The sequence below is a fragment of the Pagrus major genome, chromosome 7 (genome assembly GCF_040436345.1).
Source record: "Pagrus major chromosome 7, Pma_NU_1.0".
Classification (NCBI taxonomy): Eukaryota; Metazoa; Chordata; class Actinopteri; order Spariformes; family Sparidae; genus Pagrus; species Pagrus major.
In genome coordinates, this window is record NC_133221.1 from 2,021,251 (window position 1) to 2,165,429 (window position 144,179).

Genomic DNA, 144,179 nt, shown 5'->3' on the forward strand with positions numbered 1-144,179 from the left:
CTGTGAAATCATGAAGCTTATTCCTCAGTTATCTAACTCCATCAGTTAGCCGGGTCAGCAGACAGCAGCTATTTTTGCAGTTGCTTAGCAACAACAGAGGGACGCTTCCTGTGTGATCACATTAATTAGAAATCAATACTTCCTGTTTGTGGCTCTGCAATAAGATCAGAGTCTTAAATTCGTCCTGGTGGAGAGAAGTCACACAGACGCCAGGTGTTCGGTGTGTCGTCGCTGCGACGGGAGCGCCGAGTCGTTAACAACACACACATTCACCTTAACACACACTCATCAGTCTGTAATGTTCATGTTAGTGTGCTCATGTGTGTTAATGTGAAATAATTCATGAACATGTTTGTTTAATGTGTGTGTGTGTGTTCGTGTGTGTGTGTGTGTGTCAGTGAGTGAGGCTGTTATACAGGGAGGATTAAATTAAATTAAATTAGATTCATATAAATGTCAGCAGAGTTCATTTATCGGGAGACAAATTGGATTCACACACACACACACACACACACACACACACACACACACACACACACACACACACACACACAAGCAAACACACACACACACACATACAGAGTAATAAATTTAACAGGGTGGCATGCGATGACGAGGAGGTCGTCCAGGTTACAGAGAGAACAGAAAACAGGAAACTTTCACGACTTTTAGACTGAAAAAGGCTTCGAAGCTTAAAAGAAAATCACTTTTATGACTTTTGTTTTAAATATGAAGCTGAGGAGAAAGAATGAAAAACACTGTTGTGCTCAAGCGATTGTTTTACTGGTCGTAGAGACGTCACAGTACTGGAGCTAAAAATGTAAAGTTTGTCCTGAGGGGGGCGCCGGAGGAAAGACAGTCCAGATCATTATAATCTGAAGGGTTCATCTCCTGGAGAGCAGGAACGTGATTTTATAGAAATCAGCTTGGTAGATAGAAGATAACTGAAGACTGAATGCAGATTTTGGCCTGTTGGTGGCGCTAGAGGAAAGGTCGCTCACCAAACTCATCAGGATTCACGATGAGCATGAATATGTGCAGCACTGCTCACAGAAACCTGGTCAGCAGTGGATCCATGTTGGCAAGTTAGTTTCTCCAAACCACAGTAACTTCCACAGGCGACATTTGTACCACACGTTACGTATCACGTTCATCTTATACGATAATTAGCCACCTGCTGCAGCCTGAAGTGGAGACGGGGTGGTGGAGTCATTACAAGCCAACAAGGCTTCTTAACGGGCAACCGGAGTTTGAGTCGCACCAGTGGACCATCTCCATCCGTGACTGCCACAACCAGACAGGTACTTCAAGCCGAACCACGATGTCTTCCGAACCCTGACCGAGTGGTTTTTGTGCCTAAACCCAAACTGAGCATGAGCACAGCACAAGAAAGAAACAGAAAATTCAACGTAAAGTTATTATTATTGAGCAAGTTATTATTATTCTGGTGACTGGGTGGGTGGATCAGATCTCTACCAGCCATCACAATACAGGTGTCCTTTATGTAATATTACTTTAAGGTAACTGACACATCTGACACATTGAATTAAGGGTTTGGTTGTGATTGTTGGAACAGTGACAAACGAAAGTCTTTTTTCAGGACGATCAAAACAAACTCTTGGACGTAATTTCACAATTGCCTGCAGGGATTAGCTGATTCCTGGCTGCCAGCTGCATCCGTCTCACTCAATACTGAACCAGTTTCAAAAACTGTTGCCTGCATTAGTCACTGAGACACTCAAACATGAGAAGATAGTCTGAGTTAGTCTGTGAATTTTGGCCTGAGTTTGTCGAGTCAACACACTGACACACTGGACTGAAAGATTTACACTCTGGTTGCTCAAACAGGTGAAAATAATACTTCACACCAACAAAATGTTTTATGTGTGTGCATGAGGAAGCCTCCAGCAGGACCCTTTCTATACGACATGTGGATTGTGTCTGTTAGAAGATGACTGCCTGCACGTATAAAAAGAATAAACATGTTGTCGTTTTCACTGCAGTTCTGCAGCATCACGTTCACCTTCCTCTGCAGGAGGAAGAACCCGAGCAGAGGACCTCAAACGCTCCCGCTGGTGTAAACTGTTAAAGTTGACATTTTGAAGATGAGTCCTCTGACAGTGACATGCAGACGTGGAGCTTCAGTCTGCCTCGTGTGTTTCGAACCGCGAAGAAGACACAGAAACATGTTTACACGCGTGAAAGCAGAGGAACGTTTGAGTGTCACAGAGATGAATGAACAGGTAAAGAACAATAAGGAGAAAGAGACAGAAAGATGGGAGGGGAGGGGATGAGAGGGATTCAAGGCAGGTGGGAGGGAGAACAGAGGAGGAAGAGGAGGAGGAGGAGGAGGAGGAGGAGGAGGGGAAAGCCATCGCGCAGAGGGAAATTAATTGCCGGCTGCAGGTTATTGGCTGGCTGTGCTGCCGCGGAGGCTGCTGTTGTTCAGCGCGGGGAGGATGCTGCAGAAGAAGAGACAGCAGCGAGCAGAGAGCTGCAGATCTGTCTGCTGATTACTGATCCAGCAGCAGCTCATTTCACCATCCCATAATACATCTGTGAAGAGCCAGGGCTGCTCAAACCAGATCTGTGTCATCATTCTGAAGGAAGGAAAGCAGGAGGAAGAGGAGGAGGAGGAGGAGGAGGAGGAGGAGGGACGCCGGCAGGGAAGCTTTGCCCAGACGAGGAGCACCTTCTGTGGGAGGACCGGCAGGCTGATTCCCCCGGGGAAATCAAGGAGTGGATGGTCCCTAAAACATCTGGAGAGGTGAAACTTGAGGATCTTTAAAGGAGATTTAATATCATTATTCTAGTTTTACCGGCAGCAGCAGGAGGAGGAGGAGGAGGAGGAGGAGGAGGAAGGCTGACAGGAGTTTATATTTGTACTTCTACAGCTGCAGAAATCTCTTTATCAGGTCAAGTTTATCCTAATGTGTAATTTTCTTAAGCGAAAGTAAAAAAAGGAAAAGGAAACGTACTTGTTTCTGACATAAATCAGTTTGTTGTATTGTCTCATATGTGATTCAGCTGCAGCAGTCTGACTCAGTCAGTCTTGTTTTTAGATACGTGCTCATTTCTAGTGATTTTCTCTCAATATCTAATTATCTGCAGATCATTAGCGTTAGCATTAGTTAGCTTGTTTGTCAGAAAATAGTCGACTGTTGTGTTTAAGTTTGTTTTGTCTCAATAATCTATTTACTTCACAGGAAAAAGAAAAGAGGTGAATCCTCTCAGAGAAAACTGGAAATAAATAATGTCTTTTTTTTGCATTTTTTTATTTTTGTGAAAAAAAAAATTGGTGCTAATGAATTTTCTGTTGATGGTCTGATCCTTTATGGCTGAAAACTGCCCAGTTTCTACTTGTAACCCCCGATAATCTGTCACATTTATAAACTAGTTCAACCAAAGAAAATATATTTTTCTGTTTTGTTTGAATCATGTCCAAAAATCAACCCAGTCGTCAAAATGAATGTTGCCAAAGTACGTTTTCACAAAACAATGAATATATTGAAACGTAACATTTCTTTATGCTTCAACAGGTTCAATTTTAAATTTCATGTTGTGACACTGCTTATGCTCTGGTTGGGTTTAGGCACAGAAACATCTCAGTACGGGTTCAGAAAACATCGTGTGTGGAGTTAAAAGACGTGAGTCCAATATGGCCGCCTCATCAGTGGCCTTACAGTCGTTAGTTTGACGCTCTGATCCCTCCGATACAGAAGAGTTTCCTTCAAAGACCGTTTGTGACCCAGAATCAATGGTGATTTATTACATGAGGAGGCTAACGTACGTTAAACGACGTGACTTCCATCACGTCCCGTACTCGTCTCGTGTCACTGTTGTCACGTACTTTACACTACGTGAGTTACGTTCTTCTCGCCACAAACTTAGAAATGTTTAAACACAGTCTCAAACTGTGGTCAGTGGCTTGCCGGCCTTGTTGGTTGTAACTCCACTGCCGTCCACGGCATGAAAGTCGGGTCGTGAACATGTAATGTGACACATGTGATCGCAGCAGTGCTTTGTAGAAACATTCCTGGTGACTGTGCTGAGAAAACTACCCAGTAATCTGCAAAAAAATTGTAAAAGTCTGATAAACAGAATTAAATTTGTTTAGTAGACGTTTTTTCTGCTTGAATGTCCTGTTAAAACTCTTGTGAAAGCCCTTAACTACTAATGGATTAACAGGTTGAGGACTTCTCTGTGCTCTGTCAGGTTTTGTGTTCGTGAAGCCTCGTCTTCGCCCTCAAACAGCTGCTGGAGTCAAATTATGTAAAAATATGAGTAAAAGCTGAGAGACTGTGTGGTCTGAGTGAATCCTGGCTTTATGAAACTGAATTTATAGCTTGTCAAACCTTCAGGTGTTGAAGCGATCGAACACACCTGCAGCTCAACATTTACAATTCTGAACAGGAAGAGAAAAAAACGAAGCAAAGAAATCTAAAAAAGCCAAACTCTGTCTAACAAGCCTGTGTGTGTTCATGTCCTTCATCCATTCAGTGTGTAAAACCACTCAGAGTCTCTCTCTTTCTCTGTTTGTGTGTCCAGGAGCGAAACTAAGCCGGATTTAAACCTTTGCAGAGAAATGACGGAGCAGCAGAGGAAATCGAGGGATGAAGGGAGGGAGGGAGGAGGAGAAAAGGCTGACGGTCGGAGCTTCTAGCTCGGCTCAGAAAACAACAGATCCACCTCCGGCTGCTTCATCTCCTGAGAGAAGAGCAGGAGGATTTTTGTGGAATTACATGGAGAATCGAGCGAGTCTCGTCGCAGACGGAGGGCAGATGTTCCACGCTGATGTCTGCTGAAACCAAACCGGACTTCACGTCTCTGGATTATCAGACCGGAAGGAAGGATTCTGGGGGATTGAAGAGTTTGGAGAAGAGATCTTTTTCTGGCCAGCAAAGGATGTAAAGACAAAAAAAAATGCTAAACACTTCATAGAATTGGTGAAGTTTGAGATAATTCCTGTGGGAAGTACTACACTAGATCCAAAAAGTCACTTCTGGTTCTGTTTGGATGGAAGCAGATTCTTTCCGAGCATCCACGAGCACAAACAGTGTTTGGATTGAAGGAGTTTAACCCTCCTGTTTCTCACCATCTCATGTCCTTGTTTTATCTTCCGTCTTGTCTTACATGCACCTTTTACATTCTTACCCCCTTTTCCCCTCTGCACCACTGACAAGAATCCCGAGGAGGATTGGAGGTGTATGGAGCAGGTGTTGATGACAGATAACAGCTGCAGAGAGGCAGAGGTAGACTCTCATAAAGCCAGATAAGTGATGTTCAGTGACAGGAGCAGCAGGTAACACAGGCTGAATGTGCTGGTGTTCCTGTAAAGCGTCGGCGCTGTCTGTCATCTTCCTGCAGGCTAATTCCATCTCAAGGACCGTCTGTGGGCGAGGTGGGCGATTATAACAGCGGAGGGAGGGAGAGGCTCGACATGACGGGAGAGAAAGAACTGAAGCAAAGACCAGAAATAAAGCAACATTTATAAAAGAAAGCGAAGAGAAAGAATCAGAAACTAAACAGGAGAGAGATCCTGTCAACCTTAAAGTCTCTTTATCTAAAAGCAACAGTGTGCAGAGATACGTGTCCAGTTAAATACAGTTTCTGTCAGAAACCGAAACAATCGAGTCATCTGCAAAGATTCGAATGTAAAAAATCAGCACAGCGGTTTGATCGACACACACACAGAAACAGAAAGTCTCAGCTGTCGGGAAAATGTCCTGAGGTTAGAGTTCGAAAGAAAACCCGAGGCTCAACCGAGAGGAATGAAGAAAGAGAAGAAACTTTGTGAGAAGCAGCAAACTGAGCTGAAGAGCTGGAACGAAACATTTACAGATGCCAGATTTTGGGTCAACTAATATAACATTGAAACTTTGGATACTTTTGATAAAAACTTGTTTCCTCTGGTGAAAAATTCAAAAGTAAAATAAATTAAAAGTAAAATGATTCAACTTAATTTATCACCAAATGGATCCTGATCTTTAAGCACAAATAGAGTTTTATCTGAATGACGTTTAGGTCAAAAACACGAAGCACAAAAACTGTTTTTATCTCTCCAATAAATAACGTGACAGATCACAAATCACTTTAAAGCACAAATAATAATTTTACCAAAAAAAATCAGATTCAGGTGCTGAAAACTCACAGTTTTGCTCTTTGACTTTCAATAAGCACAAGCTCTAAGTTTTCCAATATTCAGGTGCTAAAAGAGAATTATTGAATGATCTCAGTCCAAAGCACAAAGAAACATTAACAGTCGAACAGTCGACCTCTAAAATCCATCTGAAGCACACAAAACTGTTTGTTCCTGATTTCTCTGAGTGTAAAACTTCAGTATTTGACTTAAAATCAGTGATTACGTTCAGTTTCCATCTCCTCCTGGTCTGAAAAACAAATCTCCATCTTCAGAAGCACTGCTGAAGATTTATCTGTGACTGATGCTTAACATTTCAGATTGAAGTCAGCAGCGTGGATCGTCTCTCGTTGTCTCTCGTCTGTTTGTGGAGAAAAGACGACCTTTTAAACAGTCGTCGACGTTCAGATGAATTATTGAACTGAAGTTTACACCCGGAAGAGTTTCTCTTTTATTTCTTTTTCTTCTTCTTCATGTGTTATTAATCATCAGTGGCCTCGTTTCCGCTGTGGCTTAAAACGAACCTCAGGAGACAGAAACACTAAACATCCGACTGCAGACATTCAACACTGAAGCGATTTGTAAAGTATTAGTGAGTGTTGAAAAAGCACCTCTGTTGGTTTGACTTTACAGGAAGACGCTAATCATCTAATAACTAAAAATATAAATAAAAGTCTAATCCTAAATCCTAAATCCTTTTACTGTGAACAGAAGGCGGAGCATTACATTTGGACAGATTTCACAGTTTAAGATTTAATTTGTTGTAAATTTAACACTTTCAGAGAAGTTCATTCAAAATCAGGGAACCAGAACGGATGAATTTGGTCACAAATATTTCATATTTTTCAGAATTATAACCTGAAAAACGTTGTGGAGCTGCAAACAGCTCTCACACACCGACCAGCCGGGCTGTTTGTGTTCAAAACAACTGAACACATTAAACATTCGACTCATTCTCCGACACTGAAAGCAGCTCAAGGCGCCGAGACTCAGACGAGGTAAACCGACCTCCTGATGTTGACACAAAAATCCTTTTTTTCTGCTGAACAAGTGAGCCGGAAAATGTTTGAACGAGATTCTGTGAACACACGTATCACACTCGCAGCGAGGTCAGCGTGAACAGTGTGTGTAGGTGGAATTTAATCAAACACAGAGCGCGACACACCTTCATCCTCCCCATCATCCTCCACCACCTTCATCCGTCTGGAGTTTATTTTCTGGGACGCTCACAAACTGAATCCTTTTTCTACATTTTAACACAGTTTATAAACTCGAGAGCCTCTTCACCCTCCTCCTCCTCGTCCTCCTCGTCCCCTGCAGCGCTGAAACAATCTGTCGCGCATGAATAAAAATTAATTTTTCACCGTGATGAAAAGACACAGCATCTCGCCTCCTCGGCGCCCGCGGGACGGCAGATAAAAAGCTGTTTACTGCGAGGAGCCGTACACAACGCGCCTTTTTTTATGAAGGAAAGAACAAAACGGAGCCGAGCGGCGTCCTGATCCTTTTGTCTTCTGGTTCTTCTGACTGCGAGTAAAGAAACACAGAGGTGGCTTTTTGTTTTTAGTCCTCAGAGTGACGGAGCAGAGGAGAGAAGACGACAGGAAGTGAACTCAGCCCGACTCTCAGCGGGGGGTTTCATCTGAAGTGACACTCTGAACGCAGATTATTGAAGTTGAAGCACACTTTGGGGGTTTACAGATGAAGTGGCTCCAGGTTTTTGTGGGGAAACTACTGGTTTCTACTTTGGTGCCAATAAAAACTGACTGAAAACTCACTCGTGAGGATTTCTCTTCCACTGAATCTCACTGGAACTTCTTCTTATGAATTGCTCGGACTGATTTCTCTGACGATTTATGATCAAAAATACAGAGCAAGAGTGAATCTTCTTGCATAAAGGATCTTTGTCAGCAGGGATTACAACATTTTACCAAAACCTTCAAACGCTTGTCTGAAATCTGGTGATTTTTCAGACTTTCAGCCATTTTGTTCAGTTGAGTGCATCTTTGCCTTGGACTCAGTTATCTGAACACAGTCATCTCTTGAACAAAATCGTGGGTCAAAGGTCAAAAGGCTGAAACGCGGGCGAACAATCGAGACGACTGACGGTGAAGACACACTCGAGGACATCACGTTTGGAGGTTAAAGGTCAAACAGACGAGCTGGATTATCGATACAGAGTGTGAATTGTTTTCTGACGGACCTGCAGAGATAAAGAGGACGAGCAGTCAGGCGTCATCATGGGCTGCAACATGTGCGTGGTCAAACGTCCGGAGGAGCAGTACAGGATCATGTTCCAGGTAAGAACTCAGAAATAATGCAGGTGTTTCCTAAAGCCACCCGTTCATAACGTAGAGTATTAACGACACACTGAACCTGGAGTCTTCAGCCTCGTGTGATCGGTTGCTTCAGATATTCAGATGATCTTGAAAGCATCACCACGTGGAGACTTCTGCTTTGCCCACAATAACACAAATAAAGTGTTTAGTAACAGAAATGAAAGAAAAGAAGAGAGCAGGAAGTGAACACGACTTCAACTGCCTTTGTTTTGGAGAGAGAAATGAAGGTGGAGGAAAGACTGTGTGTGTGTGTGTGTGTGTGTGTGTGTGTGTGTGTGTGTGTAATATTCTGGTGTAAGCTCCGGCACCATTCATCACAGCAGGTTGGTCTAGTTACTCTGTAAAGGTCATCGTGTCGTTTGTTGGTTTTTTTTGTCCCAGTGGAGGCTAAAAATCAGTGTGTGTGTGTGTGTGTGTGTGTGTGTGTGTAGCAGTAGTAGTGTGTATGTGCATGGATACTCAAGCTCCAGTGCATAAAGGAACAGTTCACCCAGACACCCCAAAGTCTTCACTGCAGCTCCCACACTGCTGGTTAAAGGAGGATGAGAGTCAGAGGAGGTAAAAGTCCAAAGATTCTTTACTCCAGTAAAAGTAATCGAGTACAGGCTCTGAAATGTACTCAGAGTATCAGAGTAAAAAGTCTCCCTCTGAAGGACATTTGTGGTCAAAGCTAACTGAAGCTCACGTCATATTAATATAATTCAAAGACTATTAAAGTTAAAGGTAGAGTCAGTAGGATTTGTCCCAGCTGTTCCTGAACGCACCACAAAGATAGTTGATTGTTGAGTCTCATTCCCAGGACGTCAAACAGCCACATGTTGGGTTGGTAAAGCGTCCCGAGCAGCAACAAAGTGAGAAAATAAGAAAATCTCTGCAGATACGAGACACTAACACGCCTTTTCTCCCCATTCCAGCCTCCCTCTCTGTCTGTTCACGTCTTCTTACGTCTTTTATGATCCATAATTCACCTGAAGCTGTGAGGAGGAGAAAGTTCAGATGTTTGTGTTCAGATGTAGAGAGGGAAAGTCTCAGAGAGACTCAGGTACAGTACAGATACCTGAAACATGTACTGAAGTACAGTAACAGAGTATTTGTTTCTTTCACCTGCAGTGAGAGGTTCATCACAGTCACCACACCAACACGTCTTCAACCTTCAAAAAACATTACAAATGGTTTAGATCAAACAAAAACAGACCTGGTTAAGACGAGGTAAGCGTTGTATTCATGGTAACAGACAGCAGTCGTGTCTGTCTGCAGAGGAAACGGGATCTGAAGCTCGTCCTCTCTCTTCACTATCCCCTCGTCCACCCAGGACGTCCGTCCAGCGTCACATGACTCCTGCCTTTGTTTCACAGAGACAAAGACTGGACTGCAGGGTTCAGGCTCTCATTGTGCTATTTGGATGTTAGTCACATCTCACAAGACCGAGCTCACAGATAGCTTAGCTTTGTTAGCTCCGTGCAGCACAAGAACAAAACGCCAGCAGGACCTAAACATTGGACAGGAGGTACAGCGGCCTGGTCGAAAGTCAAGCGGCTGTGTCAGAGTCCTCCAAACTAAAACACAATGTCTCACTGACTGACACACTAACAACCTATATGAGTGAGGAGGGACACATCAGAGAGCTGTGAGTAAATATCATCCGGAAAGGAACGAGTCCAGTGCCTGATGGTATTATATGGATTAAGCTAGCTGGCAGTATCTCCAGTAATTCAGATCTCCACCTGTACCAGCAGCAGTACAGTGATGATCACATGAATGCGTCACTGCTGGTCTTACTGTGACAGACGGAGACGTCTGTCTGAGACGAGTCGTCCTGCTGCTCTGTGTCGCCTCTGATTCAAATCTCATTTCAGACATGATCATTTCAGGCTCTTGCAGCAACTAATACAATAAATTACTTCATAAAAAACATCAATAAATATCATAAATCCACAAAACACCTGTCTGTCTGTCTGTCTGTCTGTCTGCCTGTGTGTCTGCCTGTGTGTCTGTCTGTGTGTCTGTCTGTCTGTCTGGATCTTGTCTAAAGGACTATTCTGATCTGCGGAGGTCGAGTAATGTTAATCCAACTGCAGGAGACTGAAAGTAACCTCTGCAACACAGAGTTCACAGCCTGTTACATGATCTTATCTGTTGTCTATGGCTTTACACACACGCAGCTCTCTGGTGGTGGTCGATCTTTTAATAATGTTGATATGACTTCAGTAGAGAAAGGATTCGAGCAGCTGCTGCGGTGCCTTCGAGGACTCCTCCTGGTGTTGATGTAAAGAGACCGAGACCTCTTTCTGAATAAATCAAGTCGATATATTATAATCACGAGCTTTACATAGATTTTGTAGTTTCTGCTGCTGAGTCTGATTTTTCAAACAGGCTGAAACCTGCTCAGCGTGTCGACGACGACGTGAGGATCCAGGAAACGTGTCAGGAAGCACCGACTGCACATGTTTATGGAGGAGCTGCAGGCCTGAGCTCCACCTCATACATACAACACACACACACACACACACACACACACACACACACACACACACACACACACACACTTCTTCCTCGTCTGTCAGCCTCTCGTTTACTCACCGTTTTACAAAAGCAGCGTTACATGTGAACGACACACGTGTTTTTACATTAAGGCGGATAAATCAAGTTTAAAACCGTCTGCCGGCGTCTGAAGAGCAGCTGCAGCTCATCAAACCGACCGCGTCGTCAGTTTTTCCCTGTGAACTCCGTCCTGTTTGTCGTCTTTCCCTGCTGAGCGACACACGTTTCCTTTCTCTTCACTACAGTTTGTATTTCACAGGAGACCGGAGGGCTGGAGGAGCAGCGGGAGCTCAAACACACTCATGTATATTTATATAAACGGTTCAGATTCACACAGTTACACATGAATACAGTGTTTTATGAGTTTCTGACGTTTTTCTGCTTCAAATATATATATATATGTATATATATACATATATATATATATGTATATATATATAAATATATATATATATACACACCTGCTCCTCTGAGGTTTTGGTTCCCACACTCTCCTGATTGGTGGACATCATTATCATCTTCACTAGGTCACCTCGGGAGGAACACACACACACACTTGGGATTCACATTCATTATATAGCTGTTGTGTCCTGATTGATCTGAGCTCCCACAGAGGTCCAGGCAGGAATCCAAGCAACCCCCAGCACACACACACACACACACACACACACACACACACACACACACACACACACACACACACACACACACACACACCCATAAAAATACCTTTATTCTCTCTCTAAAATCATCAGCAGCTTCATGTTTTCACCTCCTGACTGCACAATTAATTTGATTTCATTTCAGTTTCTAAGTTACAAAAGATAAATAAATAAATAAATTAATATTATTATAATATGTAACATTTCCAACAATGTTCAAACCAAAGAAATCTGTAATATTATTCAAGCTGACAGTGTCGTGATAACTTCCAGGAGAGAGTCACACAGAGAGATTTTCATCAGCAGTGGTGGATGTGTAACGATGAAGACAACAGCTGATGATCCCACACGACATCAAACTACATCTGTTGTTTTTATTTTATTAACTTGGAGACATTTGTGGCAGAAAACTCACTGCGTGTTGCATCATATGAGAGAATAAATCTGGTGCCTCTCTGTTAGTGTCCGGGTCGATTTTCTCACCAAAGTCTCTCTGATCTTCATCTTTCAACTGACCTGCCAACATATTCCAACAAATACTCCTGTACTCCAGTCCATGTTTCAGGTATCTGTACTGTACCTGAGTCTCTCTGAGACTTTCCCTCTCTACATCTGAACACAAACATCTGAACTTTCTCTTCCTCACAGCTTCAAAACAACCTCGTTACTTTAGTTTGATGCATTTGAGGTGAATTATGGATTATTGTTATTTCCCAACATCACGAGACTGATGTCGACCTATCAGAGCACATCACGCACGGCAGACGCAGCGAGACGAAACAAAGACGTAAGAAGACGTGAACAGACAGAGAGGGAGGCTGAATGGGGAGAAAAGGCGTGTTAGTGTCTCGTATCTGCAGAGAGTTTCTTATTTTCTCACTTTGTTGCTGCTCGGACGCTTTACCAACCCAACATGTGGCTGTTTGACGTCCTGGGAATGAGACTCAACAATCAACTATCTTTGTGGTGCGTTCAGGAACAGCTGGGACAAATCCTACTGACTCTACCTTTAACTTTAATAGTCTTTGAATTATATTAATATGACGTGAGCTTCAGTTAGCTTTGACCACAAATGTCCTTCAGAGGGAGACTTTTTACTCAGATACTCTGAGTACATGTCAGAGCCTGTACTCGATTACTTTTACTGGAGTGAATAATGTTCGGACTTCTCTAGTAATGAGAGGGTGTGATTGAAAGACTACAGTTACCACCATCCTCTGGAGTGTTGCATTGAATGTTTTGCTTTCAGTTTCACCTCATGTAGGAAGAAAGTACTTCACCACCTCCTCATGTTTTGGGGATTAAATATATTAATATGGTCTTTTTGTAGCAAAACAAATGCAGACTTCAGGCTTCATGATTTCCAGCAGAAAAAAGCTCTTTAATTACATGAATGTGTTGTTGTGTTAACAGAACGTCAGACAGATGCAGCTGAAGGTCATTTATGGCTTCATGAAAATCAGTCTGACAAAATGTCTCCCGCATGCACACACACACACACACACACACACACACACACACACACACACACACACACACACACACACACACACACACACACACTCTCATATGTACTTCCTGCTAAACACACACACTGAATTTTTTCCTCATACTCGTCTTTCATCTCCTCGTCTTCCTCCCCCCTTCCTACACACAGAAACAAACACACACACACACACACACACACACACACACACACACACACACACACACACACACACACACACACACACACACACACACACACAGATGGCATCGTCTCCTGTAGCAACAACTCTACAGTTATTGCCTCAGTGCGCCAAACCGTCTACACACACACACACACACACACACACACACACACACACACACACACACACACACGAATGCCCCCTGTCACCTTGGCTATGTATGAAAGGGTGTCACTATCAGTGTGTGAGTGTGTGTGTGTGTGTGCATGTGATTAATGAGGTCTGTAATGGATTCTGATGACCTCATGAGATTTGAAGTGGAGATGGTAAGCAATCACACACACACACACACACACACACACACACACACACACACACACACACACACACACAGGAGCAGGTTCATTCATCCAGTCTGAACATGAAGCTAACTTTAGCCGTGCTGTTGCAAACTGCTGACAAACATCACTGCCCTGATGTGCTGTTGGGTTTGTGTTTTAGCTTCAGGCGCTCAAAATCTGAGGTTTCTTCAAAATGCATCAGCGAGTGTGAAAAGTCCAAAAGTCACACTGAGGCTCGAAGCTGTTTGACTCACAGAGACAAGAGGAGAAACAACAGAAACAAAGAGAAGCTCAGAGAGCTGGAGCTCATCAACCAATAGTTCATTTTAATTGGAATCCACTTCCTCTTGTAGTGCTTCCAGCATCAGCGGTGTCTGGCTTGTCCCACGCTGGCGCAGAGCATTTGAACGCCTCTCTGTTGGCTTCAGGCGCCGTCTGTCTGTCTGAGCGAAGCTAAACGGCTGCTGGGACGCAAAGAAAACCTCGACGTGTGAAGTGAAAATCAAACGTCAGGAATCAAACCAGGCAAATCAAAGAGCTGTGTGTGTGTGTGTGTGTGTGTGTGTGAGTGTGTGTGTGTGTGTGTGTGTGTGTCTGTGTGAGTGTGTGTGAGTGTGTGTGAGGTGTGTGTGTGTGTGAGTGTGAGAGCGTGTGTGAGTATGAGAGCGTGTGTGTGTGTGTGTGTGTGTGTGTGTGTGTGAGTGTGAGTGAGTGTGTGTGTGTGTCTGTGTGTGAGTGTGAGTGTGAGAGTGTGTGTGAGTGTGAGTGTGTGTGTGTGTGTGTGTGAGTGTGAGTGAGTGTGTGTGTGTGTGAGTGAGAGCATGTGTGAAAGTGTGTGAGTGTGAGAGAGTGTGTGTGTCCAGACAGGTCCAGGCAGCGAGGAAATCGAATTAAATGAAATAAGTCTCTACACCTGTCAGCTTCAACACACACACACACACACACACACACACACACACACACACACACACACACACACACACACACACACACACACACACACACACACTCACAGATGAATGAACCCACTCGTTCTTCTTCTCTCTTCTTTCTTCTCGCTCTGTTCTGCCTGAATGTTTTTCTCTTCTTCTCTTTTCTTCTTCTTTACATTCTTGGTTTTTTTCTGTCCATCGTTCTTCTGTCACTCTTTTTCTTCCCTCCGTCAGTTAATCTTCCTTCTTTCTTCGTCTCTCCACATTCTCTGTTCCTGTCCTGCAATTTTCCTTTTTCAAATGTTTCCTCTTTCCTTCCTTCTCCTCCACCTCCACGTCCTCCTCTGTCATTTCTCCTCCCCTCCCCCTCCATCCTTCTGCTCACCTGATCTATAATATCTCCCACTCTTCTTATTAATTCCATCTTTCATCTCTGAACTCTGTTTTTTCAATCTTCTACCACCTCTACTGTTCCTCCTCTCTTTCTTGGCCCAGTCTCTCCATCAGACTATCTCCTCTTTTCTCTCCAGTGGTGGGTTTTTCTGATTTTGCATCATTATCAGATTTTTATTCTGCTGCTATAATTATCTTATCTTAGATAGTATATTATCTTGCACACACTGATCTGCAGCAGACACAAAACTTAGTTAAGATTATTAAACATAAGCACAACACAAAATGTCAGTTTTTAAATGGTATTTATCAGTGTGTGAATAGTAACACAGTAAATATTCAGTGTGTCGATGGTTAACAGTGATTTGAGGTCCAGCTGAGGACACATGTGTCACAGAGTAATTGATCATCAGCAGCTGATAATCCAAGATAAATTCTTCCAAACATCTGTGACAGCAGATTATATTGTTCCTCTCTCTGAGCCCGTTTCTACAGTTTTCAGATCTGTTTTAGTAAAAGTAACAGTGTAGCAATACTCACAGGTAAGTAGTTACTTTTTTCACTTAATAACTAAATTATTATTAAGGAATAAATATAAGACAATTATACTAATGTTATCAAAAAAAAAGTACAAATTATGTAGAAAAGGTGACTCATGTCAGGGTTATATTATAACGTTGGATTATTATTGCTGATGCACCGACGTGTGAACAGCATTTTAACGTTGCTGCTTAATGTGGAACAAATTTTAATTACTTTTATTATAAAGGAATTATATTATTTTAGGTAGTTCAATCTGTAACTATAATAGCACAATGTAGAGCATATACCTCCACCAGGGCCCAACAGCCCCCTCTCATTCAATCAGGCCAAATCCAACATCAAATAAACATTAATATCCGCAAGATCTGGATTTTTATTTGGATCTGCTTCAAAACATTCTCCCTCAAAAGATACCAGCCACGTAAATACGCCTGATTTTTTCATCAAGACCAACCAACAGACCAACCGACCGACCGACCAACTGACCGACCAACCGACCGACCAACCAACCAACCAACCGACAAACCAACAAACCAACCAACCGACCGACCAACCGACCGACCGACAAACCAACCAACCAACCAACTGACAAACCAACCAACCAACAAACGGACATATAAAATATGATATAAAATATAACATTTTATGTAAAACAATAAATAAACTATAACTATAATGCTACTAAATCATCTTCCAGAAATACAAACCCAAAGACACAGATAGCTTTAGATGCAAAGATATTCAGTGTAGTTTGAAATAAAGCAGAAAGCAGCAGATCCTCACATTTGAGATGCTGCATTTACAGAATGTTTAAAGCTTATTAATATTGATTAACTCAGCTTTCAGAACTACTGTTCACCCTCAGAACCAGCTGAGATGTCCTGTTACATCCACTCAGCCCTTCTGTCTTCTACCCGACGCTGTAACTTCAGTATCTTCCAAACACGATCCTCCTGTGGATTCAGCAGCAACAGCAGCAGTGCATCGTGGGATTTGTAGCAACATGTTACCACCTGGTGTTCAGCTGAATACAAACGAGCCGGTTCTGTCTCTGGAGTGTTGCTTCTCTGCGCTGCTGACAGCCTAATGAGCCAGCAGCTCATTAAGACTAATGTAGTTTTGACGACTCCGAGATAGAAAGAGCTTTTAAAGAGGAGCGAACAAACGACGTGCCGGACCGCCATGATGTGACGGAATAAATAAATAATAGTGTGAGCAGCATGGCATGAGAAGAGACCTCTCATCTGTTGTTGTATCGGCCCAGCTCAGTTTGACGTGGTCCAGTTTGTCAGACCTGAGACTTGGGATGGTGACACAGGGATGACTGATGTCTAAAGAAACAAGTTGATCCTCCTGTTGGTAGGAGGGTCTCATTACCAACCCGTCCAATACCGATGCTTTCAGATGGTGGCCGACCCGACCTCCAAGCCCATCTCAGTCACTGTCGTGGTAACATTGGTTGTTTTTTGCAACCAAGTCCAAGTTAGACGTGGATTCAAGTTTTTTTTGTTTGTTTGATTGTTTTAGGCTTTGGTTTTTAACACACAGACAGGAAATTCATCTTCAAAGCAAATAAGCAGATTTTATAAAAAGTGAAAACTGAGTGTCTCAGTGTCGAGTTAAATTAACTACACTCGTCTTTATCTGAGTGTTTGTAACAGTTCTAGTTTTAATGGTTCAGTTTTGGCTCCGTTTAGTTTTTTTTTAGTGTTGGCGGCTCAATAAAGCCTCGGTTCTGTTGAACAAATGTTGGAGTTAATGACTCGTATGTCGGCGTCTCGCTCTCATCTCTCTTTCTTCTGTCTTCTCTCTCGCTGTAACGAAGCCAGCCAGTAAAGTAAAGTCGTTTACAGAAGCAGCTGGTGGGGTTTTCTATCTATCTGTGTGTGTGCGTGTGTGTGTGTGTGCGTGCGTGCGTGTGTGTGTGTGTGTGTGTGCGTATGTGTGTGTGCGTGTGCGTGTGTGTGTGCGTGCGCGCTCATTACAGCAGATCTGCCAGCTCCAGTATGGGAAAGCATAAATACAGCTTCCCTAATGACCTCGGTTACCGCGGCAACAGCATCCCATTGAGACAAATCTGACAGCAAAGTGAGGAGAGGAGGTGACGGAGGGAGGGAGGGGGGCGGTGTGGGGGGAGGGGGGGAGCACCAGAGGGGGAGGAGGGAGAGGAGAGGGTGAGGGAGGTGGAGGTGGACGGAGGGAGATGTTACAGACAGACAGACAGACAGTATATCAACTCAGTAATCCTCTTTTTACTGAATGCATCTGTAATCTGTAACTTAACCTAAATACAGTTACTTTTCTTTGTATCCTGATTACATCATCCTCTTATTCTGTTATACCTGTACCTGTATACACAAATGCAAATGCTCGTCAGCGGGAGCCAGAATCACTCGCTGGATGTTGCTCCGTCCACTAACAGAGCACTTTATTCCAACATTTGTTTAATAACGCTGAAATTAGCGTGTATACGTTTTTAAACGCTGGTTACTTTCAAACTGCAATATATAGTTACCATCATTATAAAGTAATATATTACGTTACAATATTACTGTCTGCGTAGAGTAATATATTAGTTATTACACCACTTTTTAGTTACTCTCAACAAAATGCCGAAATAGCCTCTATAAAACAATGAAACAGCCGAGGTCTGTGTAAATAAATGAAAGTGCTTGGACTCAGGGATGAGCAGGCAGACAGACGATCACAGTCTGATATATTATGAGATAAGAATAAATATTTTTAATTGTAGGCTCAGTCATATGAAACACAACAGACCTATATCTTCTATAATGTAGCCTATAATGACACGACAAGACAAACACCTCTTCTTTTTATTTCAGTCCACAGAACAAGCAACACATGGTGCGATTCAACAATGTAGATTAAGAAAACACGTTGGTGCGGATGGGTTCTTAAAACAACAACAATAAATGCTTCACTTCAGTTGGTCATGTGGATTGTAACGCGTCACGTGATATAACTGCAGTAATATATGACTGAAATATTATTAGTAACGCCTTATATTACTCTGTTACCGCTAAAATAAGTATATTACTGTAATGCATTGCTTTGGTAGCTGATGGATGAATGTTTGAGACCGATGAAAGGAAATAACAAGCTTCAGTGCGATGGGACTGCTTCTTTCATCACTGATGTTTACAGTACATGTAGTCGTAGCTGTGCTGCAGATCAAATGTGTCCACAGACAGGATCTCTAACTCAATATTTACATGAGGATGAGAGTTGAAGAGACGCTGTCAGATCATCAGACGACACCAGGAGGGATCAGATCTGTGTTTACGGTGCAGTTATGACTCTTAAACACACACGACGGAGATAATCTGTGTGTACCAGATAAACTCACAGCGGCACAGCGAGTGTTACACTGCCGTCTTTATGCACATTCAGTGTTAAGCGCATAAACAGGGCGTGGAACCATCCAGCACAACATATACCACATGAATCTGCTGTATTATCTTCATGTGTGCAGGAATTAATGAGAAAACAACGTCTTTACCGGCTTCACAGGTTCATTTTATCAACGTACGCAGATTATCAGTTGAAGCGCCCATGAGCAAGGCACTGAACTGCTCTCCGGAGGCTGTGAAGTAAATAAAAGTGATGATTTTTTTTAATTCTTGAATCTTAAAACCACATTATAGCCGTGATGCATGTTTACGCTCTGAGGATTTACATAATAGGCACATAACTGAGAATAAACTGTGGAATAAATGTGCTCTGTAATATCTGTCAGGCGTCCGGCTCGCGCAGCTGAGAGCTAATAGTACGTTATTTAAATGATTCATGAGTTCATATTTACCTGCTTTGTCTGCTTTTTATATAAAATGAAATGGGAAATCTCTGGCGTGATGTGACGGCGGTGAGGGCGGCGAGCTGAATATGTGGAGATTAAATCTGAATGACTCGTCTGTGTGATGGACAGATTGTTGAGCAGCAGCCTTTCTGACTCGCTGCTGAAGAAAACGAGTCAGGACAGACTTTTTCTCATGGTGGCCATTTTGATTTGTCAAAGGATCAATTCAGCTAAATCCTGTTTGCTACGCTTCCTCCAAGTGGTATCTGTTCATGCAGGGAGTTTTGGTTATATTTATCTTTTTTTTTTGCCTCCGGCCCGATGGAGGAGAATCCTTCAGAATCTGCTGCAGAAAAATATCCCTGTGAAAACATCAGTTTGCGGATTATGCAGAGGAACAGACACCGTTTCTGGAAACACACGGTTGTTACTGACTTTTTCAGTGCTTCACAAATGAGTAGAGTCAGTAGAGTGCATACCTCCACCACGGCCCGACAGTCCCTTTAATTCAAATCAAGCCTAATCCAATATCAATGTCTGGATTTTAAACCATCCATAAATTAACCGTAATTTAAGATAATCAGGTAAATGATCCAAATCAAACTGATCTCAGTGAGCATGTGTACATGCACACTAATTAATAAACTGATCATTATCTGATTTATGGAGTTACCAGATCATTCAAGTGGTCATGTAAACATCATAATGTGATACGCTTTATCGAATAAAAGCCGTTATCGGATTATGAGAAATCCGATAAACACACCTAGTTTTTTGCACAATATTCAGTTTTATTCGCCGCATGTCTACAGTTCATCTTTCGTTCTTTCACATCCTCGCATGTGTAAAAATGTAGAAGAAACCGGATGTTGTTAAAACATGAGTGATGAGTTTCCTGCTCGTATGCATAACGTGAAGAGGGAGAGCATCATTTTGCAAATCCCCCATGAGGACAGCCCTGACCGGCGGAGAAGAAGAGTTGTGACAGTGACAGCAGAGCACGTCAGCCATATTGGAAATGTCCGGTAACATCTGTTTTACATAAATGCCATCGACGTCTACTGGCGGCGTTCGAGGGTGTTGAAGGGAAGTCACATGTCCCAGGAGGAGAGTTCAACCACCACCTGAACATCTCTGATCTGCACTTGGGAACGACGGGTGGTGGTAAAGTTTGGAACGAGTTTGAGCCTCTCTCTTCTCTACGTATTAAGATTTCCAGACGTCTAAAACTAGAAGTGAAACAGAAACTTGTCTCGAGTGAAACCAGAACCAAGTGACTAATCAAACAGCAGTGTGGAGGTCAGGGTTAGATGCGAGTGACCTGGTCTCCATCCTGTGAATGTTGGTTTGTTTCCACCATCAGGATAATATTGATGGGCTAAACGTAACTAAGTAATCTTCCTCAAACTAATCCACGGTTAACCACAGAGGTATTTGAGCATCTAAGTCGTCTCAGCGGACGCTAAAAAAACCAAACTGCCATTTAGTCGCTGTATGAAACCTGTTGTTTTCTCCGGTCTGTGCTTCAGAGCTCCAAACATCAGACGGAGAAAACACGAGCAGACGTTTACGTGGGAGGAATTTTTGTGGATTATTGTTGCTTTGACAGAAGCGTCAGTGAAACGCCTGCAAGCTAAAATGTAAATGCGTTTGGATAATGAATCATAATTAAGAGAGTGTCGAGGAAACTCTGGAGGTTTCCACGAGGCTACGGACGGAAACACACAACAGATGTGTTTTTGTTCTGTGCAGGTGAATGTGTGACGAGGTGTGTGTGTGTGTGTGTGTGTGTGTGTGTGTGTCTGATGAGCCTGCAGATGTGCACACACTCATTTGAATCCTTTATGGTGTCGTCTAGTTGATGAAAACCTTCAATCTTCAAAATGCATTTGAAGAAAGGAAGAGAAACAGCTTGTTTATTGGGATGCAGATGTAGTTTTTTTCCAGAGGATTTGGGAGACGGTTGATTATTATGATTATAATTTGAGTGTGAGATCTGATTGGACCAAGTTGGCTCCAGTCCGCTGTACTCGCAGCCAGGTTCTGATGTTACTCTCCTGTCCCAGTTGGCTCTATTCCATTAAAACATATCATCTGTTTAGTTTTGATTCTCAGGGAGGTCACGTGTGTGAGCAGGACACCCGGGGACGTTTGAGTCATTACTTCCTTGTATTCATTATTTTAATTTTATCCTACATTACGGAGCATGTCTGTTTAAACGTTAACTACTGATAATCAACAACTTAAGTTAAAGAAAATATCTAGGAAAACAGAAATCAGACAAATACTCACAGAAGGATGTCTGAGACTTTATATTCATATTCATGGTCGATATTCAGTGTATTTATCTGTGGAAGCAGAAATTGGCTTTAACGACACGATACGTAACGTATCTGCATTAAAATGTCTAAAAATTCAGAGCTCTTTTAAAACATGATCTTGTCTATGAACACATCAGATGGATTGTTTTTTTATTGCCAGCGGTTTTTACAATGAAGACAACGACTCCCATGACTCAAGCAACTCAGCTGTGTGTTTTTGTTTTCATTGCTTCGACTGAGAGGCTCATAGTGGTGGAGAATACATGCTGTGTGTTTAAGACCCTGCTGTCTGAGGACCTGACAGCTTACCAGAAGGGAATGCACCCCAAGTACCAAGGCTTAGTCCTCAGCAGCGGCCCGGCTTTAAATCCAACCCATGGCCCTTTGCTGCATGTCCTCCCCTTCTCTCCCCTCTCCTGCCTGTCCACACGAATAAGAAACAAGACCTTATTGTCCTCGTTAGCCTAAAAGTTGAGTTTCAAAGACAGGTGATTGCTGCCAGATGGACCTTGAGTCTCCACAGACACCGACATATAATGGTCTTCAATGGTTTGTTACATCACGGTGCATCACAACCGAATATCTGGAATATTTGTCATTTGAATTATTTCTTAGGTTTATGTATATTTTTTTAAATCACTGAGTCTCTCCAACACTGAGAGTCATTCTCACATCTTTTACAAAAGTTTATAACAAGATTTCAGCTTTAAAGAAACTAAAAGTATAAATGGAAACAACCTCGTAGCTGGAAGACATTTTGGCCACGTATGTTTCTGCAAAAAATAGAGATGCAGTGTTTAATTTGACAATACTATGCTTACGATCTGGTTAGGTTAAGGCACAAAAACAACACTTGGTTAGTGGCTTAAAAATACCTGCTGTGGTCGCCACAGACATGAATATAAAAAAAATCCACTGGTTTCACACTTAATAAACGTTGAAAAGCCGCGTTGAACAGCGACCATGCAAAACCACCACCGCCGCCGCCATCCCCCTACTTTCTACTGTAGAAATACAACATGTCCGTGGTCTGCAGAAATGTAAAATATCAACATTATTTTGTAGGGACGGGACTGATGAAACATCCACAGTCTGATCAGACATCACTCTGTACATGAGCAGGTGTCACACACTGCACAGAGTCACTGCTCCACAGGGGCCGTCTGGGCTTTGTAGTCTTCAGTAATCTCCTCGTCTGTTCTCAGCCTCAGTCCTCAGCTTGACTCCCATTAGACTCTGAAAGTCCGGAGGATTGATGGAGGTGAGAGGTGAATGGAAAGACTCAAGGTAGAAATCTCTTTCCAACGGTTCGGCCTCTCCTCTTTTGTCACACTTTCATTTTCTCTGGCTGTTATTTTTTTATTTCACCATCTCCAATGGTTTCTCCTTTTTTTCTCTTCTTTCTCGTCTTTTAACCTCCTTCCTCTTTCTCCTCTTTCTCTCTCTGACCGCCCCCCGTCTCCTCCTTTAGCTCCCCCGCTCTCCTGGGTACGATTATAGTATCTCTAGCTTTTCCCTCGGCATGCTGGGAATGAAAATGGATCCCTCGTTCCAGCTCTGTGTGTGTGTGTGTGTGTGTGTGTGTGTGTGTGTGTGTGTGTATTCATGCACGACAGGGAGTGGGTGGGTGAAAGAGATGAATGCCAGAGGAAAAGTGTGTTGATGTGGAACTATTTCTGTGTTAATACGTGTGTGTGTGTGTGTGTGTGTGTTAATGTGTGTGTGTGTGTTAATATGTGTATGTGTGTGTTAATATGTGTGTGTGTGTGTGTGTGTGTGTGTGTGTTAATGTGTGTGTGTGTGTGTTGATAGATGGGGTGGAAGTGTGTGCTGATGGAAACAGTAAATAGTTAATGAACGGGGAGGAGAACGTGTCGGAGCCCCAGGAGGTGATACTGATGGAGACGTGCTGAACAACAACAGCACAGGACAATAAAACTGAACCCATCAGCTCCGTATGTTCATGTGCTGCACTGATCGGAACCGTTCAATGTGGTTCTGTTTAAAAACCCAGCAGGTCTGTAATCTGCAGGCACGTCTTCTGTTTCAGTCTGTGTTTCATTACTCGTGGATACTTTGATTATAATCAGTCCTGCTGCCCTCCTACCAAAAACAGAATAGGTTCGATTGCCAGTGAATCCTAAACCAACATGTAAGACCGTTGGACAGTACCAGCGAGAGGCGTACCTGACCGTCCTCATCACGTGGTTAACACTGTGAATCGGTCTCAGTTTGTCTCAAGTTCGGCACTAAAACATCCTGGTTAGGTTTTTGGAAAAATCATGGTTTGTGTTAAAATAAGTACTCTTTCCCCCCTCGAGCGTTTCCAAGTTGTATTATCGTTGGTGTCGCCAGAATAAATGTCTGTACATGCCAGAAAATGATGTTCCCTCTCGCCACAACACTGTGCTTATTCTCTGCCTAGGTTTAGACTCAAACACCACTTCAGCATCGTGGTTCGGTTTTAAACACCAGGAAAACAAAAATTGGTGGAAATATTCCCATGTGTCCTTAAAAATATCCACTGGTGTGACTCTGACTGCTGCTGGACATTTGGCAGCCTTGTTGGCTGTAATAATAAAGTTAATAGGGAACGAATATCAACGTGATGGTTTCATTATTCTTCATCCATCAAATTATATATGAGGACTTTATTGCTCTTGTACAATGTCAGCTGACGTCCTCCTTTCTTGCATAACATTGATTTATAGAAAGCATCAATTCTGAATATCTGAAACGGTTTCAGGACTCATTTCCCGTGTTGTAATAAGCACAGACGATAAAGACAAACGTTTTCCTTGTGAGGATGGGCTGATACGTTCACGTTCTCCAGAGGATGAATATTAATAACATCAGTGAGCTTTATGAGTTTTATTTAGCTCCACAAACAGGTCGCAGTTTATTCTTAGTTTAACACTTTGGTTGACAGATTACAAACAAGTGAGGCCTGAATTAATGTGGCCATTAATCAATGTCCACATTTTAATTTAAAAGTCACTAACTAGTAATAAAGAAAATGTTTCATGAACGTACCTGATCTCCTTCACTTCTCTCTGAGACACTGAACCTGCAGCAGATCAATCCTCATCACTGATCAATACCGACCGAAGTGTTGTTGAGCTTAATGAAGACGCAGAGCGACGACGCTGCTCGTTACTGTTCAGTGTAACAATCACTGCTCCACCAGTAATGAAGTTTCACCCTCCATGATTTAAAACTGAGCTAACTAGCCTCTCAGTTATTACATGCCATCAAATAATGAAGAGTTATGTGTTTTTTTAGCGAACGTTGAAGCTGTTGAAATGATCAATAACCATCTTGGCTTCTGATTGAGACTCAAACAAAAAGCTGGCGTCTGAAGACAGCAGCTTATTTCCTACAGAAGAGAACAGTCAGCTCTTTTCTGCCGCTCCGTTATTAATTTCACACTTCACTTAGCTGTGATTTCTGTCGGGCTAATGTGGCAGAGCTCAGTCGGGACTCTTATTGTTGCCGTCCCTGTAACCACACATACACACCGGTATAATGAGCCGGAGCGCAGCAGGCAGCCGGGGGAACGCTGTAATTATCATGCACGAGCAAATCACACATTCACAGTCGACTGCCAAAATCCACACAGACAAATAAAAAACAATGATACTGAACATTCAAATCTGCCAGTGCCAGCCATTAATATAACTGCCAGTCCATTATCTCAACACAGATGCACGAACTTACACCCACAGCCACCGACACACAGCAAACATCAAGGTTATTATCAGTTGATGAGATAGAGCTACAGTGAGGGATTAAAGATACAATATGTGACATTTCTGCATTAAAATGTCTAAAAAAACAACTACATCTTTGTTCTGTATGTTGTTGAGTTGTGTACTGAGATGATCCCAGATGTTTCCAACAATGTTCAAGTCAGAGAAAAAAGTTCACTCGAGATGGTGCGTCTCATTTGGAAAGAAAGAAGGAAGGAAGTCAGAACGAGACGAAACATAACGAGAATAAAACATCAACTCGTCTGTGAACATTTGTGTCAGATAGATTTTCACCAGCAACAAGCGAGTTTGGCACTGTACATTAGTCGTAAACTAGTGAGCACTGGCACACCGAGGGTGTTTGAGTTCAGGTGAAGCTCTGAGTGAAGTCAGCACTCAGCAGAGACTCTGGTTCTGGTTCTGGTTCTGGTTCTCTGCCTCCTCTCTGTAACATTACGTTCATGAAGTACAGTCCATTTCCCCTCCAGCTCCAGTCAGCAGTCAACATTACAGAACCTGGAGGTCACCTCCGGATCACTGCTGCAGTCAGGCTGATAAACAGGAGTGAAGATAAATCCACTTTTTAATCCCACAAGTTCAGAAGTCATCTCTGAGCTCTCCTCAGCAGCTCCTGGTGTTAATTCCTCCAGAAGGTCTGGATCTGCACCCGACTCTCTCCTCCAGAGCTGGTCGGCTCTGAGCAGCTAAGCTTCAGTGAAAATTACATGTCGTCGGCTGTCGAGTCAAAATGTCAACTTGAAAAAAAACGGCAGTGTTTTCAGCTTTGTGGCGATGTATTTTTCAGATGATCAACGACTTTGTAAATGTAATGTTTGGCTTAAGAAAGAGGAGAATTGTCTCAACTGGAAGGAGCTCTCCTTCAGTTTCATCAAAACATTCAAAAACACCTAAATTGGACATTTGTGTGTTTTACTGGACACTGTGAAGTGAGTAAAAACAAAACAATGCTCAATAAAAGCAGTTATCCATATAACCTCACACTTAAGAACACACACACACACACACACACACACACACACGCACACACACACACACACACCTCGGCGCTGTTGTCTCCCAGAGAAATGTGTTTTGTCGGGTGGACGGTCCAGGCCGACCTATTTAATGGCAGATGAAACACAATCAGTGACCAGACCACAACAGGCCTGATAGATGATGGTGGTTATTGAGTGGGTATTGACTGGCTCAGTCCTTGTGTGCAGTGACACACACACACACACACACACACACACACACACACACACACATCCAGACAACCTGCAGAGGACATGTAATGCATAACAATCAGCTCTGAAACAAAGGCAGGGAGGAGGAGAGGTGTGTTAGACAATGTCTGTGTGCAGCCATGCAAGTATTCATGAGCTGGTGTGTGTGTGTGTGTGTGTGTGTGTGTGTGTGTGTGTGTGTCACCTGGAAGTAGCAGTAGTAGTTGTGCATTTAGAGGTCTTCTGCATGTGTGTCTTCAGGCATTAGTCTGATGTGTGTGTGTCTGCAGAGTCCAGCAGGCTTGAAAATCTAATAATGACACACAAAGTATTTTTATTATTACAGTTCACACACACGCACACACACACACACTCATAAATAATTTCCTCCGTGTTGTGCGAGCAGGTGTTTCTTTTGATATTTCCCCCTGAGTGACGCCCGTACACACTCGGCTGTGCTTACAGCTATATTACTATGCTAATGTGTGCGGCTGGCGGCTCGTTGTGTGTCAGCTCGTTATGAGCTGCTGATTGAGGTGGGAGTGACCAGAGGTTAGAGTCGGCCTGTTAAATTAGCATCTGCTCTGCGTGCAGCACGTCCCCCTGAGCAAAACACCTCGTTTCATTTAACGTGCCCCCCCCCCTCGTGTGTTCGTCAGTCGGCATCATACCTGAAGTCAAGTCAGAAGAGTTGAAGACAGAAAGCTCCTGAGAAGACCCAGAAAGACAAATCTGTTCATGTTTTGACCATTAAAGACGACAAAACAACTTGAAAACACGCAGACGGACACGACCCTGATATAATGTGACCAAACTGGAGATTAGCTGGAGATCACAACTAGATTAAAGGCCAATCTCGGTCCAGTTTGTAATTCATAGAAGTGTGATGTAGGAACCTAAGGCTGCCCGTGTGCAACCACTGAGAAATAACTTCGTAGTGAAGTAACAGACGTCTTGTGTATTTATATATTTAATGAGGTGAAAGGGGGTCGATGCCGTTTTAAGGATTATATGCAGACAGGACTTTTTGCAGAAAAAAAAAACAAACATCAAAGACACCAGGCAGACTGTTTATCTGGAGAGAATATTTAATGTATTACGAGGAATTTAAATCGTAACAGAAGCTGAATAATCCAGCCTGGACCTCAGGTGTCCTTTGTACAATAAATCCATACCGATAGATACGACATCGAGCGTGAATATCTCGCTATCACGAGCACTAAGTGGACATAATTGATTTCCCACAGTGCTTTGGGTGAGTCTTTCAACCATTCAGATGTTTGTTATCGACTTGGCTGATCTGACTATTATGTCTGTCAGCACGTCATCAAAAAAGAAAAAAAAAAGCTTGCTGGGTGCTAAAGAGAGATTTGCTGCCTGATGTTTGAGGTGAAGCTTCTATTCAGTAACAGTGAAACCAGCGATGGTGTGTTCATGTTTGTAGTGACGTCATCAAGTTTCAACTTCTGTATTTTGTGTTTCCTCTGATTATAAAGACCTGGGAGAACAGTTTTCAAAAGCCAGAAGCCTTATCCAGGTTGGATAAGTTATAAAATTCAAACACTATTTTCCTGAGGATGAACTGAGGACGGCAGCTGCTCTGTCGTCTGTTGGTGCGGCTGGAAGACAGTTTGCTTTGTTTAACCATCATTACATTACAGTTATTAATCCTACATAACCACGTACCGTATCGATACATTATCTAATCGCTAGCCAGATCAAGATCTTTAGAAAGCTAGGTGGTGGTGCTCACAACACTTTTGTGTTCCTTATAGCTGCTTTAATGATGTTTAATTGATTTAATGGTCTTTTTACTGTCACACTCTTCTTTTAGATGCATTCAATATTTTGTCAATCAAAATAAAAAGCACAGTCCTGAGATGAGTTCCCGTCAGGAGCATTTAAAAACACACTGTACACAAAGATTAATATCATACATTATTCTAATAATATGATAAAGACCATGAATGCTCTGTGATGCCGATGCTTTCTGTCTACAAACAAATACAAGAAGACATCTTGGTTTTTAACGTCTGTGTCTCTCTTCAGTCTGTGCTCGTATCTCTCAGTTTTCTCCTTGACTCTCTTCGCTCTCCTCCACCCTCAGTAACACCATCTATCTCTGTCGTCCTCTCTCCCTCATTAGCAGAAAGGCTGGAGTAACTCCCTGAGGCCGATGGACAGACAAGGAAACGTAAAGGTAGGACACACTTGGATGTTTCCATCAATCAGCCCCGTATGATCCTCCTCCGTGACTGACTCCTCTTCCTCTTCCCTGACTCTGGTGTCCTACATCCCTCCGTCCGCCTCCTATCAGTCATCTTTAATAAGCTTCCACTCCCATAAAGCTGATGATAGATAGAGAACTTCCTCCCAGACTGTCACCTTCGCAGCTTTTAATCACTGATTTAACTGACGACGGGTTTGATGAGTGTGTCGAATCTTTCAGAGCAACATGCTGCTTCTTTTTCACATCCGCTTGTAAAGCTTTATATTCTCGGCTGCTTGACTCTCCGTGTTTGCCTCCTGGTCAAAGTAAATCTCAGCTCATGTTGACTGCTGCTCGACAAGCATGTGTCGTTCTAGAGATTTCTATCATATCACATTCACAGTCTCCCTCTCTGTCTGTTTACGTCTTCTTACGTCTTTTACGTCTTTGTTTCGTCTCGCTGCGTCTGCCGTGCGTGATGTGCTCTGATAGGTCGACATCAGTCTTGTGATGTTGGGAAATAACAATAATCCATAATTCACCTCAGATGCATCAAACTAAAGTAACGAGGCTGTTTTGAAGCTGTGAGGAGGAGAAAGTTCAGATGTTTGTGTTCAGATGTAGAGAGGGAAAGTCTCAGAGATACTCAGGTACAGGACAGATACCTGAAACATCTGCTGAAGTACAGTAACAAGTATTTGTACTGCATTACTTCCCATCTCTGAATAACAAGTAACTTGTGTAACTTCAAGCACATAACATAAAATATATTTAACAAACTGGTATCAGAATCAGCATCAGAAAGGAAAAAGGTTATCGGCGCGTCTCCACTGACAGTTAACTGATGTCTCAGCGAGAGGTCCTGTTGTTATGGTTACCCAGTATTTAAAATGGGAGGTTCTGCAGGTAAACGCTCAGTTTATTTTATTTCTCTGGGCCACTAATGAAAGTTGGAAGGTGGAAGCTAAAAGATGACACGGCACGATCTGCTGCCTGAATCGATCGCACGCAAACAGGTCAGTTTATTGTCTTTTTGAGAATAAAAGAGCAAAAACCAGATCAGTGTGTGCATGTAAACACATCCACTGGGCCTCAGTCCTCTAATGAGAGCAGAATGAGCCACAGCAGTTGCTGCTTTTCAGAAATGATTTCCAAGTAATAAAGCGAGCCTCCAGTGTTGGGAAATGCGGGTAATGAGAAGCAGGTGCAGACCGTCATGTTTGGAAAGCCGTGGAGAGCCGTGAAATATGGGAGGATAATGATTGTTCACATGAATTTAACTGGTATTTACCCATTTTCCAGATTTCTGCAAAATGTCGTAGTTTTGCAGAAAAAAAGAAAAAAGAAAAAAACTCCAGTGTGTTCGAACCAAACACGAAGCATTTCAAAAACAGGTCGATTAAAGTTGATTTATTACCTCAAACTCTGGAGACCGCAGACTCTGAGTTATGCAGCTACCTTGATTCATTATTAGCCGGCCTGTGACCTTGAATGCTGTTTTTTTCCTCTGGTTTACCTTCAGGTTCTTAATCATATTCCTCAGGTGATTTCTGAACTCTTGAATCATTCATTTTATTCTTCAGATGTTTGTAGTCTTCATCTTTTTAGGAAACAGCAGAGGTAGTACGGGCCGTGTAATGTGATCTTTAAGGGCTAAAATATAATAACGCTGAACACGTTGATTCAGAGCAAACATCTCCAGACTGTTGCTCAGATCTGCACTGTAGATATTCACAGTCCGATCTGATTTACTGACCTTCAGAGAACATCAGAAGAAGCTATTTGAACTTTAAATGAACTGAACTCATTCATGCTCCCCAGATAATGATCCCTTTCTGTTTTTTGGCTTTCCACGCTCGTTCCTCTAGCGCCACCTGCAGGCTATGATATCAATTTCATTTTATATTCAAATATAGTCAAATAAAAATGTCTCATAGCCATAAAATCTACTGGATGATCTACTGACCGATGACCTTTTTCTTCTGAAACGATACTCAGCAACACATTTTTATTATTCCCGTGTCCGTTGCTGCCGCGGACGTGTTAAATACAAAGACCTGTTTAAGGTCACAGTGGGATTTGTTCCTAACTGTCTGTTTTTCTCTAACACGATCACGCCGTCCACCTGATGCATGCAGAGACGAGCAGAGACATCGCCAGAGGATCTGTGCACTGTGTTTCTGTCAGATAGTGAACACCACAGGAGTTCAGGAAAAGCTACGAAGCTCGACCTTTTTTAATAAACTGCACACACACACACACACCAGCCCGGCGTGTATTTAGTGTTGCTCTCATTAAAGGGTCCTGTGGAGTTTTGTTCAGCGTTTCACACCGAAGCACATCGTCTGTAATGTCGAGCTCTAATGGAGAGTAAGAACATACAGGAGAAAGATGAGATGGGAGAGCTGATGATCCTGCCTCACGCTGCTTTCTCTCTTGTTAAAAGTCAATGACTACACTTACATGCACACAATATTTACGTGCAGCAGTGCTGGTGATCCTGCCCCCATCAACCAACTTCTTGAAGAGGTCGACGTTGCAATATTTACACATATCCAAAAACCTGCTGATGTCCAAGTCTTTCATAATGTTTAAAAGTAGATGTGTTTCTCCTTCTGACCAGAAGTGTGGGCTGCTCTTCTGTGCAGGCGTCTCTACCTGAGTTTTTTTACAACGTCACAGAACATATTCTGAAAGCTCCTGAAACAAGAAGACGACCAGCGAAATCACACGTGTTAATCAGAAAAGGCTTCGTTCAGAAGAAGAAGAAGAAGGAATATCCAAACAGAAGATGCTGTTTACATGACCCGTATCAAATTCTGAATATTGTCATGTTAGGAGTGATAGTGAAAATTACTGTAATGTAAACAAGAGCTCCTCAAATGTAATTAAAATGTTCTCATTGAATGGGTGTATTAAGTCTCTACAATCCACAGCAAAATAATCCACATGATAGATTGGGTGACCGTTTCATTTTCCATGATTTCAGCTTTGTACTCGTACATGCCGCTTGCACTAAATACAAACTGTTACAAAAACAAACATTTTAAAAGTCTCACGATCAACCAGACGTGCCAGTTGCCGTCCACAGCGTGATGTCAGACATCAAAAGAAGGAAACAGTGTTAACGTCTGTAATTAAAAGGCTCCGAAATTAAAATCCCGGCCTGCACTCCTTCACTTCGTCCCTGCCTTTGCTGGCTGGGGTTAGAGACACACTGCAGCATGTCTTGGTGTGTGATGGCCACGTGTTGATCAGTGGACTAGAGCAACACCACTGTGTGGTCCTGTGGCTCTGTGTGTGCACATTTGTGTCCAATGCTAATGCTGCGAGATATTTAAAAAAAACTCTACCGGGCGATTAGACTTGATATTAGATATTATCGAATATTGCGACATTTGCTGTCATATGTGATGTTTTTCACAATATCGAATATCAAACATCTTTGGTCTTTTATTTTGAAAAGAAAATGCACGCAGAGCTGTCATGGCAGCAGGTTAATTGGCCTGATTGGCAGTGTTTTTGAGAATAGCGAGCTGAGGGATTTTAATGAGGCAACATGTCGTCTTTGTTGGAAACTAAACAGAGCAACACCACGAACATGCAGTCTCACCTCAGTGAGGTTCACTGGGCCGAACTCGCTTCAATACAAAAGTATTTAAGGAAACAAAACTCAAACAAAAGTCATTTATTTACTTGTGCAGCCTAAAAAACAATCGTTTCCTTTATAACGCTCCATATGAACAGTATCTCTCCTTCATTTACTGTATATTAATTATTCTCTTTTAATTAAATACTCTACGTCTCATCCTCTGTCCAGGTCAGAGGACGGAGGCCCTCTCAGCTCCCACTAGACCGACCACAAAACTCCCAGGAGTCTTTGCAGCAATCCGGGTCGATCCGCAAGAGTCACAGGAGGAAAGGTAATCCAACAAACATCAGACACGAGCACGAGCACGAGCACGAGCACGCGTTTATCATTCAATCAGAGTTTTTACCTCTTTTCATTTCACACAGGTGTTCCTCCTTTGAAGCTTTGAGCTGCTGTCACACAGAAATCCTCTTTTCTCGTCTTTCTTATCTCATCTTTTAATATCATCTCGCTTCATTACTTCTAACCCGAACCTCGCTTTATCCTCTTTCCCACGTTCTTGCCTCATTACGTCTCATCTAACATTTTCATCTGATCTCTCGTCGTCCCGTCTAGTCTCAGCAGCTGTTGCGCGCTCTTCCTTGTCACATTTCTCACCTCTTTTATCTTTTTCCTCCTCGTCATATCTCCTGACACTTCCTCTCATCTTTTTCCTCTCATAAATATCAAATATTTCTGTGTTATCACTTGACTTTTACCATCTTTTCTGATGTAACTGCAGCGTTTTATCAGCTCTGCTTATCTGATTCAATTTCAGTCAGATGTCATCTGATTCCTCTCCGACTTTATATGTTTTTTATCCTTCGTTTACTCAAAAAACTGTTAAAAAAAGACTTTAGTTTTACTGTTTTCATTTACTTTGAGGTTCTTGAGCTTCATGTTGGTTTTTTCTCATTAAAGGCGACGAGCATGTTCGTCTTAGATTTGTGTTTTATGTTCAACTGGAATATTTCCTCACACTGGAACATAAGAGACTTGCAGCAGCAGCCTTTGAGTGGCAGTTTGTAACAGCTATAAACACCTTTGCATTAGATTTTGATCACACTACATGTTGTTTATGTGGCAGAAATTCTTATTTAGAAGTGAACAAATATTAGATGATTCAGACAAGCAAGAAGCAGACAGAGTCAGTGTCAGCTGAAAGGCCTCATCCACTGAGCACACCCTGGCAGAGACTGACCAAGAGTCACAGATGAAGTCACAGCGTGTAGCTCACTCAGAGATCCACTGAGAAACAAGATCCAGCTGGCCAGACGGCCTCGGATGATCCCACAATACATGAAACTAGAGAAGGCAAGTTCTGAAGAACTTGCGGTTGTGAATGCTCCCTGTTGAGAAGCTGATCCCCCACAACACCTGACATGCGTCTGAGTGAGTCAAACAGTTCATAGTTAGGCCAGGTCATAATTCACAGTGCTAAACAGTGTAATAAACCATAAGGTTATAGGTCAATACATGAAATAACAGTGCAAGGTAACAATATATGTGGTTAAATGCAAATGATACATTTTGCCACTACAGTTTGAACTAGTTTATATCAAACACCTGACGTCTGCAGGAGCCGGCAGAGAAACAGTCAGTTCACTAAGTTTGGTTTCAGTTGAAGACAGAACAAATATCATGTGTATCACTCAACATAATGTGTAATCTGATCAGATCTTTGGTTTTGCAAGAGCAAAGAATAAGTGTCACTGAATTAGTCATAACATCCCACAGCTGTGTTCATGTTTTTATGCAGCTGATTGGACGTTTTTTTTCATGCAAACTCAGATGATTTTGATTTAAATTTGCTCAGAGGACACAGTTAACAGCAGAGTGTCTTAAATCCAATCCTTTAATAATTAGGTTCAACTTGCTACTCTGACCCTAAATCTAGCAATGAAGTGCAGTTAGATGTCAAACATGTCAAGCTTGGTGTCCCAGATCACGTGTTTGAATAAACTCAACCGCTGAATAAATGTTGGCGATGTATGTTCCTCCGAAAACCACTGATTGAATTTCTTTACGTTGTAATTTCATGTGTCTTTAGAGTCAGTTTTCAATTTAATCTTGCAACACTTGGTTAACGTTCGGAAAACATCATGTTTAGGCTTTAAAAACCTGTTTAGTTGCTGCAAACATGTCTGAAGATATCCCAAGTTGTGATTACTGATTTTTGTCGCCCCAATTGTGGTGTCACGCTTACAAATATTGAAACGAGGTCACTACACTGTCTTGCAGCATTGTCGCCTGTAACTCCACCATCATCCCCTCAGCCTCCAGATATGAAAGTCAGGTCATGAATGTGTAACGTGAACGTGATATGACACGTTTTAGAAAAGTCAGTATGGCACGTAGCCTAGGACACGAACAAACGTTAAGTGCCAACACTTTATCCTGATGACGTGGCTGGTTTGGAAACTCAAACACCAGCAGATGACTGAACAATCATCACAGACGGATTACAATTTGAAAATGTAATTTGCTTTTGTATCTTAACAGTCACAGTGGTGTGTTTGGTTGACCTGACCCTCCTCCACCTCTCAGGTACGTTGGTGTGCAGCGGTAACGGGACCGGCAGCAGCTCCATCTACTCTGTTGCCATGGTGGCGATCCCCGACTGCGTCGACAACGCCACGCAGACGGACATCAGCTTCCAGAACATCGTGACGCTGGGGAAGAGCAGAGGTCATCACCACCACGGCCGGGGGGGAGGTGGTGGCGGCGGCAGCGGCGGTGGCGGCGGCGGCTCCCCTCCACCACCTCCACCCTCTCCCCCCCTCCCGCACCTCGTGGGACCGTATGGGATCAATGAGTTGTGAGTCCTGACCTGTTGTCTTTTTAGGTGTCAGGAAAAATGAGATCAGGCATGAAAAATCAATAATGGTAGATATGACGGGGATTGATTCTTCCTCCCTCCTCCCTCCAGCTGTGTGTTCGAGTACAACGACCCCGATGACTACTTCGACGTCTCCAACCATGAGGTGGACAGGCAGGATGACCTGGAGTACGAGGTGAGAGCTCTGCTGCTGTCAGACAACTGGCTGTCAATGGTTTCCACAGTTTAAGTATTTAACCTCTGTTACTGAGCCTTAATGCAGGAGAGGAACTCCTGGCATCCCCAGCTGCACATCTGCGACTACATGAAAAGTGCATGTACAAGGACACGTGCAAGCCTTTCAGCCAGATGAATACATCTGGAATAAACTGAGCAGGCAGTGCGTCTTCACTGCTGCGGCGAGAGAACAAACTCGCTCAGAGAGGAAAGACTCCTTTTTTCTTGCAAACACAGTTGATTGATGAGCCATAGTGTTGGGGAAGATGTCATTCAGGATATCTGAAGGTCTTACAAAATACGACAAAATGTCTTCTGAGGCACAGACTGCTGAAAAGTGATGAGGAGGAAGGGTTAGGTTAGGAGGTAAGAAAAAGCTAAATGTGGGATCACAGCAGAGAAACGAGAAAAGAAATGAAGAAAAGTAGGAGAAGATAAAATAACTGAGTGTGAAAATGAATGAAGACAGACGAGGAGGAAGTACATCAACGAAGAACTGAACCACGAATGACTGAAACGAGACCTGGTGGATGGAAAGCAGCAGTGAGGAGGACAGAAGAGGGAATATAGATATTTCTGCTTGTGCTGCAGATTCATTCACAGCCTCCTGACATGTCACTGAAACAAATCGACTTGTACACGCCGTCGTGTTCAGTGGAGAAGTGACGGTCAGACTGGTGTTAACCTTTGAAGAGAGGCTCTTAGTTCAGTCTACAGTCGCCTAATGGACGGCTGCGTTTAGCTTGAATGGCACTTTTCTCTGCTTCTGCTCGGCTGATTCGCTGCTGTTTCCTGAGACTGAGTCATTAAAGGAGTCAACAAAGTGGAAACCTTCTCGCTCTTTCTGCCTCTTCTCCCAAAGAGACACTTCCTGATCGTTACCATCATTATATCCCCTCAAATCACTCCTTAATGTCCCACTTTCCTTTGTTCCTTGGACGACATCCTCCATTTCCTCCCTGCATCACCTCAGTTTTGATTGCTCTGTCGACGCCCTCCAGATAATCCAGATAGGTCGTTGCTGCAATGAGGGTCAAGACTTGACTTTCATAGTCTCAGATGGTCTTTGATGGTTGCCGCTGACCTTTCTTAGTCCCAGCTGATCTCGTTAGTGATTGAACTCTGGTTTAATGTTTCCTCTTTGGTGTGATTAGCTGTGGCAGCTGTGAACACTCAGGTGTGCGCAAAAAAACACAATGCAGAACCAGCTCTGAAGTGGTTTGGTCGTGGTGGACTGTGATCTGGCTTCTCACAGAAACACGCACCAGTCCAGAACAACGAACCTTGTTCCTTTATTTACTTTCTTGTTCACGACCCAGAAACATCTGACCGATAAGCAGAGTGAACGTCCTCACGTGGTTTGCAGTGATGCATTTTGGGTTTTCTTGGACGTTTCAGATTAGATTTAAAATCCACTGAGGTGAGAGATTCAGCCGTCCTCCTCATATCCTGGCCAGATAATATGAAATCTGAGGAAATCCTGCAGCACAACTCTTTAAATTGATCCTCATCTTTCTTTCTTTGTTCTCAAGATTCAAATAAAACTGAGGACAAGCTGAAACCTGCAAAGATCGAACAAACCACCCCCCAGCCCTGCGAGTAGTCATTAAGCTTCTAGCGTCGCTTATTTCATGAGGCGAACTTCACTGTTCCACTTTCTGGTCTGAAGAGCAGCTAAAGACCAGCGCTGTCCTTCATGAACCAGCTCAGACCATCGATCACTCTTCCTTCCTCTGTTCCTCCAGGAGGTGGAGCTGTACAAGTCCAGTCAGCAGGAGAAGTTGGGTCTGACGGTCTGCTACAGGACGGACGACGAGGAGGATCTTGGGATTTATGTCGGAGAGGTGATGACAGAAAACATCTTCTCTTCACTCTGCTCAGTTTATTCACTCATTCATCCAACCTCCAACATTTATATATTCACTCCATGTGCATAAAACATAAGCTCATAAATGTGTTAGGCAGTTTCTTATTCAAATACTCTCTCATCTTCCTCTTCATTTAACCCTTCATACGTATAGTTTCTTCTCTGTTTACTTATTTATTACATCCATCCACTAATCACTCCATTCATTATCTTATCTCTGAATCATTCATCCAACCTCTTTTTCCTCACTGAGCCGGCTCTCACGACATACTCATTCATGTAGTCACGCAGTCGTGATTCATTTATCGGTTTCTTAATTCACGAGGTCATTTATTGATCCGTCTTTTCCTTCAGTGCTTTGTTTACCTCTCTCTTCCTCCCTCCATCACTTCAGGTTAATCCGAACAGCATAGCAGCCAAGAACGGACGTATCAGAGAGGGTGACCGGATACTTCAGGTACACAAACACTAAAGCTCCCTCTGACCCGGTCCTTCTCTCTTTATTCAGCCCAGGCACCAGAACGAAATGGCTTTTTTTCATTTCTGTAAACCACTGATTAAACTGACAATATGTGTTATATCACGCTCACATTACACGTATATGAGCTGACTGACATGATGTGAAGTGAAGGGGATGCATGTCAGCTTGAGAGATCACGACTTGAAACCGTGTTTCAATATTTGTAAGCGTCAAACCACTGGATATTCTTAACAAGACGCTGGGAAGTTTTTCCAGGTATGTTTTCAGGTATGTGGAGCTAAAAAATGATCCTTTTCCAAACTCTAACTGGTGGTTTTTGTGCCTAAACCTAACCAGATGTTAACCATGGCACTGTCACAATATAAAATTCAACCTGAAGAACGTAAAGTTTCTACATGTTAGTGGTTCCCAGAAACATTACCGACATTTATTCTGATGATCGGGTTTCTTTACTGGGGACGACTGTTTACTCTCCCTGAGATCTTAGACATTTGACGACTCTCTTCTGAATGGAAAAAACTATTTTATTGCATTAATGGAGCAATTTAAAAAAGGTAAAAAGTTAATTAACATCACCAACAGAGTGTGAAGAAGCAACAGTGCTGACATTATGTCAAAGACGTCTGTTATGGGACGCTGAACGTAAGAAATTTGACTTAAGTTTTCAAACTGAAATATTTAAAAATGTTTAAATGTTAATTAAAAAATAAATCTGAACCTAAGGTTAAATTTAAATGTTGCATGTAAAATCTAAATAATATGATAAAAAACTCTACTCTATATTTATAACAATTAATGTCTCAAATGTGAAGAAAACAAGCTAAATATTGAAAATCAGTTTGAAAACTGCAGTCAGATTTTAATCAAGTCTGTGTTACAGATATCTACTGAAGTTAGCATGCTAACCTGTTAGCCTCGGCTGTCCTGTCTCCTAATATCACTTTGTACCTCAAGAGGAGTTAGTCTGACAGCCCCGTAGTGTCAGCTGGGTGATGTAAGACAGCTTTCAGTGAAATAAATGAACAAAATAAACCCAAAAATGTCAGAAAAAGGATCTTTTAACACCTCTTTTATGTGTTAAACAGAAAAAAAACAACCGCACACCATCTGAATTCAAGTTTCGTTCTTTTACTGAACTCAGACGAGCAACTGAGCCATGAGCTAATAAGCTAACGGTAACTAGATAAAGCCGAGGATTACTGATCACACTCAGAGGTCGAACCTTTTTCATTTTAAAGACCTCGTGAGTGTTGACCTTCAGGGTGAGTTGAGTACGACTCCTGCAGATTGAAAACACAGACGTGTCCTCTGCCACGTTAACTGGCTCTATCAGTGTTAATAATAGCTCCAAATCAAACTATGTAAATGTATACCTGCAACCCCGGGGACGGCCTCGTCCAATCAGAGAGAGCAGTGAGCAGCCCAGTTACTGCTGTCCTAAAAATAGACTGAGGGAGAGAGAGAGATGGAGGGGGAGACAGCGTTGTCACCCTGAGTTACCACCACACAGTTCAGCTGATTGTCAGACGATAGAAACCGCCATCAGATTGTTGTCGGACAGCAGAACAGAACCGATCCCACTCGGTCACACTCGTGTGGGCGTCGCTTCAGAGCCGAATCAAACAAGTTTTCACAGAATAAAAAGGTTAAACTACTATTTACCTCCCACTGACTGCTCTTCTTACATGATTAAACAAATCCGATGTTCAAGTGTTAATTCTAATACAGACTCAATGCCTTGAATCAAAAACAAACTTTAAGTGATTTATATTTCCTCCATTATATGTTAGAATGAAACAATATTTATTGCCAGCGATTATTATTTGTTAATAAATTCTGTTCAGTTCTAGATTTGTTCTCATTTGGTGAATATTGAATTATCTGAATCTAAACTAATAATGATGTTGTACAACTTTAAGGGATTTACTGCAAATAACCAACACTACTGTTAATGATAAATAATATAAGTTACACATATGTACGTCTCACTGTTCTGTACAAACACAAAATGTAGGGGTAAAAATAAAACGTTGGATCCTCGGGACTCAGCAGTGATTCTCTGCAGGGTGTAGCGGCTGCAGGTCAAACCTCAGCAGACCATCAATAGTCCAGCACATACCAGGATATGATTCACGCTGTTTTATTAACAATATTGTTACAAACCAAGAAGGAGTGAACTGCGCGTTGTGCTCCTTCTTCACTTAAAGTTTGTTTTTGATTCAAGGCATTGAGTCTGTATTAGAATTAACACTTGAACATCAGATTTGTTTAATCATGTAAGAAGAGCAGTCAGTGGGAGGTAATTAGTAGTTTAACCTTTTTGTTCTGTGAAAACTTGTTTTGGATTCGGCTCTGAAGCGACGCCCACACGAGTGTGACCGAGTGTGAATACATTTATCTCCCTGACATTTCTTCGCTCGTTATCCTCTGACCCCACCGCCGACGGCCTCGAGAAAACGGCGTCGGAGATGAAGTGCATCGACAGCACCTGGCATCGCCATGGTTACCAGACAGTGGATCAGCGATGTCATAGAGATAAAAGGCCTTTTTAGACTGATGTGGTGTCTCCTTGAAAGTTTTGGGAACATACGTGTGATTATAATATTTACACACCTGTGACATTCATACATGATTTATAATCATGTTTTTGAAGCCGTGTAGATGTTTTCTACTTTCGTATTTTAAAAGGAAACACACATCTTTCATCCAAGTGAAACCTCACATGAAGAGCATTTAATGTGCTTCTGTTTTTTCCTCACTCTTCTGGAAAAGATCCTACTTTAGGTTAAAATAACTGAGTTATGTCATTTAGGTACGTCAACTTATGTAACATAACTTCACAAATCTTCACTCTTGGTCACCAACACGATGCAAACCCCTCGTCTCTGGAGGGAAAGTCCAGACTCTGTATTTTTTCTCGCTCTTTATTCTACGGCTCTAGACGGGAGCTTCAACAAGTGACACAAGAAGGGTAACAGCTGCAGTGTTTAACATGTCGGGAGTGAGAATGGGTTGATTATTATTATTTTGGATTAATCGGTTGTTAAGTTAATAACAAGACAAGAAAAATACATCCAAGAATCAAAGATGATGTCTTCAAATGTTTTGCTTTGTCTGACCAGCAGTCCAAAACCCAGAGATTTTAACCCTCTTACCTAACAAGACAAATTTCCAGTTCTGGTTCTATATATACATCTACATATATACAGTAACTGATCTCTTTACCTCCCCTCATCTCTTCTAGATCAACGGCGTGGACATTCAGAACAGAGAGGAAGCGGTGGCCATTCTGACCAGAGAGGACAGCACCAACTTCTCCCTGCTGCTGGCCCGGCCCGATATAGAGGTGACATCACAATTAAACCACCGCCCCACATCAGCGCTCCTGATAAACAGATATAAAGACAATATAAAACAAAGTAACGCTCTTGTGTTCAGGTCCAGAAATAGTCATCACATCCAAACCTGGAGGTGTAACCGTCTCTCTCGCCGGCAGCCCACTTCACTAACCTACTTTCTCTTCGTGTCACTGCTGCTGCTGCTGCTGCTGCTGCAGGTGGCCGACAGGAGAGCAAAGATCCATAGTTTGGTTCACAGTGTGGTCGGGTTATGTCTTCACCTCCTTCTGCCCGATGTTGGTTGTTGATCTGTCTGTGACCAACAGATTCAACATATAGGAAACTAACAGCTGCTTGGCAGGAAATCAGTTTCCCTCCTAGTACTATCGATGAATGTGAAGACTATGTGACCTCCCTCTAGCACTACTAGACCAAACTTAACTTTTTCTTATGATTTGGTCTCCTGACCCTCACAGTTTCAAACACAACTTTTGCTGAACACATTCACTCTCTGAATTTTGACTTTGGTGACCTCGTGATATTTCTCTAAATGCCACCGTCAGGCTGAACCCTGACTCGATTTATTCTGAGAGCTGATCTTCTGCCCTCTACCCACTACAATGTTGATTGTGGAGCAAAACTTACCAGGAAGAATACTGAAGAAGAATATTCAATATGCAGTCTAGATGAGTAAAGAGCATTCATTTGTATTTGAGGCACAAAAAGGGAAAAACAGTCTGAGGCGCAATATACAGAACTTTGAGAATAGCTGAGAGAAGTAGTCCGAGTGGTTGATCGGTCGTCTAAGCAAACACTGACCCTGATTCAGGCCTGAGGTCTCACTTACAATAAGGTGCAGAGAGAGATACAAATAGAAGAGTTACTGTGATGAATTCATTTTTGTTGTTATGGTCTTGGGGAGATGAAACGTCAGGACACTGGAAGTTATGATGTTTCTAAAATTATAGTCATGGTTAGAGGTAAGAGTCTTCAGGTAAAACTCTCAAACAAAATTAAAAAAAATAATTATCTGGTACATGAACCAGCATGTTGCTTTACTTGAAGTCATTTTTTTTTAATTAAAGATACTACCAGGAGCTTTCATTTAGCTGACTCTGGCAGTCCCTGTGGAGGCCGTGAAAGGAAGTAAACTGTGTTTTAATGCCGTACCACCAGACTACAGAGCAGCTTCTGTCCTCAGGCTGAGACTCAGTCCATCGTTAACTCTGTACCATAAAAATAACCTTAATTTTATGACTTATTTGACTTGGATAAATCCTCATCTGACCCAGTGACAGGCGTTAAGAATAACTATAATAACCAACGCATCCTTACACCTGAACAAGTGAATAGGTTGGAGGTCAATGGCAGTGCCAGTGACTCCCCAAACAACACGGCCGTGGCACCGCTCTCTTCTTAAAAAGGAGCCGCGCTACTCTTAAACTCAATAAATAATTTCCCTAAAGCACTGACTTGAAGTTTTTAAATTACATATATGATTTCAATTACGTACGTTCTATGTAAAGTAGATCATTTAATGCAAAATATTTCCACCCTGTCGAGCTGATGTGGGTAAATTAAATAACTTGCTCTGCTTAAATTAAGTTAATGCAGTTTTTCAAGTATTATACATAAGTAAATGCATTACTTTTATGTGTAATACTTGAAAAATTCAGTCATACATCATCATTATTCCATATTAGCAACAGATTCAATTTTGTGACTTTAAGGCACAAAATGAAGTCATTTGTCAGAAAATAATTGCCGAACAGTGTGGCTCAACAACATCGTCAGGAAAGGACAGAATACACTGGAGGGGGTGGTACAGAAAAATGCTGAATAAAATGAAATAATAGAGGCTGAAACCACAAAGCCAACATGGTCCTGCCATGCACCACATACACAGATAACCACACATACTGTACTAAACCAAGTAAATAAAGACATCTCTGAAATAATGGCCTGTCTCAGTTAAAAGCCTGATTCTCCAAAGTCACAGCCTGCGATCTGAGACTTGAAATTATGAATGATACATTTTATTAAAACTCCTACACAGTGAAGATAAAATGACGAGCATATTGTCAAAATACTGCACATCATGATGAAGCATCATAAACCTCAAACTACAGAATATTCTAAAAAAACTGATGCACTCTGCACGGCGTTTTCAAGCACCGACTTCTGCAAACATGAATTTGTGATCTGCACTGCAGGATGGAAATTCACAAGGTTGTGTGTCTGCACCACACACACACACACACACAGCCATGATAAATGTTACTAGCATGACAGCAGGTCCCAGAGTGTGTCCACATCTGCTGACAGAGGAGGAACTGCAGGACGGCGTATTCATACACGTCAGTTAAAAACACACATGCATACATACATACATATTCAGTGTTGAATCTGCACGGTGTGTGTGTGTGTGTGTGTGTGTGTGTGTGTGTGTGTGTGTGTGTGTGTGTGCGTGCGTGCGTGCGTGTGTGCGTGCGTGTGTGTGTGTGTGTATAAAGTCACATTTCAACTAAATAAAATGAGCCGTCACTCTGTCGGCCCGTCAGTATTTAGACAACTGTGACACGTCAGCCCGTCACATCTCCGTGTTATGAGAGAGCAGGAGATGATGGATGTTTCATCGACGAAGCAAAAAACAAATTAGAACGAGACGTGAGAGCAGCAATGAAAGAGAGAGAAAACACCCAGAATAATGTTCGATAAATGTGTTTTTAAATTGAATTGTGTTTATTATTACCATTCCTGGAAAAGGGGTAAACTGTTACGTACGTCCACACGTCTGTCTGTGTAACACCGGATAAACTCTGCACAACTACCATCCAGATTGTCATGAAATATCTTTTATATTAAATGACGATCTCTCCGGCACTACATTCAGGACACACATTGTCAGTCTCTATATGTGCAGGTGTCTGAAGTGCAATCAGCACTGCAGCCGCTGGGCTTTAAGTCTGAGGACACTAACGTCCTGACAGTGAACATCCAATTTTTGACTGTGGAAACAGTAGCTTCAAAGACAAAATCTTTACTCAAGATCTGTTTAATCACCTCATCCTAGAGGCTGCTGGATGCAGTTTGGAGCTCTGGGAAAAGCTTACGATGTTTTTGTGTGATCAATAAGATTATTAGTAGATTTCTGGATATTTATTATCCAGAAATCTACTAATAATCTTATTGATCACACAAAAACAAAAACAGATGTTGATACACGATGAAACCGTTCAGGATGTTTAATGGTGTTATATATATTTATATTATTTTGTATTATTTCGTGAAATATTTTATAGAAGCAGAAAAACATAATGTATTTTACAACATCCTGCTGGGAAGTCTACTGATAAGAGAGGGGGGGGGGGGGGGGGAGGGGAGGTAAATGTATCAGAGATGGATGAAATGATGCGAGGATGAGGGGATGATGGATGAAGAGAGGAAGTGGAGGAGAGGATATTTATCCCAAGTGACCTAGTTTCTTCCTTCAAGGTCACAAACACACACAGAAACCTTAATCACACAAGTAGAGATACACAGTTAGATGTGCACACACGTCACACACTTGTAAAGACCAAAAGCTGCTCGTACATAACAATCCTATTAAAACTGAGCAGAACTGAGAAGATGACTACAACACTGATGATTTATGATTATTGTATTGACAGTAATATGGAGATTTAATAAAACCTTTGCACTCAGTGGTTGCAGGAGGCTGCAGTTGGCCCTCAGCTTGTGTCTTTCTGTGTCTTCTGCTCTGTTTATTTCTGTATTTCAAGAAATAATCAGCGAGCTCAGTTCAAATACACGAGGTACGAGAACCCTGATGTTCTCATCTTAAAGGTTGGTACATGATTTCAAAAGCTTTGGTTTCTCAACCTGAGGGTCCCGACCCCCAAAGGGGTTGTGAGTTAATTCCCAGAGGCCAAATGGTTGTGGAGAAACAAATAAAACCTATTTTAGACCAGGTAATAGTTTTTGCATGGGTGCATTTAGGTTATTTATGATAATGTTCCTCTATGTAAATGCATATTCGCCCAGTTAGACCAGCTTCCACTGGTATGAAGGAAGACAACAACATTCGGTCCAGACAATCATCGTCCCAAGAGAACAAGTCCTGATGAATTTGGTGATTCTCTGATGTTTCATCTCTTGTGCAAATATCCTGTTCATGACAAGATACTAACGATCAGATTCTCTCTAGCATCAGCTGAAATTAGAGATTAATGCTAATAAAAGCATGCTAACATAGTCGAGATTAGCAATGCTGAAGTGCTAAATGTGCAAATTAGCACTCATAGATTCTAGATTTTATTTTGTGTTGTTTTGTTTTTCACACTCGTTCCTCTGCCTCCTTCCAGAATGAAAACCCAGTTGATCCAGAGGAGGACATGGAGCTGACTCTGGAAGAAGGAGGCTTCCATCCAAACCCCCGAGCCTCCTCCTGCTCCCTCACTTCCTCTCACCTCTCTGGCTATTATCGCCTTTGCCGGGGCGCAGGAGGAGGAGGAGGAGGAGGAGGAGGAGGAGTAACTGTTGGTCTGGCCTGCCCAGGAGAAGTAGCAGGTAGAGAAGGTGCAGTTGGTGACGTGGATGTGGAGGAGGAAGAGGATGAGGATGGAGAGGAAGGAGAGAGAGGAGAGAAGGAGGACAGAGACCCACCTGTACCTCCTCCTCCTCTGCTGAGCCTGGCTCCTCTGCTGTCCAACAGCCAGGAGCTGGACAGCGGAGTGGGCCGGACCGACGACAGCACCCGCTACGAGGAGTGGTCCGAACACGACCTGCTGGGTGATCAGACGAGTGCCTGCAACACCAACACCACCAACACACCGGGCAGCACCAGGAAGTTCAGACCAGGACCCAGCCCCAGGTAGGACAGGGGGATTCAGGGTCGGTACGAAAGGCAGATACTGAATCCAACAGCGTCAGTTCTTGAGTTTTAGAGGACGATTTGATCGATTTTTCATGCTAATGACCCATAATATTCAGTTTTAGTATACGACAGCCAACCCCTCTATGTTTCCTGTGCCCAGGCCGAGTCCTCGACCCAGCCCCGGCCTCGGCCCCAGTCCTGGGCACGGCCGAGGAGACACCACCCCTCCTTTCCTCCACCTGCGAGACCTCCAGCTCAGCTCAGACTCCCTCCCTGGTCTGGACTGGGCAGCTGGAGGAGGTACAGGAGGAGCAGCATACAGCCCCCACCACCATCACCACCACAAGGTACATAAGGTTTAGCTCCTGTTACAGGATACGGCTGGTAATATTCATCAAATCCCATAAAAAGACCTGCTGCCACAAATACTCACAAGAGCACCACAAGCGGATTCATCCACTGCTGAAAATAGTCCCCAACTGAAATGAGCAGCTAATTTACTTTACTTTTAGAAAAAATGAAACTGTATATTTATGAAGAAGATTTAATGTTTGGAATAATTAAAAAGGAAGCCAGGAAGTTTTGAGAGATGCACAAACACATTGTTGAGTTTGAGCTTTTCATATCATCTGTTGACAAGAACAAAAATAAAATACAGCTTGACTCGTTCTTTTAAACACCTCATATGACCTGAATGACGTCTGAACTGCTTCAGCACAGAGAAAAACCAGTGAGCTATCATCTGGAGTGTTGCACTTCAGTCGGGCTGTCAGTCGTCTCATAGCAACAAGAGCTGTGACCAGTGCCTCTGCTGTGTTTTAGTGCCTCGAGATACAAACAGAAAAGACATTATACCGACTGAGGGAGTGGAGATCTTTTTCAAAGCTTATTTTCTATTTCATCCAACATTCAGTTTGGTTGATGTTTGGACACTTTGCTGGTCGTTTTTAAAGAGATTTGGACTTTATTACTGGAATGCTAGCCACGCTGAGCTAAATGCTAACGTGTGGTCATTGTCAACTTATGTGATTGCTGCTTTTATGTTTTCGCTATTAACTAATGAACGTTTCCTCGGATGAAGCTGATTTGACTGATATAGGCCACGCCCATATGCTAAATGAATGATTGTGACAGGAAACTTAATGTTGGGGGTTTGGTGGCGGTAATATAAAGTCTAAAAATGTCTAAGCAATGAAAAACGTCCATGTCCTGATGCTGGTTTCTGCCCTCTGACCTGCAGCACTACCTCCACCACCACCATCAGCCCCCTCTGACGATGATGATGCCGGGACTGACGGAGGAGGAGTGCCAGAGGTACCAGGAGCTGCTGGAGATCAAGTGCCAGTACGAGAGACATAACGAAAAACAGCAAAGAGAAGCAAAGAAAAACGATCGCGATGACGTCGAAGCAGAGGTCAAAGAGCAGGAAGAGAGAAAAGAGGCAGGGCAGGAAGCTCTTCCTTCTTCTTTGGTGGTGGACGTGAACTGCAATGCGACTTTGAGCGAGCACGAGATGGCGCTGATCGAGGAGGAGTTACGCCACCTGGAGTTCAAGTGCCGCAACATCCTCCGAGCACAGAAGATGCAGCAGCTCAGAGAGAGATGTCTGAAAGCCTGGATGATGGAGGAGGAGACGGTGGCAGCCGGAGCCGGGCGACCGGGCCCTCCTGAAGCAGGTAACCATGACAACAGCTGGCATGGGAATGTGTGTCTCCTTGATATCTATTAATTTTTAAAGTGAGAAAACCCACCTTATTTCAGTTTATGACTTCAGACAAGTTGTGGTTTTTTTGGAGGAGTTCTGCATCTTGTCACTGTGAGGTTGCTTGGCAACCAGAGACTCAGTCACAGCTCCAGGTTTTATGATAAAAAAGGCTTCAGCTGAAAGAAAATGGAGATTTAATGTGTGTTAATGTGTTTCACAGAAGAATTACAATCTTTACAATATTCAATTATTTAAATTGTTGTCAGTGTTTTATGTAATAACCATTTCTCTGTCAAAAATCTTACTTTAAAAATAAAACGTTCTTTGACCCGGTCAAAGATGAAGTGAATTGTCTCCACATGTGAGTGTGAAACTGTGCGGATTTACTTTACAGATGTTTATACAATAATTAACAAAAGTTCCTCCCTTGTAGGTCTGGATGGATGTAACGATGACGATGATAACGACCCTCATCACCACGAGCTCTCGGCCATCAATGAGCTCCCGGAGCGAGAGCGGTCCGACGACAAAGACAGCACCAGCGCCTACAACACCGGCGGAGAGAGCTGCCGGAGTACGCCACTGGTCAGCACAGAACAGATCCCGCCTCTCCAGGAAGATGAAGACGAAGTGGGGAGACGACTGATGTCACCGCCTCCTCTCCTCCCTCTCGCTCGCCTCCCACCTCTGAACTCCCCCCTCACGCCGCGGCGTCACAGGCGGGAACGCGACAGGGAAAGACGCCACTCAAACCTCAGCTGCTCGTTCTCCCCCAGCACTTACAGGAAGTACGAAGCAGCCAATGGTAACGTGGCAAACGGCTCAAGCTCCACCCCTTCCACACCCTCCAAGTTCAGGTCTCCTTTTGTGTTTTTACACTTCATGTTCGTTTAAACTTTGTAAAATTGTGTGTCTATTTTTGTGTTAAATGATTTTTGGACATTGTACTTTCAGGTCTCTGACCAGAGAGGCGGGATCATCTTCAAGAAGGGGTGTGGCTGACGGAGGGCGGGGCTCCAGAGGTACGCAACACGTGCTTCTCCAGTCGAAGCACCTCAGATGCTAACTCTGCAGCTACTACGCTGTTTACTTCTGCCTCTCTGTCTATTGTTTGTTCTCATTTTTGTACATTGATTACTCATCATTCATTCATTCATTATCACTGCAGGTGGAGCCATCGACAGGCCCGGAGGTGGAAGTGCAGAGTCCAGTCCCTATTTCACCAGAAGGCACCACAGCCACAACAAACCATTGGAGCGCTACCAGAGCTGTATGACCCTGCCCTCCGAGGGCCTGGTGGACCCGCTGGACCGAGTGAGAGACAGAGCGAGGGCCGAGGGTGAGGAGAGAGGGATGGGCACGGGCAGCAGCGGCCCAGCCAGCCCCAGGAGTGTGAATAGCGCCCCCTGTGGTCTGGAGGACCACCGTACACGCGCCTCGCGGTTAGGACTGGCCTTACCGCTCGGGATGACACACTCATCACCAACCGCCTCACCGCAACGCATGGAGTGGAAGGTAAATGGTGTGATTATGCAGTACAGTGTTTTAAAAGGACCCCGACCAAGTGAGCTCAAAGAAAACATATAGGTCTGTCTCTAAATGCTAACTGCTGATTTGTCCTCTTTGTGTACAGGTAAAGATCCGGAGCGATGGCACTCGCTACGTGGCCAAGCGGCCGGTCAGAGATCGTCTCCTGAAGGCCAGAGCCATGAAGATCAGAGAGGAACGCAGCGGCATGACAACTGACGACGACGCTGCCAGTGAGATGAAACAGGTCTGCACAGCCCTCACAGCAACCGAGGAGGATAAAGCCCAGTCCAGACCAAAGATTTATGACGAGACTTAACCATTTTAGAGCGTAGCCGGGGACAGTTGCAGCAGTGTGACTGGCCCATCTCAGCTCCACTCAAGCTGACTGATCATATCTCCTGCGACTCAGCTTGTGCTGGCGGCTGGTTTGAGAATGTAATGCAATCAGCAGCTCGCAGCAAAGCCAGCTGGTTAAGTCACTTTCCGGTCGAAACGGCAGTTATGGACAGAGTAAAGACAGGATCACTGCATCAATAGCTGTGACTGTATGAAACAGACCATCCACCACATACTTGCTGTGCGACACATACACCGTTTGTTTTCACTATTTCATCAATTCTAGAAATGGAAATGCAGCAAGTAAGCGCTACAAACAATATCCAGCTGTAAAAAAGCCTGAAAAGTTTCATCTTGTCTCGTCGCAAGTCTTTGGTCTGAACAGCATTCATTTCACAATCAAGTGGAGGTTAAGGGAATGGATACCTGACGGTGTACAAAGTATTGATCATAGATGCACTTCCCTCTCTCAGTTAAGACGGTCCCGAATGATGAGGCTTTTGAGCTCTTGACTCACGGTAGCCATCATGAAGGTTTACGAAACAAACAACTACTTAATCGAAATGTTTGTTTAATTACTTCAAACTATGTCCTCGAAAAAACGTCATTTTTTGCATGTACTGGTCTGCCTGCAGTACCTTCAACACTCTCACACTGTGAGAGTAACTAAGAGAGAGAATAAATCTGAAATATTCACCTCTGATGTTACAATATTTAAAATGTAATTACTCAGTATTTGAGTTAAGCAGTGAACAACCAGTGAACTTCACTTCTGCTACGACAACGCTAACCACTGATTTGACTTCCTTATATTTCCCTTTATCATGACTATTCTTTACTTATCTTTACTTGTAAAAGTGCTCGTTAAAACCAGTGATAAACGTCTTCCAAACTGTTTTCCAACAGGGCCGATACTGGAGCAAAGAGGAGAGGAAGCAGCAGCTGCTGAGAGCCAGAGAATACCGACGGAGAAGAGAGTTCATGATGCAGAGCCGCCTCGACTACCTCAGAGGAGACAGGTAGAGGACAAAGTCCAGTTCTATCGACACTTTAGAAAGAAAAGCAGTCTGACTGACTGAAACAACCAATGCCGAATGGATTATGGAGTTACATCACTGAGAGAACATATGACTTTCTTATTGAGTTATTAAATATTTCAAATGTAGTTTAAGGTACCTTGATTTACACAAAGGGGTGTTGGTGGAGAACGGTGCTTATCAGGACATGTTTTATTGCTTTTAAATGATTGTTCTCTTTGTGGTTTGTCACTGTCAGGAGCTCAGAGCTCACCCTGTGTTCACCACCACATCATGACATCTGAAGATTAATGTCAACAACAAAATCCTCTTACCTTCTTCTGCTGATGAGATGCCCTGCAGTGTGTTAAAAATCCATAAAACATCCCAAAGTCAGGCTCCTCGTGAATCCAAACCAATAATCCTTCAGTCAGACTTAATTTATGGAAATCCCAAATTCTGAAACAAACAGCGAGTCATCTTGTGTCTCTTGCTGGTTGTCAGACAAAGGCTGACTCCAGTGTGCAGCCTGAACACACTGAACCATTACAGGTGTTGATCAGCATCATTCCCTTCACCTGTGAGCTCAGTGAAAACCTGTGAGTGCAGGAGGAACACTGCACTTCACTGAGTAACATGTTGTTTCTGAACTGAAGTCACTTTTTATCTGAGGCTGCAGGATGAAATTCAAAGCGTGCTCAGAGGAGTTCACTGGTGCTGCAAACATTTTACAAGCTATAGTGTCAGAAAACCGAACCAACGTTTGCATAGAAAGGTTTGAGATCACTGGTTGACTGAGTTTCCCTCAGGCAGGATTCCCCGCTCACCGCTCGATTATCAAGCAATGATTACGTAACTTTGATCAAAACGAGGAGTGTGGTGGAAATAAATGGCCGCCCGATGCTGCACAGAACTGTAAAGTTGGTTGAGCAGGACATTTAAAATGTGCACGAAAAAAATGTGCACATAAAACTTAATTTTAACAGAAAGTATTTTGTTGCAGCTGCTCGGCTTCTAACTAGAAAGAATAGATCTCACATCAAGGAACGTTATCCTCCCTTCACTGGCTGCAACACAAATGGTACATTGCTCAACTCCTTCTCCTTTATTTGCCAAGTTGGCCTCTTAGATCATCTGAACAGAAATTACTGGCTGTCAAAGCTGCTATAAAACCCGAGATGACTGAGCTCTTCAAGCTGTCGCACCCAGTTCATAGATTGTTCTCCTCTAATCGTCGCCATCTCTAGATTTCTGTGACAACTTCATGAAACAGCTGAAAATGGATTTAAGCTACCTGATCACCTTTTATTGGTTTTAAGTCCTTGTTTGTTCATGTGCCCTCATTAGTTTTGATGTTGCTGCGATGTTAACACCCTTTCATCCAAGTTTTTTTGAAAAATAAGTTGTAGTTTTTGTGTAATTCTGCTGACAAGCCACACACAAACACACAAACAGACCCGGGTGAACTCCTTGGCGGAGAAAATGAATGAGTCTTTCAGCACTGGCAGTAGGACTTACAAACTGCTGAAAGATAATATTTGTTTTATTTTGCGAGTAGAAGATATCGTGTCTCTGTAGGAATCGGTCAAAACTGGCATAAAAATACTTGACAACAAGTAGATTTCAGCAGTTTCTCACATAACAGGAAGTCAGTTGAGAGCCAAAAATGAAGCTCAAAGCAGATTTAAGGCTTTGGAAAATATTTGGCATTAATTTGCAGTTATGCAGTTTGAACGCAGAGCCCAGGAGTTCTGAAAGATAACATTTTTCATCATGAGTTGTTATTAAGATAAGTTTTTATCTTCTCCAGCTCATGTCATCTTTTTTAATCAATGCTAACAAGATGCTCAAAACATGTCATCATCAAAACTGTTCAGGGGCTACATACTAAAATGTGTAAAAGCTCTACATGATACTGACAGAGGTCTGAAACAGTATTGTTTTTATTATTCCAGGGACTCCTCAGCATCAACAGGGGCTGAAAACCCCCGGTCATCCCAGAACGGCCAGCTTCACCCCCGACAGGACTCCCCCAGCAACAATATCCTGTTACTGAGCCAGAAGAAGAGCATGAAGAAGAGGAATCGCCGCATCCTCGACAACTGGATCACCATCCAGGAGCTGCTGGCTCATGGCTCGAGGTCGCCGGACGGGAAGAAAATCTACAACCCTCTGCTGTCTGTGACCACGGTGTGATCTGAGGACAGAGAGGAGGAAGAAGAAGAGAAAAGAGGGAAGAAACTGATGATACAAACTGACAGAACAAAACGATGAACGCTTTCAGATTCCTGTGAGCTGGAAGGAGGATGAAACCTGTTGATGACAGAGGGAACCACTTTGGAGAAAAGAGGAGAGGTTTAAAAGATGAACACTTTGGTGTGATCTGCCTAAAACTGTGCCCTGAACTGCCTGTGATAGCGAGTACAAGCAGAAAGACAAAGGAGAGAGAGGGAGATACAAAGAAGTAACGAGACGGTGGAGCGTGAGGGGAAAAAAGTGCAGCAGGAGCCCTGAAAACATCAGGACTAACCCTGGAAAACTGCAGAAACCTCAAACTTCTCATGTCCTTTTTTTTTGCAGCCAAACGGTATCATTATTTAACTCTTCTGCTGGCGCTGCACCGGGTCCCGATCAGGAGATGGGTCTAAAATGTAAAGAAAACACTTGATATGTACCGGGTTTTCAACCACTCTTGTGTATGGTGTGAAAAGGAAAATGTCCTGTGATAGGCTGGCAGGTACAGAGACTATTCTCTGAACCAGAAGGACTCAGGTCTGAGCTCGTATTTTCTTCTGACATGTGCCAAATGGGAAAAAAAGTGTGTTTTGACTTTAGCAAGACATTTGTGCCGATCCTGGGACTTTATGAATCTTCTTCATGAACTTCCTCTGGTTAAAGATCCACATTAACTGCAGTGTGACATGTGATGACACAGTTTCACTGCATGCTGCACGGACACTGATATGCTCAACAGAACATGTGGATGGGATGAAAACCTTTGAGAGAAAAACTTTTGAACTTAACGTAGTTTGTTTTCATATTTAAAGAAAAGTTTCAGAAGATTCAGGGTAAAAGTCAAAGTGGTTTAACGGACTCAAAACAATAATTGTACAGATATTTATGGCAGTGATGATTGGGCAAACACATATTGACGAAACAACATGAAGTGATTGTACTATTGATTGTACTATTGACCAACATTCAGTATTTGTACATTAAAGGACATATCCACACTTTTATATCTCCCTGTCAGATCTCATTGATCCGTGACGATCAGTCTGTTACAGGAGGTTTTTGTACTTCTCACTTGCCTTTTTATTTACGGGTGTGTCATTTGTAAACGCTTTCCCAGAATGCCTTTCGAGAGTCCTGCGTGGAAACATGAACACCTGACCCACGCTTTACACTTTTTATTCTTTTCTGCTCTTGTGAGAGTAGACGTGGGTCTCTTCTCTGAGGAACTCTTCCTGTATGAACACATTCTTTCAAACATTTTTTACCTTATTATATTTTAAATCATTTTAACATAAAATTTCGTTGCTTATGGGCTTTTTTTCCTCGGCGACAGGATTGTTCACAGTGTTGGTTTGGACCTCAGAAAGCTGGTCGTGTCTAACGTTGTGTTGGACCCGTGTGAAATGAGATTAGTACTGAGTTACAACATGCATGAATTAAGTATTGAACGTTGTGGATTATCGGACATAATTCTTGAATCTAAAGTGGTGTAGTGTACAGAGCCTTGTGCAGACATTTTCTGTAGTGAAAAATGTGAAAAATGCTGAGTAAATTAAATTAAAATGAAGTGAAATGTATGAAGTGCTCCCTGGTCTTTCTTTACTTCTTATATTTGTTCAGTGTTCAGCTGTGGCAGTAAACGTGAACACCAACAAAACAAAGAATTGTGGTGATTTTGATTTGAGACAGAGAGGCGAGGTAAGTAGCAGAGAATCTGTCATGTTCGTGTCCACTCAGTGTGACGACACTGATCTGAATCCCTCCTCCTCCACTACACTGATGAGAGAGAGAACATGTGTAATAGGCTGAATGCAGGGTTCAGAAAGACAGGGGGAAATGAGATGGTTCAGCCCAGTCAGTAACAAGCTCAGGGAGTTTGGAGAGCAGCAGGGAGGGAAGGAAGACGAGGAAGACGAGGAGGTGGGGGGCAGCAGGAAGAAGGTAATGAAGGAAGATGAGAGAACTGAACCAAAAGAGAGAAGAAAAAAATTAAATGACAGGATGTAAGAAAGGCTAATTCTTCTTTGGGGCACAGAGAAGAAAGAAAAATATAAGGAGGGCAAACGACAGAAGACAGACAGAAAGGAAAAGATGAGAGACAACATGTCGGCCGAGAGAGAGCAAGAAACTGTTAGATGGAGAGAGAGAGAGAGAGGATCAGAGCTGTTTGTCTCCATCCATCACAAAGACTTAATTAATTAATTAATTAATTAATGTGTGCAGACAGGCCAGGACAGTCACTCTGCTTTTTCTTTTATACTGTGTTGTGTTTTAGGTCCTGGAGACCCTGGTTCCTTTAACAGCTCAAATATAATACCACCTTCAGAGGTATGACTCTCCTCTCCTCTCCTCCTGTAGAAGCTAGAAGCAACTTCTTTACTCAAGTAAAAGTAATAATAATAATAATAGTACATTTATTTTATATAGCACTTTTCAAGTTACTCAAAGACACTTTACAGGTTAAAAAGCAGAATAATAAAAACAACACACTAAAAACGTAAAAAAAAAAAAAAAGGAGACAGAAGTTATACATTAAAAGCTTTTTAAAGTGATGTGGTCACAGGTGCGGGTGAGCAGGTCAGCAGGTGAGTTTGGATGGTGTGCTGTAAAGGATGCTGCTGCAATAGTCAATTCTGGATGCGATGAAGGCGTGGATCAGGGTTTCTGCTGCAGAGAAGGAGAGTGATGGGCGGAGACGGGCTGAGTTTTTGAGGTGGAAGACAGCCGTTCTGGTGATTTGATTAATGTGTTGTTGAAAGGAGAGGTTGTTGTCAAAGATGACTCCGAGGTTGAGACTGTGTGGGGATGATGACCATGTCCAATTTGTCACAGTTCAGGTGGAGGAAGTTACATCGCATCCAGGATTTGATTTCAGTGAGGCAGTTGGTGAGTGTGGAGTGACTGGCAGTGGTGATGGATTTGGTGGACATGTAGAGTTGGATGTCATCAGCGTAACAGTGGAAGCGGAGACCATGACGGTATATGATGTTGCCACGGGGAAGCATGTAGAGGATGAAGAGGAGTGGACCAAACACCAAACCCTGGGGGATGCCTTGGGACAGAGGAGCGGTGGAGGAGGTGCAGTTGTTGATATGTATGAACTATTGTCTGTTTGTGAGATGTGATTTTAACCAGGAGAGGGCAGTGCTGGTGATGTTAACGGAGGATTCAAGGCAGGAGAGAAGAATGGAGTGGTTGATGGTGTCAAAAGCTGCAGTGAGGTCCAGGAGGATGAGGATGCTGAGGTGGCTGGAGTCTGCAGAGAGGAGGAGGTCATCAGTGACTTTAAGGAGGGCTGTTTCTGTGGTGTGTTGAGGACGGAAGCCTGATTGAAAAGGTTCAAACAGGTCGGTGGAGATGAGGTGGGTTTTAAAAAGGGGGCTTTTACCTTTATCTACCTACCTACTGGGGTTCTAGGGGAATTTCAGCTCTCAACTTATCCTTAATGAAGTTGCAGCTGTGTTTCTGAAACATCAGTTTTATCAAACATGATGATGTGATGCCAAACAATGAGAAGGAAAAATCAGCAAACCCTTTGACTACTTGTTGGTTTTGGCACTGTCTGTATTATACAATGTGGAGATCATTGGATTTTGCTGTGTTTGTGTGCTCTCTCTGCTGTCGTGTACTGAGACTTGGGGATTTTCTGGGGTGTGTTTATTCCTTAGAAGTGATGAATTTAAAAAAGAGCAGGAAACACAAGTGGACCTCCCAAGAGTATACGTTTAAGAAAGTATAAGAAGTGAAGCAGATTTGTCAGAAATCATGAAACTAAAGCAACTTCAGCTTCCTGTTTGATCAGACAGACAGAGTGGAAGGAGTGAAGTGACAGAGATGGTTTTGTCTCCATCAGGATCAAACTCAGAATGAAGATCCACCACGTTCTGTTCTTCTGCTTCATCTCAGGTGAGGACTGATGACCTGACTGTCTCTTTAACGCAGCACCACACACTGCTTTGGGACATTTTATTTGTTAATGTGGCTAAATGTTTGATGACACATGTTTTACAGTTGTTGTTGCTCCAGCTGATACAGAAATGATCATCTGTGTTCTGTGTTCATCTTTCCAACAGCTCTGTGTGGAGACACTGGGCTCGTCAGTGCAAAACTCAACATTTACACGGGAGCTGAGGGAGGAAGTGGTTCAATGTCGTGCTACCTGTCTCAGCCTAAAAACATGAAGTTCTTCTGTAAAGAAGAATGTAAAGCAGAAGATATTCTCATTAAAACAGAAGATGTCAGAGCTCAGAATGGCAGATTCAGCACTGAATATAAAGTAGAATCTTCTGGAAGAGGAGTTCTGACTGTGACCATCACAGATCTGACCAAGTCTGACGCAGGACGGTACAGGTGTGGTTTGGGCACAGATTTGGTTCCAGACTCATACTCGGACTTTGAGATCAGAGTTTCTGATGGTGAGTTTCTACTGAAAGTCTTTAAACCTGATTTATTTAGTGAATTCAGTGATGTAGGAATATTTCTTTCATCTAGATTTGAAAACAATAGAATATATTATTATATATTTTAAAAAAAGGAATCGATGATTTATAAACTTTTTAAGACATTTGTAGTTATGGACTATATTAATAAAAGATTTAATCAGATTATGGGAAGAATTGTAGTTATTTATGTTGTATGACCTTTCGGAGCAGCTGTCAGTGATGATCTGTGTTCATGTGAAGCAAGAAATACTGAGATCAGACTGCAGCATTTCACAGACAGTAACTGTTGACTGTTTCTCTTTTCGACAGAACTGCCGGGTGGAAACACTCGTTTTTTCCGTACAGATACTGAAGGAGAGAATATCACAATGGGATGCCTTGATACTGTTCAGAGTAAACAGAAGTTCCTGTGTAAGGACAAATGTGAAACAGAAGAGGACATTATCATTGAAACTGATGCCAACAGAGCTCAGAGTGGCAGACACAGCATTGAATATAAAGAAGGATCTATATTTGGACTGTATGTAACCATCACAAATGCAAGCAAATTGGACACAGGATGGTACAAGTGTGGCTACGGCAGAGCTTTGTCTCCAGATTCATCCTACCCATTCCCGATCCTCGTCATTCCTGGTGAGTGTTTATTAAAATCACATGAATATGTACCTTTTCTCCAAAAGTGATCATGAAAAACGTGTTTGCTTCCTTTGTCGTTTTATTTATTCTGCAAAAATGTTTTTTTAAATGACCTGACAACAGCAGAAATGAAAATATGAGCAGAACATGTTTATATTTAGCATGTAGAAAAACAATAAATAATTGGTTTAAAACCAAAAATAAAGTTAAAAGCATCACAAATACTAAAAACAAAAGAACAAAAAAAAAAAAATACAAAAAAGAGAACTACTGCCTGTTTGACCTGCTGATGGAGAGATGACAGGGAATTAGAAGAGGTGGACGTGAACCTTCAGCCACAATAGCAACCCAAGCAGTACATTGCAATTATCTGCAGTCATGTTCACATTCAATATGTGGAAGGTCACATTAATACTTTTTTTTAATGTTGTTGGAAAAATACCATAATATGGATTACTGTTATTTGCATGTAAATTCTCTACATATCACAGGTTTATACACAAAAGTGTCCTCTATAGTTTTATCAATTTTAGGTGATATAAAGCCGTTCCACTCTTTTTGCATTGTTTTATTTCATTTTTATTGTATTTAGATGAAGTTAGAGATACTTTCTTTGTGTTCAGTAAAACTTATACCTTCTGTCATCAACAAAAATCAAATCATCAGAATTAGCTGAACCATAAATTAACAAACATTATAAACATATGTCCAGTATGTTCGTTGTGTATGATTTATGCCTTTAATTATGATACTTACTGGTTTTCGCACCTGACTGATTATCTTGTATTCCTACATTTTGTTATATTTGTATATATTTACACTCATTCGTACATGGTGGATTTCTCTGCATCAGTATCTATTCAGTATCTTATTATTTCATTGTCTTTTCATTGTCCACAGATCCGTCCAAACCAAACCAGACTCCACCACCTTTTTCAACATCAGTCCCATCAGCCTCCACACCAACAACGCAGAGTTTAAAACTCAGTTCAGGAAGTTTCACCGCCTCGTCGTCTTTTCCTAAAACCACCAACCAGCCTTCAGCTGCAGGTACGGTTCATTAAGACTGCTGACCATCAAACTCCACCTCCATCTCACCTTGAATTTTACAACACAGGTGTTTTCTTCACAGTAGTGCAAAGAGTGAGAGGAAGTTTAATGACGTAACACTCACCAGGTTTTGTGCATCATGCAAACTACATGAGACACATTTTCTTACAACAAGGAAATAAATTGCAATCATTTTCCTTCTTTTTGGACCCTGTGTACACTTCCTATCTCTCTCTCCCCCCTTCTCTCCCTCTCTCCCTCTACATATACTGTAGAGGAGTTCAGTAAAATCTATCATTAAGAAATGGAAGGAATATGGCACATGTGTAAATCTGCCTGAGCCTCCCTCACCAGTGTTTCTATCTCCCAGGTCGCTGCCCCAACAATCCGGTGTTGTGCCCACTTCACACGGGGCACCATTATGTAGTTTGGGTTAAATTTGGCTATCAATAATAATTAATGATTATCAGGGCTAATCATTAATTATGATTAATAATAAGATCCAATTTACATAAGATCACCTTGGGGCACCACCCTTGAAGAAGAGAAAAGATAGCCAATTCACCAAATCAGTCTCAGAAAAAGTACTAAACTGTTTGTAACTCTGATTAATAATTAACTTAATAACTACAACCAAGTGAAGAATGTTTCAGCTAGTAATGGTCGAAGGATTTTGGAGTTCTTGACAGAGTAGAGGTTGGCAACATTCACTCTTGTACAGTATTAAATAGGCAGCTTGAAGGTTCAAAAGTCCTTTATTTACACAAAGATGAAAACACACTAACTAACATGTACTATATACAGGTAGGTGTGTGTGTGTGTGTGTGTGTGTGTGTGTGTGTGTGTGTGTGTGTGTGTGTGTGTGTGTATGTGTGTGTGACGTGATGCTAAGTTATGGAAGATGGTTAGTTGTATGCAAAGACCCTGAGTCTGTGTGAAACATCATTTGACTAACGTCGAATTAGCCGTCTAGGAGAGCAAACTACCAATAACCTGACCTGAGATCGCAATAACACTCAAACAGTGGACACACATACATTGAACACATATGCATTACATCAACCAGAGTTTAAAGTCATGTGCTTAGCCGTGCCATGCTATGCTGTCTAAGCCCAGTTCAGCGTTACCGGTCTTTGAAGAAAAGGTGCTGGTGGTTGCAGGAGAACGTTGGGATTCCAATGTTGAAAGCTGTTCTTGCTGTGCAAGGACTGATGAAAGTCGGCAGAGGAGGAAACGGTTCGGGAAGAAGGCATGATGGGTTCAGGGTCTGAGGGTGACGAATCCGGGGAGTAGAGCCAGTATAGGGCATCAGGCTTGCCATTTCAGGGGGCCAGGGTGGTAAGAGAGGGTATAGTTGAATCGGCTCAAGTAGAGGGACCAGCGGGCCTACCTGGAGTTCAGTCGTCTGGCAGAGCGTAGATAGGAGGGGTTCTTGTGGTCGGTCCATATAATAAGGGGCTGTTGGGAATCCTCAAGCCAGTGACACCACTCTTGGTACCATGAATTAACAAACATTATAAACATATGTCCAGTATGTTCGTTGTGTATGATTTATGCCTTTAATTATGATACTTACTGTTTTTTGCACCTGACTGATTATCTTGTATTCCTACATTTTGTTATATTTGTATATATTTACACTTATTCATTCATGGTGGATTTCTCTGCATCAGTATCTATTCAGTATCTTATTATTTCATTGTCTTTTCATTGTCCACAGATCCGTCCAAACCAAACCAGACTCCTCCACCTTTTTCAACATCAGTCCCATCAGCCTCCACACCAACAACGCAGAGTTTAAAACTCAGTTCAGAAAGTGTCATCGCCTCGTCGTCTTTCCCTAAAATCACCAACCAGCCTTCAGCTGCAGGTATGGTTCATTAAGACTGCTGACCATCAAACTCCACCTCCATCTCACCTTAAATTTTACAGCACAGGTGTTTTCTTCACAGTAGTGCAAAGAGTGAGAGGAAGTTTAATGATGCAACATGCAAACCACATGAGACACATTTTCTTACAACAAGGAAATAAATTACAATCATTTTCCTTCTTTGTGGACCCTGTGTACACTTCCTGTCTCTCTCTCTCCAGTCTGCTCCAGTGTCCCTCACCCAGGTTACATCTGGGGTCTGGTTGTTTTACTGGTGGTTGTTTTTCTGCTGATCCTCTACATATGGAAGATGAGGAGGGACTTCAGGTCAAGCTTCAGAATCTCAGAGGTGATTTTCTCCGACTCCACACGCCGTCCTTGACAGTTTCTACCACTGCACTATAAAACCGTTGGAAAGAGATTAAAATTTCACTGTAGATTAAACAGAAAATCTGGGACTGCTCAACTGTGTCTGACACAATTGGTCCTTGACTTCACACAGAAGTAGAATAAAGCAGGCGTTGATTTTGCCAACTGAAACACTGTCTTTGTAATTAGAACAGGTGAATGTGTGCTGCCCTCTGCTGGACAACAATTACATTAAATTAATCTCCTCATTTTGTTTTTTTAGTTGTGATTTGGCCTTAATGTAGCATGGAAGTTCAATTCATAATGAAGAACAATTTATTTGGAAAATAAACACACAAAGATTTGAATCGACCACAAAAAAGACATTTAAAAATGATTTATGAACATAAAGAGAACTAAAAAACCAAGACACTAACTCAGGACAACCGAAAAGACACTGAGCTAAAACACAACAGAACAAAAGCCCAGGCCCTCAGGTTAATGTAAACTTTCCATTTTCCTGTTGGATTAATTTTAAATCAATCAATCAATCATCTTTATTTGTTTAACGCCAATTCACAACAAAAGTCATTTCATGACACTTTCCAAACTGAGCAGGTTTAGACCGTACTCCTCGATTCATTTTTCCACATTTCCCCCATGAGCAAGCACCTGGCGACAGCGGCCTTTTAACAGGCAGAAATTTCGACCAGAACCGGACTCAATGGTGCCTATGAGATGCCTTTTCAAACAAGAACCATGAAAAAGTGCCTTAACTCAACATTTAATGGCAGCTGTGCTCTTTAACTCTTCACAAAAGGCTAAAACCTACAGATCCAAAAGACCAAAAGACATCATCAGAGCAGATAAACTCATTGTTCAGGCCTTTATTTACATGTTTGCTGTTGTGTAATGGGTTTTAGAAAGACAGACTTAGAGGACAACACATAAATCAGCCCCCACGATTTGTCTATCACACATTATCTGGTCTGTTGCAATGAATACTGCTGTACAACAGCTGTGATGTCATTTCCGGTCACCTTGGTAAAGTTGTCGATCTTATTTTCAGATTCCTTTCACCTGTAAGGATTTGGCTCCAGCCTCCACATGTGAAGACTCCGCCGTCAAAACCTGCAGTGATTAGGAGCAAACCTGCAGTATTAAGGAGCAAACCTGCACCGCTCACACATACAGCACTCAGATTATCTGTAGATTATGGATCTGTATTTGTTACTAACATGTCACTAATGTGTTGATCTGTTACTTCAATAAAAGTACTAATACCACACTGTAAATATACTCTGTTAAAAGCCCTGCAATTAAACTGTTACTGCAGTAAAAGTATGTAAGAATAATCAGGAAAAATGTGCTTAAAGTATGAAAAGTAAAAGTACTCAGTGTAGTAAAATGTTTCATTCTGGATTAATCTGCTGATTATTGTTGTTGATTAATCATTCATAAAAGTGAGAAATGTGGTGACAGTGAGCCAGAGCCCAAAGTGACACCTTCATACTGTTTGTTTTGACCAACAAACAGTCTAAACCTCAACATTATTACAAATACATCAAAATTAATACAATTGTTTAAAGGAAAAGCATCAAATCGTCACATTTGTGAAGTTGGAGCCATGAAATGTTTTTACATGAAAAAGGACCAGAGTGATGTAGTGTAATATAACCATAAGTAAGTAGTTAGTGGTTAATGACAACTGGTAATAAGTACTGAGATGTTAAAGAAGCTAATCAAAATGTGAAGGAATCATAAATGAATGGTTAAAACATGTATTACTCTGCACTAGTTGATTGAACGTGCACCTGTTGATCGGATTGATGATTAAACCACTGTATTGTGTTAACTTGGAGTGAAATGTAACCACAAATGTAAGAGTGAAATCATGTAACCAAATATACCACACTTTTATTATTTTAAAAAAATGCAGTACGAAGAATGATCAAAGCTAATGGGATATATTCAGAGGGAAACTTGTTTTTAAAAAAAGCTCAGGCCAGAGTCACTAAGAGCTAATGGTGTGTTCTGAGGAAAGTACCTGTTTTTTTAAATAACCAAACTCAGAGAGTAGAAGCTACTGGTGTCAGGAACGGCAGGGCACAGACAGGTGCATCGGAAAAATACCCGTCAGCAGAAGTGAGGAAGAGTAAGGATTGGTTGAGACCAAGGGGCCATGGGAGGACACTCCCAGTTTTTAGGCTTAAAACAAGACATCAAATGTATTAGATCAGATCAGTTGTTCATGGACGTTGTCTGTGTATGATCTCAGCTCTCACTGCCGGCAATAAAAGCTTTACTGCACTCAGCTTTGAGGACTTCTGGTGATTTTTGACTCCTGCTTTTTGGAAAACCTTCTGAACAGCCAAGACTGAAGAAAAGTCGTTATACGACAGTGATTGTAAAGATGGTTCCCGGCTTATTTTCTATCAGTTGACTTACTGATTCATCAATTGTTTGATTAATAAAGTGGTGGATGTAACATAACTCTATAACATACTGTACGTTTGTATTTCTGTGAAAAAATGAGACTTTAAATAAATCATGATGTCAAGGAAATACAGAGCAGTTCACAAGTTTAAGTTTCATTCTGATGCTCAAACATTCTCGTGTCTCTTTCTCTTTTTCTCTGTCAGTCTCAGGAGGAAAGTGAAATGCAGGGTGGAAGTAACTAATTATATCCAGAGGTGGTAAAAGTACACAGTATCTGTACTCCAGTAGAAGTTCAAATACTTGGTAAAAGTAGAAGTACTGATTCAATTTGTTTACTCCAGTAAAAGTAATCGAGTACAGGCTCTGACATGTACTCAGAGTATCAGAGTAAAAAGTCTCCCTCTGAAGGACATTTGTGGTCAAAGCTAACTGAAGCTCACGTCATATTAATATAATTCAAAGACTATTAAAGTTAAAGGTAGAATCAGTAGGATTTGTCCCAGCTGTTCCTGAATGCACCACAAAGATAGTTGATTGTTGAGTCTCATTCCCAGGACGTCAAATAGCCACATGTTGGGTTGGTAAAGCGTCCCGAGCAGCAAGAAAGAGAGAAAATAAGAAACTCTCTGCAGATACGAGACACTAACACGCCTTTTCTCCCCATTCCAGCCTCCGTCTCTGTCTGCTTACGTCTTCTTACATCTTTGTTTCGTCTCGCTGCGTCTGCCGTGCGTGATGTGCTCTGATAGGTTGAAATCAGTCTTGTGATGTTGGGAAGGCGGCGGCCTCTCCTTTTTCGTCATACAACTCACAACTTACTGATAGCACGGGTTTCCCTATTTCATAATCCAAAAGGGGCTTTTACCTTTATCTACCTACCTACTGGGGTTCTCGGGGAATTTCGGCTCTCAACTTATCCTTAATGAAGTTACAGCTATGACTCTGAAACATCAGTTTTATCAAACATGATGATGTGATGCCAAACAATGAGAAGGAAAAATCAGCAAACCCTTTTATTATTACACACCGTGGAGATCATTGGATTTTGCTGTGTTTGTGTGCTCTCTCTGCTGTCGTGTACTGAGACTTGGGGATTTTCTGGGGTGTGTTTATTCCTGAGAAGTGATGAATTTAAAAAAGAGCAGGAAACACCCAGTGGACCTCCCAAGAGTATAAGTTTAAGAAAGTATAAGAAGTGAAGCAGATTTGACAGAAATCATGAAACTAAAGCAACTTCAGCTTCCTGTTTGATCAGACAGACAGAGTGGAAGGAGTGAAGTGACAGAGACGGTTTTGTCTCCATCAGGATCAAACTCAGAATGAAGATCCACCACGTTCTGTTCTTCTGCTTCATCTCAGGTGAGGACTGATGACCTGACTGTCTCTTTAACGCAGCACCACACACTGCTTTGGGACATTTTATTTGTTAATGTAGCTAAATGTTTGATGACACATGTTTTACAGTTGTTGTTGCTCCAGCTGATACAGAAATGATCATCTGTGTTCTGTGTTCATCTTTCCAACAGCTCTGTGTGGAGACACTGGGCTCGTCAGTGCAAAACTCAACATTTACACAGGAGCTGAGGGAGGAAATGGTTCAATTACATGCTACCTGTCTCCTAAAAACATGAAGTTCTTCTGTAAAGAAGAATGTAAAGCAGAAGATATTCTCATTAAAACAGAAGATGTCAGAGCTCAGAATGGCAGATTCAGCACTGAATATAAAGGAGAATCTTCTGGAAGAGGAGTTCTGACTGTGACCATCACAGATCTGACCAAGTCTGACGCAGGACGGTACAGGTGTGGTTTGGGCACAGATTTGGTTCCAGACTCATACTGGGACTTTGAGATCAGAGTTTCTGATGGTGAGTTTCTACTGAAAGTCTTTAAACCTGATTTATTTAGTGAATTCAATGATGTAGGAATATTTCTTTTATCTAGATATGAAAACAATAGAATATAATATTATATATTTAAAAAAAAGGAATCGATGATTTATAAACTTTTTAAGGCATTTGTAGTTCTGGACTATATTAATAAAAGTTTTAATCAGATTATGGGAAGAATTGTAGTTATTTATGTTGTATGAACTTTCGGAGCAGCTCTCAGTGATGATCTGTGTTCATGTGAAGCAGGAAATACTAAGATCAGACTGCAGCATTTCACGGACAGTAACTGTGGTGTATTCCAATAACGAGGCAGCTGCACACGTTCAGTAACTTTACTAGCAGTTCGGGGCAAAACAGTACAACACAGGTAGCACATGTGTATTCGCAGAACCCTTACTGAGCATGCGCAGACAACTACTCAAAGTACGGCAAGCCTACCAGGTCAATCAGTAACAACGAATACGGCATTGCTGTAATATATCACATTTCCTCCCCCTTTAGCTCAAAACTAACTCAAAATATTCTAACATCCCAAAACAGTGTTTATCACTATAGTGCATAAGCAAACACTATCATCACTGTAACTGTTAACAATAAAAAATAGACATGTTCACTTAACCATACTGAATGCTCTTAATGTGTTACTCAATTATAAACTTTTAATAAACTCAAATTCAGCAATCAGTTTCTCAACAGTCCTCAGAACTTCTAATCTCCATGATCAGTTCTGGTAACGCTGTGGCAAGCGTGTGGCACGTTGTGAGCGCCTCAAAGTCACTGTAGCTGGGTCAGGTGGTTCAGGGAGCCTGGGCAGCTCAGATGCTGGGGTCTCAGGTACCAGGAGCTCCGTTCCTGAACAAGCCTCTGCCTGCCCAGCCAACTCGACGGCCTCCTCCTCAGGTGCTGACTCCGGAGTGTCTGGAGAGAAGCGAGGTCGAAGCTGATCCCCATGACGTCTGTACATGTGGTCAGTTTTTTCACCTAGCACCTTGTATGAGACAGGGCCAGTCTGCTGCTTTACTACTCCTGGAATCCACCTTGGACTTTCTCCTGCAGTATTGCGCAGATAAACCTGTTCATCCACGTCAAACTGCCTCTCTGCAGCTTTGTTGTCGTGTCGTTCCTTCTGTCGATACTGCTTCCTTCTCACCGTTTCTGTGATGCTTGGTTTCAGGAAGTCCAATCTGGTTCGCACGTGTCTCTTTAAAAACAAGTCAGCTGGTGACTCGCCAGTCGTGCTGTTAGGAGTTGTGCGATACCGAAGCAGGAAGTGTGAGATTTTATCATCAATGCTCAGGTCTTCCTTTGCCAGCTTTTTCATGCCTGCCTTGAAGGTTGCAACATACCTCTCAGCTAGGCCGTTGGTAGCTGGGTGTCTCGGAGCACCAGTAGTGTGGAGGATTCCATTTCTCTTCATGAACTGCTGGAACTCGTCTGATGTGAAGGTTGTTGCATTGTCAGTGACTATTTGTTCCGGAACTCCATATGACGCAAACAGCCTCTTTAGCCTGGTAATGGTCGCTGCAGAAGTTATTTGTGTCATTTTGTAAACTTCCAACCATTTTGAGTACGCGTCGACCACGATCATGAACATGTTACCCATGAACGGGCCCGCAAAGTCAATGTGAAGTCTTTTCCAAACACCCCCAGGGAACTCCCATGGGTGTAGTGGGACCTGGCGTGGCATGTGTTGATCCAGCTGACAAGTCTCACACTCTTTGCAGACTTTTTCGATGTCGATGTCGATTTTAGGCCACCAGACATATTGCCGTGCGACTGTCTTCATCTTCACGATGCCTGGGTGACCGGCATGGATCTCTTTTAGCACTGCTGATCTCAGTTTTGCAGGTGCAATCACTCTTGTCCCCCACAGGACGCATCCCTGCTCCACAGACAATTCATCTTTCTTTTTGTGAAACACTTTCAGTTCCTCTGGTATTTCCTTCGGCCATCCTTCCATGATGTACCTGTGCAGCTTTGAAAGCTCTGGGTCGTTTCTTGTTGACTTGGCGATCCGTCTTGCACTCAGTGGTGCCCCCTCCAGGTGCTCACACCAGTGCATCAATGTATGCGGACACTGTCTCTGTTCCGGCATCCTTGGTCTCAGGCAGTGGAACACGTGATAATCCATCTGCTTTGGCATGCTTTTCAGACTGACGGTACAGTATGTGGTAATCATATGCAGATAATATGATGGCCCACCTCTGGATACGTGCTGCCGCCATTGTTGGAAGTCCCTTATGCTCACCGAACAGTGTTAGCAGAGGTCTGTGGTCTGTAATTAGGTTAAACTGCCGTCCCCACAGGTATTGGTGGAACTTTTTCACACCAAACACCAAGCTCAGAGCCTCCTTCTCGATTTGTGAATATTTCTTCTCTGCTGGGGAGAGAGACCGTGAAGCATAGGCCACTGGATGCTCTTTTCCATCTGGCGTTGTGTGCTGAATTACCGCTCCGATCCCATAAGCAGAAGCATCACATGCGAGAGTTAGCGGCAGGTGAGGATCGTAGTGCATTAACACTTTGTCACTTGTCAAAAGTTGTTTACACTTGTTGAAGGAATCTTGTTCAGCTTTGCTCCATCTCCAGGTGGTTTCATCTTTTAGCAGGCTGTAGAGCGGTGCAAGCACTGTGCTCTGCTGCGGCACAAAACGTCCATAATAGTTTACCAGCCCTAGGAAAGCTCTTAACTCTTTGATGCTTGTGGGTGCTGGTGCATCATGTATGGCTCTCACCTTGTCTTGGGACGGGTACACCCCTTTTTCATCCAGCACATGACCCAGATATTCAATCTGAGTCTTGCCGAACTCACACTTGGACTCTTTCACCCTCAACCCGTTCTCCTGGAGACGCTGTAGGACTCTGTCCAAGTTCATGAGGTGCTCTGCTTCGTCTCTGCCCATTATAAGGAGGTCATCCAGATAAACCACCACGTTGAGGTCCTTCATCAGGTTCTCCATAATTCTCTGGAAGATACTGACAGCAGAGTTTACACCAAAGCAGAGGCGGTTGTAAACAAACAGTCCTTTGTGAGTGTTTACAGTTGTATATTTCTTGGAGTCTTCATCAAGTAGTACCTGTTGATATGCTGAAGCCAGGTCTATTTTTGAGAACAACTTCCCACCACTAAGTGTTGCCAGCACCTCCTCAATGCGTGGTAGGGGGTATATCTCGGTGTTTGTAGCCTGGTTCACAGTAACCTTGTAGTCACCGCATAAACGGAGTGTGCTGTCCCGCTTGGTTACCGGGACTACTGGGGCAGCCCACTCACTGTGCTTTACAGGGGAGATGATGCCATCTTTCTCCAGCCTTTCCAGTTCTTTTTCCACTTTTTCTTTCATTGCAAAAGGCAGGGGGCATGCTTTGTGGAATTTTGGGGTTGCCTCAGGCTTGACAGAGATTGTTGCCTTGATGTCCTTTAATGTCCCGAGCTCATCTCTGAAAACTTCACTGTATTTTGCAATCACCTCAGGAATAGACTTGGGCGGCTGTGTATGTCCACTGACAGTTTTAATCATTCTCCAATTGAGTTTTATTTGTTCAAGCCAGTTTCTCCCACACAGTGAAGGACCCTTCCCTTTTACAACTATCAGTGGCAAGTCAGCAGTCTGATCTTCATATGTCACTTTAGCCATGAACTGTCCTCTCACTGGGATGGGCTGACCTGTGTAGGTTTTTAGCTTGACACTCGCGCCCTCTAGCGGTATGTGTGAGAATGATCTTTCGTACACAGTCTCTGAGATAATGCTGACAGCGGCTCCCGTGTCTATTTCCATCAGTACATTAACCGCATTTACTTCAAAGTCAACGCTGAATGGCCGCCTGTCTGTGTCACCTGCACAAAGCACTGGGAACATATCCACTTCTGCCCCTTCTGCATGGACATAGCCTGTGGTGACTTTTTGTGTGCGCCTCTTCTGCGCTCCTCTCTTCTCATGCGTGGGACCGCCGGCCCTACACGCTTTTTGGATATGCCCCACTTTATTACACTTATGGCATCTACTGTCCTTAAAGTAGCAGTCACTGGCGCTATGATTTTTGCCTTTGCATCTATAGCACTCTTTTTGTGCTGAAGGTGAGTGTCTCTGTTTCCCATTTACCTTGTTAACAGAAACGGTAGCGCTGTCTCCCTTCCTCAGCTGCTGCACATCTCGTTGAGCTGTTTCCATGTTCATTGCGAGTTCCAGGGCTTTTGCAAAAGTAAGTCCGTCCTCTGAGAGCAATTTCCGCTGGCACGCTTCATTATTAATCCCGCTGACGAAACCGTCTCGTAGGGATTCATCCAACCGGTCTCCAAAGTCACATTTTGCGGCTAACTGTTGTAGCTCCGCCGCGAACTGAGAAGCCGACTCATTACTTTTCTGGACACACCTACGAAACCTGAAGCGCTCCGCGATGACCAACGGTTTAGGCTCGTAATATCCCCGCAGAACGGCCACAATCTGCTGAAAACTTTTATCCTTTGGCTTTTCTGGCTGGACCAGATTGCGCAAAAGTCCGTAGGCAGAAGCCCCCATTGTGCTCAACAGAGTCGCCACTTGTTTGTCGTCTGCAACATCGTGTGCTTCGAAAAAGAGCTCCATGCGCTCCACGTAGGCAGACCATGGCTCAATTTCAGGCTTAAACTCGTCCGGTCTTGCAAAGGTCGCCATTTACCTCGTCCAGTTTATCTCGTCGCCAATTATGTGGTGTATTCCAATAACGAGGCAGCTGCACACGTTCAGTAACTTTACTAGCAGTTCGGGGCAAAACAGTACAACACAGGTAGCACATGTGTATTCGCAGAACCCTTACTGAGCATGCGCAGACAACTACTCAAAGTACGGCAAGCCTACCAGGTCAATCAGTAACAACGAATACGGCATTGCTGTAATATATCACAGTAACTGTTGACTGTTTCTCTTTTCAACAGAACTGCCGGGTGGAAACACTCGTTTTTTCCGTACAGATACTGAAGGAGAGAATATCACAATGGGATGCCTCGATACTGTTCAGAGTAAACAGAAGTTCCTGTGTAAGGACAAATGTGAAACAGAAGAGGACATTATCATTGAAACTGATGCCAACAGAGCTCAGAGTGGCAGACACAGCATTGAATATAAAGAAGGATCTACATTTGGACTGCATGTAACCATCACAAATGCAAGCAAATTGGACACAGGATGGTACAAGTGTGGCTACGGCAGAGCTTTGTCTCCAGATTCATCCAAGACATTGCTGATCCTCGTCATTCCTGGTGAGTGTTTATTAAAATCACATGAATATGTACCTTTTCTCCAAAAGTGATCATGAAAAATGTGTTTGCTTCCTTTGTCATTTTATTTATTCTGCAAAATTGTTTTTTTAAATGACCTGACAACAGCAGAAATGAAAATATGAGCAGAACATGTTTATATTTAGCATGTAGAAAAACAATAAATAATTGGTTTAAAACCAAAAATAAAGTTAAAAGCATCACAAATACTTAAAAAGATCAAGAGCCATAGACACCATCTCATGTATCATGTGTGAATCCAGCTGTTGTGAGTGATGGAGAGCCTACTTTCTGAGTGGTTGAGTCCGCGGCGGCGGATTCCCTCGGGTGATTTGCGGCTCTAGCTGGCAGTCCTGGTCCAATGGCCGAGGGTCAGCTCGTCCGGTATCAGCCGGTGGGACACCTCAGTCCGATGTCTTAGGAAGAGGGCAGCTGGTCCCGTACCGATCCGGTGCAGATCTTGGCTCAATGCCCAGCGGGATGGTACCGCTAGCGAGCGCTGGGGGCTTGTCAAAGAGTCTGTCTTTCGTTGGAAACCGCTTGCATGGTTTCAGACACAGCAAGTTGCTGTAGTGTCGTGATGATGATTGTGATAAAGATGTTCTTCTTCGTTGCTTCGAGTGGTTCTCAGGCTCTGACTTTGTAAACTAAATCTAACTTCTTGAATAAAATAACTGAGGATGATACGTTGATCAGGCGGATCTTCCGTTGTTAGTTAATGCAAGATAATCTAAATTAAGTTCACTTCTTCCAAAGCAGGTTACGATACTTAACTGTATAAAACAAATTAAAACAGAACTTCGTTCTGGTACAAACTTAATAAAAGAAGCTAATCAATACTTATATAAAAGTGAGAAAAATTAACGCGTGAGCACTTCTACTGAGATCGCTGTCTTGGAGCGTGTTTCAAAGAGTGGAAAAATTAAAGACGAGAGTTTCAGAAGTAAGTTACAAGAGTAAGAGTGAAAAACTAAGTTACACTAACAAAAACTAAACTGACTACAAAACTCAAAACAGAAGAAAACTGACTCGAGAGAAGCGATGTCTCCCTGTTTTATTATCTCCAAATGGCGGGCGTGCCGTGGGCTGGACTTGCCGGCTTTTGTCTCCAAGCAGATGGTGTGAAAATTCACAGGAACTCACTAAACTAAACTATAGTTTTAAACGTTTTAAAACCGTGCTTCACCTTTTCACAGAATCTCACCATGGCTTAATAGATGTACTTTGTCTATCATGAAAAAGGATTATGACATGATTAAAATCACTTAACATTCCAAAGGAATTAAAACTTGATTAAAACGTAAAAGGAAACACACTTGAATATACAGGAGGTAGAACTGGTAGAATTGATCGCTTATACATATTTCTCCTAGTTCTAGCTTAATACTTGTTAAAATAAAGACATATCAGAGACATTTACTGGTTATAACCAATAACATATTAAACAGAATATTTCTTAAACAGCTCGTCCAACTGTACCAGGACTCACCATCAGGAGGTGCTGTGGTTCCACCGAACACAGGACAGATTAAACATTAAAACTTGATCTCAGTCAATCTTAATCGTAGAGAAACGGGAAAAAGATCAGTTTTATGAACTTCTTTTACTGTTTCTTAATTTGTTAGAATTAAGAGGGTGAGATACTGACTTAATGGCTAATTAGAAATGGTCTGAAATCTGGAAGAATACAGAGGCCATTTGAATGGAATGTCCCACAGATAGTGAGACCAGATGTGTCGTAAATAACAAAAGACAGAGTAAGAGCATAGAACAACAAGTCAGAAGGTGTCTGGTGTCCTTTCACTCTGGAGAGTATGTTTGTGGATCAGAAGTCAGAGAGACAGAGAGGGTGAGAGAGAGAGAGGCATCAGACGTGTTACTTAATTTGCAAATGTAAAGACTCTGTATTGACACCTTCTGATGACCAGTTAGTTCGTCACTCCTGATGACCAGAGGGAAGGTGACTCCATGCTCACTCAGACTGACCTGTCAGGGAAGACTTTATCTGTTTGGAGGGGAAAGACAGTTCAACATAGGAGTTTAGGTTGTAAATTAATTAAAAGTGTCCTCATCTGAAGTCTTTATGGTCCAGGAAAACACTGTCCTCTCTGCCAGAAGATAAGGTGGCAGACTTTAGGGCGCCTTATTCCTGTGAATAGTCTTCATCCAGATGAAAAGAGTTAACAAGAAAAACAGGGCCTCAATGTAATGCAGAGGCGATGGACATGTGTTCCTACACAGGTCGCTGCCCCAACCATCCGGTGTTGTGCCCACTTCACACGGGGCACCATTATGTAGTGCTTCATGCAACGGTAATAGGGAGTTTTGGGTTAAATTTGGCTATCAATAATAATTAATGATTATCAGGGATAATCATTAATTATGATTAATAATAAGATCCAATTTACATAAGATCACCTTGCGGCACCACCCTTGAAGAAGAGAAAAGATAGCCAATTCACTAACGTCGAATTAGCCGTCTAGGAGAGCAAACTACCAATAACCTGACCTGAGATCGCAATAACACTCAAACAGTGGACATACATAAATTGAAGATATATGCATTACATCAACCAGAGTTTAAAGTCATGTGCTTAGCCATGCTATGCTATGCTATCTAAGCCCAGTTCAATGTTACCAGTCTTTGAAGAAAAGGTGCTGGTGGTTGCAGGAGAACGTTGGGATTCCAATGTTGAAAGCTGTTCTTGCTGTGCAAGGACTGATGAAAGTCGGCAGAGGAGGAAACAGTTCGGGAAGAAGGCATGATGGGTTCAGGGTCTGAGGGTGACGAATCCGGGGAGTAGAGCCAGTATAGGGCATCAGGCTTGCCATTTCAGGGGGCCAGGGTGGTAAGAGAGGGTATAGTTGAATCGGCTCAAGTAGAGGGACTAGCGGGCCTACCTGGATTGAATTGGCATGGGCCACTCCTTCAGCCTCTGTTTGAGCTGATAAAACCTCCTCAGCATTATCACTCACATAGAGATATTACATTCTGCATTGTTCTTTATATTTTCCTCTATTTCAGGAGTGCTCTGCATCACATTTATATATTCACATGTTTTGTTCCCTAAGATGGCGTCGCCCTGTTGGCCTGCTGTCCTTTCTGACTTTCTCCTCCTCTTTCTTCTGTTGTAAAGGCTCTGGCTTTTCTAAAACTGATAGTAAAGTTTGTGCTGAGCGTCGACTCTTAACGAGTCACAGTTGTGCCTCAGTCAGGCCTGCAGAGTGGCACGACTACACTCTTTAATCCTGCACATATGTACGTGCACAGCTTCCTACACAATGCTCAGGTCATGTCATGTTTATCTGTTTCCTACCTCTTCACACTGTTTCTTGTTCTGCTGAGTTTTCCCTCGGGGGATCAACAAAGTCTGATTTTATTTGAATTTGTTCTGTTTGTGTATAAAATTAGAAAGGTCCAACATGATTTACCTCCTTCAACATTTGTTCCAACACGGCAGGGTCGTTGAGATCCAGAGAGGAGTCCTTTCTCTCCAGACGCACTTTGATCACTTGCCTTGTAGTCGTAGGGACTGTGAAAAAATATGTTCATATAAATATTGACTCATCAGTCTGAACAATGACAGGGAACATGTGGCTCTGTCCTCCATCTGTGGCATCTGTTTGCTAACTTTACAGATACTTTCATGTCAATGATAAACATCAGGAGTGTTTACATTTTATTTTCTGCACATAACTTTATGTTTTGTGTTGTTTCTGTTACATTATCATTGAGGACATTTGATGCTAAATTATACCAAAATCTGAAAATAAATACAAGTTGAATCAAAAGTTAACACTGGTAGGCTGTAGCAAACGAACGGTCTCTTCCGGCCACAGGGAACGTCCCTCCATTTTCCATCTCTGCCCAAGTCTGCTTCCACACAATCCTCCATGTTACCATGGTTATCAGGTTGACCTTGATCCCAATACCTAAATGAGGAGTTACGTCCATCCGACCACTTCCAGGAGTCTCTGAAAAGGCCGATCCAGAAGTGTTCTTCTCTGGGTACCAACTCCTTTATGGAGGACAGGCACTGCCACAATCAAAAACAAATAAATTAATAAATAAATGGCTCAATAAATAAATTATTATCCCATTAAATGCACCAAAAATAATATTAAAATTAAACGTAGGCATTAATTACTTTATTAAATCTGACATTTGCTTTTGTAGTCTTAAACAGTCTTGTATTTTTAAATGTCTTTATTTGTATTTTCAGTCTTTATTACTGTATTTCCACAAACTTGTTACCTCCACCGAGAGTTATGTTTTTAAATAACCTGTTCGTTGGTTGGTCTGTTGGTTTGTCAGCAGGATTACACAAAAACTACAGAACTGATTTCCACCAAACTTGGATGGAGGACGGGTCTCTGCTCAGAATAGACCCCAGTAACTTTAATTTATCTTTAAATTCATTGAATTTCTCAGCGAATAACGAATCAATCAGGAGCATTTTGTTGGCTGGTACCTCTGAGTGAGCACAATCTGATGTGAATAAAAGGGACTGTCGGGCTTTGGCGGAGGTCCTCTGGAAACTCTGCAATAAAAGGTAATATTTTGTTAGGTTTAAAAACAGATGTCTTACATAAAGACTGCATAAAGAAAATATATGGCCGAGGTTCATCTTTCCTCTTTATTTTGATGGTGTCAACTGTACATCCACAGATGAACAGTGTATTAATTGTAGCTTTAGTTTTTACTCACTAATAATAGGGATACATGACATTAATTATATTATTTAGAATATTTCTTTACTTTGCAGTCTGTCTGCATGCACAAACACTGCTGGTAACATTTGTGAACACAGACCACACTACAGTTTAATACATCAAAATTAATATCAAAACACCCCTCAGCCTTACTTATATGACTGGGCAGGGTCCAGTTAACTCACTTCTAGCATAACTGTAGGTATTTCACAGACTTAGATGGACAAATATTAAAATGACGTGCAAAACAGCTGATAATAACAAACGAGTGACGTTAGCATAACGTTACAACAGCTGTTTAGCTACAACACTGCAACTTTACCTGCAAACAAAATAGCATTGTTAGCATTGGCTATGTTCTGAAGTTAACAGCTAACTACGTTCCTGGCAGGTCAACAGATTTAAACAGTGTTAGGTTGGAGACGTTTGGTGGATAAGGTGAACAAAAAACAAGTTTGACTTACCGGTACTTCATGACGACTGCAGTCCAGCTGCTCAGTCTCCGTCTCAACACGGTGTGTTTACTTTGAAAATCCCGGTGATTATCTCTCTCAGTTGTGGGAAAGTGGCGGAAATATCACTGTATAACAGTTATGAATTATCTAAATTATTTAGGCTTTTTGTTGTTAGGTTGTATCTATTTCATTTCGCTCTCCTTAAACTGACAGCTGCGGCCAACACGCTTCAAAACGCACAACTTTTACTTTGAAGGCCGTTTCCACCACTCGACTTCCTTTTTCAATGTTCATTGTACAAGTTGGATAAAGAAACAAGCTGCGTTACACGTCTTACACAATGAAATAGGAAATACCCCCAAAATGTGATGTTTCATTATACAACGTAAACAATGCAGATTCATTATACTTCATGCACGGACCCGTTTTAGGTCACTTCCGTTGTGGCTTTTGTATTTGTGTTGTGGCTTTTGTATTCGTGTTGTGGCTTTTGTATTCGTGTTGTGGCTTTTGTATTCGTGTTGTGGCTTTTGTATTCGTGTTGTGACTTTTGTATTCGTGTTGTGACTTTTGTATTTGTGTTGTGGCTTTTGTATTCGTGTTGTGACTTTTGTATTTGTGTTGTGACTTTTGTATTTGTGTTGTGACTTTTGTATTCGTGTTGTGGCTTTTGTATTTGTGTTGTGACTTTTGTATTCGTGTTGTGGCTTTTGTATTCGTGTTGTGGCTTTTGTATTCGTGTTGTGACTTTTGTATTTGTGTTGTGGCTTTTGTATTTGGCCTGACACCTCTGGGCCACCGTAGAAACGAGAGGAGAGTTACTTTTCAAAATAAAACAGGAAATTCACGAGACAGAAAACCCCAGGACAAGACCCCCCTCACTGTGGTGTGACAGTGAGCTGTTTGTTCAGAACTTTTCTTTATCTTTGTAGGTATTAAAGAAGGTTAATGAGGCTTAATTAGTAACCAGAAGAAAGATATTTTCTGCACGACTCGACGAGCGCTTATTTGCCGATCAGGCTCCTCAGTCTCTTACTGTTTACACTGTGCTGAATAGGTTGTTAAGTCAAGAACCAGGAGCCTTTGTTCAAAAACATCCCAGCAGGAAGTTCACGAGCATTACATAAACATCGTGTAAAGTCACTAAAATACGCCCAGCTGCAGCAGTGAAGGGATGAACACATACATGCATCAATAATTACAGTCCAGTAACATAATACAGTGTGAATTATTCTGAAATGGATCATTCTGCATAATAATTGTATTTACTTGTGGGACTGTTCAAACTCAGCGTCCGGCTAGTTCGTCAAACAATACAAACACAGCTGAGCAAACATGACGATGCACTTACATTGAGGCGTTTGCCTGTCTTTCACCGTTAGAAAGCTCAGATTCTCATGATTCTATTCGTGCAAACCATTTCAACATAAGACCACATCAGGACGGTACAACAAACAAACAAACAAACAAACAAACAAACTAGCATGTACACAGTTTTGTCAACTCATCAATAAAGTGTCTGTGTGTTTCAGAAGTGCATCAAACTCCAACAAAACTGTTTTCTCTTATTCTAAAATGTCCACTGGATCCATTTCAGTAACATATTCAGTCCAACACAGAATTTCATCATTAAATGTTGACAAAACAGCAAAAAACTGAGATCACGGATGCTTTTATCTGTAAAAAGAGACTCCTCATTTCACAGCAGACTCCATCATCCCTCTACACCAGAGATCCTGAGCTGGCCGCCGTTTGATTGACAGCTCATTCGAGCAGATAGGAGCTTCTGTGCCCGCCCTAGAGCCGATTACAGCCAATGAGTGAATGTGTAGACCAGTGACCCACTCTCTCGTCTTCCTCCTCTCTCCTGAGCCACTTACACACCAGCCTCCGGATGATTGGCGCATCATGTAGCCAATGAGATTTCAGATCCAGTAATAATATAGTTTATATCAGCTTTGACAGCCCTAAACTAGCTGTATGTGCTCTTTGAATAGTCTGTTTTTCCACCTCAGCTCTTGTCTTTGACTATTTCATCAGCACAAAGTTAGTGTAAATAAGGAAATACAGAACAGGAATGAGTTGCTGCTTCTGTTAGTCTCAGACAGTTGGGTTGGGTTAGTAAGTGCAAATATTTTGAGGAAACAAGATATCCAGAATAGACGACAATTTGTCACTTAGAGTTCAGCAGTGTGATGGGGGGGGAAAAGCTGTTATAGAGCCTTGTGGTCCTGCACCGAATCTTGCAGAACCTCTTTCCAGAGGCCAGCAAGGAAAACAGTCCATGGTGAGGGTGGGAGGAGTCTGTGATAATATTCCCAGCTCAGGACATGCAGCACTTGGGAGCAATGTCCTGAATGGAGGGGAGAGAAGTCCCAATGATCTTCTCCGCTGTCCTCATCACTCTCCTCACATTCCTCTAGTCAGAGGCTTTGCAGCTTCCACACCACATGGAGATGCAGCTGGTCAGGATGCTCTCTATGGTGCTCCTGTAGAAGGTAGTGAGGATGGGCGGGGGCAGGAGGACTCTCTTCATCCTTCGCAGGAAGTGCAGACGCTGCTGTGCCTTCTTGACCAGTGTTGCAGTGTTCACAGACCAGGTGAGGTTGTCTGTGATGTGCACCCCCAGGAACTTGGTGCTGCTGACCACCTCCACAGCCGAGTTGTTGATGAGAAGTGGAGCGTGGCTGGGCTGCTTCTTCCTGAAGACGACAATTATCTCTTTGGTTTTGTCCACGTTCAGGATCAAGTTGTTTTTGCTACACCAGCCCACCAGCTGCTCCACCTCCTCCCTGTAAGCCAGGTCGTGGTCATCCCTGATGAGGCCCACCACTGTTGTGTCGTCCGCAAACTTCACAATGTGGTTGGTGGTAGCCCTTGGGACGCAGTCGTGAGTCATCGGGGGAGTGAACAGCAGGGGGCTCAGGACACAGCCTTGAGGGGAGCCTGTGTTGAGGGTGATGACACTGGAGGTATTCTGACCGACCCGCACTGACTGTGGTCTCTCAGTGAGGAAGTCCAGCAGCCAGTTGCACAGGGGGGTGCTGAAGCCCAGGGGTTCCAGTTTGTCTACCAGATGCTGTGGAATGATGGTATTAAACGCTGAACTGAAGTCCAGGAACAGCATCCGAACATGAGTGTTTTTCTCCTCCAGGTGTGCAAGGCTCAAGTGAAGAGCGGTGGAGATGGCATCCTCAGTGGAGCGGTTTGGCCGCTAGGCAAACTGGAAGGGGTCAAATGTGGCAGGGAGACTGGAGGTGATGTGCTCCTTTACCAGCCTTCGAAGCAGTGCGATGGGCCGGTAGTCATTGAGTGATGAGATTTGAGGTTTCTTTGGCACTGGGATGATGGAGGCAGTTTTGAAACATAATGGGACTTTGGCTTGATCCAGTGAGGTGTTAAAAATGTCTGTTAGGACACAAGCCAGCTGATCTGCACATTCCCTGAGCACCCGCCCAGGTAAGTTGTTACTGGGACGTCCCAGAGAACCACTGGTGTAATATATAACTATGTATTGTATTGTATTTCGGGTTGTCATGTGTCTTTAGACAAAAATCTTCATCTGAATAACAATTAAATGTACTGCAGTAAAAGTCTGATATTACAGTGAAATGTAATGGAGTATAAATATAAAGTTACATAAACAGAAATACTCCAAATTGTCCTTAAAGTGTCATCAGACACCCCCAACCCTGTCACTAGTTTAAGTACAGTACTTAAGTAAATGACTTTGTTACATTCCACAGCTGATTTTACTGACAGAGACAACGACACACCTGAATACACTGAAATGCAACGTGACAAAGTCCAGATGATTCATAGAAGTCATGTTTCACCCAAATGTCACCAGTATGCATGTCTGTCACTACAGGGCTGAGTGCTGTCTCATCACATGTCCCTCGTCAGCACCATTTTGTTTCTGACCTGAAGACCATGACTGAAGCTCAGAGGTACTGCAGAGAGAAATACACTGACCTGGCAACTATAGACAACATGGAGGACGTGAGGATCCTGATCGACACCGTAGATAAAAGCAAAGTGTCCAATGTGAGTTCACTGATGTCTTTCTTTAGTCTCAAAGCCATTTTTGACAAACATGTAAATGACACGCAGGTTGAAGTTTTGCACTTCCACATTGGTGTAAAGTCAGTAGATACATTTTGAAGTAACATTTTGAGGTACTGTACTTGTACTTGGGTATTTCCATTTAATGCCACTCTGTACTTCTACTCCACTACTTCTCAGAAGGACATTGTAAGCAGCACTTTAATCTGGTGTCTGATTAAGGTGCAGCTTGAATCTAAACTACTCCTACCTCTACCTCTAGAAAATGCCTCATATTTATTTGTTTACAATATGAAATGTACTCATAGACTATATGTCTACATATGTCTATATATGTATACAACGCTCTTTCCAAAGAAGTTGGGACGTTGTGTAAAATACAAATTAAACAGAATCGGGGAATGTGATAATCTGCTGATCCTTTTTGACATAAACTCAATTTAAAACAGTACAAAGACAATTTATTTATTTCATGTTCAACTTCACTGATTTGTGTAAATATATGTCTATTCTGAAGCGACGCGTTTCAAACAAATTGTGACGGGGCAACAAAAGCCTGAAAGTTGTTGTGTTGGAAGCTTCCACAGGTAAACAGGTTCATCGGTAACAGGTGATCGTATCATAATCGGGTATGAAAGGGGCGTCCTCCAAAGGCTCAGTCGTTCACAAGCAAGGATGGGGCGAGGTCGTCAAACACATGATTGTATAAATGATTTTACTACATGAGCTCAGGAGCAGCAGGACTGAAGTCAGTTCTTTGCAAATGTTTGCATTGTGTCTTTATTCTACACAGCGTCCCAACTCTTTTAGAATCGGTCTGTGAAGTGTTTTTAATATAAAACTCCCTCGTTGTGTTTCACCAGACTGAGTGTTCCTGTTGAGCTGCAGTGGATGGAAACAAAAGGAGGGAATGTTGTATTAGAAAGCCTGTCACTTTGGAGGATATGAACTGGATCTGTGTCACTCAGACTGCTGAAGCCTCAGATTAACTTTTGAGTGTATATTGTGTTGCCGTGTAATAAATGTGAGGCTAAAGAAAGATATATTAAAATATTGCTTTCAGGAGGTCTGGATTGGGCTGTATGATGACGTGAACAGCTGGAGGTGGTCACTGTCACACACCAGTTTCTACAAAGACGGGGAGACTGAGTTCAGACAGTGGGGGACTGGACAACCAAACAACTATAAAAGTATAGAGCACTGCACAGTGATGTATGATGGTGGACGATGGCATGACTACCCTTGTGAAAATCGCGTTCGGGCGGTCTGCATGGATGTCAGAGGTGAGAATATTCAGTGAAGTTTAAAACACACCAGTTCAGGTTCTTGAGCTCTTGTAGTGTCTGAGTGTTTCTTTTACCTCCTGAGCTCTGAGTGACAGGACAGGATGGGACAGGATCAAATGCTTTCCTTTAAGTATATTTGGGAAGGAGACAATGTAGAGGTCTCATGTTCAGGATAACAACACATTAATTCTGTAGTGTGCTTCAGAGAATAGCTGAAGGAAGAGGCCCACACCAAGGACTGAGGAATTCAGAGGTTCAGTGTATACATTTCCATCTAAGGATAGGAAGAGGTTCAGGGTTGATTTAATGTACACATTTCCATTTAAGTATATAGAGACTAACATCAACATAGTCACGCACACACCTCCATGCACACATATTCCCTTGAGAGAGAGATGTTATGCAGACCCATCCTTTTCTAATAGGATAGATGGGCCCTCAGTTCCCCAAAAAGGAAACAATTAGAGAAACAGGCGGGCCTGAGCGAATAGACTCTAAAAAGACACACACACCAGAGAACGGGGGTGATTTTGGTTGATCTCCTAAGACTGATGGTCAGAGAGGAGTTCTGATAGAGCAGAGGGCAAAGTATTTTGGGCATCACTTTGCCAAGATTTGAGAATACCAGGGAGTGCACACTCTGGTTCGGACGCTGGCTTGAAATCTGTTTCAATAAAGATTGCTCTGTCAAATCCACCCAGCCTTGCCTCCGCAGAATCTCTTATCAACATACTACACGCCGACACCTTTCGAGGACGACAGCCCATACACTTCACTCTCCCTCATTATTTGGGCCGATACAGGATCAGTCAGTCAAACTTTATTTACAGCACCTTCCATCAAAGTTAGTACAATTCAAAGAGCTTTACAGACGACTTACAAGCCAATAAGGCAGCAATTAATATTGATGATTTGACAGCGATGCAGATGAGAATGAGAAAAAGAAGCTTGTCAGTGATGAATGACTTGTTTGGGTGGAGCAGATAGAAGAGCATTGTAATAGTCCATCCTGCTGGATTTAAAAACATGCTGCAGTCTCTGAGTCACTCAGACGGAGACGTGGCCGCAATTTAGCTGTTTCAGATAATAAAAGGCAGATCTGGCTCCACACCCCACATGAAAGCAACTGAGTACATGTACTCTATTACTACGCTACTTTATTTACTGTGTAACTTTATAACTCCACTGGATCTCAGAGGGAAAATGATGTATTCTTGAATTGACTTCATTTACTCAACAGCTGTAGTTACTTGTTACTGTTCAGATTAATATAAACATTAAAAAACATAGGAGAAGCTTATAAAATACAACACATTGTTATATATTGAACTAGTTCCCAACCTTCTTGTTTCTTTGTGCTGGTGACCTCTGACACAAAGCTCTGTCTACTGGAGCTTCTTGTCATGTTTCACATGTTCATGTGTTGTTAGTTCCACCAAAGAAACATTTCCCCACTAAACTTCTCACATGGTGAAGTCCAAAGAAGTCAGATGATCCAATGTTTTATGTGAAAGCAAATATTGGAGGAAAGTTAAAGAAAAGAAAAACTGAAGACAGATTTGTGCATCAGAACTTTTTTCTTTTCTTTCCTCTCCCATCAACCATCTGACGAGCCCTCAGATGTATCTGGTGACCCTTCAGAGGGGCCCGTATGTTTGTGTTTCAGAAATCTGAGAAAATATTCACATGTAGAAAAAATAATGTGTGAATCTATTAGATGTAGATTTTAAGGATGTGATTATTAATGGGGAGAGACTGAAGAAATACTCAGTAACATTTATTAAGTCTGTCATGTCTTCCATTTTTATTTTACAAAGTCATTAATTCAGTGGATTTATAATGCTGTGAATACTGCCACAGACACGGCATGGATGGTAAACTGTATGTTATAGTACCTCTGCACAGCACTGTGCTCTGTTTTCAGGGCTGAAGGTGACGTTTGTCCTCATCGAGACTCTCATGACCTGGACTGAGGCCCAGAGCTACTGCAGAGATCACCACACAGACCTGGCCAGTGTGAGGAACACAGCAGAGAACCAGAAGGTAAAGGACTTGGTACCTTCAGGACAACTAGCCTGGATCGGCCTTTTCAGAGACTCCTGGAAGTGGTCGGATGGAAGTAACTCCTCATTTAGGTACTGGGATCAAACTGAACCTAATAACGCTGGTGGGATAGAGGCTTGTGTGATAGCACACTTGGGCAGAGATGGAAAATGGTTTGACGTTCCCTGTGACCTGAAGAAACCGTTCGTTTGCTACAGCCTACGTGAGTGTTAACTCTTTATTCAACTTGTATTTATATTTGGATTTTGGTTTAATTTAGCATCAAATGTCCTCATTGATAATGTAACAGAAACAACACAAAACATAAAGTTATGGACAGAAAATAAAATGTAAACACTCCTGATGTTTATCATTGACATGAAATTATCTGTAAAGTTAGCAAACAGATGCCACAGATGGAGGACAGAGCCACATGTTCCCTGTCACTGTTCAGACTGATGAGTCAATATTTATATGAACAGATGTTTTGTAGTTGTAGAATGACACAATGGACTTAATGCAGTGGTGTAACAGTATGAACGACTGTGTGTTTGAATACAGCTGCAGTTCAGACAACAAGCAGCAGCAGCACCACATCCAGCACGCCACCAACCTCCAGCACCACGCAGCCTGACGCCGGTGAGTTCTGTTAATTCTATGTTACTGTGGGCATTGTCTACATTACATACATAATGAGATATTTTACTTCAGCTGCAGTCATAAATCCAACTCCTAATCTTGCCTCGGGCACCAAAATGGCGAGAGCCGGCCCTGAGGGCAAGAGCATTAAATCACAGACAGTTTGTTGCACTTTTGGAGGAAAATGAGACTGAACATGGTGACATAGTCTACCACACAGCTGTCAGGTGGCTCAGCCTGGGCAAAGTGCTTAAAAGAGTATGGGATCTGAGAGAAGAGATTCAAGAGTTCTGTGTGAGCGAAGGGAATGACATCCCACAGCTTTCAGATTTTTAAAATGAGAGAAAATTAATATTGAGCCGAATTAAGTTTCAAATTATTGTTGGTTCGGCCCTCCAGCACAGCTCGGGTTTGTCATGTGGCCCCTTGGAATAATTATTTGCCCACCCCTGCTCTAAGGTTAAAGGGGACTGGTTTGGTGTAAATAACAACTATATTAATACAGGGGTCTACCAAGCCCAGGGGGCCAGAGGTCTAGAGGGGCCAGGAGCCCCAAAACGGTCCTTGTGCATCTGTGCCCAGGGGGACAGTAGTTCATAATCCGTCACTGTATTAATACAGTTTATAATGTAACATTATAGTTTGACATTTGTGTCAATAATTGTCAAGCACAGGTGACTCCGCAGTGGTGGGAGGGGGGCCCCAAATCAAATTCTGCTTAGGGCCCCCAAAAGGCTTGGGCCGGCTCTGATCAAACTCCACCTCCATCTCACCTTGTATTTTACAACACAGGTGTTTTCTTCACAGTAGTGCAAAGAGTGAGAGGAAGTTTGATGACGTGACACTCAATGATGTTTTATGCAACGTGCAAACCACATGAGACACATTTTCTTACAACAAGGAAATAAATTACAATCATTTTCCTTCTTTTTGGACCCTGTGTACACTTCCTGTCTCTCCCTCACCCAGGTTGTGTCTTGCCTGTGGTTTTTTTGCTGTTGGTTGTTTTTCTGCTGATCCTCTACATATACTGTAGAGAAGTTCAGTAAAACCTATCATTAAGAAATGGAAGGAATATGGCACATGTGTAAATCTGCCTTAACTTAGAGGAATGCCCCCACTGAAGTACTTGTGAACGTACCGTATCAGGTACAAACAGGCTGTTGGTGGGACAGGAACCAGGATCTGGAGTGATGTGCTGAGCCTCCCTCACAAGTGTTCTATCTCCCAGGTGGCTGCCCCAACAATCTGGGAAGAAGGCACGATGGGTTCAGGGTCTGAGGGTGACGAATCCGGGGAGTAGATCCAGTATAGGGCATCAGGCTTGCCATTTCAGGGGGCCGGGGTGGTAGGAGAGGGTATAGTTGAATCAGCTCAAGTAGAGGGACCAGCGGGCAGATAGGAGGGGTTCTTGTGGTCAATCCATACAATAAAGGGCTGTTGGGAATCCTCCAGCCAGTGACGCCACTCTTGGAGGGCCAACACCACTGCAGCAGCTCTCTATTACCAACGTCATAAATCCTCTCTGACGGAGAGAGGTGCCGTAAGAAGAAGGCACAGGAATGGAGTACTTGGAAAGTGACGTCGCGTTGGGAGAGGACCGCACCTACCCCAGAATCAGAGGTGTCAACCTCAACCACGAACTGCAACCTGGGATCTGGGTGCTTGAGTACTGGGGCATTAGTGAACTGTCTCTCGAGCCTAAGAAAGGCTGACTCAGCCTTGGGGAACCAAATGAAGGGGCTACAGCCACTCTGCTGTAGTGGGTGGAATGATAGAGCAATCTTTAGTGAAACAGATTTCAAGCCTGCGTCCGAACCAGTGTGGCCACACCCGGTGATCCCAATATCTGGCAAAGTTCTGCCTAAGGCTTTGCCCTCTGCTCTACCAGAAATCCTCTCGAGCCTTCGATCTAGGAAATCTTCAAAGAACCACCTAACTTTGTCTGCCTGTGCGGGCCTTTTTAAAGTCCATTCACCCGCACCTACTTACTTCTTCTAATTGGTCACTTTGGTGGATTGAGGGTCCATCTATCCAATAGGTGAAAGAGGAGTTGATCTGCCTCCGATCCCTCTGGAATAGCTCATCTTCTGTAAGTTACCTAAGTCTGCTGATGTCACTTCTTGGGCTGGCAACTAAAGTTGACCTGATTGTCTCTCTGTCCTTAAATGGAAATGTATACGTTAAGCCAGCTCCAAACAATGGCGTGAGAAAGGAACTCAGTTTAGTATCATGTAAGGGCCTCATCCTGTAGCTAACCTTTTAACACAAACACAGAGCTGATTAATGACTCTGGGCCCTCCTAACAGATCTTCTCAACATCAGCCACCTTACTTAACCCCCACAAACAAGAACAACATGTCACAGTTAAATCATAGCTCAGAATGTGTTGTTGCACAGATACCTCACATGTCTCGGAGGATCATTAGTAACAGCCTGGAAGACAGCTGGGACGTTGGTCAAGCCAGAGGGCATTTCTTGGTATTCAAAGTGGCCCAGGGGTGTGTTGAATCCGGTCTTCCACTTGTCTCCCTTCCGAATCCGGACCAAGTTGTAGGCGTTTCGTAGATCCAGCTTAGTGAAGATTTGGGCGTGGCAAAGTGGCTCAAATGACGGGTCGATAAGAGGAAGACGGTACTTGGTTTTTACCGTGATATTGGTGAGGCCACAATAATCAATACAGGAGCGGTAGAGGGTAAAATGAATGCAGCAAAATATAGGGACATCCTGGAGGACAACCTGATTCAGTCTGCAAGAGAACTACATTGAAGAAAGGAGTCAAATTGTAGTGGCCAGATGTGCAGAAGTTATTGAGACCTCTCCACACAGACTCAGTGCTGTGATTGAGGCCAAAGGTGCAGCTACTAAATACTGACGTGAAGGGGGTGAATACTTATGCAATCACTTATTTTATATGATATATTTTTAATTAATTGACATTACTTTGTAGAAATCTGTTTTCACTTTGACATTACAGAGGTTTTTTGTAATTTATTTGTCTTGTATATTTTTTATATTGAAGTTCTGTCAGGGCCAGTGAGGCCGGAAGAGTTTGTGGACCCAGAAGCAGACTCAGGAGCAGAATGATGGTTAGGCAATTTTATTTTACTGTTCTTCAAACAAAGGCAGTTCATCAAACATAGGTTTTTTTTTTCAAGCCAGGCACAGGCTACAAAAAGATCAAACTTAGAAAGTCTCACAAAAAACTCTGGCAAAAATGCAGGCAGGGCTTGGGCAAAAATCCAGGAGTCAAAAACAGGCAGAGTTCGGTGCATGGGCAGGCAGGGGAAAACACAGGCATAGTACAAAGGGGCTTGGCTAGACTCACATGGCTGGGCAGAAGCAGGGTTGGCAATGGCTTGACAGTCAGAGTACAGGCATCCAAAGAAGAGGCAATACATGAACGGGTCTCCTGGGAACAGACATGATAATCTGGTGAAGACTGTCAGTCCTGGTGTGGCTTTTAAAGCCAAGGCTGACGAGGAGAGTGGAGCCAGGTGTGGAGCAGCAGGCAGCAGTGAGTGGATGCCTCACTTGTCACTCAAACAGAAGGCAGGGCAGAGGGAAAATCCTGGCATGGATCAGGCAGGCCAGCCAGCCAGGTCACCAACTAAGGAGGGTGGGTCCTCGGCCGAAGCGTGACAAGTTCAGAAGAAGACAACACAACTGTAACTTACAATGCAAGTGTTGGGAGAGGAGGGGAAAAGTCTAACATGTCTAACAAGTTTAACATATAAATCATCCATCTTTGCCCGCTTCATCTTAGTCTTTTTGCCCTCAGGGATGCATAAACTGCAGGTTTTGAACTTATTTTTTTAAATTACAAAAATGTGAAATTATTATCGGTATCGGCTGGAAAAACACATATCGTGCATCCCTAATTACTTCATATAATTCATGTACCTGTCACTCAATCCACTTTTATTTTTATACAGATTTTCCCCAAAAAGGGATCATGAAAAACATCTTTGCTTCCTTTGTCATTTTATTTATTCTGCAAAAATGTTTTTTTAGATAACCTGACAACAGCAGAAATTAAAATTTGACCAGAACATGTTTATATTTAGCATGTAGTAGTAGTTTTATATATTTTAGGTGATATAAAGCCGCTCAACTCTTTTTGCATTGTTTCAGTTTTGTTAGATGAAGTTAGAGATACTTTCTTTATTTTCAGTAAAACTTAGACCTTCTGTCATCAGCAAGAATAAAATCATCAGAATTAGCTGAACCATAAATTAACTAACATTATAAACATATGTCCAGTATGTTCTTGTGTATGATTTATGCCTTTAATTATGATACTTACTGGTTTTCGCACCTGACTGATTATCTTGTATTCCTACATTTTGTTATATTTGTATATATTTTCACTCATTCGTGGAAAATATGGATTTCTCTGCATCAGTATCTCTTCAGTATCTTATTATTTCATTGTCTTTTCATTGTCCACAGATCCGTCCAAACCAACCCAGACTCCGCCACCTTTTTCAACATCAGTCCCATCAGCCTCCACACCAACAACGCAGAGTTTAAAACTCAGTTCAGAAAGTGTCATCGCCTCATCGTCTTTTCCTAAAACCACCAACCAGCCTTCAGCTGCAGGTACGGTTCATTAAGACTGCTGACCATCAAACTCCACCTCCATCTCACCTTACATTTTACAGCACAGGTGTTTTCCTCACAGTAGTGCAAAGAGTGAGAGGAAGTTTAATGATGTAACACTCACCAGGTTTTGTGCATCATGCAAACTACATGAGACACATTTTCTTACAACAAGGAAATAAATTACCATCATTTTCCTTCTTTGTGGACCCTGTGTACACTTCCTGTCTCTCTCTCTCTCCAGTCTGCTCCAGTGTCCCTCACCCAGGTTACATCTGGGGTCTGGTTGTTTTACTGGTGGTTGTTTTTCTGCTGATCCTCTACATATGGAAGATGAGGAGGGACTTCAGGTCAAGAAGCAGAAACACAGAGGTGATTTTCTCCGACTCCACACACTGTCCTTGACAGTTTCTACCACTGCACTATAAAACCGTTTCTGACACAATTGCTTCTTGACTTCACACAGAAGTAGAATGAAGCAGCCAACTGAAACACTGTCTTTGTAATTAGAACAGGTGGATGTGTGCTGCCCTCTGCTGGACAACAAGTAAAATAATTAACCTCCTCATTTTGTTTTTTTAGTTGTGATTTGGCCTTAATGTAGCATGGAAGTTCAATTCCTAATGAAGAACAATTTATTTGGAAAATAAACACACAAAGATTTGAATCGACCACAAAAAAGACATTTAAAAAGGATTTATGAACATAAAGAGAACCAGATCCAAAAGACCAAAACACATCATCAGAGCAGATAAACTCATTCTTCAGGCCTTTACATGTTTGCTGTTGTATGATGGGTTTTAGAAAGACAGACTTAGGTGACAACACATAAATCAGCCCCCACGATTTGTCTATCACACATTATCTGGTCTGTTGCAATGAATACTGCTGTACAACAGCTATGATGTCATTTCCGGTCACCTTGGTAAAGTTGTCGATCTTATTTTCAGATTCCTTTCACCTGTAAGGATTTGGGTCAAGCCTCCATGTGAAGACTCCGCCGTCAAAACCTGCAGTGATTAGGAGCAAACCTGCACCGCTCACACATACAGCACTCAGATTATCTGTAGATTCTGGATCTGTATTTGTTACTAACATGTCACTAATGTGTTGATCTGTTACTTCAATAAAAGTACTAATACCACACTGTAAATATACTCTGTTAAAAGTCCTGCAATTAAACTGTTACTGCAGTAAAAGTATGTAAGAATAATCAGGAAAATGTGCTTAAAGTATGAAAAGTAAAAGTACTCAGTGTAGTAAAATGTTTCATTCTGGATTAATCTGCTGATTATTGTTGTTGATTAATCATTTAGAAAAGTGAGAAATGTGGTGACAGTGAGCCAGAGCCCAAAGTGACACCTTCATACTGTTTGTTTTGACCAACAAACAGTCTAAACCTCAACATTATTACAAATACATCAAAATTAATACAATTGTTTAAAGGAAAAGCATCAAATCGTCACATTTGTGAAGTTGGAGCCATGAAATGTTTTTACATGAAAAAGGACCAGAGTGATGTAGTGTAATATAACCATAAGTAAGTAGTTAGTGGTTAATGACAACTGGTAATAAGTACTGAGATGTTAAAGAAGCTAATCAAAATGTGAAGGAATCATAAATGAATGGTTAAAACATGTATTACTCTGCACTAGTTGATTGAACGTGCACCTGTTGATCGGATTGATGATTAAACCACTGTATTGTGTTAACTTGGAGTGAAATGTAACCACAAATGTAAGAGTGAAATCATGTAACCAAATATACCACACTTTTATTATTTTTTAAAAATGCAGTACGAAGAATGATCAAAGCTAATGGGATATATTCAGAGGGAAACTTGTTTTTAAAAAAAGCTCAGGCCAGAGTCACTAAGAGCTAATGGTGTGTTCTGAGGAAAGTACCTGTTTTTTTAAATAACCAAACTCAGAGAGTAGAAGCTACTGGTGTCAGGAACGGCAGGGCATGGACAGGTGCATCGGAAAAATACCCGTCAGCAGAAGTGAGGAAGAGTAAGGATTGGTTGAGACCAAGAGGCCATGGGAGGACACTCCCAGTTTTTAGGCTTAAAACAAGACATCAAATGTATTAGATCAGATCAGTTGTTCATGGACATTGTCTGTGTATGATCTCAGCTCTCACTGCCGGCAATAAAAGCTTTACTGCACTCAGCTTTGAGGACTTCTGGTGATTTTTGACTCCTGCTTTTTGGAAAACCTTCTGAACATCCAAGACTGAAGAAAAGCCGTTACACGACAGTGATTTAAAGATGGTTCCCAGCTTATTTTCTATCAGTTGACTTACTGATTAATCAGTTGTTTCATTAATAAAGTGGTGGATGTAACATAACTCTATAACATACTGTACGTTTGTATTTCTGTGAAAAAATGAGACTTTAAATAAATCATGATGTCAAGGAAATACAGAGCAGTTCACAAGTTTAAGTTTCATTCTGATGCTCAAACATTCTCGTGTCTCTTTCTCTTTTTCTCTGTCAGTCTCAGGAGGAAAGTGAAATGCAGGGTGGAAGTAACTAATTATATCCAGAGGTGGTAAAAGTACACAGTATCTGTACTCCAGTAGAAGTTCAAATACTTGGTAAAAGTAGAAGTACTGATTCAATTTGTTTACTCCAGTAAAAGTAATGGAGTACAGGCTCTGACATGTACTCATAGTATCAGAGTAAAAAGTCTCCCTCTGAAGGACATTTGTGGTCAAAACTAACTGAAGCTCACGTCATATTAATATAATTCAAAGACTATTAAAGTTAAAGGTAGAGTCAGTAGGATTTGTCCCAGCTGTTCCTGAACGCACCACAAAGATAGTTGATGGTTGAGTCTCATTCCCAGGACGTCAAACAGCCACATGTTGGGTTGGTAAAGCGTCCCGAGCAGCAACAAAGAGAGAAAATAAGAAAATCTCTGCAGATACGAGACACTAACACGCCTTTTCTCCCCATTCAGCCTCCCTCTCTGTCTGTTCACGTCTTCTTACGTCTTTGTTTCGTCTCGCTGCGTCTGCCGTGCGTGATGTGCTCTGATAGGTCGACATCAGTCTGGTGATGTTGGGAAGGCAGCGGCCTCTCCATTTTCCTCATACAACTCACAACTAACCGATAGCACGGGTTTCCCTATTTCATAATCCAAAAGGGGCTTTTACCTTTATCTTCTTACCTACTGGGGTTCTCGGGGAATTTCGGCTCTCAACTTATCCTTAATGAAGTTGCAGCTGTGACTCTGAAACATCAGTTTTATCAAACATGATCTGGGCCGGACTGGGAGACTTTTTCAGGCCATGAGTCAGTCATGTAACCAGGCCACCCTGGCCTTGCCCACACACGCATGTTCACACCCACACCTACATGCATGGGCACGCATGCTCAAAACAAACCAATCGTCTTGTCCTCCTCACATGCTACTGGCCTGAGTGGCCTCTGATTGGCCTGGCCTGCCTCTCTGACTTACGGCTGACCGGCAGCCTGTTAAAAAAAAAAAAAAAAAAAAAGAAAAAAGAGAGAGAGACGCAGGCCAGCAGGCCAATCATAGGCCGGCGCTTCGGGAATACTCCCGGTTCTCCCTATGGCCAGTCCGGGCCTGAACATGATGATGTGATGCCAAACACTGAGAAGGAAAAAACAGCAAACCCTTTGACTACTTGTTGATTTGGCACTGTCTGTATTACACACCGTGGAGATCATTGGATTTTGCTGTGTTTGTGTGCTCTCTCTGCTGTCGTGTACTGAGACTTGGGGATTTTCTGGGGTGTGTTTATTCCTGAGAAGTGATGAATTTAATGAAGAGCGGGAAACACAAGTGGACCTCCCGAAAGTATAAATAGAAAGTATAAGAAGTGAAGCAGATTTGACAGAAATCATGAAACTAAAGCAACTTCAGCTTCCTGTTTGATCAGACAGACAGAGTGGAAGGAGTGAAGTGACAGAGACGGTTTTGTCTCCATCAGGATCAAACTCAGAATGAAGATCCACCACGTTCTGTTCTTCTGCTTCATCTCAGGTGAGGACTGATGACCTGACTGTCTCTTTAACGCAGCACCACACACTGCTTTGGGACATTTTATTTGTTAATGTGGCTAAATGTTTGATGACACATGTTCTACAGTTGTTGTTGCTCCAGCTGATACAGAAATGATCATCTGTGTTCTGTGTTCATCTTTCCAACAGCTCTGTGTGGAGACACTGGGCTCGTCAGCGCAAAACTCAGCATTTTCACAGGAGCTGAGGGAGGAAGTGGTTCAATTAATTGCTATCCATCTCTGTCTGGAAACAAGAAGTTCTTCTGTGAAGAAGAATGTAAAGCAGAAGATATTCTCGTTAAAACAGAAGATGTCAGAGCTCAGAATGGCAGATTCAGCACTGAATATAAAGTAGAATCTTCTGGAAGAGGAGTTCTGACTGTGACCATCACAGATCTGACCAAGTCTGACGCAGGACGGTACAGGTGTGGTTCGGGCACTGATTTGGTTCCAGACTCATACTCGGACTTTGTGATCAGAGTTTCTGATGGTGAGTTTCTACTGAAAGTCTTTAAACCTGATTTATTTAGTGAATTCAACGATGTAGGAATATTTCTTTTATCTACATATGAAAACAATAGAATATATTATTATATATAAAAAAGGAATAAATGATTTATAAACTTTTTAAGACATTTGTGATTTGTAGTTCTGGACTATATTAATAAAAGATTTAATCAAATTATGGGAAGAATTGTAGTTATTCATGTTGTATGACCTTTCGGAGCAGCTGTCAGTGATGATCTGTGTTCATGTGAAGCAAGAAATACTGAGATCAGACTGCAGCATTTCACAGACAGTAACTGTTGACTGTTTCTCTTTTCAACAGAACTGCCGGGTGGAAGCACTAGTTTTTTCCGTACAGATACTGAAGGAGAGAATATCACATTGGGATGCCTCGATACTGTTCAGAGTAAACAGAAGTTCCTGTGTAAGGACAAATGTGAAACAGAAGAGGACATTATCATTGAAACTGATGCCAACAGAGCCCAGAGTGGAAGATACAGCATTGAATATAAAGAAGGATCTACATTTGGACTGCATGTAACCATCACAAATGCAAGCAAATTGGACACAGGATGGTACAAGTGTGGCTACGGCAGAGCTTTGTCTCCAGATTCATCCTACCCATTCTCGATCCTCGTCATTCCTGGTGAGTGTTTATTAAAATCACATGAATATGTACCTTTTCTCCAAAAGTGATCATGAAAAACGTGTTTGCTTCCTTTGTCATTTTATTTATTCTGCAAAAATGTTTTTTTAAATGACCTGACAACAGCAGAAATGAAAATATGACCAGAACGTTTATATTTAGCATGTAGAAAAACAATAAATAATTGGTTGAAAACCAAAAATAAAGTTAAAAGCATCACAAATACTTAAAAAGAGAACTACTACCTGTTTGACCTGCTGATAGAGAGATGACAGGGAATTAGAAGAGGTGGACGTGAACCTTCAGCCACAATAGCAACCCTAGCAGTACATTTCAATTATCTGCAGTTATGTTCACATTCAATATGTGGAAGGTCACATTAATACTTTTTTTTAATGTTGTTGGAAAAATACCATAATATGGATTACTGTTATTTGCATGTAAATTCTCTACATATCACAGGTTTATACACAAAAGTGTCCTCTATAGTTTTATCAATTTTAGGTGATATAAAGCCGTTCCACTCTTTTTGCATTGTTTTATTTCATTTTTATTGTATTTAGATGAAGTTAGAGATACTTTCTTTGTGTTCAGTAAAACTTAGACCTTCTGTCATCAACAAAAATCAAATCATCAGAATTAGCTGAACCATAAATTAACAAACATTGTAAACATATGTCCAGTATGTTCGTTGTGTATGATTGATGCCTTTAATTATGATACTTACTGGTTTTCGCACCTGACTGATTATCTTGTATTCCTACATTTTGTTATATTTGTATATATTTACACTCATTCGTACATGGTGGATTTCTCTGCATCAGTATCTATTCAGTATCTTATTTCATTGTCTTTTCATTGTCCACAGATCCGTCCAAACCAAACCAGACTCCACCACCTTTTTCAACATCAGTCCCATCAGCCTCCACACCAACAACGCAGAGTTTAAAACTCAGTTCAGAAAGTGTCATCGCCTCGTCGTCTTTTCCTAAAACCACCAACCAGCCTTCAGCTGCAGGTACGGTTCATTAAGACTGCTGACCATCAAACTCCACCTCCATCTCACCTTGAATTTTACAACACAGGTGTTTTCTTCACAGTAGTGCAAAGAGTGAGAGGAAGTTTAATGACGTAACACTCACCAGGTTTTGTGCATCATCCAAACTACATGAGACACATTTTCTTACAACAAGGAAATAAATTGCAATCATTTTCCTTCTTTTTGGACCCTGTGTACACTTCCTATCTCTCTCTCCCCCCTTCTCTCCCTCTCTCCCTCTACATATACTGTAGAGGAGTTCAGTAAAATCTATCATTAAGAAATGGAAGGAATATGGCACATGTGTAAATCTGCCTGAGCCTCCCTCACCAGTGTTTCTATCTCCCAGGTCGCTGCCCCAACAATCCGGTGTTGTGCCCACTTCACACGGGGCACCATTATGTAGTTTGGGTTAAATTTGGCTATCAATAATAATTAATGATTATCAGGGCTAATCATTAATTATGATTAATAATAAGATCCAATTTACATAAGATCACCTTGGGGCACCACCCTTGAAGAAGAGAAAAGATAGCCAATTCACCAAATCAGTCTCAGAAAAAGTACTAAACTGTTTGTAACTCTGATTAATAATTAACTTAATAACTACAACCAAGTGAAGAGTGTTTCAGCTAGTAATGGTCGAAGGATTTTGGAGTTCTTGACAGAGTAGAGGTTGGCAACATTCACTCTTGTACAGTATTAAATAGGCAGCTTGAAGGTTCAAAAGTCCTTTATTTACACAAAGATGAAAACACACTAACTAACATGTACTATATACAGGTAGGTGTGTGTGTGTGTGTGTGTGTGTGTGTGTGTGTGTGTGTGTGTGTATGTGTGTGTGACGTGATGCCAAGTTATGGAAGATGGTTAGTTGTATGCAAAGACCCTGAGTCTGTGTGAAACATCATTTGACTAACGTCGAATTAGCCGTCTAGGAGAGCAAACTACCAATAACCTGACCTGAGATCGTAATAACACTCAAACAGTGGACACACATAAATTGAACACATGTGCATTACATCAACCAGAGTTTAAAGTCATGTGCTTAGCCATGCTATGCTATGCTATCTAAGCCCAGTTCAACGTTACCAGTCTCTAAGAAAAGGTGCTGGTGGTTGCAGGAGAACGTTGGGATATACTATAATATGGATTACTGTTATTTGCATGTAAATTCTCTACATATTACAGGTTTATACACAAAAGTGTCCTCTGTGGTTTTATTAATTTTAGGTGATATAAAGCCGCCCCACTCTTTTTGTCTTGTTTTATTTCATTTTTATTGTATTAAGTTGAAGTTAGAGCTACTTTCTTTGTTTTCAGGAAAACTTAGACCTTCTGTCATCAACAAAAATCAAATCATCAGAATTAGCTGAACCATAAATTACCAAACATTATAAACATATGTCCAGTATGTTCGTTGTGTATGATTTATGCTTTTAATTATGATACTTACTGGTTTTCGCACCTGACTGATTATCTTGTATTCCTACATTTTGTTATATTTGTATATATTTTCACTTATTCATTCATGGTGGATTTCTCTGCATCAGTATCTCTTCAGTATCTTATTATTTCATTGTCTTTTCATTGTCCACAGATCCGTCCAAACCAAACCAGACTCCACCACCTTTTTCAACATCAGTCCCATCAGCCTCCACACCAACAACGCAGAGTTTAAAACTCAGTTCAGAAAGTGTCATCGCCTCGTCGTCTTTCCCTAAAATCACCAACCAGCCTTCAGCTGCAGGTACGGTTCATTAAGACTGCTGACCATCAAACTCCACCTCCATCTCACCTTAAATTTTACAGCACAGGTGTTTTCCTCACAGTAGTGCAAAGAGTGAGAGGAAGTTTAATGATGCAACATGCAAACCACATGAGACACATTTTCTTACAACAAGGAAATAAATTACCATCATTTTCCTTCTTTGTGGACCCTGTGTACACTTCCTGTCTCTCTCTCTCCAGTCTGCTCCAGTGTCCCTCACCCAGGTTACATCTGGGGTCTGGTTGTTTTACTGGTGGTTGTTTTTCTGCTGATCCTCTACATATGGAAGATGAGGAGGGACTTCAGGTCAAGCATCAGAAACACAGAGGTGATTTTCTCCAACTCCACACACCGTCCTTGACAGTTTCTACCACTGCATAATAAAACCGTTTCTGACACAATTGCTTCTTGACTTCACACAGAAGTAGAATGAAGCAGGCGTTGATTTTGCCAACTGAAACACTGTCTAATTAGAACAGGTGAATGTGTGCTGCCCTCTGCTGCCCTCTGCTGGACAACAAGTAAATTAAATTAATCTCCTCATTTTGTTTTTTTAGTTGTGATTTGGCCTTAATGTAGCATGGAAGTTCAATTCATAATGAAGAACAATTTATTTGGAAAATAAACACACAAAGATTTGAATCGACCACAAAAAAGACATTTAAAAATGATTTATGAACATAAAGAGAACTAAAAAACCACGACACTAACTCAGGACAACCGAAAAGTAACTGAGCTAAAACACAACAGAACAAAAGCCCAGGCCCTCAGGTTAATGTAAACTTTCCATTTTCCTGTTGGATTCATTTTCAATCAATCAATCAATCAATCAATCAATCAATCAATCAATCAATCAATCAATCATCTTTATTTGTTTAACGCCAGTTCACACCAAAAGTCATCTCATGACATTTTCCAAACTGAGCAGGTCTAGACCGTACTCCTCCATTCATTTTTCCACATTTCCCCCATGAGCAAGCACAAGAGTCTTTTAACAGGCAGAAACCTCGACCAGAACCGGACTCAATGGTACCTATGAGATGCCTTTTAAAATGAGAACCATGAAAAAGAGCCTTGACTCTACATTTAATGGCTGCTGTGCTCTCAGGACCGGCTCACACACTGTGGATGTTCTGTTCCTGTGATCTTACAAAATAATGTTACACATTGATGATATGTTTACTCGTGATATTCAGAGTCACGCAGGTTATCTCTATACTGTTGGTAGTCTGTTAGTTAGCTTGGCCCCCAAGATTTGTCTATCACACATTATCTGGTCTGTTGCAATGAATACTGCTGCACAACAGCTGTGATGTCATTTCCTGTCACCTTGGTAAAGTTGTCGATCTTATTTTCAGATCCCTTTCACCTGTAAGGATTTGGCTCCAGCCTCCACATGTGAAGACTCCGCCGTCAAAACTTGCAGTGATTAGGAACAAACCTGCACCGCTCACACATACAGCACTCAGATTATCTGTAGGTTCTGGATCTGTGTCACTAATATGTTGATCTGTTACTTCAATAAAAGTACTAATACCACACTGTAAATATACTCTGTTAAAAGTCCTGCAATTAAACTGTTACTGCAGTAAAAGTATGTAAGAATAATCAGGAACATGTGCTTAAAGTATGAAAAGTAAAAGTACTCAGTGTAGTAAAATGTTTCATTCTGGATTAATCTGCTGATTATTGTTGTTGATTAATCATTCAGAAAAGTGAGAAATGTGGTGACAGTGAGCCAGAGCCCAAAGTGACACCTTCATACTGTTTGTTTTGACCAACAAACAGTCTAAACCTCAACATTATTACAAATACATCAAAATTAGTACAATTGTTTAAAGAAAAAGCATCAAATCGTCACATTTGTGAAGTTGGAGCCATGAAATGTTTTTACATGAAAAAGGACCAGAGTGATGTAGTGTAATATAACCATAAGTAAGTAGTTAGTGGTTAATGACAACTGGTAATAAGTACCGAGATGTTAAAGAAGCTAATCAAAATGTGAAGGAATCATAAATGAATGGTTAAAACATGCATTACTCTGCACTAGTTGATTGAACGTGCACCTGTTGATCGGATTGATGATTAAACTACTGTATTGTGTTAACTTGGAGTGAAATGTAACCACAAATGTAAGAGTGAAATCATGTAACCAAATATACCACACTTTTATTATTTTTAAAAAATGCAGTACGAAGAATGATCAAAGCTAATGGGATATATTCAGAGGGAAACTTGTTTTTTAAAAAAGCTCAGGCCGGAGTCACTAAGAGCTGATGGTGTGTTCTGAGGAAAGTACCTGTTTTTTTAAATAACCAAACTCAGAGAGTAGAAGCTACTGGTGTCAGGAACGGCAGGGCACGGACAGGTGCATCGGAAAAATACCCGTCAGCAGAAGTGAGGAAGAGTAAGGATTGGTTGAGACCAAGAGGCCATGGGAGGACACTCCCAGTTTTTAGGCTTAAAACAAGACAAGACAAGACAATAAAAGCTTTACTGCACTCAGCTTTGAGGACTTCTGGTGATTTTTGACTCCTGCTTTTTGGAAAACCTTCTGAACATCCAAGACTGAAGAAAAGTCGTTACTCGACAGTGATTGTAAAGATGGTTCCCAGCTTATTTTCTATCAGTTGACTTACTGATTAATCAATTGTTTGATTAATAAAGTGGTGGATGTAACATAACTCTATAACATACTGTACGTTTGTATTTCTGTGAAAAAATGAGACTTTAAATAAATCATGATGTCAAGGAAATACAGAGCAGTTCACAAGTTTAAGTTTCATTCTGATGCTCAAACATTCTCGTGTCTCTTCCTCTTTTTCTCTGTCAGTCTCAGGAGGAAAGTGAAATGCAGGGTGGAAGTAACTAATTATATCCAGAGGTGGTAAAAGTACACAGTATCTGTACTCCAGTAGAAGTTCAAATACTTGGTAAAAGTAGAAGTACTGATTCAATTTGTTTACTCCAGTAAAAGTAATGGAGTACAGGCTCTGACATGTACTCAGAGTATCAGAGTAAAAAGTCTCCCTCTGAAGGACATTTGTGGTCAAAGCTAACTGAAGCTCACGTCATATTAATATAATTCAAAGACTATTAAAGTTAAAGGTAGAGTCAGTAGGATTTGTCCCAGCTGTTCCTGAACGCACCACAAAGATAGTTGATAGTTGAGTCTCATTCCCAGGACGTCAAACAGCCACATGTTGGGTTGGTAAAGCGTCCGAGCAGCAACAAAGAGAGAAAATAAGAAACTCTCTGCAGATACTGATAAGGATAAAATATATCATGCTTGTTTATGCCATGTATATGCTCATTAAGCTTGCCAGTATCATGTGTTTAAATCTATTAATATCTCATGCTGTACTTTCCCTGTCCTTAAGAAACACCTCGCACCCTGTTCTTTTAGGAAGTGATTCACTCAAGACTGGAGTGTAAAACAGGAAGTGAGGAGGCGAGACGCTCTAACTGTAGTATCTGTGACAAGAGGAAAGTTAAAAGTTGATATAAAGGTCAGGAAGTTGTTTTTGTCTGATAAGAGGATCTAGACACTTGACCTTAAACTGCCCCCTGAAAGAGGAACAGCGCTCCCATGTTTGCTGAACTTTCGCTGATCTCTGAAAGAGGAACAGCGCTCTGTGTAAAAGTTAACACCCATTTTGCTTAATAAAAAGAGAGGAGACGGAAGGGACGAGCAGAGCGTTTTGGGGATATGTAACTCTGCACGTCTCCTGCCGCTCTCCTTGCATGTAAGAAATTGAACGCCTTGTCTGACTCTCTTTGTGTGTGTTTTTAATAATGTTCTAGGTGATTAAACCTGACAGATACGAGACACTAACACGACTTTTCTCCCCATTCCAGCCTCCCTCTCTGTCTGCTTACGTCTTCTTACGTCTTTGTTTCGTCTCGCTGCGTCTGCCGTGCGTGATGTGCTCTGATAGGTCGACATCAGTCTTGTGATGTTGGGAAGGCGGCGTGCAATGACGCCAAATAGTTATTTTTTCACCAACGGGGCCTTTTCTCCTGCCTTTAGACACCTCTCCATTTTCCTCATACAACTCACAACTAACCGATAGCACGGGTTTCCCTATTTCATAATCCAAAAGTGGCTTTTACCTTTATCTTCTTACCTACTGGGGTTCTCGGGGAATTTCAGCTCTCAACTTATCCTTAATGAAGTTGCAGCTGTGACTCTGACACATCAGTTTTATCAAACATGATCAGGGCCGGACTGGGAGACTTTTTCAGGCCATGAGTCAGTCATGTAACCAGGCCACCCTGGCCTTGCCCACACACGCACACGCACACACACACACACGCACACGCACACGCACACACACACACACACACACACACACACACACACACACAGTGCATTCCAAATAGAAGTCCACATATGGGACCTATTGTACAATCTAAGGTTGAATATACAGTAACTTTTATGTTTGGGCTGGTAAATAGAGTAACACAACAATCCACTAACACACTTCATAGAAGAGAATAAAGGTTTTACATAATAAGTAGTGCGAAGGTTACAGCTATACATAAAAAGTCATGTCATGTAGAATATCAACTGCCTCATTGGCACATATTTTTTATGTGCAGCCTACAATATAACCTAATAAACAAAGACAACTAAGTCCAAACAAGTCCAAATCAAACAGTTAATCAGCTGTGAGGGGACAGCCTCTGAACACATGTTCACAGAACACATGCACGCACACACGCACTGACAGACACATATATGCAATGTATAATACAGTCCGAGAGCATAGTTCCTAATAAGCAATCACATAATATTGACTAATATTTTATATAGGCTCTAATTATCATGTTTGGGCTGGGATACATAACAGCAAGTCAGCAACAGACAGCAACATTCAACAACACTAGCGCTTAATAGAATAATGCTGTAGTGCCAAGACAGCTATTATTACAAATGAGAGCCATTTATGTCAAATGGCAGCGCCTGGTGGTGTTCATATGTCTGCAACATGTTGCATGTTGTTGCTCTACTGTAGAAATGATTCTGTACCTTCTGCCAACTGCTCTGCACCGGCTCCTCCTGAAGCACCAGCAGGACTGATGTCACCACCATCACCACCTTTGAATAGCAAACATATGCTTACAGTGTTTTTCCATACACTATAGTTCATACAGTAAGATAGTGTAGCCTATGTCTCACTTGATTTGCCCTTGTATTCATGTACATACTGCTGAATAAATTAGTCAATTTTAGGCATTTGGCCGCGTCTTCCTCCAGCGCCTTTCTTTTTTTCCTCCTCACATGCTACTGGCCTGAGTGGCCTCTGATTGGCCTGGCCTGCCTCTCTGACTTACGGCTGACCGGCAGCCTGTTAAAAAAAATAAATAAAAAAAAATAAAAATAGCAGGCCAATCATAGGCCGGCGCTTCTGGAATACTCCCGGTTCTCCCTATGGCCAGTCCAGGCCTGAACATGATGATGTGATGTCAAACACTGAGAAGGAAAAATCAGCAAACCCTTTGACTACTTGTTGATTTGGCACTGTCTGTATTACACACTTCGGAGATCATTGGATTTTGCTGTGTTTGTGTGCTGTCTCTGCTGTCGTGTACTGAGACTTGGGGATTTACTGGGGTGTGTTTATTCCTTAGAAGTGATGAATTTAAAAAAAAAGCAGGAAACACAAGTGGACCTCCCAAAAGTATAAATAGAAAGTATAAGAAGTGAAGCACATTTGTCAGAAATCATGAAACTAAAGCAGCTCAGCTTCCTCTTTGATCAGACAGAGTAGAGTGGAAGGAGTGAAGTGACAGAGACGGTTTTGTCTCCATCAGGATCAAACTCAGAATGAAGATCCACCACGTTCTGTTCTTCTGCTTCATCTCAGGTGAGGACTGATGACCTGACTGTCTCTTTAACGCAGCACCACACACTGCTTTGGGACATTTTATTTGTTAATGTGGCTAAATGTTTGATGACACGTTTTACAGTTGTTGTTGCTCCAGCTGTCTCATTCTACCAGTATAACAAGACATTTGGCCGTTGATTTTGAGTCGATGGCTCAAATGACTTGGGAGCTATTGAAAAAATTGGGCGGTGTATTCATTATTTATTAAAAAAAATATTCCTGAAAAAAAGAAATTCCACTAAAATCCAATAACAGCTGTATCCCAATGACTCCACTGTAACAAGGAGGATTGAGGACATTGCGGGAAACCTGGAGCTTCAGCTGCAAACAGCGCAGTCAACTTTGACTTTTTTTATTCTCTGCTTTGGACGAGAGCTGTGATGTACGTGACACAGCACAACTACTCATCTTCGTACGTGAGATAACTACGGACTTTAAGATCATGGAGGAGCTGGCAGCCATGCAGTCAATGAAAGGGACAACAACTGGGAGCAGTGGCGCGCACAGACTTTTTGAAGGGCAGGGGCGAAAAGAAAAAAAAGGGCACATACAGTGCCTTCTCGCCACTAAAGAGGGCACTTTAGCGAGCGTTTTTGCCACTCAAGAGGGCAGTTTATCATGTTTTAACCAGCCAAGGGGGCAGTTTAGTGTGTCTTACATAAACAAAAATACTCCAAATTGTCCTTAAAGTGTCAACAGACACCCCCAACCCTGTCACTAGTTTAAGTACAGTACTTAAGTAAATGACTTTGTTACATTCCACAGCTGATTTTACTGACAGAGACAGCGACACACCTGAATACACTGAAATGCAACGTGACAAAGTCCAGATGATTCACAGAAGTCATGTTTCACCTGTAGTGTCTGAGTGTTTCTTATACCTCCTGAGCTCTGAGTGGCAGGACAGGATGGGACAGGACCAGATGCTTCCCTTTAAGTATATGTGGGAAGGGGACTACGTAGAGGTCTCATGTCCAGGAGAACAACATATTAGTCCTGTAGTGTGCGTCAGAGAATAGCTAAAGGAAGAGGCCCACACTTAGGACTGACCAGTTCAGAGGTTCAAGATTGATTCGATGTATACATTTTCATCTAAGTATAGAGAGACTAGCAGGTCAACTTCAGATAACATCAATATAGTCACGCACACACATTCATGTACACATATTCCCTTCAGAGATATTCTCTAGAGGTGTTATGCAGACCTATTCTTTTCCCACAGGATAGAGGGGCTCTCAGTGCCCCAAAAGTAAACAATTAGAGGAAACAGGCGGGCATGAGCAAATGAACTCTAAAAAGGACCTGCACACCAGAGAACGGGGGTGATTTTGGTTGATCTCCTAAGACTGAGGGTCAGAGAGTTGATAGAGCAGAGGGCAAAGCATTTTGGGCATCACTTTGCCGAGATTTGAGAATACCAGGGAGTGCACACTCTGGTTCGGACGCTGGCTTGAGATCTGTTTCAATAAAGATTGCTCTGTCAAATCCACCCAGCCTTGCCTCCGCAGAATCTCTTATCAACATACTACACGCCGACACCTTTTGAGGACGACAGCCCATACACTTCACACCCAAATGTCACCAGTATGCATGTCTGTCACTACAGGGCTGAGTGCCGTCTCATCACATGTCCCTCGTCAGTACCATTTTGTTTCTGACCTGAAGAACATGACTGAAGCTCAGAGGTACTGCAGAGAGAAATACACTGACCTGGCAACTATAGACAACATGGAGGACGTGAGGATCTTGATCGACACCGTAGATAAAAGCAAAGTGTCCAATGTGAGTTCACTGATGTCTTTCTTTAGTCTCAAAGCCATTTTTGACAAACATGTAAATGACACGCAGGTTGAAAGTTTTGCACTTCCACATTGGTGTAAAGTCAGTAGATACATTTTGAAGTAACATTTTGAGGTACTGTACTTGTACTTGAGTATTTCCATTTAATGCCATTCTGTACTTCTACTCCACTACTTCTCAGAAGGACATTGTAAGCAGCACTTTAATCTTGTGTCTGATTAAGGTGCAGCTTGAATCTAAACTACTCCTACCTCTACCTCTAGAAAATGCCTCATATTTATTTGTTTACAATATGAAATGTACTCATAGACTATATGTCTACATATGTCTATATATGTATACAACGCTCTTTCCAAAGAAGTTGGGACGTTGTGTAAAATACAAATTAAACAGAATCGGGGAATGTGATAATTTGCTGATCCTTTTTGACATAAACTCAATTTAAAACAGTACAAAGACAATTTATTTATTTCATGTTCAACTTCACTGATTTGTGTAAATATATGTCTATTCTGAAGCGACGCGTTTCAAACAAATTGTGACGGGGCAACAAAAGCCTGAAAGTTGTTGTGTTGGAAGCTTCCACAGGTGAACAGGTTCATCGGTAACAGGTGATCGTATCATAATCGGGTATGAAAGGGGCGTCCTCCAAAGGCTCAGTCGTTCACAAGCAAGGATGGGGCGAGGTCGTCAAACACATGATTGTATAAATGATTTTACTACATGAGCTCAGGAACAGCAGGACTGAAGTCAGTTCTTTGCAAATGTTTGCATTGTGTCTTTATTCTACACAGCGTCCCAACTCTTTTAGAATCGGGCTGTGAAGTGTTTTTAATATAAAACTCCCTCGTTGTGTTTCACCAGACTGAGTGTCCCTGTTGAGCTGCAGTGGATGGAAACAAAAGGAGGGAATGTTGTATTAGAAAGCCTGTCACTTTGGAGGATATGAACTGGATCTGTGTCACTCAGACTGCTGAAGCCTCAGATTAACTTTTGAGTGTATATTGTGTTGCCGTGTAATAAATGTGAGGCTAAAGAAAGATATATTAAAATATTGCTTTCAGAGTGTCTGGATCGGGCTGTATGATGACGTGAACAGCTGGAGGTGGTCACTGTCAGACACCAGTTTCTACAAAGACGGGGAGACTGAGTTCAGACAGTGGCAGACTGGACAACCAGACAACTATAAAAGTAGAGACCACTGCACAGCGATGGATGATGGTGGACGATGGTACGACAGTAATTGTAAAAGTCGCCATCAGTCGGTCTGCATGGATGTCAGAGGTGAGAACATTCAGTGAAGTTTAAAACACACCAGTTCAGGTTCTTGAGCTCTCCCTCATTATTTGGGCCAATACAGGATCAGTCAGTCAAACTTTATTTACAGCACCTTCCATCAAAGTTAGTACAATTCAAAGAGCTTTACAGACGACTTACAAGCCAATAAGGCAGCAATTAATATTGATGATTTGACAGCGATGCAGGTGAGAATGAGAAAAAGAAGCTTGTCAGTGATGAATGACTTGTTTGGGTGGAGCAGATAGAAGAGCATTGTAATAGTCCATCCTGCTGGATTTAAAAACATGCTGCAGTCTCTGAGTCACTCAGATGGAGACGTGGCCGCAATTTAGCTGTTTCAGATAATAAAAGGCAGATCTGGCTCCACACCCCACATGAAAGCAACTGAGTACATGTACTCTATTACTACGCTACTTTATTTACTGTGTAACTTTATAACTCCACTGGATCTCAGAGGGAAAATGATGTATTCTTGAATTGACTTCATTTACTCAACAGCTGTAGTTACTTGTTACTGTTCAGATGAATATAAACATTAAAAAACATATGAGAAGCTTATAAAATACAACACATTGTTATATATTGAACTAGTTCCCAACCTTGTTGTTTCTTTCTGCTGGTGACCTCTGACACAAAGCTCTGTCTACTGGAGCTTCTTGTCATGTTTCACATGTTCATGTGTTGTTAGTTCCACCAAAGACACATTTCCCCACTAAACTTCTCACATGGTGAAGTCCAAAGAAGTCAGATGATCCAATGTTTTATGTGAAAGCAAATATTGGAGGAAAGTTAAAGAAAAGAAAAACTGAAGACAGATTTGTGCATCAGAACTTTTTTCTTTTCTTTCCTCTCCCATCAACCATCTGACGAGCCCTCAGATGTATCTGGTGACCCTTCAGAGGGGCCCGTATGTTTGTGTTTCAGAAATCTGAGGAAATATTCACATGTAGAAAAAATAATGTGTCAATCTATTAGATGTAGATTTTAAGGATGTGATTATTAATGGGGAGAGACTGAAGAAATACAGTAACATTTATTAAGATGATCATGTCTTCCATTTTTATTTTACAAAGTCATTAATTCAGTGGATTTATAATGCTGTGAATACTGCCACAGACACGGCATGGATGGTAAACTGTATGTTATAGTACCTCTGCACAGCACTGTGCTCTGTTTTCAGGGCTGAATGTGACGTTTGTCCTCATCAATACTTCCATGACCTGGACTGAGGCCCAGAGCTACTGCAGAGATCACCACACAGACCTGGCCAGTGTGAGGAACACAGCAGAGAACCAGGAGGTAAAGGACGTGATACCTTCAAGAGGAATAGTCTGGATCGGCCTTTTCAGAGACTCCTGGAAGTGGTCAGATGGACGTAACTCCTCATTTAGGTACTGGGATCAAGATCGAGGTCAACCTGATAACTATGGTGGTAACATGGAGGATTGTGTGGGAGCACACTTGGGCAGAGATGGAAAATGGTGGGACATTCTCTGTGACCTGAAGAAACCGTCCGTTTGCTACAGCCCACGTGAGTCTTAACTCTTGATTCAACTTGTATTTATATTTGGATTTTGGTTTAATTTAGCATCAAATGTCCTCAATGATAATGTTACAAAAACAACACAAAACATAAAGTTATGGACAGAAAATAAAATGTAAACACTCCTGATGTTTATCACAGCTTTCAGATTTTTAAAATGAGAGAAAATTAATATTGAGCAGAATTAAGTTCAAATTATTGTTGGTCCGGCCCTCCAGCACAGCTCGGGTTTGTCATGTGGCCCCTTGGAATAATTATTTGCCCACCCCTGCTCTAAGGTTAAAGAGGACTGGTTTGGTGTAAATAACAACTATATTAATACAGGGGTCTACCAAGCCCAGGGGGCCAGAGGTCTAGAGGAGCCAGGAGCCCCAAAACGGTCCTTGTGCATCTGTGTCCAGGGGGACAGTAGTTCATAATCCATCACTGTATTAATACAGTTTATAATGTAACATTATAGTTTGACATTTGTGTCAATAATTGTCAAGCACAGGTGACTCCGCAGTGGTGGGAGGGGGGCACCAAATCAAATTCTGCTTAGTGCCCCCAAAAGGCTTGGGCCGGCTCTGATCAAACTCCACCTCCATCTCACCTTGTATTTTACAACACAGGTGTTTTCTTCACAGTAAAGCAAAGAGTGAGAGGAAGTTTGATGACGTAACACTCAATGACGTTTTATGTAACGTGCAAACCACATGAGACACATTTTCTTACAACAAGGAAATAAATTACCATCATTTTCCTTCTTTGTGGACCCTGTGTACACTTCCTGTCTCTCTCTCTCTCCAGTCTGCTCCAGTGTCCCTCACCCAGGTTACATCTGGGGTCTGGTTGTTTCACTGGTGGTTGTTTTTCTGCTGATTCTCTACATATGGAAGATGAGGAGGGACTTCAGGTCAAGCAGCAGAAACACAGAGGTGATTTTTTCCGACTCCACACGCCGTCCCTGACAGTTTCTACCACTGCACTATAAAACCGTTGGAAAGAGATTAAAATTTCACTGTAGATTAAACAGAAAATCTGGGATTGCTCAACTGTTTCTGACACAATTGCTTCTTGACCTCACACAGAAGTAGAATAAAGCAGGCGTTGATCTTGCCAACTGAAACACTGTCTTTGTAATTAGAACAGGTGGATGTGTGCTGCCCTCTGCTGGACAACAAGTAAAATAATTAACCTCCTCATTTTTTTTTTTGGTTGTGATTTGGCCTTAATGTAGCATGGAAGTTCAATTCATAATGAAGAACAATTTATTTGGAAAATAAACACACAAAGATTTGAAAAAGGTTTTGTTCCTATGGAATGACCAAGACTCAGCCAAAGACACAAATTAACCACAAAAAGACATTTAAAAAGGATTTATGAACATAAAGAGAACTAAAAAACCAAGACACTAACTCAGGACAACCGAAAAGACACTGAGCTAAACACAACAGAACAAAAGCCCAGGCTGAGAGGCATCAAGACCAGCAGTCCTCCCTCCGTTCTGATGCTGGCACAGGAGATATTAAGCACTTCTCCCAGGCCAGGTGAACCTCATTGAGCAATCAAGAAGTGGCACACCTGTGCAGAGCAAGAGAGGACAGGAGGGGAACAGGAACAAGCAGCACAGGGACACAGACAGCCGTAACACCAGCACTGAAAATACTGAAAATGCATACATGAAAGTAAATACATATAAACATGTGTTGTGTTTCACACTGTTTCTTTTAATTGTTTAATTTAAGCATTCTAAATTTTCCATAGTAAACTTGGGTTAATACAAACTTTCCATTTTCCTGTCGGATTAATTTTCAATCAATCAATCAATCAATCAATCAATCAATCAATCAATCAATATGATATTCAGAGTCACGCAGGTTATCTCTATACTGTTGGTAGTCTGTTAGTTATCTTGGCCCCCAAGATTTGTCTATCACACATTATCTGGTCTGTTGCAATGAATACTGCTGTACAACAGCTGTGATGTCATTTCCTGTCACCTTGGTAAAGTTGTTGATCTTATTTTCAGATCCCTTTCACCTGTAAGGATTTGGGTCAAGCCTCCATGTGAAGACTCCACCGTCAAAACCTGCAATATTAGGGAGCAAACCTGCAGCGATTAGGAGCAAACCTGCAGTGATTAGGAGCAAACCTGTAGTGATTAGGAGCAAACCTGTAGCGATTAGGAGCAAACCTGCAGTGATTAGGAGCAAACCTGCAGTATTAAGAAGCAAACCTGCAGTGATTAGGAGCAAACCTGCAGTATTAAGGGACAAACCTGCAGTGATTAGGAGCAAACCTGCAGTGATTAGGAGCAAACCTGTAGTGATTAGGAGCAAACCTGTAGTGATTAGGAGCAAACCTGTAGTGATTAGGAGCAAACCTGTAGCGATTAGGAGCAAACCTGCAGTATTAAGAAGCAAACCTGCAGTATTAAGGAACAAACCTGCAGTGATTAGGAGCAAACCTGTAGTGATTAGGAGCAAACCTGTAGTGATTAGGAGCAAACCTGCAGTGATTAGGAGCAAACCTGCAGTATTAAGGAGCAAACCTGCAGTGATTAGGAGCAAACCTGCAGTGATTAGGAGCAAACCTGCAGTATTAAGGAGCAAACCTGCGGTGATTAGGAGCAAACCTGTAGTATTAAGGAGCAAACCTGTAGTGATTAGGAGCAAACCTGCAGTATTAAGGAGCAAACCTGCAGTATTAAGGAGCAAACCTGTAGTGATTAGGAGCAAACCTGTAGTATTAAGGAGCAAACCTGTAGTGATTAGGAGCAAACCTGCAGTATTAAGGAGCAAACCTGCGGTGATTAGGAGCAAACCTGTAGTATTAAGGAGTAAACCTGTAGTCATTAGGAGCAAACCTGCAGTGATTAGGAGCAAACCTGCAGTGATTAGGAGCAAACCTGCAGTGATTAGGAGCAAACCTGCATTATTAAGGAGCAAACCTGCAGTGATTAGGAGCAAACCTGCAGTGATTAGGAGCAAACCTGCAGTATTAAGGAGCAAACCTGCAGTGATTAGGAGCAAACCTGCAGTGATTAGGAGCAAACCTGCATTATTAAGGAGCAAACCTGTAGTGATTAGGAGCAAACCTGCAGTGATTAGGAGCAAACCTGCAGTGATTAGGAGCAAACCTGTAGTGATTAGGAGCAAACCTGCAGTGATTAGGAGCAAACCTGTAGTGATTAGGAGCAAACCTGCAGTATTAAGGAGCAAACCTGCAGTGATTAGGAGCAAACCTGCAGTGATTAGGAGCAAACCTGCATCATTAAGGAGCAAACCTGTAGTGATTAGGAGCAAACCCGCAGTATTAAGGAGCAAACCTGTAGTGATTAGGAGCAAACCTGCATTATTAAGGAGCAAACCTGTAGTGATTAGGAGCAAACCTGCAGTATTAAGGAGCAAACCTGCAGTGATTAGGAGCAAACCTGCATTATTAAGGAGCAAACCTGTAGTGATTAGGAGCAAACCTGTAGTGATTAGGAGCAAACCTGCAGTGATTAGGAGCAAACCTGTAGTGATTAGGAGCAAACCTGTAGTGATTAGGAGCAAACCTGCAGTATTAAGGAGCAAACCTGCAGTGATTAGGAGCAAACCTGCAGTGATTAGGAGCAAACCCGCAGTATTAAGGAGCAAACCTGTAGTGATTAGGAGCAAACCTGCAGTATTAAGAGCAAACCTGCAGTATTAAGGAGCAAACCTGTAGTGATTAGGAGCAAACCTGCAGTGATTAGGAGCAAACCTGCAGTATTAAGGAGCAAACCTGCAGTGATTAGGAGCAAACCTGCAGTATTAAGGAGCAAACCTGCAGTGATTAGGAGCAAACCTGCAGTGATTAGGAGCAAACCTGTAGTGATAAGGAGCAAACCTGCAGTGATTAGGAACAAACCTGTAGTGATTAGGAGCAAACCTGCAGTGATTAGGAGCAAACCTGTAGTGATTAGGAGCAAACCTGCAGTGATTAGGAGCAAACCTGTAGTGATTAGGAGCAAAACTGCAGTGATTAGGAGCAAACCTGCAGTGATTAGGAGCAAACCTGCAGTGATTAGGAGCAAACCTGCAGTGATTAGGAGCAAACCTGCAGTATTAAGGAGCAAACCTGCAGTATTAAGGAGCAAACTTGTAGTGATTAGGAGCAAACCTGCAGTGATTAGGAGCAAACCTGCAGTATTGAGGAGCAAACCTGCAGTGATTAGGAGCAAACCTGCAGTATTAAGGAGCAAACCTGCAGTATTAAGGAGCAAACTTGTAGTGATTAGGAGCAAACCTGCAGTGATTAGGAGCAAACCTGCAGTATTGAGGAGCAAACCTGCAGTGATTAGGAGCAAACCTGCAGTATTAAGGAGCAAACCTGCAGTATTAAGGAGCAAACTTGTAGTGATTAGGAGCAAACCTGCAGTGATTAGGAGCAAACCTGCAGTGATTAGGAGCAAACCTGCAGTATTAAGGAGCAAACCTGCAGTATTGAGGAGCAAACTTGCACCGCTCACACATACAGCACTCAGATTATCTGTAGGTTCTGGATCTGTATTTGTTACTAACATGTCACTAATGTGTTGATCTGTTATTTCAATAAAAGTACTAATACCACACTGTAAATATACTCTGTTAAAAGTCCTGCAATTAAACTGTTACTGCAGTAAAAGTATGTAAGAATAATCAGGAAAAATGTGTTTAAAGTATGAAAAGTAAAAGTACTCAGTGTAGTAAAATGTTTCATTCTGGATCAATCTGCTGATTATTGTTGTTGATTAATCATTTAGAAAAGTGAGAAATGTGGTGACAGTGAGCCAGAGCCCAAAGTGACACCTTCATACTGTTTGTTTTGACCAACAAACAGTCTAAACCTCAACATTATTACAAATACATCAAAATTAATACAATTGTTTAAAGGAAAAGCATCAAATCGTCACATTTGTGAAGTTGGAGCCATGAAATGTTTTTACATGAAAAAGGACCAGAGTGATGTAGTGTAATATAACCATAACTAAGTAGTTAGTGGTTAATGACAACTGGTAATAAGGACCGAGATGTTAAAGAAGCTAATCAAAATCTGAAGGAATCATAAATGAATGGTTAAAACATGTATTACTCTGCACTAGTTGATTGAACGTGCACCTGTTGATCGGATTGATGATTAAACTACTGTATTGTGTTAACTTGGAGTGAAATGTAACCACAAATGTAAGAGTGAAATCATGTAACCAAATATACCACACTTTTATTATTTTTAAAAAATGCAGTCCAAAGAATGATCAAAGCTAATGGGATATATTCAGAGGGAAACTTGTTTTTAAAAAAAGCTCAGGCCAGAGTCACTAAGAGCTGATGGTGTGTTCTGAGGAAAGTAACTGTTTTTTTAAATAACCAAACTCAGAGAGTAGAAGCTACTGGTGTCAGGAACGGCAGGGCACGGACAGGTGCATCGGAAAAATACCCGTCAGCAGAAGTGAGGAAGAGTAAGGATTGGTTGAGACCAAGAGGCCATGGGAGGACACTCCCAGTTTTTAGGCTTAAAACAAGACATCAAATGTATTAGATCAGATCAGTTGTTCATGGACATTGTCTGTGTATGATCTCAGCTCTTACTGCCGGCAATAAAAGCTTTACTGCACTCAGCTTTGAGGACTTCTGGTGATTTTTGACTCCTGCTTTTTGGAAAACCTTCTAAACATCCAAGACTGAAGAAAAGTCGTTACACGACAGTGATTTAAAGATGGTTCCCGGCTTATTTTCTATCAGTTGACTTACTGATTCATCAATTGTTTGATTAATAAAGTGGTGGATGTAACATAACTCTATAACATACTGTACGTTTGTATTTCTGTGAAAAATGAGACTTTAAATAAATCATGATGTCAAGGAAATACAGAGCAGTTCACAAGTTTAAGTTTCATTCTGATGCTCAAACATTCTCGTGTCTCTTCCTCTTTTTCTCTGTCAGTCTCAGGAGGACAGTAAAGAGAGGACATGTCTGAACCAAAGCTGACATGATTCATGAGCAGACAGATAGCAGACCCTCTGCCTGACTTCACACACCACTGTGCAAACTAATGGGGTGTTATATGTTCAGCAACAACGTTTTCATATGACTGTAACAGTGTCATATGAAGAGTCTAACATGGTGCACATTAGGCTTCACACTTTGACAGACGTGATGTTGAGGGAGGATTCAAGGCAGGAGAGAAGAATGGAGTGGTTGATGGTGTCAAAAGCTGCAGTGAGGTCGAGGAGGATGAGGATGCTGAGTTGGCCGGAGTCTGCAGAGAGGAGGAGGTCGTTAGTGACTTTAAGGAGGGCTGTTTCTGTGCTGTGTTGAGGACGGACGTCTGATTGAAAAGGTTCAAACAGGTCGGTGGAGATGAGGTGGGTTTAAGGTTGTGCACTGATAGGTTGAAATCAGTCTTGTGATGTTGGGAAGGCGGCGTGCGATGACGCCAAATAAAAAGAATCCATAATTCTTTTTTCATTTTACACCAACGGGGCCTTTTCTCCTGCCTTTAGACACCTGTCCATCTTCCTCATATGACTCACAATTAACCGATAACACGGGTTTCCCTATCTCATAATCCAAAAGGGGCTTTTACCTTTATCTTCCTACCTGCTGGGGTTCTAATTTCGGCTCACAACTCTTTATCCTTAATTTGGCATAACAAAGTAATTTGTCACCATTATGTTTGGAACAGACACAGGAAACATCCGGACAGGTCACTCTAAGTGCTACTAACTGGCGCCAGGCCTTACTTAATATCCTGTTTTGCACAATACCTAAGCCTATTTAAGACATTTAATAGGAATGTGTTTGTGTGGTTTTATCTGCAGCAAATATAATAAGAATATACATGTAATTTAATGTGACCTGTATTTGATAATAAGTCTATAATATAGAAAAATACATACATTTTCCACTACTCCCTCAAAAGCATCAACTTAAAGTAATGAGCATGTTGTGAGGAGGAGAAAGTTCAGATATTTGTGATCAGATGTAGGGAGGGAAAGTCAAAAGAGTCAGAAAAATAAATACTCAAGTAAAATACACACAAGAAAAAGTATTTGTACTTCATTACTTCCCACCTCTGATGCCTTTTCCCGTTTTTTGAGAATTGCCATTGACTTTGATCAGATGATCCTTCAGGAGTCTGTTTCAGAAAATTACACATTCTGTTTGAGGCATCAGTAACTCAATCTGTGGAGAAACCCGAGGGTGGCCGGTTCAGCTCAGAAAGAAAATATTTGATGTGGGACAAAATAACATTGATTATGCTAAAGCTAAAACATAAAGGTCATTGGTATTATTGATGTGATGGCACAGGGTCTGTAAAACTGAAATAATGACATGAAGCAAAACCAGAGAAGAGAGAGAAAACGTGAAGTTGTAGCTGTCATTCAAAAACATCAGTTTTATCAAACATGATGATGTGATGGTGGGATTTACTGACAGATATGGAAAATGTATATGAAGAAGTATGTTTTCATTAGTGTTTAGTCACCTTACAGAGGGAGCAGCTTCTCTTTCAGTCCACCAGCCTAAACAACTAAAAGTATCTAAACTTTCTAAAGGACACTATAGAAATGTAGGTACACATATATAATCCAATGCGATCCAATACAACAGCTCTGCTATCATTTCTACCTTTGCAAAGTTGAGTTCAGTTTTTGGTGACATGTCTGATGGGCCAGCTTCTTTAATCCTCAGCGTTTTCACAGGAAATGATATTAATAACTTATAAGTACATCTTTTTCCTTCCTTATTCCTGAGAAGTGATGAATTTAATGAAGAGCAGGAAACACAAGTGGACCTCCCGAAAGTATAAATAGAAAGTATAAGCAGTGAAGCACACTTGACAGAAATCATGAAACTAAAGCAGCTCAGCTTCCTGTTTGATCAGACAGACAGAGTGGAAGGAGTGAAGTGACAGAGACGCTTTTGTCTCCATCAGGATCAAAACTCAGAATGAAGATCCACCACGTTCTGTTCTTCTGCTTCATCTCAGGTGAGGACTGATGACCTGACTGTCTCTTTAACGCAGCACCACACACTGCTTTGGGACATTTTATTTGTTAATGTGGCTAAATGTTTGATGAAACATGTTTTACAGTTGTTGTTGCTCCAGCTGATACAGAAATGATCATCTGTGTTCTGTGTTCATCTTTCCAACAGCTCTGTGTGGAGACACTGGGCTCGTCAGTGCAAAATTCAACATTTACACAGGAGCTGAGGGAGGAAGTGGTTCAATGTCGTGCTACCTGTCTCAGCCTAAAAACACGAAGTTCTTCTGTAAAGAAGAATGTAAAGCAGAAGATATTCTCGTTAAAACAGAAGATGTCAGAGCTCAGAATGGCAGATTCAGCACTGAATATGAAGTAGAATCTTCTGGAAGAGGAGTTCTGACTGTGACCATCACAGATCTGACCAAGTCTGACGCAGGACGGTACAGGTGTGGTTCGGGCACTGATTTGGTTCCAGACTCATACTCGGACTTTGAGATCAGAGTTTCTGATGGTGAGTTTCTACTGAAAGTCTTTAAACCTGATTTATTTAGTGAATTTAGTGATGTAGGAATATTTATATATTATATATTTAAAAAAAGGAATCGATGATTTATAAACTTTTTAAGACATTTGTAATTTGTAGTTCTGGACGATATTAATAAAAGATTTAATCAGATTATGGGAAGAATTGTAGTTATTTATGTTGTATGAACTTTCGGAGCAGCTGTCAGTGATGATCTGTGTTCATGTGAAGCAAGAAATACTGAGATCAGACTGCAGCATTTCACAGACAGTAACTGTTGACTGTTTCTCTTTTCGACAGAACTGCCGGGTGGAAGCACTCGTTTTTTCCGTACAGATACTGAAGGAGAGAATATCACAATGGGATGCCTCGATACTGTTCAGAGTGAACACAAGTTCCTGTGTAAGGACAAATGTGAAACAGAAGAGGACATTATCATTGAAACTGATGCCAATAGAGCTAAGAGTGGCAGATACAGCATTGAATATAAAGAAGGATCTATATTTGGACTGTATGTAACCATCACAAATGCAAGCAAATTGGACACAGGATGGTACAAGTGTGGCTACGGCAGAGCTTTGTCTCCAGATTCATCCAGGAGACTCCCGATCCTCGTCATTCCTGGTGAGTGTTTATTAAAATCACATGAATATGTTGCTTCATATAATTCATGTACTTGTCCAATCCACTTATTTTTATTATTTCTTTCCTCCATAAGTGATCATGAAAAACATTTTTGCTTCCTTTGTCATTTTATTTATTCTGCAAAAATGTTTTTTTAAATGACCTGACAACAGCAGAAATGAAAATATGACCAGAACGTTTATATTTAGCATGTAGAAAAACAATAAATAATTGGTTTAAAACCAAAAATAAAGTTAAAAGCATCACAAATACTTAAAAAGAGAACTACTGCCTGTTTGACCTGCTGATGGAGAGATGACAGGGAATTAGAAGAGGTGGACGTGAACCTTCAGCCACAATAGCAACCCTAGCAGTACATTTCAATTATCTGCAGTTATGTTCACATTCAATATGTGGAAGGTCACATTAATACTTTTTTTGAATGTTGTTGGAAAAATACCATAATATGGATTACTGTTATTTGCATGTAAATTCTCTACATATTTCAGGTTTATACACAAAAGTGTCCTCTGTGGTTTTATTAATTTTAGGTGATATAAAGCCGCTCCACTCTTTTTGCATTGTTTTATTTCTTTTTTATTGTATTTAGATGAAGTTAGAGCTACTTCCTTAGTTTTCAGTAAAACTTCATCATATCAGTAAAATCAAATCATCAGAATTAGCTGAACCATAAATTAACAAACATTATAAACATATGTCCAGTATGTTCGTTGTGTATGATTTATGCCTTTAATTATGATACTGGTTTTCACACCTGACTGATTATCTTGTATTCCTCCATTTTGTTATATTTGTATATATTTACACTTATTCATACATGGTGGATTTCTCTGCATCAGTATCTATTCAGTATCTTATTATTTCATTGTCTTTTCATTGTCCACAGATCCGTCCAAACCAAACCAGACTCCTCCACCTTTTTCAACATCAGTCCCATCAGCCTCCACACCAACAACGCAGAGTTTAAAACTCAGTTCAGAAAGTGTCATCGCCTCGTCGTCTTTTCCTAAAACCACCAACCAGCCTTCAGCTGCAGGTACAGTTCATTAAGACTGCTGACCATCAAACTCCACCTCCATCTCACCTTAAATTGTACAGCACAGGTGTTTTCTTCACAGTACTGCAAAGAGTGAGAGGAAGTTTAATGACGTAACACTCACCAGGTTTTATGCATCACGCAAACCACATGAGACACATTTTCTTACAACAAGGAAATAAATTGCAATCATTTTCCTTCTTTTTGGACCCTGTGTACACTTCCTGTCTGCTGATGTCACTTCTTGGGCTGGCAACTAAAGTTGACCTGATTGTCTCTCTGTCCTTAAATGGAAATGTATACGTTAAGCCAGCTCCAAACAATGGCGTGAGAAAGGAACTCAGTTTAGTATCCTGTAAGGGCCTCATCCTGTAGCTAACCTTTTAACACAAACGCAGAGCTGATTAATGACTCTGGGCCCTCCTAACAGATCTTCTCAACATCAGCCACCTTACTTAACCCCCACAAACAGGAACAACATGACACAGTTAAATCATAGCTCAGAATGTGTTGTTGCACAGATACCTCACATGTCTCGGAGGATGTCATTAGTAACAGCCTTGAAGACAGCTGGGACGTTGGTCAAGCCAGAGGGCATTTCTTGGTATTCGAAGTGGCCCAGGGGTGTGTTGATCCGGTCTTCCACTTGTCTCCCTTCCGAATCCGGACCAAGTTGTAGGCGTTTCGTAGATCCAGCTTAGTGAAGATTTGGGCGTGGCAAAGTGGCTCAAATGACAGGTCGATAAGAGGAAGAGGGTACTTGTTTTTTACCGTGATATTGGTGAGGCCACAATAATCAATAAAGGAGCGGTAGAGGGTAAAACGAATGCAGCTAAATATAGGGACATCCTGGAGGACAACCTGATTCAGTCTGCAAGAAAACTACATAGAAGAAAGGAGTCAAATCGTAGTGTCCAGATGTGCAGGAGTTATTGAGACCTCTCCACACAGACTCAGTGCTGTGATTGAGGCCAAAGGTGCAGCTACTAAATACTGATGTGAAGGGGGTGAATACTTATGCAATCACTTATTTTATATGATATATTTTTAATTAATTGACATTACTTTGTAGAAATCTGTTTTCACTTTGACATTACAGAGGTTTTTTGTAATTTATTTGTTTTGTATATTTTTTATATTGAAGTTCAGAAGAAGATAACACAACTGTAACTTACAATGCAAGTGTTGGGAGAGGAGGGGAAAAGTCTAACATGTCTAACAAGTTTAACATATAAATCATCCATCTTTGCCCACTTCATCTTAGTCTTTGTGCCCTCAGGGATGCATAAACTGCAGGTTATGAACTTATTTTTTCAAATTACAAAAATGTGAAATTATTATCGGTATCGGCTGGAAAAACACATATCGTGCATCCCTAATTACTTCATATAATTCATGTACCTGTCGCCCAATCCACTTTTATTTTTATACAGATTTTCCCCAAAAAGGGATCATGAAAAACATCTTTGCTTCCTTTGTCATTTTATTTATTCTGCAAAAATGTTTTTTTAGACAACAGCAGAAATGAAAATATGACCAGAACATTTTATACGTTTATATTTAGCATGTAGTAGTAGTTTTATATATTTTAGGTGATATAAAGCCGCCCAACTCTTTTTGCATTGTTTCAGTTTTTTTAGATGAAGTTAGAGCTACTTTCTTTGTTTTCAGTAAAACTTAGACCTTCTGTCATCAGCAAAAATCAAATCATCAGAATTAGCTGAACCATAAATTACCAAACATTATAAACATATGTCCAGTATGTTCGTTGTGTATGATTGATGCCTTTAATTATGATACTTACTGGTTTTCGCACCTGACTGATTATCTTGTATTCCTACATTTTGTTATATTTGTATATATTTACACTCATTCATACATGGTGGATTTCTCTGCATCAGTATCTATTCAGTATCTTATTATTTCATTGTCTTTTCATTGTCCACAGATCTGTCCAAACCAAACCAGACTCCACCACCTTTTTCAACATCAGCCCCATCAGCCTCCACACCAACAACGCAGAGTTTAAAACTCAGTTCAGAAAGTGTCATCGCCTCGTCGTCTTTCCCTAAAACCACCAACCAGCCTTCAGCTGCAGGTACAGTTCATTAAGACTGCTGACCATCAAACTCCACCTCCATCTCACCTTAAATTTTACAACACAGGTGTTTTCTTCACAGTAGTGCAAAGAGTGAGAGGAAGTTTAATGATGCAACATGCAAACCACATGAGACACATTTTCTTACAACAAGGAAATAAATTACCATCATTTTCCTTCTTTGTGGACCCTGTGTACACTTCCTGTCTCTCTCTCTCTCCAGTCTGCTCCAGTGTCCCTCACCCAGGTTACATCTGGGGTCTGGTTGTTTTACTGGTGGTTGTTTTTCTGCTGATCCTCTACACATGGAAGATGAGGAGGGACTTCAGATCAAGCTTCAGAATCACAGAGGTGATTTTCTCCGACTCCACACGCCGTCCTTGACAGTTTCTACCACTGCACTATAAAACCGTTGGAAAGAGATTAAAATTTCACTGTAGATTAAACAGAAAATCTGGGATTGCTCAACTGTTTCTGACACAATTGGTCCTTGACTTCACACAGAAGTAGAATGAAGCAGGCGTTGATTTTGCCAACTGAAACACTGTCTTTGTAATTAGAACAGGTGGATGTGTGCTGCCCTCTGCTGGACAACAAGTAAAATAATTAACCTCCTCATTTTGTTTTTTTGGTTGTGATTTGGCCTTAATGTAGCATGGAAGTTCAATTCCTAATGAAGAACAATTTATTTGGAAAATAAACACACAAAGATTTGAAAAAGGTTTTGTTCCTATGGGATGAACAAGACTCGGCCAAAGACACAAATGAACCACAAAAAGATATTTAAAAAGGATTTATGAACATAAAGAGAACTAAAAAACCAAGACACTGACTCAGGACAACCGAAAAGACACTGAGCTAAACACAACAGAACAAAAGCCCAGGCTGAGAGGCATCAAGACCAGCAGTCCTCCCTCCGTTCTGATGCTGGCACAGGAGATATTAAGCACTTCTCCCAGGCCAGGTGAACCTCAGTGAGCAATCAAGAAGTGGCACACCTGTGCAGAGCAAGAGAGGACAGGAGGGGAACAGGAACAAGCAGCACAGGGACACAGACAGCCGTAACACCAGCACTGAAAATACTGAAAATGCATACATGAAAGTAAATACATATAAACATGTGTTGTGTTTCACACTGTTTCTTTGAATTGTTTAATTTAAGCATTCTAAATTTTCCATAGTAAACTCGGGTTAATACAAACTTTCCATTTTCCTGTCGGATTAATTTTCAATCAATCAATCAATCAATCAATCATCTTTATTTGTTTAACGCCAGTTCACACCAAAAGTCATCTCATGACATTTTCCAAACTGAGCAGGTCTAGACCGTACTACTCCATTCATTTTTCCACATTTCCCCCATGAGCAAGCACAAGAGTCTTTTAACAGGCAGAAACCTCGACCAGAACCGGACTCAATGGTACCTGTGAGATGCCTTTAAAATGAGAACCATGAAAAAGAGCCTTGACTCTACATTTAATGGCTGCTGTGCTCTCAGGACCGGCTCACACACTGTGGATGTTCTGTTCCTGTGATCTTACAAAATAATGTTACACATTGATGATATGTTTACTCGTGATATTCAGAGTCACGCAGGTTATCTCTATACTGTTGGTAGTCTGTTAGTTAGCTTGGCCCCCAAGATTTGTCTATCACACATTATCTGGTCTGTTGCAATGAATACTGCTGTACAACAGCTGTGATGTCATTTCCTGTCACCTTGGTAAAGTTGTCGATCTTATTTTCAGATCCCTTTCCTGTAAGGATTTGGCTCCAGCCTCCACATGTGAAGACTCCATCGTCAAAACCTGCAGTGATTAGGAGCAAAGCTGCAGTGATTATGAACAAACCTGCACCGCTCACACATACAGCACTCAGATTATCTGTAGGTTCTGGATCTGTATTTGTTACTAACATGTCACTAATATGTTGATCTGTTACTTCAATAAAAGTACTAATACCACACTGTAAATATACTCTGTTAAAAGTCCTGCAATTAAACTGTTACTGCAGTAAAAGTATGTAAGAATAATCAGGAAAAATGTGCTTAAAGTATGAAAAGTAAAAGTACTCAGTGTAGTAAAATGTTTCATTCTGGATTAATCTGCTGATTATTGTTGTTGATTAATCATTCAGAAAAGTGAGAAATGTGGTGACAGTGAGCCAGAGCCCAAAGTGACACCTTCATACTGTTTGTTTTGACCAACAAACAGTCTAAACCTCAACATTATTACAAATACATCAAAATTAATACAATTGTTTAAAGGAAAAGCATCAAATCGTCACATTTGTGAAGTTGGAGCCATGAAATGTTTTTACATGAAAAAGGACCAGAGTGATGTAGTGTAATATAACCATAAGTAAGTAGTTAGTGGTTAATGACAACTGGTAATAAGCAGTGTTGGGTGTAACGCGTTACTTTGTAACGCGTTACTGTAATCAGATTACTTTTTCAAGTAACTAGTAGTGTAAGGCATTACTCTACTGAAAATAGTAATAATATTACAATTTTCCGGGCTCGTTACTTGCGTTACATTTGCTAGTAGCTACCAGCTACTTCACCACACACGCATCACACAAAACAGCACGGAGGGAGGGGGGGGGCGTGAATGGATCAGTGATTGGTTGGGGTTTGACACGAGGTATCATTTACCATCACCGATTGGTCGCCAGCGGCACCCGCCAGGGCAGATGGGTAAAAAATGGAAGAGTCAACAAGTCCGGAGCATGTTGCTGCTGCTGCTTCTGCTAGCTCGTGTCCTGAAGAAGGCACCGCTCTGCAAAAAACCTCGTTCGACGGCTGGAAATTCAACCACTATTTTCAATATTAGTTAATATTTCTTTGTATTTGATTGCACAAGTACACTTGTTTGTATTTGCACTAGACAATGTTAATTGAGGAAGTTAAACAGCATGTAGGCCAGTCTGTTGTTGGGTTAATAAAGACCTTCAAGAAGACTCCTCCTTTGTCTGCTCTCTTTCCATCTTATGCATCTCAGGCAATTTTAGAGTAAGTAGAAAAAAAGTAACTAGTAATATAACTAGTAATATAACTAGTTACTTTCTCCAGGGAGTAATATAGTAGTGTAAGGCATTACTATTTTTGAGAGTAATATGTAATCTGTAATATATTACTTTTTAAAGTAACTAGCCCCAACACTGGTAATAAGGACCGAGATGTTAAAGAAGCTAATCAAAATGTGAAGGAATCATAAATGAATGGTTAAAACATGTATTACTCTGCACTAGTTGATTGAACGTGCACCTGTTGATCGGATTGATGATTAAACTACTGTATTGTGTTAACTTGGAGTGAAATGTAACCACAAATGTAAGAGTGAAATCATGTAACCAAATATACCACACTTTTATTATTTTTAAAAAATGCAGTACGAAGAATGATCAAAGCTAATGGGATATATTCAGAGGGAAACTTGTTTTTAAAAAAAGCTCAGGCCAGAGTCACTAAGAGCTGATGGTGTGTTCTGAGGAAAGTACCTGTTTTTTTAAATAACCAAACTCAGAGAGTAGAAGCTACTGGTGTCAGGAACGGCAGGGCACGGACAGGTGCATCGGAAAAATACCCGTCAGCAGAAGTGAGGAAGAGTAAGGATTGGTTGAGACCAAGAGGCCATGGGAGGACACTCCCAGTTTTTAGGCTTAAAACAAGACATCAAATGTATTAGATCAGATCAGTTGTTCATGGACATTGTCTGTGTATGATCTCAGCTCTTACTGCCGGCAATAAAAGCTTTACTGCACTCAGCTTTGAGGACTTCTGGTGATTTTTGACTCCTGCTTTTTGGAAAACCTTCTGAACATCCAAGACTGAAGAAAAGTCGTTACACGACAGTGATTGTAAAGATGGTTCCCAGCTTATTTTCTATCAGTTGACTTACTGATTAATCAATTGTTTGATTAATAAAGTGGTGGATGTAACATAACTCTATAACATACTGCACATTTCAATTTGTTTACTCCAGTAAAAGTAATAGAGTACAGGCTCTGACATGTACTCAGAGTATCAGAGTAAAAAGTCTCCCTCTGAAGGACATTTGTGGTCAAAGCTGACTGAAGCTCACGTCATATTAATATAATTCAAAGACTATTAAAGTTAAAGGTAGAGTCAGTAGGATTTGTCCCAGCTGCTCCTGAACGCACCACAAAGATAGTTGATAGTTGAGTCTCATTCCCAGGACGTCAAACAGCCACATGTTGGGTTGGTAAAGCGTCCCGAGCAGCAACAAAGAGAGAAAATAAGAAACTCGAGACACTAACACGCCTTTTCTCCCCATTCAGCCTCCCTCTCTGTCTGTTCACGTCTTCTGTAGCTGCCATCAAAGTCAGTTATACTATTTAAGTTAATTTACATAATTAATAATAATTGGTTGTTGTGTCAGTGCTCTCACGTCGTTTTGTGTTGACGCACTTTACCTTCACCATGCTTGAGGTGAACAGCGGTCAATAAGTCTGGTATGAGAGAAGCAGAGGAAAGAAGAAGAATAAAGTGTCCTTAACTCCGTTTAGTTGAGAAGGCCAATGAGGTATGTTGATGTATAATTATGGTTTATATTGTGCTTTGTAACTCGCTCTCCATCCATCCATCCATTGTCTACCGCTTATCCGGGGCCGGGTCGCGGGGGCAGCTGCCTGAGCAGGGATACCCAGACTTCCCTCTCCCCGGACACTTCCTCCAGCTCCTCCGGGAGGATCCCAAGGCGTTCCCAGGTCAGCCGGGCGACATAGTCACTCCAGCGTGTCCTGGGTCTTCCTCGGGGTCTCTTCCTCCCGGTGGGGCATGCCTGGAACACCTCCCGAGGGAGGCGTCCAGGGGGCATCCGATACAGATGCCCAAGCCACCTCAGCTGACTCCTCTCGATGTGGAGGAGCAGCGGTTCTACTCCGAGCTCCTCCCGCGTGACAGAGCTCCTCACCCTATCTCTAAGGGAGCGCCCTGCCACCCTGCGGAGGAAACTCATTTCGGCCGCTTGTATCCGGGATCTTATTCTTTCGGTCATGACCCAAAGTTCATGACCATAGGTGAGGGTAGGAACGTAGACTGACCGGTAAATCGAGAGCTTCGCCTTTCGGCTCAGCTCTCTCTTCACCACGACAGACCGATACAACGACCGCATTACTGCGGCCGCCGCACCGATCCGCCTGTCAATCTCACGCTCCATCCTTCCCTCACTCGTGAACAAGACCCCGAGATACTTAAACTCCTCCACTTGAGGCAGGAACTCTCCCCCAACCTGGAGGGAACAAGCCACCTTTTTCCGGTCGAGAACCATGGCCTCAGACTTGGAGGTGCTGATTCTCATCCCAACTGCTTCACACTCGGCTGCAAACCGCCCCAGAACATGCTGGAGGTCCTGGCCCGAAGGAGCCAACAAGACAACATCATCTGCGAAAAGCAGGGATGAAATCCGGTGGCTCCCGAACCAGATCCCCTCCGGCCCATGACTGCGCCTAGAAATTCTGTCCATAAAAATAATGAACAGAACCGGTGACAAAGGGCAGCCCTGCCGGAGTCCAACATGCACTGGAAACAGGTCTGACTTACTGCCGGCAATGCGAACCAAGCTCCTGCTCCGGTCGTACAGGGATCGTACAGCCCTTAGTAGAGGGCCCTCGACCCCGTACTCCCGAAGCACCCCCCACAGAATGCCACGAGGGACACGGTCGAATGCCTTCTCCAAGTCCACAAAACACATGTGGACTGGTTGGGCAAACTCCCATGAACCCTCCAGCACCCTGCTGAGGGTATAGAGCTGGTCCAGTGTTCCACGGCCAGGACGAAAACCGCATTGTTCCTCCTGAATCCGAGGTTCGACTATCGGCCGAATTCTCCTCTCCAGTACCCTGGAATAGACTTTACCAGGGAGGCTGAGAAGTGTGATCCCCCGGTAGTTGGAACACACCCTCCGGTCCCCCTTTTTGAATAGAGGGACCACCACCCCGGTCTGCCAGTCCAGAGGCACTGTCCCCGACTGCCACGCGATGTTGCAGAGACGTGTCAGCCAAGACAGCCCCACAACATCCAAAGACTTGAGGTACTCGGGGCGGATCTCATCCACCCCCGGTGCTTTGCCACCGGGCAGCTTCCGGACTACCTCGGTGACTTCGGCTTGGGTGATGAATGGATCAACCTCCGAGTCCCCAGCCTCTGCTTCCTCTATGGAAGACGTGTCAGTGGGATTGAGGAGATCCTCGAAGTACTCCTTCCACCGCCCGACGATATCCCCAGTCGAGGTCAACAGCTCCCCGCCTCCACCGTAAACAGTGTTGGCGGGGTGCTGCTTCCCCTTCCTAAGGCGCCGGATGGTTTGCCAGAATTTCCTCGAGGCCGACCGGTAGTCCTTCTCCATGGCCTCCCCGAACTTTTCCCAGGCCCGAGTCTTTGCTTCCGCGACCGCCCGTGCTGCAGCACGCTTGGCCTGCCGGTACCCGTCAGCTGCCTCAGGAGTCCCCCGAGCCAGCCAGGCTCGATAGGACTCCTTCTTCAGCTTGACAGCATCCCTTACTGTCGGTGTCCACCACCGAGTTCGGGGATTGCCGCCACGACAGGCACCGGAGACCTTACGGCCACAGCTCCGAACAGCCGCGTCAACAATGGAGGCGGAGAACAAGGCCCATTCGGACTCAATGTCCCCAGCCTCCCTCGGGATCTGGTCAAAGCTCTCCCGGAGGTGGGAGTTGTAGACCTCCCCGACAGAGGGTTCCACCAGACGTTCCCAGCAGACCCTCACAGTACGTTTGGGTCTGCCAAGTCTGTCCAGCTTCCTCCCCTGCCAGCGAAACCAACTCACCACCAGGTGGTGATCAGTTGACAGCTCAGCCCCTCTCTTCACCCGAGTGTCCAAGACATACGGCCGGAGGTCAGATGACACGACCACAAAGTCGATCATCGACCTCCGGCCTAGGGTGTCCCGGTGCCATGTGCACTGATGAACACCCTTATGCCTGAACATGGTGTTCGTTATGGACAAACTGTGACTGGCACAGAAGTCCAACAACAGAACACCACTCGGGTTCAGATCAGGGAGGCCGTTCCTCCCAATCACTCCCCTCCAGGCAACACTGTCGCTGCCTACGTGAGCGTTGAAGTCCCCCAGCAGAACGATGGAGTCCCCAGTTGGAGCACTCTCCAGTACCCCTCCCAGGGACCCCAAGAAGGCCGGGTACTCTGCACTGCCGTTTGGCCCATAGGCCGAAACAACAGTGAGAGACCTATCCCCGACCCGGAGGCGCAGGGAAACGACCCTCTCGTTCACCGGGGAAAACTCCAACACATGGCGGCTGAGCTGGGGAGCTATGAGCAAGCCCACACCAGCTCGCCGCCTCTCACCGCGGGCAACTCCAGAGTAGAAGAGAGTCCAGCCTCTCTCAAGGAGTTGGGTTCCAGAGCCCAGACTGTGCGTGGAGGAGAGCCCGACTATCTCTAGCCGGTAGCGCTCAACCTCCCGCACCAGTTCAGGCTCTTTCCCCCTCAGCGAGGTGACATTCCATGTCCCCATGGCTAGAGTCACCGTCCGGGGATTGGGTCGCCGGGGCACCCGCCCAGGACAGCCACCCAAATCACACCGCACCGGCCCCTTCTGAACCCTCCTGCGGGTGGTGGGCCTACTGGAGGGCGGGCCCACGTCGCTCCTTCGGGCTGTGCCCGGCCGGGTCCCGTGGGCAAAGACCCGGCCACCAGGCGCTCGCCTGCGAGCCCCAACCCCGGGCCTGGCTCCAGGGTGGGGCCCCGGTGACGCCATTCCGGGCGACGTGCACTTCCTTGATGTATTCTTAATCATAAGGGGCTGGAACCGCTCTTAGTCTGACCTGTCACCTAGGACCTGTCTGCCTTGGGAGACCCTACCAGGGGCATTAAGCCCCGGACAACATAGCTCCTAGGATCATTCAGGTACTCAAACCCCTCCACCACGGTAAGGTGTCGGTTCAAGGAGGAGGTAACTCGCTCTGTGTTACGTAAATTTAATTGGATGTTTATGTTTGTTTGTTTAGTTCTTACGACATTCGTCGACATGTGGACTTTTATTGAAATTCCTCGACTGAAGACAATAAATGCCTGTGAGAGGACCACCTTGTGTCATGATTGACTGAACGGGAGTTACAGTAAGAACTCAGCCTGTCCGACGTGAGGTGGAAAGACGATGTGTGCGCCCGCCGTGGACGGAGCTGCAAGGAAGTTGCAACGCACGCCAGCACCGAAAAAATAAGACTGTTCACATACCGGTAACCCAAGCAAGCAGAGTCCAAGAGCATCAAGTGATCAAGCTTACAACAAGTAATACATTTAAAACAAGTTGAATGTTAAGAGGTATAGCTTATCAACTGCTATAAGGGACTCTATAAGTGCTGAAGAGACAAGTTTTCTGGTGTTACGTACATAACAACCAAGTCATTTCTGATTTCATCATATTCGTTTATTATTTAACCATTTAAGTGTTTTGACATTCAAAGAATCATTCTTTGGTACTGTTCAAGCTAAAAATAAGTGATATAATTCTTTGCAAGTGGAAATAAGTTCATTTGTATTGTGAAAGCGATTTTTGAAACATTAAGACACTGTAAAAAATTGTTGGTTAAATTTGAAGGTTAAAAAGGGTTAGGTTAGTTGAAATTTGTATTTTATTGCAATTTAACAGCTCTACTAAGTAGTAATCTTCAAGCTAAACTAGTCAACTTAACTAGTTTCAGTTACATTTAAAGGGTAACTACATTAAAAAATACAAGTAAGGTTAACTCAAAAACAATCTGAACATGGCTGTGTATCATGGTAATACTGAAGCTATAGAAGTACAACAGCAGTCTAAAAATCTTGTTGAAGCAAATGTAAACACTAATGCATTACAAGAGAGTGAGGTTGGCATTGAGAAGCAAGCTGCTGCACAAGAAGGACCAAGAAGAAGTCAGAGAACCCGAACACTGACTGAAAAGGGTCAAGAACTCCAAGATAACAAATCTAAAAAGCTTTTGAACAGTTTTACAACTGCTTACAAGAAATGGAAATCTCTCGTGAGGGAGGCTAAAAGAGCACATGACGGATCCCTTCCCAATGAGATACTGCAAGACCACACGACTAAGGTCCACCATGCTTCAACAGATGTAAAACAAGCCTATGAAGACTTGCGTCTTTACAAGGCACCTGATGGAGAGACACGTCGTCGAGTAGACACATGTGATGCTCTCACAAGAAAGATCTTGCAATGGGAACTGAGCGAAGAGACAGATAAAGAGCAAGGTTCTAAAAGTGATCAAGCATACTGGGTTGAGAATGGCTCAGTGTTTTTATCTGCAGCATCCCAGAGATCTGAAGTGGACTCTCAAGGAGTCAAGTCTACAAAGAGTTCAAGCTTAAGTTCAAAACGTTCAAGTCTGTCCTCTACAAAGGTAAAAGAAGCTGCAGCGGAGTTAGCTGTAACTCAAGCCACTTTGGAAGTTTTACAAGAAATGGAACGTGAGAAACAAGAGCTTGAAACACTTGAAAATGAGAACAGACAGAGACTTGCATTACAAGAAGCTGAAAATGCTGCAAGACAAAATGCTTTAGAAGAGAAGCGTATGCAGATAGAGCGCTTAAAGACAGTCAAGAAAATGAATGCTGCAAAGGCAAGACTGCAAGTCTATCAACAAGAAGTAGACTCAGATCAAGAGATATCAGATTTGCTCCACGACTGCAAGCCTAGGCAAGAGAAACGTGTACATAAATCAAGAAGTCTCCCAGTGCATCATATAAAAGAGACTGGTGCTCATGTACAACCTGCTGTGTTAACACAACCTGTCACAAGGGAGCAGCCTGCTATTAACGCCCATCAAGAGCATAGTACTACATCACTTGCCAGTGCAATAGCAGAGTCAATCAATGCAAGCCGTCTGCCTGTACCAGAGCCTGCTGTCTTCAATGGAGACCCGCTAAGGTATAAAGACTGGAAGATGTCTTTTCAAACTCTGATAGGCAGGAAACACATTCCAGTGAATGAGAAGGTCTACTACCTCCGTAAGTATGTCGGCGGACCTGCAAAGAAAGCCATTGAGAGTTATTTTCTGATAGGCACGGATGCAGCTTACCATTCAGCGTGGTACGTCCTGGAAGAAAGATATGGAAGCTCATTCATGATTGCTAAAGCTTTCAGAGATAAGCTCACCTCATGGCCAAAGATAGGACCCAAGGAGAGTGTTGAACTCAGAGAGTTCTCAGACTTTCTTCGAGGCTGTGAAGCAGCAATGTCTGAGATTAAAGGTCTCCAAGTCTTAAATGACTGTGGTGAAAACCAAAGAATACTTACCAAACTGCCTGACTGGTTGACAGCCAGATGGAACAGAAAGGTAATTGAGTTTGAAGAAGAAGCTAAGACATTTCCCAGCTTCAGTCAGTTTGTTGAGTTTGTCGCAAAGGAAGCTAAGATAGCCTGTAGCCCTGTGACCTCTCTTCATGCTCTGAAGTCTAATGATGTTGAAAAGATGAAGACACCAAAGACACGAAGCGTTGGTGTAAAGGTGCTGACAAGCAACTCTGAAGAGAACCCAGATGTTAAGGGTTGTGTGTTTTGTGAGAAGTCAAACCATAGCATTCACACATGTCGAAGATTTATAGACAAGTCACTTACAGAAAGAGTCAAGTTTGTGCAAACAAATAAAATCTGTTTTGGATGTTTGAAAACAGGACACCTTTCAAAGAACTGTGAAAAGAGGAGTGTCTGCGACACATGCAAAAGGAAGCATCCAACATGCTTACACGAAGATCGAGCTAAGGAGGACAGAAAGAAAGAACATCGGGACGACGAAAGAAAGGACAGTGTGAAACACTCAAAAGAGAAAGAAAGGTCAAAAGAAAGAACAGAGTCTAAACCAACTGATGCAACGTTGAGTGAGGCAACTTCTCACCGGGTCGTACAAGATATGAAGAGCACTCATACCTCCTCGGTTATGCCAGTATGGTTATCCACAACAAGTAACCCAGACAGTGAAGTTCTTTTATATGCACTTCTGGACAATCAAAGTGACACCACCTTTGTTTTGCAAGAAAAGGCTGATACTCTGGATACACAAAAGGAGCCTGTGCAACTGAAACTCTCAACGCTAGCATCCAGAAGTACAGTCATTCCAAGTCAGAAGCTAACTGGGTTGCAAGTTAGAGGCTTTTATTCATCAAAGAAAATCCCTCTCCCAATAACTTACACAAGAGAGTTTAATTCCTGTCAATCTAAGTCATATCCCCACACCTAAAACAGCAAGAGCATGGCCTCACCTAGAGCACCTTGCCGAAGAGATTGCTCCTTTAATTGAATGTGACGTTGGCCTGCTTATAGGTTACAATTGTTCTCAAGCCCTGCTACCTAGAGAGGTTGTGGCTGGAAAAGACAATGAGCCATTTGCCCAAAGAACGGACCTTGGCTGGAGTATCGTCGGCTGTGTGAATCCCTGTGTCGACTATGGTGATGCGCTTGGAAGCAGCCACACGGTCGTTGTGAGACAAGTGACACCTTATCATCAGTCGCCTGCTAATCTGACCAGTGAAGTCCGGTACATATGTCGAACACAAGTAAAGGAAGTCATCACTCCACCAGATGTGATAAAGGCACTTGAGTCTGACTTCAATGAAAGAGGTGTAGAAGATGCTCACATCTCTCAAGAGGATCTCCGCTTCCTTTCAATAATGGAGGAAGGAATCAGAATCAAAGCAGACGGTCACTGCGAGATGCCCTTGCCATTTAAAGAAGGCAGGCCGAATATGCCAGACAACAGGAAATGTGCAGAGCATCGTCTGAAATGTTTGAGAAGAAGATTTGAAAAGGACAAACAATACCATAAGGACTACGTAGCCTTCATGAGTGAAACAATATCTCGCGGAGACGCTGAGAAGGTTTCAATGGAAGATGTCAATAATAACCCTGCTTGGTACATCCCGCACCATGGGGTGTACCACCTACAGAAACCAGGGAAGATAAGAGTCGTGTTTGACTGTTCAGCGAAGTTTGAAGGCATATCATTGAACGACCATCTGCTTAGTGGGCCAGAACTGACGAACAATTTGATTGGTGTCCTCTGCCGGTTTCGCAAGGGTCCTGTAGCAGTGATGTGCGATATTGAACGTATGTTCCATCAGTTTCATGTCAGAACAGAAGACCAGGACTATTTGAGATTCCTCTGGTGGGACGATGGAAACTTTCAAGCACAACCATCAGTCTATCGTATGAGAGTGCACCTGTTTGGGGCCGCCTCATCGCCGGGCTGTGCAAACTACGGCCTCAAGCACATTGCAGCTCAAGGACAGGGTCGTTTCAGTGAAGCAAGCATCCACTTTGTTGAAAGGAACTTTTATGTGGATGACGGCCTGACGAGTGTGTCATCAAATGATGAAGCGATACAGCTGATCAGAGAGGCCAGGCAGCTCTGCAGCGCTGGCAAGCTACGCATTCACAAGTTCATTTCCAATCGTCAAGAGGTACTTGCATCACTTCCCAGAGAAGAATGTGCAGAAAAGGCAAGACATCAAGACTTAGCCTTGAGTGAGCCACTGATTGAGAGAGCCCTAGGTGTTAAGTGGTGCATCTCTTCAGATCAGTTCCTCTTCAGAGTAGTGGTGAGTGAACGCCCGCTTTCTAGAAGAGGCATCTTGTCAACGGTAGCGTCTGTTTACGACCCACTCGGCTTCGTAGCGCCTTTCATTCTTGTTGGGAAGCAAATACTTCAGCAGATGTGCCGAGAGAAAACCGGATGGGATGAACCACTATCTGATGAGCTTCGGTCGCAGTGGGAATCTTGGTTGTTGGACCTACAGAATCTAGCGGATGTTAAGATTCAAAGATGTTACCTCCCAGTAAGTTTCGGTGAAGTCCAAAGACACGAACTCCATCATTTCTCGGACGCGAGTGTCACTGGATATGGAGAATGCACTTACCTGAGAGCAGTTAGTGCAACAGGACAAATCCACTGTTCGCTGGTCATGGGTAAGGCCAGAGTGGCCCCCACGAAGGTCACTACAGTACCAAGACTCGAGCTTTCAGCAGCTGTTGTTGCTGTTCGCACCAGTGATTTGCTCAGAAAGGAGTTGGAGCTAGAAGGAGCCCAGGAAATCTTCTGGACGGACTCAAGAGTCGTACTTGGATATGTCAACAACGAGGCCAGAAGATTCCACGTATTTGTGGCAAATCGCATTCAGCGAATCAAGGAAAGTACCGATCCAAGTCAATGGAGATATGTGGCCTCTGAAGAAAATCCCGCAGACCACGCATCTCGGGGTCTTAAGTCAAAGGAGCTTATTGCTTCCAACTGGTTCACGGGTCCAAGCTTTCTCTGGTGTGACGAGCTTCCCAGTGGAGATATTAAGGTGGGAGAAATCGCAGTTGAAGACCCAGAAGTGCGTAAGGCTTTTGTGTACAAGACCTTAACAACAGAAGATTCACTGCTCGATCGCTTCCTTAAGTTCTCCAGCTGGACGAGGTTAGTCCAAGCCATCGCCAGGCTTGTGCGGTGGGTGAAGGAGCTTAAAGGGTTGGTATCCAGAACCAATGAAGCCACAAGTCTCGAAGAGAGAAGGGAGGCAGAACTTACCATCATCGGCATTGTCCAACGGGAAGCCTTCTCAGAGGAAATACAAAATCTTCAATCCAGGAAGGAGATCACAGCTAAGGATAAGACCAGCAAGCTGCACCGACTGGATCCTTTCTTGGATGAACGGAGCATCCTCAGAGTGGGAGGTCGACTTGAACATGCAGCTTTACATCCTCACATCAAGCATCCAGCACTCTTGCCGAAGTCTAGCCACATATCGACCTTACTGATCAAGCACTATCATCAGCAAGTGCACCACCAAGGGCGTAGCATAACAATGAATGCACTACGATCAAACGGCATCTGGATAATTGGATGTAATCATGCTGTGTCGTCCTACATTGACAAATGTGTGAACTGTAGAAAATTCAGACGTTCTACAGAAGAACAGAAAATGTCAGATTTACCTCGTGAACGCATGGAAACAACTCCACCCTTTACTTATTGTGGGATGGACTGTTTTGGGCCATTCTATGTCAAGGAAGGACGGAGAGAGCTGAAACGCTACGGTTTGTTGTTCACTTGTATGTGTTCTCATGCTGTGCACATTGAACTACTTGATGACATGACGACTGACGCTTTTATTAATGCGCTTCGGACCTTCATCGCTGTACGTGGAAGTGTGCGACAACTTCGATCCGACCAAGGAACCAATTTTATTGGTGCGAAACGTGAGTTCCTGGAAGCTGTGAAGGAGATGAAGCAAGAGAGCTTCATACAACTTGGCTGCGAGTTTGTCATGAATCCTCCATCCGCCAGCCATATGGGGGGAGCCTGGGAAAGGCAAATCAGGACAATAAGAAGTGTGTTGACATCCATTCTGGATCAGTCCTCCCAAAGACTTGACAGTTCATCTTTGAGAACTTACCTGTATGAAGTCATGGCGATCATAAATAGCCGACCTTTAACAGCACATTTACTCAATGATCCAACTGGGCCGCAGCCTCTCACGCCCAATCACATCCTTACGATGAAGTCTTCCATAATCCTGCCACCACCGGGAGAGTTTGTGAAAGAAGATCTTTATCTTCGCAAAAGATGGCGGAGAGTGCAACATTTGGCAAATGAGTTCTGGTCGAGATGGAAAAAAGAGTACCTGTTAAACCTGCAACAGAGACAAAAATGGAACAAGACACATCGGAATGCAAGAGTCAACGATGTAGTGATAATACAAGATGACCTTGCACCACGAAATGAGTGGAAACTCGCCAAGGTCACTGAAGTGTACCCTGGTGAAGATGGTCGTGTGAGGAAGCTGAAAGTGCTTATCAGTGACTCAGCTTTAGATGACCAAGGAAAGCGACTCAACAAGCCGGTCTACCTAGTCAGGCCAATCCACTAGACAGTCACCCTGCTTGAAGCTGAGTAATGCAGCCTTGTTGTCTCACTGTCTTTCCTCACACCAAATATCATAAACATTATCTGAATTATTATTTGAATCTTTATCTTAAGTTCATTAGAGAAATCACCAGTGATTTGGTGGGAGTGTAGCTGCCATCAAAGTCAGTTATACTATTTAAGTTAATTTACATAATTAATAATAATTGGTTGTTGAAAATATGAACAATTCAAGTATTTATGTTTAAATAAGGGAATATATTTTGTTGTTTCATTTGGATGTAATTGTAACTAAAGAGAACTGTTGTTGTAGCGGAACCAATGTTCGCTGGTGTCAGTGCTCTCACGTCGTTTTGTGTTGACGCACTTTACCTTCACCATGCTTGAGGTGAGCAGCGGTCAATAAGTCCGGTATGAGAGAAGCAGAGGAAAGAAGAAGAATAAAGTGTCCTTAACTCCGTTTAGTTGAGAAGGCCAATGAGGTATGTTGATGTATAATTATGGTTTATATTGTGCTTTGTAACTCGCTCTGTGTTACGTAAATTTAATTGGATGTTTATGTTTGTTTGTTTAGTTCTTACGACATTCGTCGACATGTGGACTTTTATTGAAATTCCTCGACTGAAGACAATAAATGCCTGTGAGAGGAACACCTTGTGTCATGATTGACTGAACGGGAGTTACATCTTCTTACGTCTTTGTTTCGTCTCGCTGCGTCTGCCGTGCGTGATGTGCTCTGATAGGTTGAAATCAGTCTTGTGATGTTGGGAAGGCGGCGTGCGATGACGCCAAATAGTTATTTTTTCGTTTTACACCAACGGGGCCTTTTCTCCTGCCTTTAGACACCTCTCCATTTTCCTCATACAACTCACAACTAACCGATAACACGGGTTTCCCTATTTCATAATCCAAAAGGGGCTTTTACCTTTATCTTCTTACCTACTGGGGTTCTCGGGGAATTTTGGCTCTCAACGTATCCTTAATGAAGTTGCAGCTGTGACTCTGAAACATCAGTTTTATCAAACATGATGATGTGATGCCAAACAATGAGAAGGAAAAGCAAACCCTTTGACTAGTTGTTGGTTTTGGCACTGTCTGTATTACACACTGTGGAGGTCATTGGATTTTGCTGTGTTTGTGTGCTCTCTCTGCTGTCGTGTGCTGAGACTGGGATTTACTGGGATTTCCAGTGTGTTCCTGAGAAGTGGTGAATTTAAAAAAGAGCAGGAAACACAAGTGGACCTCCCAAGAGTATAAATACAAAGTATAAGAAGTGAAGCACATTTGACAGAAATCATGAAAGGAAAGCAACTTCAGCTTCCTGTTTGATCAGACAGACAGAGTGGAAGGAGTGAAGTGACAGAGACGCTTTTGTCTCCATCAGGATCAAACTCAGAATGAAGATCCACCACATTATGTTCTTCTGCTTCATCTCAGGTGAGGACTGATGACCTGACTGTCTCTTGAACGCAGCACCACACACTGCTTTGGGACATTTTATTTGTTAATGTGGCTAAATGTTTGATGACACATGTTCTACAGTTGTTGTTGCTCCAGCTGATACAGAAATGATCATCTGTGTTCTGTGTTCATCTTTCCAACAGCTCTGTGTGGAGACACTGGGCTCGTCAGCGCAAAACTCAACATTTACACGGGAGCTGAGGGAGGAAGTGATTCAATGTCGTGCTACCTGTCTCAGCCTAAAAACATGAAGTTCTTCTGTAAAGAAGAATGTAAAGCAGAAGATATTCTCGTTAAAACAGAAGATGTCAGAGCTCAGAATGGCAGATTCAGCACTGAATATGAAGTAGAATCTTCTGGAAGAGGAGTTCTGACTGTGACCATCACAGATCTGACCAAGTCTGACGCAGGACGGTACAGGTGTGGTTCGGGCACTGATTTGGTTCCAGACTCATACTCGGACTTTGAGATCAGAGTTTCTGATGGTGAGTTTCTACTGAAAGTCTTTAAACCTGATTTACTTAGTGAATTCAACGATGTAGGAATATTTATATATTATATATTTTAAAAAAAGGAATCGATGATTTATAAACTTTTTAAGACATTTGTAGTTCTGGACGATAATAATAAAAGATTTAATCAGATTATGGGAAGAATTGTAGTTATTCATGTTGTATGACCTTTCGGAGCAGCTCTCAGTGATGATCTGTGTTCATGTGAAGCAAGAAATACTGAGATCAGACTGCAGCATTTCACAGACAGTAACTGTTGACTGTTTCTCTTTTTGACAGAACTGCCGGGTGGAAACACTCGTTTTTTCCGTACAGATACTGAAGGAGAGAATATCACAATGGGATGCCTCAATGATGTTCAGAGTAAACACAAGTTCCTGTGTAAGGAAAACTGTGAAACAGAAGAGGACATTATCATTGAAACTGATGGCAACAGAGCTCAGAGTGGCAGATACAGCATTGAATATAAAGAAGGATCTATATTTGGACTGTATGTAACCATCACAAATGCAAGCAAATTGGACACAGGATGGTACAAGTGTGGCTACGGCAGAGCTTTGTCTCCAGATTCATCCTACCCATTGCCGATCCTCGTCATTCCTGGTGAGTGTTTATTAAAATCACATGAATATGTTGCTTCATATAATTCATGTACTTGTCCAATCCACTTATTTTTATTATTTCTTTCCTCCATAAGTGATCATGAAAAACATCTTTGCTTCCTTTGTCATTTTATTTATTCTGCAAAAATGTTTTTTTAAATGACCTGACAACAGCAGAAATGAAAATATGACCAGAACATGTTTATGTTTAGCATGTAGAAAAACAATAAATAATTGGTTTAAAACCAAAAATAAAGTTAAAAGCATCACAAATACTTAAAAAGAGAACTACTGCCTGTTTGACCTGCTGATGGAGAGATGACAGGGAACTAGAAGAGGTGGACGTGAACCTTCAGCCACAATAGCAACCCTAGCAGTACATTTCAATTATCTGCAGTTATGTTCACATTCAATATGTGGAAGGTCACATTAATACTTTTTTTGAATGTTGTTGGAAAAATACCATAATATGGATTACTGTTATTTGCATGTAAATTCTCTACATATTACAGGTTTATACACAAAAGTGTCCTCTGTGGTTTTATTAATTTTAGGTGATATAAAGCCGCCCAACTCTTTTTGCATTGTTTCATTTTATCTTTATTTTATTTAGATGAAGTCAGAGATATTTTCTTTGTTTTCAGTAAAACTTAGACCTTCTGTCATCAACAAAAATCAAATCATCAGAATTAGCTGAACCATAAATTAACAAACATTATAAACATATGTCCAGTATGTTCGTTGTGTATGATTGATGCCTTTAATTATGATACTTACTGGTTTTCGCACCTGACTGATTATCTTGTATTCCTACATTTTGTTATATTTGTATATATTTACACTCATTCGTACATGGTGGATTTCTCTGCATCAGTATCTCTTCAATATCTTATTATTTCATTGTCTTTTCATTGTCCACAGATCCGTCCAAACCAAACCAGACTCCACCACCTTTTTCAACATCAGTCCCATCAGCCTCCACACCAACAACGCAGAGTTTAAAACTCAGTTCAGAAAGTGTCATCGCCTTGTCGTCTTTCCCTAAAATCACCAACCAGCCTTCAGCTGCAGGTACGGTTCATTAAGACTGCTGACCATCAAACTCCACCTCCATCTCACCTTAAATTTTACAGCACAGGTGTTTTCTTCACAGTAGTGCAAAGAGTGAGAGGAAGTTTAATGATGCATCATGCAAACTACATGAGACACATTTTCTTACAACAAGGAAATAAATTACCATCATTTTCCTTCTTTGTGGACCCTGTGTACACTTCCTGTCTCTCTCTCTCTCCAGTCTGCTCCAGTGTCCCTCACTCAGGTTACATCTGGGGTCTGGTTGTTTTACTGGTGGTTGTTTTTCTGCTGATCCTCTACATATGGAAGATGAGGAGGGACTTCAGGTCAAGCTTCAGAATCTCAGAGGTGATTTTCTCCGACTCCACACGCCGTCCTTGACAGTTTCTACCACTGCACTATAAAACCGTTGGAAAAAGATTAAAATTTCACTGTAGATTAAACAGAAAATCTGGGATTGCTCAACTGTTTCTGACACAATTGGTCCTTGACTTCACACAGAAGTAGAATAAAGCAGGCGTTGATTTTGCCAACTGAAACACTGTCTTTGTAATTAGAACAGGTGGATGTGTGCTGCCCTCTGCTGGACAACAAGTAAAATAATTAACCTCCTCATTTTGTTTTTTTGATTGTGATTTGGCCTTAATGTAGCATGGAAGTTCAATACCTAATGAAGAACAATTTATTTGGAAAATAAACACACAAAGATTTGAAAAAGGTTTTGTTCCTATGGGATGAACAAGTCTCGGCCAAAGACACAAATCAACCACAAAAAGACATTTAAAAATGATTTATGAACATAAAGAGAACTAAAAAACCAAGACACTAACTCAGGACAACCGAAAAGACACTGAACTAAAACACAACAGAACAAAAGCCCAGGCTGAGAGGCATCAAGACCAGCAGTCCTCCCTCCGTTCTGATGCTGGCACAGGAGATATTAAGCACTTCTCCCAGGCCAGGTGAACCTCATTGAGCAATCAAGAAGTGGCACAGCTGTGCAGAGCAAGAGAGGACAGGAGGGGAACAGGAACAAGCAGCACAGGGACACAGACAGCCGTAACAACAGCACTGAAAATACTGAAAATGCATACATGAAAGTAAATACATATAAACATGTGTTGTGTTTCACACTGTTTCTTTTAATTGTTTAATTTAAGCATTCTAAATTTTCCATAGTAAACTCGGGTTAATACAAACTTTCCATTTTCCTGTCGGATTAATTTTCAATCAATCAATCAATCAATCAATCAATATGATATTCAGAGTCACGCAGGTTATCTCTATACTGTTGGTAGTCTGTTAGTTAGCTTGGCCCCCAAGATTTGTCTATCAAACATTATCTGGTCTGTTGCAATGAATACTGCTGCACAACAGCTGTGATGTCATTTCCTGTCACCTTGGTAAAGTTGTTGATTTTATTTTCAGATCCCTTTCCTGTAAGGATTTGGCTCCAGCCTCCACATGTGAAGACTCCGCCGTCAAAACCTGCAGTGATTAGGAGTAAAAGTACTCAGTGTAGTAAAATGTTTCATTCTGGATTAATCTGCTGATTATTGTTGTTGATTAATCATTTAGAAAAGTGAGAAATGTGGTGACAGTGAGCCAGAGCCCAAAGTGACACCTTCATACTGTTTGTTTTGACCAACAAACAGTCTAAACCTCAACATTATTACAAATACATCAAAATTAATACAATTGTTTAAAGGAAAAGCATCAAATCGTCACATTTGTGAAGTTGGAGCCATGAAATGTTTTTACATGAAAAAGGACCAGAGCGATGTAGTGTAATATAACCATAAGTAAGTAGTTAGTGGTTAATGACAACTGGTAATAAGTACCGAGATGTTAAAGAAGCTAATCAAAATGTGAAGGAATCATAAATGAATGGTTAAAACACGTATTACTCTGCACTAGTTGATTGAACGTGCACCTGTTGATCCGATTGATGATTAAACTACTGTATTGTGTTAACTTGGAGTGAAATGTAACCACAAATGTAAGAGTGAAATCATGTAACCAAATATACCACACTTTTATTATTTTTAAAAAATGCAGTACGAAGAATGATCAAAGCTAATGGGATATATTCAGAGGGAAACTTGTTTTTAAAAAAAGCTCAGGCCAGAGTCACTAAGAGCTGATGGTGTGTTCTGAGGAAAGTACCTGTTTTTTTAAATAACCAAACTCAGAGAGTAGAAGCTACTGGTGTCAGGAACGGCAGGGCATGGACAGGTGCATCGGAAAAATACCCGTCAGCAGAAGTGAGGAAGAGTAAGGATTGGTTGAGACCAAGAGGCCATGGGAGGACACTCCCAGTTTTTAGGCTTAAAACAAGACATCAAATGTATTAGATCAGATCAGTTGTTCATGGACATTGTCTGTGTATGATCTCAGCTCTTACTGCCGGCAATAAAAGCTTTACTGCACTCAGCTTTGAGGACTTCTGGTGATTTTTGACTCCTGCTTTTTGGAAAACCTTCTGAACATCCGAGACTGAAGAAAAGTCGTTACACGACAGTGATTTAAAGATGGTTCCCGGCTTATTTTCTATCAGTTGACTTACTGATTCATCAATTGTTTGATTAATAAAGTGGTGGATGTAACATAACTCTATAACATACTGTACGTTTCAATTTGTTTACTCCAGTAAAAGTAATAGAGTACAGGCTCTGACATGTACTCAGAGTATCAGAGTAAAAAGTCTCCCTCTGAAGGACATTTGTGGTCAAAGCTAACTGAAGCTCACGTCATATTAATATAATTCAAAGACTATTAAAGTTAAAGGTAGAGTCAGTAGGATTTGTCCCAGCTGTTCCTGAACGCACCACAAAGATAGTTGATAGTTGAGTCTCATTCCCAGGACGTCAAACAGCCACATGTTGGGTTGGTAAAGCGTCCCGAGCAGCAACAAAGAGAGAAAATAAGAAACTCTCTGCAGATACGAGACACTAACACGACTTTTCTCCCCATTCCAGCCTCCCTCTCTGTCTGTTCACGTCTTCTTACGTCTTTGTTTCGTCTCGCTGCGTCTGCCGTGCGTGATGTGCTCTGATAGGTCGACATCAGTCTTGTGATGTTGGGAAGGCAGCGGCCTCTCCATTTTCCTCATACAACTCACAACTAACCGATAGCACGGGTTTCCCTATTTCATAATCCAAAAGGGGCTTTTACCTTTATCTTCTTACCTACTGGGGTTCTCGGGGAATTTTGGCTCTCAACGTATCCTTAATGAAGTTGCAGCTGCGACTCTGAAACATCAGTTTTATCAAACATGATGATGTGATGCCGAACAATGAGAAGGAAAAGCAAACCATTTGACTAGTTGTTGGTTTTGGCACTGTCTGTATTACACACTGTGGAGATCATTTGATTTTGCTGTGTTTGTGTGCTCTCTCTGCTGCCGTGTACTGAGACTTGGAGATTTACTGGGAATTCCGGTGTGTTCCTGAGAAGTGGTGAATGTAAAAAAGAGCAGGAAACACAAGTGGACCTCCCAAGAGTATAAATACAAAGTATAAGAAGTGAAGCACATTTGACAGAAATCATGAAACTAAAGCAACTTCAGCTTCCTCTTTGATCAGACAGACAGAGTGGAAGGAGTGAAGTGACAGAGACGCTTTTGTCTCCATCAGGATCAAAACTCAGAATGAAGATCCACCACGTTCTGTTCTTCTGCTTCATCTCAGGTGAGGACTGATGACCTGACTGTCTCTTTAACGCAGCACCACACACTGTTTTGGGACATTTTATTTGTTAATGTGGCTAAATGTTTGATGACACATGTTTTACAGTTGTTGTTGCTCCAGCTGTCTCATTCTACCAGTATAACAAGACATTTGGCCGTTGATTTTGAGTCGATGGCTCAAATGACTTGGGAGCGATTGAAAAAATTGGGCAGTGTATTCATTATTTATTCAAAAAAATATTCCTGAAAAAAAGAAATTCCACTAAAATCCAATAAGAACAGCTGTGTCTCATTCGACCAGTATAACAAGACATTTGGCCAGAGGCCCGAGGCATAAGCGAACTAAGCGGCTGCTTGGGGCCCTCTGGCCACCAGTGGAGAAAAAAGCAGCCCCCCTAAAATAGGCCCAATGACTCCACTGTAACGAGGAGGATTGAGGACATTGCAGGAAACCTGGAGCTTCAGCTGCAAACAGCGCAGTCAACTTTGACTTTTTTTATTCTTGGCTTTGGACGAGAGCTGTGATGTACGTGACACAGCACAGCTGCTCATCTTCGTACGTGAGATAATACGGACTTTAAGATCACGGAGGACTTCCGGTTGACAGTGAGATGCAGGTGTGAGTTAACGCTCCTCATATAATCTCTAAAAAACGTCTAAAATGTAAGAACAATTGAAATTAGAGCGCCCTATAAAGGGAAACTAAAGTCAAATCACGAACTACGAGTAATGAATTTGAGATCCGGCACAGTGATTAAGGAAAACCAGAAGAAAGAAACAACAAAGTTTTTTATTTCATTTGAGAAGATTGTACAATATATGATTATGAAGTGACAAAGTGGGCAATTGAAATAGATTTATAAAGGGAAAGGAAAGGGAGAGGGGAAGAGAGGACAATGGAAGGAAAACATAAAATATAGAAAGTTATTACGGGTGGGTCTCTCTCATACTCTCAGTAGAGGTCCAAGTGTTAGTACAGAAATGTGGTCCAGTATTGATCATACATTATTTATTTTACCTAGGACATGTGTGTGTTTGTGTGTGTGTGCCCATATAAAATGTATATGGGCTCTCATTAATATTTGGAATAAAAAATGAACATTAGACGGGGACAAACTCTTAGACATCTCATACTGTTAACAATGCAACTAAGGGCATGTATTAACCCAGTAATTTTAGCCAAAATATCCATCATATGGAAAGGGTTAGGCAGTAAGTCTCTTTTAGTCCACAATTTGAAGTGGAACCTTTTCAGCAACCATGTAGAGGTTGCAACATTTGGAAGTTCACAACTGAGGGAATTGGTGAGGTCTTTCTTTTTCTTTTTTTTTTGCAATGAGTTATTGTTTTGTTGAAGTTGGTGCTAAGTGGCTTTGGGTGTGGTACAGAAGGGGGGAAGTGGGGGAAATGGATTGAATAACCCGATAAAAAGAAAAAGGGTGCTACAAATTCTTAAGAAAGAATGAGGTGAAATCACCTCCCTCCAGGAAACTCACTTAGAGAGGAACATGTTAAACTCGAAAAATTAGCTGGAGCCCAAGTGTATTATTCATCTCACACAACAGCAAAAAGAGGAGTAGCAACCCTGATTAAAAATAAACTTATGTTTCAAAAAGAAAAATGTATTAGAGATAAAGAAGGAAGGTACGGGGTTGTAATTGGTCAAATAGAAGAACAATGGATAACTTTAGTTAATGTTTATAATCCGCCTGGAACAGGGGAAGAACCATTGAAAAGAATCTTACAACTGTTAATGCTGGAAGCAAAAGGAATTACAATAATGGGGGGTGACTTTAATTTGGTAATGAATCCAAAGGTAGATACCCAAAGTAAAATAAGACACAAGTCAGAGAAAGCTGCCTGTTTATTGAGAAAAGCCCAAATAGAGATGGGACTAGTAGATGTTTGGCGCTGCCTGCACCCTGAAGAAAAAGCTTTTACTTTCTATTCTCATGCACATAAGGTGTTTTCAAGAGTGGACTATTATTTTTTGTTTAGGAATGATGTTGCAAAAATTTTAAAATGTGAAATACTACCCATATCAATAACTGATCATGCACCAATTATGATGGAATTAAAGATGATAGCAGAGAGAGGTGGAACACTTTGGAGAATGAATAATTCATTGTTAATGGATCAAAGGTTTAAGGAGAAAACAATAAGCAGTATTACATCTTTTCTTGAAATCAACGACGGTTAAGCGAAAAGCAAATACTGGAAGAAAAGATAAAACAATTGCAAAAAGAATATGAAATGTGTAAAATTAAATGAGGTGCAGATCGAACTAAAAGCAGCAAAAAAATCACTCAAAACAATAGAAATAGCAGAGATAGAAAAACAGTTGATGCTCTGCAGACAAAGTTACTATGATAACAGCCCAAAGGCATTGAAAAAGTTGGCATTTAAGTTAAAGAAACAACAAGAGAAATCAACAATTGTTACTATTAAG

General features: G+C 42.1%; 6 protein-coding genes and 1 long non-coding RNA gene across 7 annotated transcripts; all 7 read left to right on the forward strand.

The window, feature by feature from the left end:
- Positions 1-8,379: 8,379 nt before the first annotated feature.
- On the forward strand, positions 8,380-52,913 carry LOC140999920 (PDZ domain-containing protein 4-like). The gene is made up of 18 exons (XM_073470499.1): positions 8,380-8,439; positions 28,820-28,873; positions 32,703-32,805; positions 35,061-35,331; positions 35,443-35,527; positions 37,314-37,412; positions 37,830-37,892; positions 41,161-41,262; positions 45,619-45,730; positions 45,776-46,127; positions 46,291-46,477; positions 47,371-47,806; positions 48,269-48,692; positions 48,790-48,857; positions 49,004-49,350; positions 49,469-49,609; positions 50,608-50,720; positions 52,673-52,913. Exons 1-18 carry the CDS (start codon positions 8,380-8,382, stop codon positions 52,911-52,913), a joined length of 3,258 nt encoding a protein of 1,085 aa, XP_073326600.1.
- Positions 52,914-54,788: 1,875 nt separating this feature from the next.
- LOC140999280 (uncharacterized) lies at positions 54,789-61,332 on the forward strand. The gene is made up of 9 exons (XM_073469603.1): positions 54,789-54,893; positions 55,516-55,537; positions 55,785-56,046; positions 56,806-56,858; positions 57,026-57,367; positions 57,704-58,027; positions 58,931-59,080; positions 60,801-60,950; positions 61,172-61,332. Exons 1-9 carry the CDS (start codon positions 54,789-54,791, stop codon positions 61,330-61,332), a joined length of 1,569 nt encoding a protein of 522 aa, XP_073325704.1.
- Positions 61,333-64,980: 3,648 nt separating this feature from the next.
- Positions 64,981-73,646, forward strand: LOC140999281 (polymeric immunoglobulin receptor-like). The gene is made up of 4 exons (XM_073469604.1): positions 64,981-65,096; positions 65,264-65,602; positions 70,539-70,862; positions 73,522-73,646. Exons 1-4 carry the CDS (start codon positions 65,057-65,059, stop codon positions 73,644-73,646), a joined length of 828 nt encoding a protein of 275 aa, XP_073325705.1. The 5' UTR covers positions 64,981-65,056.
- A 6,132-nt stretch (positions 73,647-79,778) lies between these two features.
- Positions 79,779-85,362, forward strand: LOC140999282 (C-type mannose receptor 2-like). Its single transcript, XM_073469607.1, has 5 exons — positions 79,779-80,095; positions 81,177-81,396; positions 83,324-83,665; positions 84,004-84,081; positions 85,313-85,362. The coding sequence occupies exons 1-5, from the start codon at positions 79,889-79,891 to the stop codon at positions 85,360-85,362; spliced, it is 897 nt and encodes a 298-aa protein (XP_073325708.1). The 5' UTR covers positions 79,779-79,888.
- Positions 85,363-93,724: 8,362 nt separating this feature from the next.
- LOC141000112 (uncharacterized) lies at positions 93,725-96,640 on the forward strand. The gene is made up of 3 exons (XR_012179512.1): positions 93,725-93,868; positions 94,737-94,886; positions 96,508-96,640. It is a non-coding gene; the product is annotated as an uncharacterized lncRNA (long non-coding RNA).
- An 18,478-nt stretch (positions 96,641-115,118) lies between these two features.
- Positions 115,119-122,106, forward strand: LOC140999208 (polymeric immunoglobulin receptor-like). Its single transcript, XM_073469510.1, has 7 exons — positions 115,119-115,192; positions 115,360-115,701; positions 116,014-116,337; positions 117,245-117,394; positions 119,343-119,492; positions 119,716-119,843; positions 121,241-122,106. The coding sequence occupies exons 1-7, from the start codon at positions 115,153-115,155 to the stop codon at positions 121,253-121,255; spliced, it is 1,149 nt and encodes a 382-aa protein (XP_073325611.1). The 5' UTR covers positions 115,119-115,152; the 3' UTR covers positions 121,256-122,106.
- Positions 122,107-135,790: 13,684 nt separating this feature from the next.
- Positions 135,791-139,522, forward strand: LOC140999283 (polymeric immunoglobulin receptor-like). The gene is made up of 6 exons (XM_073469608.1): positions 135,791-135,830; positions 135,998-136,339; positions 136,646-136,969; positions 137,890-138,039; positions 138,263-138,390; positions 139,471-139,522. The coding sequence occupies exons 1-6, from the start codon at positions 135,791-135,793 to the stop codon at positions 139,483-139,485; spliced, it is 999 nt and encodes a 332-aa protein (XP_073325709.1). The 3' UTR covers positions 139,486-139,522.
- Positions 139,523-144,179: the final 4,657 nt, after the last annotated feature.

Coding starts and splice junctions, on each gene's coding strand:
- LOC140999920 (XM_073470499.1), top strand. CDS start 8,380: ATGGGCTGCAACATGTGCGTGGTCAAACGTCCGGAGGAGCAGTACAGG. Junction 46,478..47,370: donor ACCACCATCACCACCACAAG/GTACATAAGGTT, acceptor TCTGACCTGCAG/CACTACCTCCACCACCACCA. Junction 50,721..52,672: donor GACTACCTCAGAGGAGACAG/GTAGAGGACAAA, acceptor TTATTATTCCAG/GGACTCCTCAGCATCAACAG.
- LOC140999280 (XM_073469603.1), top strand. CDS start 54,789: ATGAGATGGTTCAGCCCAGTCAGTAACAAGCTCAGGGAGTTTGGAGAG. Junction 56,859..57,025: donor GTTCTTCTGCTTCATCTCAG/GTGAGGACTGAT, acceptor TCTTTCCAACAG/CTCTGTGTGGAGACACTGGG. Junction 60,951..61,171: donor CAACCAGCCTTCAGCTGCAG/GTATGGTTCATT, acceptor CTCTCTCTCCAG/TCTGCTCCAGTGTCCCTCAC.
- LOC140999281 (XM_073469604.1), top strand. CDS start 65,057: ATGAAGATCCACCACGTTCTGTTCTTCTGCTTCATCTCAG. Junction 65,603..70,538: donor TGAGATCAGAGTTTCTGATG/GTGAGTTTCTAC, acceptor TCTTTTCAACAG/AACTGCCGGGTGGAAACACT. Junction 70,863..73,521: donor GCTGATCCTCGTCATTCCTG/GTGAGTGTTTAT, acceptor CAATGTTACCAG/TCTTTGAAGAAAAGGTGCTG.
- LOC140999282 (XM_073469607.1), top strand. CDS start 79,889: ATGTCACCAGTATGCATGTCTGTCACTACAGGGCTGAGTGCTGTCTCA. Junction 80,096..81,176: donor ATAAAAGCAAAGTGTCCAAT/GTGAGTTCACTG, acceptor TATTGCTTTCAG/GAGGTCTGGATTGGGCTGTA. Junction 81,397..83,323: donor GGTCTGCATGGATGTCAGAG/GTGAGAATATTC, acceptor CTCTGTTTTCAG/GGCTGAAGGTGACGTTTGTC.
- LOC140999208 (XM_073469510.1), top strand. CDS start 115,153: ATGAAGATCCACCACGTTCTGTTCTTCTGCTTCATCTCAG. Junction 115,193..115,359: donor GTTCTTCTGCTTCATCTCAG/GTGAGGACTGAT, acceptor TCTTTCCAACAG/CTCTGTGTGGAGACACTGGG. Junction 119,493..119,715: donor CAACCAGCCTTCAGCTGCAG/GTACAGTTCATT, acceptor CTCTCTCTCCAG/TCTGCTCCAGTGTCCCTCAC.
- LOC140999283 (XM_073469608.1), top strand. CDS start 135,791: ATGAAGATCCACCACATTATGTTCTTCTGCTTCATCTCAG. Junction 135,831..135,997: donor GTTCTTCTGCTTCATCTCAG/GTGAGGACTGAT, acceptor TCTTTCCAACAG/CTCTGTGTGGAGACACTGGG. Junction 136,340..136,645: donor TGAGATCAGAGTTTCTGATG/GTGAGTTTCTAC, acceptor TCTTTTTGACAG/AACTGCCGGGTGGAAACACT.